Source organism: Camarhynchus parvulus, chromosome 1A (assembly GCF_901933205.1).
Source record: "Camarhynchus parvulus chromosome 1A, STF_HiC, whole genome shotgun sequence".
In the NCBI taxonomy this organism is placed as follows: Eukaryota; Metazoa; Chordata; class Aves; order Passeriformes; family Thraupidae; genus Camarhynchus; species Camarhynchus parvulus.
Genome location: NC_044586.1, coordinates 43,249,339 through 43,393,517, shown reverse-complemented (window position 1 = coordinate 43,393,517; position 144,179 = coordinate 43,249,339).

Sequence of the window (144,179 nt, the reverse complement as noted above, 5' to 3'; positions counted from 1 at the left end):
TGTAGATGCCATAGTCTTGGTTTGACTTCTCAGAAAAATTATAGATGTCATCTCTAGGAGAAGAAAACCAGAATGGGCCATATATGCTCTTTGTGCAATATCTTCAGGAGGCACACACTATTAGGAGAGAGGATATCAGCCCAAAGTTTTTTAGCTGTGAAAAATGTTTAGGCAATTTCATTGCATATCATTAAGTTGAAATGTTAATATATGAAAGTTTTAAAGTTAGTTCTTGAGGAACATATGACAGATGGTTTATGGTAAGATGAGGGTAATGATGTGAAGTACGTCCTTGGACAAGTCTTCCATTGTATTTCAAGGCTGAGAGATATTACCATTATGTAAAACCATGTACGTAAGTACTGCATTTACACATCTTTTAAAGACCTTCAGGACTGGGGACTCAACCAGTTCCCTGTGCAAAAGTTTAAATTGCAGAAAAAAAAATTGCTTTCTCACAACTCAGAATTTAACTGTGATATTTCTTCACACACACAAAAAAAAGCTAGAACAAATTCATAAAATTAAAAACAATTGAGTCAAATTAGAATGATAAATTTATATTTGAAGGGGTTTTTGTCCAGGTATGACCTCCAAGCAATTCCTACAGTGGTGACTGACAAAAATTAGAAAATAAAATTGACTTATGACCCTTCCCTCATGCTTCTACTCCTGGCATGCAAGTATATTTTGAACAAAAATACCAGAGGAAGCACTTTGATGAAAAGTACCTGAGGAAGCTGAGGTCCTTTTTGGTCCAGCAAGGTCTTTACTAATTGTATAATGGTCTGGGAACGTAGGAATTTTAATCCTACCTTCAGTTTACGAACTATTTTATTCTATTTTTTACAATAGTTTTTCGATTAGATATAAGTTGCATTTTGACTTTGATTTTTATTTATAGAACGCTGCATATTTACTAATTACTTGATAGAATTTTTTACGTCTTTATTATAAGTTTTCACTTTTCCATATAATCACAAGACTTAATATTAAATATGAAATTTTGTTATGCTATTTTGCACATCACTTTTGTTCTTCCTCAATTTTAGCTCAATTTCATGTTACACATTTCAGCTGTACTTCAGGTATTGATACCTAATAGGATCTTTTAGGATACCTAATAGGAAACTTTTTCAGTTTTCATTCTTTTGCGGCTTTAGAAGCAAGTATGTATCTTTCTGCTTGAAGCCAAAGTGGCATTACTCCATTATTGTTTATTGAACATATTATATTGAAAACAGCAAACATAATTTTCATTTCTGTGAACTCTGTAAGTGAATGTTAAAGACCCAAGGGCCTAGTAAAATTCTTACATGAATTAATGACTTGAGGTTACTTTGGAGAAAAAGGTATTTTCCAACCTAAATAATTCTATCTTTCATTGATTTACAGTAACACCAAACAGTTTTTCAGCCTTCTTGGATGCTCTCAGAAATATTTTACCCTTCTTAAATGACACCAAAAAATATCAAATATTTCTACATCAGTTGCAGTGAAATGAAATTTTTTTATTATGAGTGTAGAGTTAGGACCAGTGCCCTTTTCCCATCCTTTCTATTCTCTGTAGGTACAGATTTTAATTTTTGGATTTGTTACCATTTCTGTAGGGTACCTTGATGGCAAACCTTATTAAGCCTCAGTAAATATATGCATTTCTAACAATTAGGTCTTCATTATTCTCAAAGTTTAGGGATGTATTAATACCAACATATTTAATGTGCTTACAACTGTCCTCTGAGCTCAACTGACACTTGAACTCAGAAAAGGGCACAGTTTTTGTTTCATATTCTCCAAATCACATGGCTCCATGTTGAGAATGCTCTTTGGGGATTGTGCTAGTTTTTAAATTGCAAACAGGACAGTGATAGTTGTCATGAGTGACTAGCCTTCCATAGAGTATTCTCACAGTTTATTGGTAAATAGAATCAAGCTCCACTGCCTAGGGATGTTACCAGAGTAGCCACTGACTTTTTTGGAGTATCATATTGATTTTAGATGGAAAGTAGGCTCTCTATAGAATCTCCATTGATTCTTTTCCCTTTTCCATCTCCCTCTCCATCTCTCTCTATCTCCTCTCTCCCTCTCTTCTTTCTCCCCCACCACCCCCGCCAGTCTTAGAGTTCCAATCTTTACAGTTTGCCTGAAGTTGAATCAGATTTGTCAGTTCATTTTCCTGGTTCTCTCCTGGAGTCTTTTAAAATTGATGTCCTATTTGATCCTTTCCATCCTTCTGATTTTAACTGGAAGTTAGCAATTTCATATTTGATTACCTTTAGTGTTCCTGGCTAAATATCATCTCTTCATGTCAATGTCTGATTAATCTTTTATTGGTATCCTAATAGTCATTTACTGACAATTTAATTTGAGACAGTTCCTAAAATGTTCCCTGATTAAAAAAATAGAAAACCACTATGGAGACACATTAGAACAAATACACTACATTTTTTAGCTGTTCTGCTATACGCGTTTCTTCCTTGAGCGTTTCTTTAGCACTTGTATCATCTTGTGAACCTCATTAAATCTTTGACAGTCTTCCTGTGCTTAAAAATCCTCTATTAAAAGTTTTAATGATGTTAGTAAGTCCCTCCTAAACACTTCTTCAAAATGGCAACATTTAGCTCAGAATCATATATTCTCTTTTCTCCTGCTTTCTTTATTTAGACTCAAACTTTATCTTTTGAATAATTGCTGGAGGTTTTTCTTTTTTTCTTTGGTTGTTTGGTTTTGTGTATTTTTTTTCCATTATCATTGGTTTTGGATGTTATTTTTTTAATACTTCTAACAATCCCCTACATTTAGCTGTTTACTAGCACCTTTTAGCCTTTTAAATCAGTATTCATAGAGTTTGCCTCATCTAAGGTTTTTATTTGTTACGCTGTCTCTCTGAGAGAATTTAGACATTGACTCACTTTAGTTTCTTTCTGGCCTATTTTATTTCCACATGTACCTTTTTTTATCTGAAGTGAAAAATTATAGTGGTAGCTTTTTGTTCCATTTTTATAATGCAAAGCTGTTTAATTCTTATATTTTTCAAAGGTGATCTATTTAGTTCTTTGCTGGACACTTTGCAGTAGTAAGGCACTGTAACACCTCAGTCTAAGGAGCCCAGCAGGGATATTACACAGGAGTTTAGACTCACAATTCAATGCTTGACTTCTTTTACAACAGCTCAAGAACTAAGCATCTCACAAAATGAATGCTAAAACTCCCATGACCAAAAAAGGTAAGTAAAAATTCCAAACAAACCAAACTAAAGAAAAAGGCTTAATATAGTCGCCTGGCTTAACTTCCCATTTTCTCCTTGTCTGCAGGAGGAATGAGAAGAAGATCTATCATGTTGCGGTGTGACCGCTTTTCAGTTTACGGTTGAGTTTATTTTTCAAGTTATAATTGCAATGTTGAGTTGGTATGTTCTGTTCCCCCCATTTGTATGTTATAATGGTTCTGCCTTAGGCGCCCTCCCTGCCTTCCCCCGCTACAGTTATATGTCAATCCCCCGGTTGTCAGAGCAACTCCCGCCATTTTGTATCAGTTCTCCTGTCAGTTTGTTATCCCCTCCCATGTTACTATGGTTTCTCCTAAACCCCTCCTATGTTTCCCCGGCAACCTCCCTGTCCATCACTCTCTGCCCACACCCTCCCCCTAGAACATTCTACTCTGGGCAGGGAGTGATTGGAGCAGGAGTTGCTGTCCCTCCCCAACGCATCTCCCATTCGCGGTTGCTTTGTATCAATCATTACGTTCTGTATTCTCATTTGCCTGGGGATGGGTTTCTCCTCCCCTCAGGAACCCGTTATGCCCTCTGTTGACCCCGCCCGTCTAGGCCGTTCTCTGCAGCTGTTCTCCTTTCTTAAAGAAACCCTTATTCTGCTGTGGAGAGCTGTCTCACTTCTTTATCAATCGTGAGCACTTGCTGGAGTCTCTTGTGCTCATCGGCCAAGGGTGAAGCTCCTCTACCACTGCCATAGGGAGTCACCCTGGGAAGCAGCAAGCCGGAGCCTGTCTTCCCGACTGGAGCCGCTGCTCAGCGACAGTGCTACTTTCCCAGCCAGGCTGCTTGCATGTTGGGAGCTAGCCCGAGCTCAGAGACTTGCACACCAGCACTATCAGCTTACTGAAGTTCCTCTATATTATGTCCTAAAACGAGGGAAACTAATATTCTTGGAAAGACTTTATTAAGCATTTTGGGCTTAAAATAGCAATGAAGGAAATGGTACTGTCTGTAAAGCAGTTTGGCATCCAAGCAGACTTCAGCTCTTGGCCTTCTTTATCCTGTAGGATTGAACATCTTCATCATGAAGTTAACACAGCACATTCTACTTTATGTGTCAGAGAGGAGCATGTAAAAAACTACTAGGGCTAGACAAGCAAGAAGAAGCATATGTATCTGTAGAGGAGAGAGGCCATTGTGAATCAGGGGTTCTGCTTCTTGTTCTGTTTGTACATCTAGGTGCTGCAAGTTAGACCCATATAAGGAATTCTTTTTATAGCCAAAACTTCTCCCTGATTCTGCCCTACTGCAGGGATTTCTGATGTCTGAAATACAGAAACAGGTAACAACAGTAGCTCCTTTTGAAGCCGCAGCATTTGAAAAGGAGGTTCTTTGAAACAGACTGTTGACAGTAAAAGAGAAAAAATTTAAAGACATAATGGTGAGCTGATTCTTCTTTTTTCTGTCCTCTGCACCCCCACTCCAAGCACAGTTCTTTCTGGTCTACCAGCTGAGTGACTGTCCCAGTTCCTACTTTCATGTTCATCCCTCCAGAGGAGCCTGGTTCTTTGCACAGATTCTTTACAAGGCAGTCTTCTGTTTCCCACACTCTTGTTCAAAGTGTATACTAAGCTAGTATAATAATTTCTTTATCTATATTCTTGGCCCAACCTTCCAGAAGCCATTGTGAAATCAGTGTTTGTTTGTAAGTGTAATTTAAACATTTTTAAAGGCAAAATATCTTCTATTTCAGGGAATTTGATTGTACTTGTCATTTACTTGAGAAAACTTGCAGTTTTCTCAAGAGGGCAACAATGTAAAATAGTTGCTCTTAACTTTTCTTGCTTAAACATCAAGTTTATATGAATTATGAGCTAATATGTAAATAAGGAAAGAAATAAGCATGGCTTTCAATTTTGAAACAGCTGTTTACTTTGATAGGTGTCAAATTTAGACATAGTCATCATCCCATTGTTTCAAGAAGTTTTGGGGTTGTGTCATAAACTCTGTGCAAGTTTGTTACTAAATCAGCTCAAGACACCCAGCTGTAGGATAAAACCAAACATTGAGACTGAGAAAAAAAATTCTGATTTGCTTCAAAACTCTTCTTCCACTATAAAATTTATCAAAACAGAACTTACCATGCTATGATGAAACATGAATCAAAACTCTGTATTAGATGGAGGATAAAGGAAGCTTGGAGCTTTAGTATATCAGTTAGTGGAATAATACAATGAGTTTTTTATATATGAACAAATTATAAGAGTCTTGAGAAACATAAAGTTTGTGCTTGAAATACACCAAACAACTCTAAAAATAAAGAGCAAATATACAGCAATGGAGTGTTCTGTGTGTTAAGCAATAATTTTATTATGCCATTCTGAAGCACAATTTGGTTTATTTTTTGTTGCTTCCAAATGCTATTAGGACAAATACTTTTTATTGATGTTTATGAATAGTAACTGACATTTCAAAGTAAACCTTAACTCTGCAGATTGTTCTTTGTTAGATTTGTACATGACTGAAGGCACATGAAAATGTCCTGTAATGAAAGCATTTTACAGTGGTTGAATATCAATGTGGAGTATGCAAAGTTCATTATAATGTTGAGCATACTAGGGAATGTGTCAATTTGTAATGTTTATGGTTGATAATGTCATCAGAATAAGTTCTGATTTGTTGCCACATACACAGCAAGAAGAAGATGACACTTAAAATTAGTGTTTTCATATTTCTTTTTACTGGTTTGCTACATAGCAGAAACAAACACTTATGATTAAGAACACTGAATTAAAATTTAGTGCAATAACCATGAAAATATTGTCATTCACAGCATACCTGTAATGTAATACATCCTGTGCAGTATGACTCTGGAGAAATTCTTCTTATCTTCTTTTGTTCATTCACTTATATTTCAGACTGCACTCTCTTCCAATATCTTTATTTAGGACAATAGTGCGGCTACCACCTCCAGCTGTGTTTTGAGAATGACTCCGAGAACTTTAGGATCTTAGATGTTCAAAGCAGATATCCCTATAGAGCAGCTACCCAGAAAAGCATTAAGCAATTTGACAGCATGTTGGACTGCAAGTTATTATAATTGGTACATGGGAAAGGAGATAGGAAGCAACTCTAACAACAGGCGAAGAGACTCAGCTGCTAAAAGAAAATGCCAAAATCACAGGTCAGTGCTACTTTGCTTTGTGGCAGATAGATATAATTTGTTTGTTTTCCAAAGAGGAAAGGAATGCCTTTGTTACCCTTTACTCAAATCAAACTTGAAGTGTATCCAAGGTACCTCTATGCATTTTTGATAACAGAAAAGAACCCACAATTTTTATAGTTTAAGAGTTTTCCCATTACTGTCATAACTAAGCTGCATTTTCAAAACTAGCTTCAATAGCTTTGAAATATTTTCTTTCTGTACCGAAGCAAAGTTTAAAAATATGGTCTATATGTTGGGACTATCTATAGATAGTCACATTCACCATCCTAAAGCTTGAATTCCTATCCTTTCCTCCCTTTTTGGATTCCTATCTTTTCCTCCCTTTTCAGGTAACAAAACACAAGAATGATTTTTTGAAACTAATTGGGATATGATTCTGCATTATAAAAAAAATTTACTGATGAAAATAGCAAGGTTCGATATCATGAAAACAGGATTTTGAAGAATAATCTAAGGAGGACATCCCAAAGACCATACTGAAACTACCATCTTAGGTCTGAGTCCTATGTTAAGGTGTCTGATTGTCATTATCCATTTCAGCTTAGTTTATCCTTTCGCAGAAGTTTTTAAAGCTTCTGCGTATGTGCAGAGATGACCTAGCCAGAGCAAGAGCTTAATTCTCAGCTGCTGCTCTCACAATTTAGAGTTAGGTTCAGATATATTTAATAGAAGGGTCTCCTCTGAGATGCTTGACATACAGAAGTTGCCAAATACAAGGTTAAGAATTGTTCAAACCCCCAATGTTGTAGCTGTAGGTCAAAGAGGATTTTGCTGCTTGGTCACTACAATGGGACAGAGCTGACTTCCAGCTCTGTAAAGCTGGAGAAATCACCTTTCTGTCAGTGACACTTTTCCTGTACTATCCATTACATTACAAAGACAAGTAGAAAGGATCAGGGTAAATGCTAAAAATTTTTACTGAAAACTTTTTCCTTTCTTCCTCCATCATTAGGGCCGTAAAGTTGAAAGAATTGATGAGTTGTTTCTGCACGAGGAGATCGTTCCTGCAGATTTGAAGACCTGCCCTGGGATATACTTTGTAAGATATTGCTCATCCTTAACCCTCTTAATAGTTATGATGGGTGTTGTGTTGTGTCTGTATAAGTTGAACTGTTCTGTTCCCCCCTATCATGTAATGGTTCTGCCCTGGTTCCCCCCTCCCTCCCTTGTGCTGCCAGTTATCCCAACTCCTTCCCAGTTGCCTTGGAAATTAATGTACCCTTTCTCAAATCCCTCCCCGGTGCCCTGTCTGTCATTTGGCGCTCCCACCCTTCTCTCTAGAACTCTCTAGAAACTTCCAGCTAGAGCATCGAGTGATTGGTTCAGGGGCTGGAGCCCCACCCTCAAGTTATCCCCATTGGTGTTCTCCCTAAGTCAATCTTTTGTATCCCACTCCCCTCTGAAACTCTATTCGTCCAAGAACTGACTCCGCCCCTGTTTCCCTCCCTCCTTATAAGCTGTTGCAATCCCTCCCCCGAAACTCTCTTTGGTTATCGATTTCCGCTAGGACCTGATAAACCTGGATTCACCACAGCTGGAGAGCGCTCTCTTATTTCTGCTGCCTGTAGCCATAAGCCAAGCCATGTCCTACCACAAGGCAGCGCTGCTGTCATAGCACAGAGCGTTTGCCTTAGGTGCTGTCCCGAACCACAGAGATCGGGATAGTGTCCCCTACTGCTAGCGGTGCTGGATAGCTAGCCGGGGTGTCTGAGAAGGACCATCGTTCTCCAGCTTGACCGCTTCAGATGGGGTCAAAATATTCTGTGTCCTTGCTCTACAAAGAGATGTAGATAATCTGTCTTGACTGAGGGGCATGTTGTACACCACTCTCTTCCTTAGAGTCTGGAAATAAAGGAACGAAGGATGTAAGTACTTTTATCTCTGTCAAGGCTGAAAGATAAATAAGCATCCTCAGACACTGAAAACCCAACTAATTGGTGGACAGTATGTACTACATGATTTATTTACACTCCTTATCAACTTCTTAAGAACCAAAAATTAATGAGAGCTATAGCTGGCTGCTCTCAAATCCTCTGTGGCCAGAGAGCAAGTTCACTTTTCAGGCTGCAGTAGTGGTACAGGATTGTTCATGTAGGTAACAGCTGTCCAAGGGTAGAGAAAGGAGCCTGCATGAGGATTTCTGGTCTGCTAGCTCAGGTTGTTTGCCAGCACATCTGTGTCAGTTCTTGATTACTTCTGGCATACAGTGCTTGGGGGAGAGCTGAGCAGGGAAATCTCATGAAATCTAAAACAACCTTGATCAAAATAAGTAGGTTGTTTTGGACTGCTTACTTTAAATATCTAAGAAACAGTTTGGGATGTATCTACAATCTTCTTCTTTCTCTGAAATTTAATCTGACTCAGGTATTCTACATGATCAATCCTTCCTCTTAGATATCCAGAAGAGATTTGTTGTTGTGTGTGCCTGGGGCAGGAAGATGCCTCTGTTTTGCTTTGGGCATAGTGAGCTCCTGTGCATGCAGCAAATAACCCTCAGTGTGTTTTTTGGCAAGGGTTAGCACTACAGGACTATGACTGCTGTCCAGGATTTTGTTTTCCTAGATGAGAAATGTTGGAGCAAGGCAATGTGATTTAACCTCTCTGCTCAGAGCAAAGGCAATTATTTCTTTCTCTCCCTCTCAATCCTTCATGGCTTTGGAAAATCTATTAAAGTAAACTTTACCTTTGCTGTTGCCACCTGCCCTTCTCCCGCAGGAACCCTGTCTTCTTCTATTTTCATCCTCACTATCAGGGAATTCCAAAATATTTGGCCACTTGCACTGTTTTCAAGAACACAGAAAAAAAATCAAAGGTCAAGTGAGAAAGAGGAAGGACTGAATCAGAAAAAGTCAAACCTACCCAGAAGACCAACTGTTCTCACTCTGTAGTATTTTTGGCAATATGTAGCAGGTGCAGGTTTGCAATGTTATTTCAGCAACAGCCACGGTTTTAAAGCATTTCCAATCATGTCTGGAAAACACATGTGCTCTGGCAAAATTTATCCATCACAGCATCTTCAGCTGTGAACCTTTCCTAGCAAACTATCCTGTAAACCAAAGTTATTCCTCTGAACGGGAGAAATATTTGTTGACCTGAAAGCATCTGCTTAGAGAAGAACTGTGATGGCTGTTCTGGAAAGTGTGTCTAACAAATGTTGAACTCAAAATTTTGACCTTTTAGACACTTGCAGTATATGGTGTAATTTTTTTAAGGATAAAACTATCTAGATATAAAAAGCTAAAATAAAGCCAGTTACAGAAACTTAAACTTTAGTCACCTAACTATTGTCCAAATGTCTACTTCAACCAGGATTAGCTACATTAAGATCAGACAAGTCTAGCCAAGGCCAAGCAAGTGCTTAGGCCTTTATATACCTCTCATGAATGAGTGTTTTAAGGTTGTTTAAAGAATCACCATCAAAGGCATCAGCAAAACCAGGTTTAATATCAGAGGCAGCATGACAAAGTTTGCTGGTAAGATTCAGTCTACTTGTACTAGATGGTTAAAGCACACCAAGAAAAAGGAAGCAAAAAAATCTCAAATCAATCAGTTAAAACCCAAAACTATGTATGCAGAGACTTGAGGGGGGTGTTGGGGGTGGTAGGATGGAACAGGAAGAAAATCATAGGAAAGGATAATGGAAAAAACGTATGGAATCCCCATCTGTTAAGTCACAAGTTTCAGAGTAGATGCCTGTGCTAACTGAGCCAAGACTTGACTCATTATGCCCTAAGGCCCAACAGCACTTAACAACATTTAAACTTTACCACAGCTGGTACAAGGCTGTGGTCCATTAATAGCAATGGGATCAGCACAATACAGAGCTACACCACCTTGAACCTTCTTCTGCTAATGGAGTACATGTCTCTCATAAAGGGTTGGATTTTACAAAAAACACTTGTTGATTCCAGGATTTAATGTGTTTACTAAAAGCTGTGCTAAGCATCACACACCTTCACTCTCACAACTTATTTCAAAATAAATCATATTCAGTAAATCAACTGCTAAATCATAGCAGTTGTATATAAGAGAAATAATTTTAAACATTCTAGATCAAAGAATGTGTTCATTTGTGTTTTTCATCAACAATGTCAAATAACAGGACTGTGAGGCTTAGTTGGTAAATATTTTTTACAAAACAGAAGTGTTATTTTCATGCCACTAACAGGCTTAGCTAAAGACTGTACACCATTTATAACATCTTAACCACAAAGCTTGTGTTTTCATGAACTGTGTTAATTTAAAATAAATCCTCTGCTGAGCTGATTAAGAAGGTGTATTAATCCCAAATAATTCCATGTTGAGCTCACTTCTTAGATGAAGGGCCTAAATTCCCATTGTTCTGAATCTTTTGTGCTTGTTTATGTGATAATGGTGGAAATACTACTAAAAAGATTACACCAGAAGTTGCTGTGATTACCAACACGTGTCATATTACAGAGCTAGATTCTTCCTCCAAATCCTCAATATGTGGTAATGTGCATGTAGTAGATGCTGTGTACACAACCCTGATTCTATACCTCAAAAGAGAGGGGTCAGGGATAGTAATCCTGAGGAAAGCCAAGTCACAAGTTAGTTTGGATCAGAAATATGCAATTTTCGGAATCTTAAATTAAAAAAACCCTCTCTATTTACAAGGAACACTGAAGAAATTCTCTTTAGGATAAAAGAAAACTAGAGCACTTCAGTAATGTAACTCTTATTGTTATAATACATTTCTGTTATACTAGAACACTGCTGTAATGGTGCTAAAAAAAAAATTAATGCTAGTGCCAAGTATGTGTGCTACTTAACATGGTTGTTTTACTAACAGATACTGATATTTTCTCCCAGGGATGACTGAGAAGTAAGGAAGGTGGAAACTTCCTATAAATGCATAATGCCTGAATGTCTTGTCAGGTCATGTTTGTCTGAATGTGAAATGCTCAATTATTTTCTCATACCACAGTTTCCCAGACAGCCTGAAAGATACAAAACAGTAGCAGGACATAAATGCTAAGTCATGGTCTGAAAAAAACCTATTCCTCTCCCTGAAGAGGAACCCTGATTTTCCTGTCAGATCATAAATGGTTTTCCAGCCCCGTAAGGCTAAACAAAACATAATTCTAACTGAATCAAGCTTTACAAAGTCACTTTCCAATGCTGTTGACATGATCACTATTAACTGCTTCTCTCAAAGAGGCCATTTACTATCTAGAAAGACAACTCTCCTGAAGGCTCCCCAGCTGGCTCAGGGCCCTTCTGTTTGACCTGGGAGTAGTCTATCACACATAGCTCTGAAAGAAACAGAGGCTTCAGTCTTCAGTATTCCAGGTAATCAAGTCAGATTGTCCATAGGTAAAGCCAGTTGAATATCCATTTACTGTAGTTCATTCACATGAACTTGTCATCAGTTCAGGTGCCAATAGCTGGTGTTCTCACAGCAGTGCCTCCTTTCATAAGCAGTCTCATTCCAGACACCCTCAGTGCCTGACTTTCCAAGAATTTTGACTACTCAGAATTCAACTCCTAATTTAGGATTAACAAAGTATCTTGACCTATCCAACTCCAGTTGAATATTCTGAGACTAATTTTCCCCTCAGACAAACAGCATGAAGACAATATATGGATGGAATAACAAAAAAGGTTTTATGAATATATGTGCAATCATACTTGTTTACAAATAACATCTATAAGATTTTAATCTTACAGAACTTCTTTGAAGTATGTAGAAAATTCTTTAGATTTTTTTTTTTTTTCTATTGCTGACATACCACTGTAATGTGTAATTGCCAGTATAGAAATGCACTAGCCATATATGGTGCACTTAGGCCATATAGTACTGCCTTAGAGGAGTTCCAAAGAACTGTATACACCATTTGACTCAACCTACAGTACCTACAGAATCCTAGGGAATGGTTTTCTAAGTACCACTTAGAGTTCCACTTCTACAATCAATTCATATAGGCAACTGTCACAATCAAGTCTTATTGTGTCTATTGATGTGCATCCACTGGCAGGAACACCTGATACAATGCCAAATCTTCAGCAGTCAGGCAACCAGATCATATTTCAAGTTGAGTTTTCACACATGCAAAAGAAATGCTAGCAGAACCAGTATGGTAAATTAGTTAAAATCTTACTTCACCATTGTCTTATGCATCCCTTTTCTGCATCCATGAATGTTCCATGTCGCTTTTTGGATATGTATCAAAAGTTATCTTAGGAACAAAAGCAAGCTTTAGACAACTGTTCCAAGACCAGCAGTTTAAAACTACTGCATTCTGGGCACACTATTCTAAATTTTGCTTAGATAGGTTGGGCATATTTAGGGCAAGAAATGAGCATTTATCATCTATTAATCAAAATATTATTAAGCCATACAGTGTCTTTACCAGTAAGGGAAGAAAACATCTATAAATACCATTTGAAGTTTAATCACTATAATGAATTTTTGGCACATTTTTCAAAACACCTGCTAGCAATACTGCAACATCTTTTCTGAGAAAGTGGATTGCTATTAATTCAGTTCTGATTTTGTGGATAATACTGGATTGTCAATTGGCTTGAACTTCTTAGGGCACAATAGTTTTGCATTATCATGTCTAGACTACTTTATAATTTGTTAGAATGGGATAGTTTCTGAAGCAATATCATCATACAGGAAGTAAACATGAAGGGTCCTGATGTACAAGTGATCCATGGGACTGTCATGGTCAGGTCACATATAGCAGTCTTCTTGTTTCAGCTTTCAAATGCTGTAGCAAATTGTCATTCCTACAACAATAAGAAACATAGTTACAGCTGGAAGTTTGACTGTGATCTGATGTCCTTAAGATCATTTTCTGCCATGAAATCTAAAAATTCTGTCTTTTCATATGTCATTGCCTTCTAGCCAAAGAAACCTTTGTTAAACTGCAAAGAACTCGTTCTCTTCCATAACTTTTCAATACCTTTATTCTTTGTCAATCTTTCTCCAAGTGTTCCTAGAGAAAGCAAATTAAGTAAAGCAAAAATGTAAATTGCATGTCAGGAGTTATTAAGAGAGAAATGAAGTACAAAACAGAAAATTACTGTGCTATGGAATAAATTTATGTTTCACCTGCTACTTAAATCCGGGTTCCCTATCCCAGGGATATAAGGACAGGTTGAAAAGTCAGGTTCAAGAAGGTCTCTGCATTAATCACAACAATGGGCCTTCTTGCATCCAAGAAACAACTAAATAAACTAGGATTATCAAGCAAACAAGGGCTGTGTGATGCAGGTCTACAAAGTTAAGGTGGTTATAGGAAAGTGATTCAAATATATTATCAGAAATTATGTACTGATTCTAATAAAAGTAGTAAAGGTCACAATTCCTCCTACAATATCCACTGTGGCAAGATGAAAGTTTAAACTAGCTGAAGGGCAGAATAGGTGTGTATGACTAGGAGAAATCTAATGATACACAGAAGTGAGGCGTGGCATGGAAAGCTTCCAAAATGGTTATGGATTGACAATGCACAAAATCTACCACACGTGCTAAATTTAGTTTCCTATCTTCATAGTTTTTTAGCTGCTAATATAGGCAAAGTACTTAAATCTTTGACCTAAACCAGTAGAGCTGGTTTTACATGCTCTGTGATTTTTCCTGTCATTTCTTTCAGTGCCTCTGAAGCTTTTCAAACAGGCCTACAACCTCTTTATCTACTGTCACTATTCTGGTTTTGCTACAGCTTTTCAGAACAGATGTGTGCAACTGGGAGCTGTCTCAGGTAGAAGAAGTGGAGATCATTGACCAGTGGAGGAAAATTTACTGCATTACTATAACGTTATCATTAAGCTAAAACTAGCTTGATTATTATTTTATGAAGTTGATGCTCTGCAAATGCTGACATTGAAAATCATTCCATAGATTGTCAGTTATTTGGTTCAAGTACAAGAATCTGTCAATGATGAAAAAGAAACAAGCTAGTAAAACACGCTGGTTTATACTGATCAGAACATGACCAGTATTTTCACTTCAGTGCAATGGGATTGTGGCCTCATGGTTCTACACAGCCCATTCCTTCGTAGAGGGCTATTTCACTGTTCTTTTTTTCCTTATGGGCAAGTGATTATTCCATCCAACACTAGTTAATTTCTCGAATTCATATTAAAATCAAATGTAAACGCATTACTGCTGATATAATTTGCAAAATACTCATCAAGATACTATCAAATATTTTTGAAAGGCATTCTAGCTTCAAGAGATTACTTCAAGATTCTCTGTTTTTCCTGTACCTGCTTTTCCTTTTCCCTAGGTTTTAACTTCCCACTGTTCTAACTGGTGCTTTTTTGTTATTACTCAGGTTATTATACATGACTGGTCAACACTGTTTCATATTGCCTTAAATACTTTTAAAGCATTTACTTTTAATTTAATACTATTGCCTGAAAAATTTTACTTTTTCAGATAATCACTGTATGTGTAAATACACCATGCATGAAACTGGGGTTTCTGAGCCCTGAGCAAAATTTCAGAGTGTATGTTGCTATCAAACATTGTCAGTTCCATTACCAGTTGAAATGTTTTATTAATATTTTTGTGTTTATATTAAATTTTTAATGAATATATGTGCAAGTCTTATTTATTTACTTTTAAATATGGAGTAGATGAATTAAAACAAAAAAAAAAAGTTCTTTAATGTTTTCACAGAATGGGTCAGGTTGGAAGGGACCACAGAGGGGATGATCTGGTCAAAGCTCCCTGCTTAGGGAGGGTCATCCCTGAGCTCATGGCACAGAATTGCGTCCAGATGGTTCTTGGATATCTCCAGTCAGGGAGACTCTCCACAACATCTCTGTAGAATTTGATTCAGTGCTCAGTCATCCACACAATGAAGAAGTTCTTTCTTGTACTCAGGTGGAACTTTTCTGGTCCATTGCCTCTTGTCCTATTGCTTAGGACCACTGAAAAGAACCTGGTCCATCCTTTTGACACACTGCCTTCAGATACCTACATAATTTTTCAATGGTGTTTGGCCTACAAGACTTAAGGCAGCTTTCCTTGCTAAAATAGATACTGTGGTCATTTGTATTTAACTCAGAAGTTTTAGGCCTCAGTGGAAATATGCGTTTTTTAGAAAGCATATGTAGATAAAAATAAGTTAATGTGAAGTAAATGACCATTTAGCCAATGTCAATAACTGATCTTGTAGCAGTAACAGATATAACAGTTCCATCCAAGAAAACAATTTTGTTTTAGTAACAGGCTGCCTAAAGGCATCTATCTACACCAACAGCCCCCAAAAAATAGGATCTTTGGTGCAGAATACTGCCTTACCACTAAGGTACTACCAAGCAGTTAGTCACCATATTGTAGATTGAGAGGTACTTTATGTGCCTTTATTACTGTATGTAAATACTGCTAAGAACTGGAGTTTGAGACTGCATACCCACTTCAAAAATTACATTCTTTAATCTTGTTCTTTGAGAGAGACAGTCTTTGCCCATTTGTTAAACTAGTTGATCTGCAAGCTGCCACAGATTCAGAATGACTGGTAGGTAACACAACATCTTCTCTATTAGCAGTAAAGCATCCCTAAGACTGCTTTTTCCTGTAATTATATTTTTAGCTTTATCCTTTCCAGGTGACTCTTGGCAAGACTCTAGAAGCAGCTATTTGAAGATTAAATGTTTCAGCTCTTTTAGAAATTATTCCTGATTTGTCCTTCAATCACAGATTTTCTACAGAAACTGCAGTTTTACAAGCATTTTGGCTTAGCAGTCAAGGAGTAGAAAATGATTGGAAATAACTCTTTTTTTTTTTTTTTTTTCCGGAGACAGATTTTTCAGTAGTCCATGAAAATGCTTATGGAATTCCAGAAGTGTCATTACCCAAAAGCCAAAGTTGCAGGAACATAGTGACATAAATGTGATGAAACTGATGTCATCCAATACCAGTGGAAATTAATTGGACCTACACAGCCAATTCAGTCCCCAGTGACAATAGAACACAATTATATGAGACTTCTTAGGATGAGAAAAAAAAAAAGGATATAAATATTCCAGGAAAAATTTGTAGAGAAGTAGATGTCACTGCAAAAGCCATTATCTATTTTGTACAGAAGAAAAATAGCTGCTATTGAAGGAGTGACTATACAGAAGCTCTACTTACAATTCCTGGCCTTCAGAAAAAGTTTTCTTTGATTTATTTTTGTATCTGTTCAACTTATAATCATACCTGTTTGTACTGAACAACTCAGCCTGCTGCTCAGTTACTGGAAAGAGTATTTTTGGGTTTTGAGTAGTTGTTGAAATAAAGAGAAATAATTTTTTTACTAATACATCCAGATCTTATGACATTGTCAGCGGAAGGTTACTAAATTGAATGAGTGAAATAGATTCTCTGGGCTGAAAAGGCCTGTAAAATTTAGAAGCACAAAAAATTATCAGAAATTTTCAAAAAATTATCAAAAATTATCAAAAAATTATCCCACCAGACCTTTCTAAATTGAACAATAATAGTCTTGTATTTAACTGATTAACCAACAGCAAGAATTTTGAAGTTTAGATTATTTTATTTCATAATGCCATGGATCTTATAATACAAGATTTAATCTATAGATGTGAGCTAATTATAAAGCTCAGAAAAGAAAAAGCTTACATTTCAGGTTGTCCTAAAACTGTTCTGCATAATGTATCTAAAAAAACCCCTCCATAAATGTAGGTTTGTGGCTGAAATTTCATCTGGTAATGTCTGATATTATACCAGACCACTTGTTTTCTACTGTAAAGCTAGAGTAAACAGTAGAATATAGTACTTATTATAATAATCTCCAACTGGAAACACACATTTTTGTGACAAATAAATGCTTGGCTTTTATGAACATTATTAAATATTATTTGAAAGACTTGTTAAATACATCTATAGAGTTGGGTTTAAATAATAGCATCTCATCAACTTCTTCAGACACAGGGTGGGAAGGTCTTACCACGGCTCTCCAGAAGTATTTAATCAGACGTAACAAGACCTATTTGAATGAGTCTTCTCACAGACTTCCGTTGCTATGTGCAACAGGCTCACATTGTATTCCTATGTGTTTATGGAAAGTAGGTTTGGTAGCACTGAGTTTTGCACTGCAACCTGATGAGTATGTCAAAAGAGATCTGAAATAATAAAACCTCAATTTTCCCCCAAACTTATCAAATCATACAGAGAAACTTCTGCATGAAAACATGTTAGTCAAGCAAAGAACTGAGACTATATGAGAGTTCAACCAAAAATCTGTGGTGTCCTTTCTTTAATTTCCCATTTTCATTTCTTGGTCAAGTCCTGCATACTCATTTTCAATAATTTTTTCCTTAAAGACATATAACTTAGGCATATATTTCTAGAATTTTGCTTACAAAAATAGTTCATGATCATTGAAATAAACATACAATTTTGAAATGTATTTCGAGAAAGCTCATCCTGTAGAACTTGAGCTAAATTCAATTTTATGATCACTTCTTTGTAGTTCAGGGATTATTTTGAAATAAGCTCATGAGAGATTGAAAAACATTCAGCAACTATAGTCTTTCAAGACAATAAGAAAATATTGGGGAGCAGATCCTGATCAAGATAATATCATAAACAATGTCATTTGTGTGATTTTAGTCAGTTGATTGCAGCCCACATAGACCGTGCCCCTGATGGAGGCTGTGACAGCAATGCTGCTAAAGGTGGAGGAACTTCCTAGAAGAAGTAGAGGAATTTTTTTGCGTGGCTCTGTGACATGAGAAATAGGTATCATGAGGTGTAGTTTTTGATGTAGAGGTTTCTTATCTCGGTGTACTCGTCAGATGTAAACCAGCATGTGAATAGGTAGAACTATGAAAATAATCTAACATAGCTTCTGAGAACAAAATTACTAAATGATATTTTTAAAAAAACATCAAATTCCAAAACCAAAAAAAGGCAAATTCGTGCTAGTGAAAGGAAGAATAGCACACTGCGATGTCACCCACAGACATTCAAGTGGATCACTGAACTGTGAACTTGTGGACTAAAACCTACCTATTGCTGAAATAATACATCTTGACATGACTAGACTATCCTGTATTGCCAACAATTTATTAGCTCTTAGTTGAAATGGCCATCTTTTTAGACTAAGGCTTGATCAAAAGATTATAATTTTCTCTGATGTAACTCATGCCTTAAATACATGGAAATATCAGAATATTTTAAAGTTTCTTAATCACCAGCCACTTGCAAAAGTAATAATCTGTTCTTTTCTTGATGACTTTCAGGCCAGTAATGAAGCATCACTGGAACTCTGTCAGAACATTGATAAAATCTTATTATTGGTAAAGGATAACTCTACTGCTAAATTTGGGAGACATAATTCTATCCAAAAATTAATGGGAAATGAGAATAAATACATGTTCAGTTAAAAATTCCATTCATATACTCCATAATATTGAAAAACAAGCTTTAGTGATCCATAATTTAGTTGTAGAAGATATATTATTTGTTAGATGTGAATACATAGAAGTTATCAGGCAAGGCCCTATGGGATAGCTACCTCAATATTCTCCAGTTGCAATGTTTTAAAAATATTAAGCTATAGAATACTATAACTATCTATTCTATAGAATACTAATAACAATTGCATAGTTGCTGGTTTTTATGAAAAGCATGATAAATTTAGGGAAGTTGAAGTCATCCTCTTTTTCACAAAAGGCAAAGATTTTTTTATTGTATAGTCTTTACAGCTATCTGATTTTTTATGTTATATATGTGACATGGTGCATTAGTGTGTGTTAAAACACAAAGACATAACTACAGTTCTTTGTCATAAATTTGCACCGTGGCAAACAGAACAAGCAAAAAGGAATTTCATTTTGTGAAATGGATCACATTTCAAATGCCTGAATATATATTTTGATGTACTCTAATTGAAGCAACTAATCTTTCTTAGTTATGTTGTTTAAAAAAAAAGGAAAATGGCAACCGTTCCTGAGAGTAGATACAGATTAGTTAGAAATTTTAACTGAAACATGTACACTCACACAGGTCAGGAGTTATGTATTAGGTCCAAAAATACATAGTGAAATGCTATTTTTCTTAATTTCTCAAAAAGCTGTAGAACTTTTAATGCTTGCTTCCATCTCAGAAACAGCATCAATATTAGTCACTGTGAAGAAAATCAACTCTATCCTAACCAAACCAGCAACCTCACACCTCCCTGCAGGAACTGTTGTGGCTTTCCCCTCAGGCAATTCTCCCTGTTTGTGAGTTTGGCTACTTGGGCTCTGCAGGTTGGATTTCTACATTTCAGAGGTAATTAATTTCCTGTAACTGTTAGTTTCAAATGAAGTTTGGAGAGGAAGACCTAGTGTGTATTTTATATATACTGAAACATATGAATCAACATTAAAATGAGGTCACATCTTGGTTCTGGCAAAAATAAATAATGTGTTTTGTCTCCTTTGAATCTTTCTGGCTCTCCACCACTTTCTGCCCTTATTATGAAATGTGTGTATTTTGTGACTGCACTTTTAAACAGAATCAAGTGTCTAAATCTACTCAATACATAAAATTTTACTATTTCTGACTAACAGACAGAAGCCCTTGATTAAAATGTAGTCACTTTTTAATGTTCATTGGATTGAGAATCACACATATAATTGACTTTGGCTTTAAAAAGCCTTCATATTGAAGCAGATTTTGGACGCTGCCTTTTTAATTTACTGTATAATTGAATCTATAAATTACTGTCTCAAAATGCACAACAATTCCAAAAGAGCATTTCTAAAATCTTATACTCAAAAACTATGAGGATGAAACAGGTGGTTATCATATTTTTCTAGAACTTTTTTTGGTTAATTTCTCATTTTAGTCATGGAGTAATGAGATGGATTAAACAGAAAACATTTAGTTTGTATGTAATTTTAATTTCATATTTTACCACTGTGCACATGTATCTGAGCTTTCATTCAGTTAAGATACATTCATCCTTGCCTATTTACAAAAAAGTTCTGATAAACCACTTTTAATCAAAAAAAATAGGGATTGTGGGAATACTAAACCATGAACTATTATCAAAAATATAGTATCAGTTCATGATGCTATAGTTTAAACATGCCAACAAGCTGAGAGGAATTATTGAGGGGCCAAGGGAGCTCTGGAATTCAAATACTAACCTGTTGCTTCTTTTTTAATGAAAGGAAATATTGTATCATACCTTTGCAGCATATAACTTTTTTCTCAGGTTTAAGGTTTAGGGAATTTTCAATGCTGTAGATGAAAAATTAAAATAGGATAATTTATTTGCTAGTTCTGAATGGAAAAATTGTCTGCATGAGCTTCATTATGCCTTCTTCCCTTTAAGATCATATCATTCTTAGCGGATGCAAAACACTAAACTTTAGCTTGTGACCTAGCATTGTATTATTAAAAAATATTTTTATTAAATTCGGTCCTCAAATAACCTGGTACAGTGTAACTTTTTCTGTAATTAAACTTTCATTTTCCATTGATACTCATTAGATAAAAGGAATTAATTTCTTAAGGTGGCCATCTTGAACCCCTGGATAACTGAGTGACTTAGACTACAAAACCTGTAAAATCACAAACGTTGGGCCATAATCCTACTTCTTGATGTTTAACTATGAAGCAATTGGGATCTTAGGGAAAATTTATAATAAGTATGCCTGAAAACTTAAATGAAATCTTGTGCATAGAGCAAACGTTTCAGAACTACAACTAAAATAATGTTTCTTTAATTCTACTACCCTTCATAGATTAACATTGATTTATACCATTTCCAAAGACCAAAGTCTTAAGAAACTGAGGGATTTACTCAAACTGTGATGGCTGGCAAAGTAGATGAAATATTCAGCAATATGAAAAATATCTTTAAGTCCCCAAAAGAAAGATTTGAAAATGTTTCACTACAAGTATAAGTGAACTGTAAACAGCCATCCATGAATCTCATCTTAATGGTACGATGTCCTTAACCATACCATAAAAATCAGCAGTTTTGAATATGGGGAAAAAGAAAACCCAATGAATTTTATTTTACTGTACAGAATAACTAATCATCATTATTATCAAATGCTAATAGACAATTTAAATCAGAGAAATGTGAATTATTTTTATTTTAACTTAACTGTAGATATTTAAAAATTGCAATTTGATGAAAAAATATAATGACATTTTTCTCACACACAATATTGTACTTTACATCATATCAAACATGTTAAATTGTATTTTTTTGAGATCTCAGAGAAACGGGGAAAAAAAGGAAAATGAAAAAAGGCAATGTAACTGCCATAGTAATTTGTTCAAAATTTTTTATGTAGAGCTTCTTATCTGAAAAAGCAAATCAATAAGAGAGCAAGTTAACTGAGAGAATTGCAAAATGAAATGGTTTTGAGGTGCTTAATGGATAAAAGGCACCTACAACTGATTATGAATCTGTGTGTGAAAGTCCAAGCATAAATGTAGAAAATAAAATTTAGGGCCTGTTTTTTAGAAGTCATCAAACTTTTTCTAGACATGTTGTACAAAGATACTTTGGCATAATGGAAAACTTTTAACCATTTGAACAGAAGTTCAGGAAAATTTCCATATGTCAACTTTTAGCTCACTTGAGAGACAAGCAACCATGATTCAGAAACATTTTCTAAATAATTTTAATATATGCAAAGAATGGTCTGATGTGGAGGAACACTGCCCATGGAGTAACCATAGATTTAAAAGTTCATTCAAATGGATTGTCAAATATTTATATTCTGAATTAAGAAGGGAAAAGCTTGTTCTTTGTTCTTTTGCATTCTGGAGGAATATCAGAACCATTGCCTTGTCAAATTTGATCAAATTCTAGCCTGAAAACTTATTAATATGTTTATTTATCTGTATGTATAATTTTGCATGTATATGTAAACATACTGTCACACAAATATCCATTTTCTTCAAAAATAAAAAAAGGTTCCATGAATCCTGCCTTATTTTTTCAACCAAAATTGACATTAAGCCTGGAAAGATTTTCTGAGGAATATATAAATTCTTCCATCCTCCTTGTTTCTGGTCCTGGGCTCTTTGTATCTTGAAAAATAACTATGGAGTGCAAGTTTGCTTGCAGGCAGTTTACAATGATTGAAGGTAGAACAATGTTAAGCAACCTCTTCTACCAGTACTCTTGATACCTAAATTGTTAATGTGCAAAAAAAAACCAATAATGAAAGTAGTCTGAAATAAGCAGCATAATTGCATATCATATGAAATTTGATTTAAATCTTTGGTGAAAGGAGAATTTGAGATGTTAAAATTAGTAATGGATTTTTGTGTGTGTTGAAAATTGCATCAAATATTCAAGTTGAATGGAACACCTGGGGCTAAGTCTACAGAAAAACAGCAGTGTCATGATACTGAGCAATGCAGCCAGTGTTTAAGCTAAATACAGTGCACTTTATAAAATATTTGGGGACAGTTGCATAAAGAAGTAACAGCAAAGATAGTAGTGAATGAATAGCCATTAACATAGGTTATAAAATATGCCAGGTGGAGGAATTTGGCTCAGCCTCTTGTGGATATGAATGACTCACTGTACAGAGCAGAGAGGGAAACATCATCTTGAAGAGAGAGAGAGAAGTTCCTGGTAAAAAGAAGATTTAGCCCTAGAGCAGCAGGCCAATGCTCTAGACTTACTGCAGATGTGCTGCTCAGTGACACTGCCTGCTCAGAACAGTCTCACCATGGAATTCTGTCTTCAGATGTAGAAAAGAGTTTCTCTGCAAATAACTTTAGCTGGATTGAGAAGAAACAGTTGTGTGTAATCAACCTGCAAAAAATCCAAACTCTCTTCTTTCTTTAGCCACATGTGTTTCAATAGGTTCAGGTTAAGGAGGAAGGAAAGGAGAGACAGGGGATATGGGGATAGCTGCCTCTTCTATCTGCAAAGATTTGAAATCACATCCCTTCTGTGAATATTTTATTATTGTACTCCAAGGTATTCTGAGGACCCTCGTGGAGGTAATATAGCATGAAGTAGTTCAACACTCACTGGTCCAGAGAATATGAACATGACTCTAGACTACGTTTAAGAAAATCACTTGGGAATCAGTCTGGTTCTACATCTGGCCCTGGCTCCATTAAACATTTCAGATAAAAATACAGGTCTTTAGAATCAGGAATGGAATTCAGATTTACCTGTCTTAGGCAAGTGCTCTGTTGACTATGCAAAACAATGAATGTGGGGTTTTGGCCTGTTGAATCAATATGCATATATTAACATAGTTTAGATAAAAAGAGTAAATCAAATTGCTTCAAGGGGAATAAGGAACAGGAAAAAAAAAGGCCCTACATCTTAAATCAATGTTCTAGCCATTGAAGTGCTGGTTGGTTAAATTTCCTCCTTCCTAAAAATGATTACCCCTTCTCTGATTTAGAATAAAAAAATTAATTGCTTGAACCTAACAAAAAGACAATGAAAGAGGTGTGAAAACACATGGGGTTTTTTTCAGTATTCCTTAGTTTCTAGCTTAAGGCACTGAGCTATACCATAGCATTTTTGGCTGCCATTCCTAAGCTCTCCATGTGTTTTATAAAGCTACTGCCTAATAGGGCAGTTGTAAAAGTCAGGTGCTGCAGAACTTAGTGCAGAGATGTCCCCGTTCCCTTTATGAACCTACAGGAAAAATGGATCTACTTGTACACAAGGACAGTATCCTAATCCATCTGGACCTAAAGAATGGCTGAACCAGATGGGAGACATTCACATTCTCCTGTTCCTCTCAAAGAGGAAACTAATTCCAGGCTGACACAACCTACATGAAGGCTTATTTACTCAAGCTTTGGATCATTAGGGACTTTATTGACTTTTGCTGTTCTGTTCTGTTGAAGATCTATTTAAGTGCTTATTTGAATCTCAGCATTCTTAAAAAAAAATCAACCCACAGTTTTTTACAGTCTTGAAGATTTAATTCTAAAGTTATGGAAAAGTGAAACAGACTAACTTGCACAACATAATATTTTGTTCACCATAAATAAATTGCTAAACTAGACACCAAATAGGTAAATGTGATATAATGGCCTACCAATTCAGTTAAATAAAGAGTACAAAATGCCATCAGAATAATTTCAGAAATAACTGTGTCACACATTTTGCAGTGTGACATTTTTAAATTGCAAAGATTTGGGGGGAAGGAAAACTGAGGGAATGAGGAAGTCAGAATCAAAAGTGAATCTTCAGAGACTAAAAGAATGCTTTAAACTGGGTTAAAATTTGACAGAAGTTAAAAGAGCCTAATTCTATAAAATACTGGAGCTTCTTGTGTATTTCTTTATGGAGCTGATCTGGCAGAAGTGAGATCAATTATTTCAATAGGGTTTCAATCAGGGCATGGATAATTTTAGAATAAATTATTTGAATTAATTACTCCTGAAATATTCATTTATCATTTATTCCTTTCCTGTAGTGGATAAGGGAACTTAATATGTATGGTTTCTTTAAAGTTTGGGGATAATATATTTGTGAACAATTTTTCTATTATTCACATTCTTCTACCAGTACAACTTGAAATTTATCATACTGACTGCATAAAGCGCTTCTGCACAATTTCTCTGACTGCAAAAGTTAGTAAATGAATGACTTAAATTTCTATGGAAAAATAATTCTGAAGTACGATGGATTTCTACTACACTTACGAAAGGAAAAAAAGAATGGGTTTTTTCTTAAGTGGCAATAACAGCATATGAGAGAGCAGCAATAAAGAGAATATCCTACAGAATGCTTTTTAAAAGGAAAATTATATAAAATTGCCTTTTATAGTTCCTGAATTTCACTATTCTACTATAATAAATTGTATATGTGGTACAAAAAGTAAGAACATGTGGGCTATGGGTCAAAGTTGGCTCTGTTCAAGAGAAACTGGCTATATCCCCAAGCTAAACTGAATAGAGGTTAGAACTACATCAAAAACTTTGAAACATTTATAGTTTCAGTAAGCAAGAGTACAGAATAAACATCTGTTGAAATACCCAAAATAATTCTGGCTTTCTTCTTTTTTTGTCTTTTCAAACTGGGGTGTTTGATATAGAAAAATTATTAGCAAGCACAGAGCACCCTGATAAGTAAGTCTTGTGAAGACCATTAAGTCACCATAAACCAAGATACTGGGAGACTCCAGCATTTCAACTGCGGAGAAAAAAACATTTTATTTATTGGACTGAAATAGTTTCTGATAGTAGCTTCAAACAAGGGTTGTTAATAACAATTCCACAAAATAATAGCAAAAGAGAAATGCAAAGATGACACGATTAATTTTGATTTTTTTCTGCATAGGGACCTGTCACTCTTGATATGATACATATTTTCAGACACTGCATCATATAATAAGTCCTGGTGTAGTCAGCACTTACCTATAGCAATGAGCCCCTAACAATGTGCCAACAGCTTTTGGAGAAGCATTTATGCTGAAACTTTTCCCCCTCCCTTTCTTGAGTCCTGTGAGGTAAGTAGGAAAATCACACATTTGTCTGTTTTCTGTATATTTTCTATCCTCTTTAGGCAGTTCTACTGTGTCTTTCATACTTCAGGCTACTCCTTGGTATGAACCCTTATCTATGGAGGTGTTGCGGTGCTGTCCAGTGGCATTGGACATATCACTGAAAATTCAACACGAAAATCTAATTCAAAGAAAAAGCTACACAGCATATTCTCTGCCAAAGCCTGATGCACTAACACTGTGTGCCACAGGACCTAGCATACTTCAGTACACACAGATCCTGTGATCCCTGTATGCAAACACTGCACTGGACTTTTCCCCCTTCATTTGGCCCCATTAGATTAATGATGTGTGCAATATCATGCACCTTTATTCTCATGTTTTTACTGATCTGTGCATAAATTACACTCTATTGTACTATGTTTGTACTCTTGAATGCTGTTTTAAGGTAAAAATGATATTACTTCTACTAATTCCTTACATTTCAGCTTGGACCTATAAATATTTTGGCCATATTTCTGCCTGTTTTCATAAGATATGAATCTTGTACTTTTTCTTCTTTTCAGGTTCTGTTTTGAGGCATCATACATCACTTTCCTAGCCAGTCATTTTCCATTTACGCTTTATCTCCTCACACTAGGCCAATATGATGCACTGAGTTGTCATGTTGGTGTGTGGTATTATACAAATGTAACCAGATGTGACATAACGAAATGCTAAAGGGCAGATAGAATTACTCCCATTTCCAGACCGGGAAATTATTGTCACTGTGAATATCCATTCATGGAGGATGTTTCTGACCTGCAATGAATGCCCACTCTTGTGTTTATTCTGTCTTATATAAGGATAAAGAAGACAGACAAAAATGGAATGACATAAATATCATCCTCAGATTATAATTCACCTCCTCATCATTCCAGATCATATCACTCTTTCTACAATTTATATTGATAAGAATCTTCCAGTTTAGAAGGAAGTGAAGCAAAATAGTGTGACTGCTGGTTTGCAAATTCCCAAGTGTAAAGAATTATTGGGAACATGAAGAACAAAGAATGAGGAACCAATCCAGAAGTATGGGCGCAAATGACTTTAGCAGTGACCCTCTGAAGACATCCAATGGAACCTAAGTGTGGTTAAATGGGAGGGACTTCATTTCATTTTATTCTGCCCATCAACACTGCTGTTAAGGTAGTAATTGCAGTAATGAAAGCATTTTTGTTTCATCAAATTTAATATGGGCATTTTTTATTGTATGGACCCAGACAGTGATGGATGTGGGGACAAAAAAAAATAGTGGAAGAGAGACATCATTAACATTCACCTCTCAGAGACAAAGGAAAGAACGCTCTGCTCCTTGAACATGAGCAGAGAACAATCTTTTTTGCTACTACCAAAATTCCTATGACGTTTTTGCATGGGGCACCAGTAACAAAGAATATGCTTCTTGGTGGCTCTCAGCACATTCCTTTGAACAGCTCCTCCAAGTTGTTGGGTGGTGCATGGGGAGGACCTGTCAATCTGGTGAGCACTCATGATTCCACTTGTATGGCTTGTAAGGATAAAACAATGCAGAGAATTGATTGAAGGCATTCCTATAATTCTTGTTTAAAGTATAATCATATGGACCAGGAAGAATGAATATGTTTTTCCAAATATACCTGGGAAGCCTACACTGCTATTATCTGTGTGCTACCTAGATTGTGGATAAATTATGGAAGGGACACTTTCAACAGTGCATTTTACAGTGCTTACTTATGAGATAAGTTCATTAAAAAAGTGTGTTGTCTGATTCACAAGCAGAAAGCCAGCATTATTTCATGGCTGTCTGATGAAAAAGTCTGCCATAAAATACTATCTTTACCAGCTTGTCAGCACATTTATTTGAATGATGTTATTATTAGAATGAAGTGTAATTTACTGTCTTGAGATATGCTTAAATGCATAATGCAATAGCTTTTGTGTCTTAACAGAGTATGTGTATATATGCTAAAAGGAAAACATATTGAGATAGTTTGATAACATTATCTTCTACCTTTCCAAGACAAATCTTTATTAAAAATCATCTTGAAGGTGTTTCTCTTTTCCTCTAACTCTGGAAGTGAAAGTCACACATATTCCTGTCTGGGACTATGTCAGATTGCTCCAAAGTTCTACTTTGAAACCTCAAGGCAAATAAACCCTAGCTGAAATCTTGGCATTATTCAAAGAGACATTTAGGGCATTCTAACTCACAACATTAAAGCATCTGTCAGGAAAGGTGCTGTCATTTGCCACCTGATCTAATTACTTCTGACAACAGATGTGAGTTAACTGCAAAAACTCAACATCTTTAATAAGCTGATCAAATTTCATTAACAAAGCGTGAATGCTAACAAGATTATAAAATATAGTGCAGTTTATGCTCAATGTATAAGTAGGAGTGCAATTATATTTAATAGGTGAAAGGGCAGGTTAATTGGAGGTAAAAGTTACCTTGTTGCTCATCCATGTATTAAGTTTAATTACCAGGAAATTAACTGTTTATTAACAATCTATAATTGTATAGCAGCTATGGTGGTTAGTACTCCTAAAATAGTAAAGTTCCCCCTATCTTCTAAGGAGTATCCCAGCCTATTTGCTTTTCTGCAAAGTTATTTTGGTTTAAATTTTGGACACAGGTTTTACTAAAGGTTTTATGGAATGCTTCTTCAGGACATAGAATCTCATACTTGCAAAACTGAGGTATTCTAGTAAACTTTTCAGGCTGTAATACAGGGTTGGCTGAAGAAAAAGAACAAATGCACAGAAATAAAAATGTTTATTCTTTACCTACTTATACCACATTTAGCTCTATTTCGTTAAATCATGCCTTCAGTTCTCCAAGCATTAAAAAGCCCTACAACCCCTTCAGTTAAAAAAAAAATCCCTTCATAAATCCTTAAAATTTTTATACTGAAAAAATGTTTTTGCAGTAGGCATATTTGATATACAGCCACTGAACTGTATTTATTGCCATCACCATTGAGTGATAAAATTTATTATAAGTTTCTGGTTCTAGGCAAAATTCAATGAGAAATCTCACACTGTATCCATCCTTTATAAAATTATTAGTTTCTTAGTTGCTGTTATTCCAAGTGTTTGACTATAGTTTACATTCTTAAGTATTAAATGCTTTTTAGGAAAAGTACCTTTATGTTTGACTAAGTCATGAAAAGGTTATTATGGGATATCAAGTCATTCACTCTATTTTTAAAGTAGCTTAATGATATATTCCTGTATATTTCTATAACTGTAAGCTCAATTGTTATGCACCATATACACAGTTAAAGCTTTCATTGTAAACTGCCTCAACTATTACCACTGTAATAAACATTTTAGATTAATTGAGAATAAATATTGTGTCCCCTTTTGGGTTATTTTCAGTTATATCAGCCAGTTATGCCACAAAACTGGTCTGTACTTGGTTAATGTCATTAGATTAATGTATCCACCACAATTTGGTCTACAAAAAGTAAGACTCTTTAAGAAAGTGAGTTTTTGTGAGAATTGCATAACTAAGACATACATCAGGCCTAAACTTAAAAAATGTACTGTGTGATCTTACAAATTGCCTTAAGGAAACTGCATCCAGAAAATTCTGAGTATCAGCCACTGAGAATCTCACAAGAATATCTTAAATTTTTCTAATGGCAATAAATTTAATGAGCCTCCTCAATATTTTAAGAAGGACTTCTTTGGTCCACTTTCCTTTGCACTTCTGCTCCTCAAAGATTTTTTTAAAAAGACTGAATATTTAAAAGTGGGTATGGACAAGTACAAATTCAAAATGAGATCAGTGTTTTTGAGTGTATATGTGGTGATGAAGGCATCTTATTTGTGCTGCATAAGTTGCAGCTATAAATTAAAACCAAGCAAATACCTCTGCTTGGATGTGAAAGCATAACTTCAGATCTGATCCAAATTCTTCTTTGGCAGGAGAGCTGATTTCTCACCACTTCCTAGTCAGTAAATTGAAAGAACAAACATTGACACAAACATAAAGAATGATGACAGCTGCAGAAGCCCGTTCTACTTTAGGATAGCCTCTGGTAGGATTAAATATTAAATATTTTATAATTCTGTTTTCATAAAATTAATTTAGAAAAGTTTTTTTTTTCTTTTTAATTCTGTATTAAACTCTCTGAAGAATATAGTGACAATTTTTTTCACTAAGAAACATGAATTAAACATGATAATTTAAATCCTATGGATTATGTGAGATTGTAGAGCATGACTAATAGATTTTCTAAATAAAGCCATTGATACAAAACAGTACAGTATAAGAATAAGCAAGTTATTTTGGGAATTTCAGCTACTGTTAATCTCTATTTGCACCCTCCTTGACTTCAGCTCTATTCTTGCATTTGTCCTCTTATGCTTCATCTTGTGTTGATAACAGCCCCATGCCACCTAACCCTCTCCTCTTTGCTAAAGGTAGGAATCGGGATCCTGTGGTGATAAAAGTAGCTGTAGGAGAAGATGGAACTCATATTCCAATTGCTAAATTCATAATGAAGGACAGGGGACAAATGAATACTTTTCCTACATTAATTCTACTATCTGCTTATTACTTTTAAGAACCAAAGTTGAAGTACAAGAACATCCACCCCTTCAGCATACTCACCTGAATTATTTTACATTTCCTAAATTATTGGGTAACAATATATACTATCCTTGGAAATTATTCTAGTTGATAAGGATTAAAAGAGTTGCTGCACGTTTCTGTGGATTTCCTAGAAGTTGTATCTTAAACAGCACCTTATTTTTCAATCATGCAAACAGCATGTCCACAGCAAAAGATGAGGGTGTTTACCAAGATGCTTAAGCAATACCGTTCTTTTTATGCATAGATTTTGCCACTGGTCTTCATATGTGACTTGGATTTCCATCATGGCTCTTTTTGTGTGCCATTCTTTATTCTAGCGTTGTTTATGAATGTAATTTAATACTTTCCCTGACGTGTACCGTGTACCATGTACCTAAAATTGCTCAGACCTTAAACATGTCTTCAATACCCTTCCCTCTTTTGCCTAAGGACACTCAGTCTGTCTGCCTCTGTTTCTAGGTGTGAAGTCCAGTGTCAGATTTTCTGGTCAGACTGGAAAAGTGTTTCAGTTCTTTCAAAGAGCAGTCTACTATTAGCTACAGATAACATATGACAGGAAGGGAATATTTAGTGGAGTTTATATGCACTGTAAAATCAGAAAGTTGAAGGAGATTTTAAGTTTTCTACATACACTTGGCTTTGATATTGTTTCTCTGTTTCCTACTGAACTACTGAGGTACAAAGTTAATAGCATTTTCTTAAGAGGGGAGAGCTCAGTGACTTGTGTTTCTGTTAAATGCAGACCTTTCACTGTCACTGTCTGGTCTTCACTGACAGGTACAAAAGTTCATATGTCTCATACAAACTGCATGCAGATATAATTTGAGAATTTCTTATCTCTGTTTGTCAGAGAGAGCTTCAGTTGACTCTCCATGCAGTTTAAGATCAGATCAAGGTATGTAAAAAGACCTCCTTAGGCAGTGAAGCTGGGGCTATTTTTTCCTCAAAGGATAACTAATGCTAAGTCACAAATGATTAAAAGCAGACAAGTAAATGCCCTGGTTGCTAAAACCAGTATCCTGGCTGAGAGTGAGAGCTCTCCTCCACACAATCACAGAGGTATTTATAAAATAAATTGCCTTGCAATTCCTTGTTATTCCTGATTCTAATTATATCTGTATGAAAATGGAATCAGATAAAAAGTGATCTTGTGGTTTATGCACGTTTTTCTAAAGTGTCTTTTTCATTTGTTTGTTTGTTTCAGGAATCAATAGTTGATATAATAACCTTGCTAATCAGTCATGGGAACTTTTCACTTCTTTTTCAGTATAAACATTCATGCACTGTTAGTCATGGATTTCATCTAAGAAAAGCAAAATGTTTCTATATCTTTGGGAGACCTGCAATAGCCTGGAAAATGATTATGTTTTCTGTGCACCCACTCTACTCTTCTGCTGTGCATATGCAGCAGTAAGTTTCCCTCATAAAATTCTCAGCACATAGAATATGCTAAGTATAACCAGTAAAATACTGTTGCACTTGAGGCTAGCAAGACTTTTGTTTTCTTGAAGGTGCTTTTGACCTCCCTCATTTTAAAGTTTTCATCTATTGCCTATGTTGAACAATATAAGCATGTTTTGTGACTCCTTATTCCTTGTGTGCTCAACTGGTGTTTCTGTAGATATTGATATTTAAGAGATGTCTTGAAATGACAGTCTTTGACTAAAAATTACCCAGGGTTTTCTGTTTGCCTTCCATTATCAAGCCTCTTAACTTGAATTAGTCAGCTTTTTACTTGTGTCAGTGACGTCACACAGTGGTAATTGGTGTGAAGGCTTGATTGTAGCTTCCTTCATGTTTTGCATTCTTATTATTTATGATTACTAGTATTTCTTATTGTTGATATTAATCATAATACCTTCAGAACACCGGCCACTTGGATCAGGCTACGGAAAATATGAATATCACATAACCAGCAACATGAAGTGCTTCAGTGAAGAACTTAGGACTACGTCAAATATTAAATAAAAATTCATTTTAATCATCTCTGCAAATAGTTTGAGGTATGAAATACACTTTGTGTAAATGAATATTTATAGGAAAATGGGAAAGTGATGCAGAGAAGAAAGGAGGTTGTGATCTGGAGAAACTATGACTGCTAGGATAGCAAATCCCACAGCTTAATAAAGCTCAGTTTCAGAGATGCTTCTTGAAATTCATCTTAAATTTTAACTCTTCTGAATTACTCCAGTTCCATTTAATTATATACCATTTTACTAAAATGAATCATTTTCTCTAGTTGTAATTATTTATTGGCCACTGTTATAGGAGGGGCCTTGCAAAAAGCAGCTCAACTCCACAGTGAGTTCCTTGCTCAGTTCCAGTGAAAATTCAGGCAGTGCAACTCTTACATCCATCCTTTGGTTGACAGAGACATGGCTTGTAGGTAGGGAATACTATATTCTCTCAGTTCTCTTGTATTGCTGTGGTGTTCAAACTCTAAAGTATTTCTGTATTTTACAACTAAGTGGTAGGGGGTAAGGTGGCTGATTTAAGATGATGGTACCATTCCACACAAAGGGAAAGATCAATGTTTGTGGACCAACAAAGTCTACTCAGATTCTCATTGTGTGCTCCTCTACTTCCTCTATTTTTTATTATTTCTTCCCCTAAATTTTATGTTAAGGCTCATGTTTTATTTTCTTTGTGCATTTATAAAATATGTTATCTGGACGTATAAAAAAATCCAAAAGCTATTCTAACAACAACAACAAAAATTTATATAATTTTTAAGCTAATAAAATGTTGATGCTATTGAAATCTAAAATTTGGTCATGCATATAAGTGAAATACCTTGCCATGAACAGAAAGATTAAAAAAGAATACAAGAACCATCCTTTAAAAGCATAATTTGTCTCATATTTCTTTCCTTATGTGTTTTTCTTTACTGTTTTGTTTCATTTTGTTGTCATAAAACAGTGATGTTTTGCTAATAAATCGATTTTAATTGTCTTTTTTGAAGAGGAAGAGTGAGGGATTATGACAGATGATTTTCTCCTAGAAACATGGCTTTTCTTATTAGAGTTCTAAACAGTTTACAAAATATCTAAAAGTTTCTGAGACATTCTAATATATATGTTTTTCCTGAACATTATTGGTTACCTGTGATTTTTATCAAGAGTTTTATACTATTTTTATATAAACAAGCTTTATGCTTCTGTTTGAGAATAGCAAAAGTAGGAAAAATATTGGATATATCAGGTCTTTATACCCAACACTGCCCTTGAATAAAATTATATCTACACCTCGGAAAAAAGTTCAATAAAGTAGGGCTGTAAAAAATAGGAAGTGCTTTTGCAAATAAAATGTTTGCTCTTAACCATCAAATATATTTCATTTTTAACTCAACATTAAATAGACAAGGTTTCAAGAAAATGGTAACTTTATGCGTCATATTTCTATGAAAAAATTACAGAGCCACCAATAATGAAAACCAATTTATTGATGTTGTTTCACTGGTTAAATATAAATATGGCCATTTTCTAACAGGAAAAATAATATGGCTACATTAAACATTTGAGTGTCCCTCTAATAAAAAATATACATAACAGCTGCAGTACTATCTTTAAGAAGTAAACACCAGCACATTTGCCATCTGGTTTAGTGACTTTTTACAATGGTTGAGATTTGTCCTTCTCTGGTGACTCGAGATTTACCATTAGAAGTTGATGCTACACCTCTGATTTCATTATTTGTGCTGTAGAAAAAGCTGGCCAACTTTTCAAAGTCACTACTTCAACAGTTATCACAACATGACTAAATTGTGCCACTGGGCTTGGTGATACATTTTGTGTCTCCTTTTTCTGTCACCCATTGCTGGTATCCAGCTGTGTGCCACTAAGAAAGTGATAAGAACACTGCTATGAGTATCATCCAAATAATATTAAGCACCAGGCTAAGCAGGCCTTGAAGCTAATTTCACTCAACATGAGAAAGGTTTGTCTCACTTTTGTCACACTGGCGTTCAAAGAGACTGAAAAAGAGACCTGGATCTCTGCATGCCTGGGAGTCCTCAAATTGGCAACCTGATGTGGCGCTGAAAGGGCTGGCCAAATGGCCATACATTAGGAAATTAAACTGAAGATTTCTGAAGTTAATTCACGTCTATCTGAAATATAGTTTGCTGTTAATATTGAAAATATATATTCAGTAAGTTCAATGCTATTACTGTCAGAGTCTCTGCCTTTCCATTCCCTAAGTATCTTTCATATCTTCTGCTGTGCTCACAGTGTGCCTTATGCTTTTATTTTAAACAGTGACTCCATTTCCAAGTACATGCTGTAGCTTCTGGGAAACCATTCATAATTAGAGCAGTTTAATAACCAGAATGAATATTTATAGTATAAATTATTTGATGCATAATCTTAGTCATAAAATTATTTTCTTCATGCATTTTTGACTAGCTATACTGACAGAAGTACCAAAATATTCATGAAATACAATATGCTATAAAACAGCATGTTACACTGAACAGTATATTTCTCAGACATGGTCTCTGTCTTCATTGTAAGAAACAATATTTCACAGAAAAACAGGAAATTGCTATATGCCATAAATAAAATAGTTTTTATTTCTAACAGAGATATGCTATTTTCACTCATAATCAAAACTGTTTTATTAAGCAAGATTTTCCTTGAGACAAAAAAGACCACAATGTTGTAACACTATTTTCATGTTGGTATTGTGTCCATTATATTTATTTATTCATATACTTCAAGTTTTTAATTTATTGGATATGTCTGAAATGGCCTATCTGTCTCACCACCATCAATTTGCAATGTTAATGCTTCTTGCTTCTTTCTTCTTTTAATTTCTTTTCAAAACTTATTTTTTCTTTAAATGAAATATGCCATTTTTGTGTCTAAGTCAAAATGGTCATAGTGGTATTTCTGTTCTGTTCTGTTTGCTTCTTTCTGATGAAGTACTTCATACAATGTCATTTAGCATTTCAAATATATAGTTATAGTCATTAGTTGCCTTGGTGATGAGTGTTTTGTGTACCTGAGGGACAGTTGTGTGTACTTTTCTGATGTATTGATGTAGATTATAATTTGACAGGAACATTCTACATATCAGAATTTTACTGGCAAGAAAATGCCAATTATGAATTTTATGAGACTAATTAAAAATATAATTCAAAAATTTTCTTTTAAGTTTGTATTACACATTAATTTTTCCAAGACAATTAATTAAAAGATCCACTACAGTTTTATAATGGAAGTCTGCATCTTTTGGTCATCCTAAAATTTCTTTAACAAACCTTAGCAAGACAAGCTCACTGTAAAGATGAAGGCACAAACCCATTAATCAGGACAAACCTAGGATTTGATGCAGAAGCCCCAGAAGATTAAGACCCAAATAGTTAGCTATGCTGCTCATATCAATCTCCTTATCAAGGAACTATGTAAAAGTGGCTTACACACCCAGCGTGCATATGTCAAAGGAAAATCCCTAAGCCATTTTCAGGTCTCTGACAGATATCCCAGACCTCTGAGCTGCCATTTCAACGTGGAGTGGAAACAATCAGCTGGGTAAGGCTAAGGGGAAGCATTTCAGACATACCCTTCTATGTGGCATTTCTCTCTGGATTGGCTGCTCAACTCAACATGTGTTTTTAAGTGATTTTATGTTAAACTCTTCCAATTTCCAAACAGAAAGAAGAGGGACCTTACTTTCTGCTCTGCTTTCTGTGTCAGGTCCAAAGTAGTTTAAACACTGTATTGAAACGTACTTAATTTTTATTATAATAAAATGTTCATTTTTATTATCAAAAATATTTTTCAGCTATCTTAAAGAATTCAACAGTACCCCATAAAAACACACAACCATTTCTTTAATGGCCATATTGTGATTTCCATATTCTTATCAGGAAACAGTTATTTCATGACCATGCAATACATGCTTTCAGCCTGGCCCTGAAAGAGAAGTATGATAGCAAAAACTTAGACTTTTCAATCAATCAGAATTCAGTATATCTACCTTTTAAAGAATTGCCTTGGGACATTCTCCTGTATTGCAGATCCTTTGTTCTCAAGAAACTTCGGATTTTATAGTGATAGCTTTGATAATACTAATATACATATAATAGATGAAGACAGTAATTTAGTAAGAAATAAGTATGAAGAGGAAAGCTTTGTGTAGAAATGTAGTCTCATTGTGTAACTGGCATGAGGTATCTTTCCTGAGCTGAGGGAACTGTTGTGCAGAGGTTTTGCCAGAGCTCTTCTGTGATGCGTCGGGTCAAGCATACTCACCACAGCATTACTCTCCGTGTTTTGTGGCTCTGGTCTGGAAATTCCTTTTATGTCCTGTCCAACCAATTTTTTAATTATCTTAAGTAATTCAAAAAGTTTCTGCTGCATTTTCATTAGGCTCCCAACTCCTCCCACTATCAGCATGCTCGACCTTTTAATTCTTCTTGTAAATTAGGTCTCAGATGAGCAGCTAACCTATTAACTGCCAGCAGTCTGAGAAATTTCTCACAATGAATTAAGACTAATCAGTATCACAGAACTGGCAACATCAGTACTGCCACTTCCTCAGCTTTGTACTTTCTTAGACAGTGACTGCTGAAGCCATTTCTGCTAATTTGGGAAATTGTGATGGCATATTTTCCCTTTGTTTACACAAAAATATGGTTTATTACCTTCTTGTTTTCTTTGTTTTGGAATGTTTTTTTCTTATACTTTATGTATAAATTAATGCTGAATATTACTTTTTCCTGGATAGATCAGCAGCTTATGTGCAAATAGAACTATAATGCTCTTGCTTCAGAAACCCTTGATTGGAGGAACTATAGCCTGCTAATGAGCACTGAGGGACCATTTGTAGCCTCCCAAGAAATTCAGGACACTGTACTGTTTAAACTTGTGAGTATTATCTTCATAAAGGGTTATGAGCTGTTGCATGTATTGTGCAAAGTTAAACTCTAAAATAATCCTTTTAAAATCATTGGAATTATTCAGTGGATGCATGTAGTCTATTGTGTATGATTTAGGTGATTCCCCACTTAAAAGGAACATTTTACTGTAATTAATTTAAATTTCATTGAATTCACGGCACAAATATGGAAAAGGGAAAGCGATCTAGGACCTTTATTCTTTTTCTCCATATCACGTGGTTCAGTATACAGATCCCTCACAGCACAGAATCACAGAATGGACAAAGATTGCAAGGACCACAGTGGATCATCTGGTCCACCCTTCCTGCTCAAGCAGGGTCATCCTGGAGCACATTGCAGAGGATTACTTCCAAATGATTCTTGAATATCTCCAGTAAGGGAGGCTCCACAACATATCTGGGCAACCTGTTCCAGAAAACAAAAACCAATTATTTACTGGCTTTCACAGAAAATATAGGTCTACAATTTAAGAAGCTATCAGCCCAAGGATTAGAATCTTCATTCTTCTGCTAAGGAACCTGAAAAAAAATTGAAACAATCAGGCCAATAGGTGAATAATTTCCAAGGGAACTTCAGGGTGTTGTGCTGGGTATGGGAGAGAAAAGCTGTGAAAAAATAAACAAGGATAAAACTCACCCAAGAGAACTTTGCCTAAAAAAGTAAATACATTATATAACCACAAAAAAATCTGCTGAACTTCATCAGGAAAAAATCTCACCACACATCCCTCACCGCATCATCTGAAAGCTGAAAAATAAAAAATCAGAAAAGACTGCTGAAAACCCTTCTCCTTCCACAACCCAAAATTTTGGTTATTTTACATTGTTTAAGACAAAATTTGGTTTTGAATTGCATGAGCAGAGGGAACTGTTGTGCAGAGGTTTTGCCAGAGCTCTTCTCTGATGCATCAGGTCAAGCATACTCACCACAGCATTACTCTCCATGTTTTGTGGCCCTGGTCTGGAAATTCCTTTGATGTCATGTCCAATCAATTTTTTAATTATCTTAAATAATTCACAAAGTTGCTTGTGGAACCAGGCCTCCACCAGGACCTCTCCTGTTGCTTGGTATTCATTCAGGGCCCCCTCCCTACCAGTGCTGTGGCTTTGCTGCAGTGCTCCTGCCACTGCCTGCCATGCTGAGACTCCTGACACTTGTTCTTTGTCCATTTTGTGGGTGGAATACACAACCTGTTGGCTTGAAAACTGGAGTAGAAAATAATAAGTGAGCTGCTTTCTAATTTTCTAAATGAGATATCTTATTTATGTGTACTTGTATGCAATAAAAGGGAAGGTAAAAATCAATGTAGATTTTCCCTTCAACCTAATGTATAAGAGCATTCCACTGATTTCTTCCTTTTCCTGTCTATTAGTTAGGAAAATCAGGTGAAGAAGAATTATTGCCCTTTGTGTGCTCAGGGGAAAAAAAAAAAGAGTTTTCTGTTGCTTTCTGTTAGATGCACTGACTCTCAGTTTTAGGAAATTCAAAGTGAGACTATCATCTCACTTGAAAGGAGGTGCAGGTGGAAGCCTGCCATACTAACACAGCTGTATATTCCTTCCCTGGCTGCAGACCCAAAGCCATCAAAGCTCTTTTGAGCTGCTGGCCAGCCAGGATAGTTCTGGAAGAACAGAAGGGTCAGTGCAGACCAGGCTTAGTGCTGAAAAAGATTGGCCCCTTATGCATTTTCCAAATTTACTCAGAAAAGGGAGAGAATAGGCAGTTATGTACATAATCATGCAACATGTTCCTAAAGCTGTAGCACTTTAACAAAAATTGCATGTGGACTGCAAAACTGCTTATGGATTATGACCAACTTGAATAATTTAATTTCCTTACTAGAACCTCAAAAGTTCTGGTAATTGACCTCATTCTTAACTGAGGCTAGCAGTGAAGCTTTAACACTCCCTTTGCCTCTCTTGTTTGCATGAGTTAAGAATATCACCCACAGTTTATGTAATTGTATCCTTCTGTGTTTTACTTACCATTTTGCATCCTGGATTTTTAGTAAAGAGAATTGAAATTAATTGCTTTAGCAATTTCATAATTAAAATATTCTATTTAGCTTGTGGAGTGTTAGATGATAAAGGAAATCATAATAAAGTTATTTGAACAAGTATTATTTCAATATATATTTTTACTGCAAAATAGAATGTTTTGCCCCAGGCACGAATAAATTCAGTAGGACCTTTTCAATTCTATTGTGTGATTTCAAATCACTGGCCAAACCTGATGCTACGAATCTATCCCGAATTTCAGAGGCTCCTTCAGGTTACCTGTCTGTTCCATGATGTGAATGTCAAACTGACCCAATACTCCATTACAATATATTGGGTTTAGCTCTGTTCCAGGAACAGAAATAATTATATTAAGAAGTTTTAAAGATAAACAAAGAAGACTGAGGTTTTTTTCTGACACAAATAATTTTGTAACTGTAACAAAAATGAATAAAAATTATGTCAACATTTCACATTTTTTGTGAGTTTTTTTTTGTTAAATGGAGATAAATATGCAGTTAAAATAATTCAACTCTACCTGAAAAATAGTATTTAAAAGATTTTTGTCACTAAAATAAAATTTCAATGAAAAGGACTTTTTAGCTTGATATTGTGTTCGTGCTTACCTTAGTATCTTCTAGCTAATTTTCTTTTTAAAATATAGTGTAAGAGAGTCATAATTAGGGCTCCTACAAAAATGCTGTGATGGTTGTTTTATACCATTTGTTTTTTCCTCACTATCAACTGCACTTTTAGAGAAAATATACAACTCTTCAAGGTCTGGAGTGGCAATCCTGCAAAGTGAGAAAGGACTTCCCCTGGTACAAACTTTTTGAAGAGTTTAAAAGAATTGTGAGAAAGCACATCATGTTTTAGTTCTGTTAAGAATATATTGAATTTTCACTTACTCAAAAAAACTAAGTCTTTCCTCAGTCTTTCCTCATAACTGGGATCCGCAGCATAGCAGTGCATAGTTTAATTTATTTTGATTCCTGTAATATCTTCAAGCTCAGTCTACACTCATGTAATGCAACCCCCACAAGTATGAAATTAAATCGGTTTACATGAGAATGTATTTATTTAAATATTTTTAATTAAATAAGACTAAAATATTCAGCCACGTTTTTGAAATATTTTTTGAAGATTACTTTTTCTGTTTTCTTTCCTAAGGTGTTATACCAAATATAAATAATAATGTATATTATATAGATGTCCATTATATTTTTGCTAATTGTTTTAGTAGAAAGAACATATTCACTGATTTGAATTTTCACTTTTTCAGACCTTTTTTTCCTGCTAGCAGTTTCCCATGAAAATACCAGTTTCAACAAAAAATTTTTCAATGCAAAATAATCCAGTAAAATCTTCAAAATTCTTTACTAAAAAACAGGGATAAGCAGCTTACTGTGGTTGACTAGGGTCTATTTGCCAGTATTTCTCTTTTAACCAGCAAGAAGGAAAGTGCAGACTAAACTACACTAACTTCTTAATTCTTCCTTGTGAGGTATTTTTCAATCCCTGCACACACATTTTTTTCTTTATAAAATAAGTAAAATGGAAGAATTAACCTGCACAGTACTGAGAGTCTTTGATTGCATCGGCTATTGACAGGAGGATAATATTTTTAAGTAAAACAAAATCATCTCACTGATTGACAGAACAAACATACAATAAAGTAAAATGTAAGAAAAATTCAAACTAATTGCTTGAAATGAAGTAACATTCAAGCAAGCTGAAAGGATAAAAGATACAGTCCCAACTAGAAGGCTAAAAAGCAAATATATAAAAAAGTGTTATGAAACATATTTTAATGCGATTTTTTTCATCCTTTTCAGTCTTTTCATTTACAGTATCAGAGCCATGCCTAAGACATTCTTCCTCAGGAGAAAAGAAATACAAGTATTTTAGCTTATATTTTTATTTTACTTTTTAATATATATTTATATATACTTTATTTATATTTTACTTTTTCCTTACAGGAGGTAATGGGCACTAACTACGTGACCAATAGTTTATAATCTTTGTTTCAGAAAGAGGTTTAGTTTCAATGTAGTTCTGAAAGACATGTACTGTGTTCATGTGTCTGAAAGATCCACAAAATCTGATTTGTTCAGATCCACAAAACTAGGCGTCTCCTTTGAAATTATATTGTGCACAAGTAATTTTGCTTTTCTTGTTTGCTATTTGTTCAGTGTATAAAACTGAAATCTGGAAAGGTATATGTAAAGGAAAGCAAAACTAAAACATTATTATGATCACACACTTGTAGGTCATAAGCAAAACATCAGGTGTTGTCAGACCAATGAAAACTGCAAGAGTTGAAAGTTCTGATTTAAAGCAGCCGAAGGACTAAAATATTTTGTCATTTTTAATCAAGAGAATCTCCCTCTGTGAATTGGATGCTTAAGCCTTCCTTCAGTCACTAATGTACAGTAATCCAAAGGCCATTTACATCTGTCTCTGAGCAATAAATGCTGAAGATGCATTTTCTGTTCACAGCACTGAAGTTTACATTCAGGATAATCTCAGCAGAGTGAGCACAACGCAGTCTGCAACACCTTAGGAAAGACTGTATGTCTGCTTTTCCTTAGTTTTTCTTGTTCTCTGTACATCAGTTCACAGACCAGGACTGAGTTCCTACTAGGGGACTTGTTCAGGTAACTTCACAAGCAACATGGGAATAAAGGTTATTTAGGGGAACGCATTTGTTTACCGAGAATAATATGATTTGTGTACTTTCTTTGGCGATCTTTGGACCTCATTTACTATAACAAAGGAGTTATACATTGACGTAAAATGGAATAACAGAGTTATACATTGACGTAAAACAGAATATGCAGATCAGATTCAAACAGTTTGGTATGGAGAAATGACATTGTACAGTACTGTGAGGAGATCCTGACTCAGGCCATGAATGCTTTGTGACTGAGGGACTACAGAGGCCCACACCAACTCATTGCTTTAAAGTCATTTTTCAGCTTCTAGTTTTGAAGCTGGTGAAAATAAGGCTCCCAGGCCAGTGGAGACGAAAACGAAGAGTATAGCCTTAAACCAGGGAGAATATTTTCAATGTTTTTATAATAACCAACTGGACAGGAGATAGTCAGTACAAGCTAGCAGCTGAGTTTTTGTGGCAATACAGATGACTTCCTGATAAAGAAAAAGGAGAATTTCTTTTCTTCTTGTCTGAGGGATTCTGATCCTGAGGAAGTCATGAAACTTGACATTTCAAGATACTGTTCAATTTATATATTTCCTACTTGTCCTAGGTAAGGACACAGATTACCTCATACCACCTGTTCAGTTGCTTTTGGAAGGGGCAAGAATGAGTAGGAACTGTAAAAAGGGGCCAACCCATCCTTGTAAATCAATATAAACGATTTGGTAAAGAGCAAGGAGAGGTAGTTCCCATTAGGTCACTGAAATTTTGGTGGTGTTTTCGGAATTTTAGCAGTTTCAAGAACACTGTTGGTTAAAAGAAAGTAGCATTGTTGGTATTGCTTGTGTGACACTTCATGGCCACGAATGGAGAAATGGGATTAAAATTGTTCCCATACTTTGTCACCTTTAAAATAGATGGGAACCTTTCAACAAATTGATTTGGGGTTGCCAATAATTCTCTGTAGTCCATTCTATTTTTGCAGCAATATGTGTTTGAGAGAGATCTTTTCAGCACAGGTTTTGTTCTGACTTTATCTTCCTTGATCCTTCCACACACTGTATTGATTTGCATGGCTTCTACAGCCTCTGCTTTGCACTGCTGTTTGTATGCATTTTCTTAGCATATGTTTTCAATACTACTTCAAATTAGTTTATCTCCTGCATTTTAGCTTGTATCCAGAAAGTTATCATTTACCTTATGATTAGTTTTGGACATGCTGTTCAGAGGACTATGTTGACTCCAAAAAAACCCTGACAGTTCTCTTACTTTAGATCCTGCATTTCCTTATTTACCATGTTATTTTAAAGTATTTTCAGAAGCTAATGATTTCTTTTCATATTCTCTCTTAGTTCATAGAGCATTTGGCACAACTGGATGCAAAAAGGAAATCCATTTGACTTTCGAAGTTTCCACAGGAAATTCTACATGACTTTTTACTTTACCTAATGAGAGTGTACAGATTTTTTTGGAAACACTTTTTATGTGTGTGCTTTTGAAATTTGTTGATATCTTTATTGTTGTTTTTCATAAATGATCCTGATGTTTCTGCTTTCTTAACCATCTTTGACTACCTTACTTGGCTGAAAGACACTTGACACCTTTACTCTAAGGTGTGGATATTCTTGGGGGGCACCATTTCCAGGCATGGGAGGAGTGAGATTAATTATCAGATTATGATACCCATGTATGTGTTGAAACGTGAACACAGCATCTAATGTTGCCACGTACTATCTTGATCAATTGTGCCCTGGCAAAAGAAAGTCCTATAACACATAGCCAGCAATCACCTGGGGTGTGGGAGGGTCTCTCAGAGTGGGTTGTTGTGCTAGTTTCACTCTGTGATTTTCCATAGAATCTGTAGGGTGTGATTCTTTAACATATACCTTTGCTTGAATTTGTTTTGCATTACTTGATTTTATTTTGTATCAAGGGTTGTATTTGAATTTGCTTGTTAGCAGCTCATACTACACTAACAGAGGTTTTGAGATATTGCTTTTCATTAATACATCTTCCATTAGAAAAAACCAGTCTATTCAATATTACTGCAATTTCACATAATACTGCACCATTTCTGTGAGTAAACTGGCAATAGAGTAATGTCTGTGTATGGATGCTACACAAGAGTTTCTGTCTCCAGCATTCTCATGTGTTACTCATTTTCATTTAGGGGGTGTACACATCACTGCTGATAAGTGCACCACCTTCTACTCCTTTGAACTTAATTTTTCCTCTCCTTTTCAATTATGAATTGAAAATAAAACTCCTTTCTTTCCTATCTGTATTTTCATTCCTCTGATACTGATAATAGATACAATTATTTTCTTATTACATCAAGGAAGATGTATGTGATTTTTGGGCTTTAGGGTTTTGGGTTGTATTGGGGCTTTTTTGGTCAGATGTTTTAAATGAGACACAAAGAATTAAAATAAATGTTTACTGTAATAAAAATATTAAAATTTCAAATCCAGTGACCAGAGAATTTTCTTAAAAGATGTGCTACTGTAGCTGGGATTTTGATTAACTCTTCTGGTTTTAATTCCTCCACCGCCATATTTTTGAAAAATAATGTACAGTATCTTCATCAATTGTGCTATGGCAAAAGAAAATGCTATAACACATAGCCAGCTGTCACTTGGGGTGTGGGAGGGTCTCCCAGAGTGGGTTGTTATGCTAGTTTCACTCTATTATTTCCCATAGGGTTCTACTGGCTCTCCCCACAGAGTCCATAAACACCTTGTCCATGAGAAAGTTATTCTCAGCTTGATTATCATCTCTCTTTTTTGTTTATCCCTCAGAATCAAGCTTCATACACAACAGAATGGCAGATAGAGTATGTGGCAGGCAGCTAGTGACTCATAATGACAGACTCATAAACAAGCTAATGCATGATAGGGAGGGCTATTTTTTCTTTCAGAACACCCTGCCAGTGGCATGCCCTTCCTTGTCCCTTTTGTTTTATTGGGGTTATGTGCAGAAAGTACAGGAAAGGTGCTTTCACAAGTACTTAGTTTTTGAAACATGTCCCTTAATTTGAAATGAGCATGATACCTGGTAGATTTGATCCAGAAAACAAAACTGTGCTTTTGAGGTGTGAAGCCTCCCCTCCATCTGGAGGTTTGGTTGGTGGTAGAATAAAGCAGCAGGAGAAATGGATCTCAGCCCTGCACAGGCAGAGCAGTGACAACCACAGGCTCCATTTGAGTCTCTTCCGGAAGGAAGAGCATAGCTGCCAGAGCACCTCACAGCTGTTGCACAAATATACATTATAGAGTGAGCTGTGGATAACAAGTCCCAGTAATTCATGGACTTACAGATGCGCTGAACCAGCACTGTTCTGCATAGTTGATGCAAGAACTTTTGAATATGTTTGTTTTCCCTTATTGACTGTATTGTTGTTAATCATGCAGCACTAATACTTTGTGGCTGAGCAGCAGGAAACCTGCCTGTTTGCTTTATTCTGCCTGCTGCAATCTGAAGTCCTCAGGAAGAGGAAATATTGCACCACCCAAGGGTGAGATCCCTTTGGTAAAATATGAACCAGCAATTGAAGGCAGCACAGAGGAGAAATTATGACCGAGCCAGGTAGAATCATTATCAAAAGACATTTTTTTTAAATCTCTCTCCTAAGCAGAAATGATTGTTGTGTCTTTAAAAACTTACTTTATTCTTTTGTATTCCTCTGCTAGTAAAACATAAATTTAGATATTGAGAACACAATTGTGGTAGTTTTAATGTGTTCACTTTAATGAAAAGCTGTGGGTATATCCAGCTCAAAGCCTTGGTTCATTCAAGGTCCTCTCAAAGAAAGTTGTCGGGGTGCAAGCAGGGAAGCTTTTAATCAGTGACAGAGGGACTTGTTTTTTTTTCTGATAAAGGAAAGTGTTAGACACTGATAATTGGATCATCAGGCTTTCTTGGCATGTAGTTTCCTTCAGGAGAGCTAATATGAGTAGCCGTCATTCAGACGAACAGATGGAAATTTGAAGATGACTTCTGCAAATAAAACCCTCACTAAATTAATAATGCTGAGACTTAACTTCAAGTAGCACAAATTAGTGAGATTTGAGGTGAAAACATCCATGCTCATACAAAAACATGACACAATAGAGACTTAAGTGACACAAATGATTAATATAACTGTGCCCAAATGCCTTTTTATTCCTTTGAACAAAAACTATTATACAATACACAGCCAGGTTTCCAATGCTTTATATGTGGAGTATACAAGGGAGAGGCAGATGCTATATCATGTTCTTTTGCTGAGACCCAAAGCTTTATGAAATTAAACGTTCAGTGTCATGAAAATAACCTTTGAACTACTTTTTTTCCCCCTCAGAATGATGCAGTTGATCCTGTTTAAGTACTGTCAGTTCTGTCTTCCTTCCTTGAAAGGAAGCTGAAAAGTTGAAAAGTTGAAAATTTGCTAAGCTAGTGAACAAATCCCCACAATTTGGAGGAATAAGGGAAATTGAATCAGGGCTACAGTCAAGGGGAAACAAAGAATGTTGTTTTTGACTAAGCATTCAAGGAAGTCATGTTCATTGGAGATGAATGGGAAGACAGTAGAGGAAGAGGAAGGAGCTATATGGAGGATTGCAGTAGAAATGGAAGAGGAAACAATTATGCAAACTGCTATTCAGCAGAAATGGAATGTGTGGGTAGAAATGGAAAATGGATAAACAGAAAAAATATGAGACAAATATCCCAAAATCTACATCTAAAAATTCGATTCAGGCATATAGCGTGAGAAAAAGAGCAGGTTGAGTAAACAACAGCCAGTAAAGAAGCAAGTAAAAGTACAAAAATATTTGGAGGCCAAAAGACAGGAGGGAGCAAGCCACAATGTGGTGGTATTAGGCATGTGATGGTCATTTTTAGACAAATGAAGCAAGAAGAAGGAGAGGAAGGACACAGACATGGGAAAGAGGTCCTGAGCTGTGGTGGGAGGGAGGAGGCAGTATGATGTGTGTGGTTGCTGCAAAAGATGGGGAAAGTAAAGAGCATCCCAATTGCAACAGATATCACCAGAAGATGTCAGACGTTTAAATTGCAGTGGAAATGTGTGTGCATGGCATGGGAAGAAACAGGATAGATCTGAGAAATGAAGAAAGCAAAGCTGGAAACAGCCCAATATAAAACAGGAAAGAGTCAAGTTAGGCATTAAGAAGGTAGGAAGTATAAGGATATAACGCAGAAAAGGGTTGTGGGGAGTGGCAAGTGGTAGAGGACAGAAAACCAAAGGAAATATCTAAAAAGCCCAGTGAAAATAATCTGCACCACTTCCGCACACAAGCTTGCACTATGTCAGCCTGACACAGACGGAGAAAAGATGTTAAGTCAAGAAGAACACTTGCAGGAAGTGCTCTGCTGCTCTCTGTTACCACTGTGGTAACAGAGATATGGATATACAACCCAGGACACAAACCCACCATCATTTTGATCAATATTCTTCCTCCTAGAGGACATTTCATGGTTAAATAGCCTGATTTACCTTAAAAAGGCCAATATAGAAGTCAACAAACACAGTGAGACTTTTTGTGTCAGAAGATGGATTTTTTCTTAATGTCACTTTGTGTTTGTAAAAGAGTAGGAGACATTAAACCTCTGTCTACTTGCTTTTCTGTAAAGACAAAAATAATGTGCTTGAACAGGACATATTAGAACACCACACATTTGAACTCCCATCTGTGTTTTGAAGTAAGCATTTACAATCCTCAGACTTCCACCTTTCCTATGTCTGTCACTTTCTGCTCCATCATATTAGCATTTCAACAATGTACATTGGCATTTGGAAAAATGCAGCTTTCATGTTGCTCTTTCATTTACACAAAACAGACAGTGTCAGGCATTAAATTCCAGCATTCATTTCAGAGTTTTCTTTCCTATAAGACAGTCTACATTTACATGAAAACAATATAAATCAAACCCCCAAGAAACCAGAAATCTGTCCTTGAAGCTGGAAGTTATCTCCCATGGTTTACTTGATGAGTCCCAATGTCTGGGTATGCCTGAGTATGTCTGGGTATGCCTAATAAAAAGCCCATATATCATAGCCTGTATGTGTAGGATTTCTTTAGGTCAGAAAAATTTGACCAAATTATGTGCTTAAATATAAAATATTAACCTTCACCACCACCTTATTTTAAAAAGTCATTTTGCACAGTGGCTCAGGTGAAGCACAGTGTAAAATCAGACCATAAACAGCAAATGCTCAGCATGTAGACAGATCAGAGCCACCCTCATCACCCTACTGAAATCCTGAACAAAAAATCCCTTTGCACTGAAGATCTTTGTGTTATCTATTAGGAAACAGTCCCACAGTTTTCCATTTAGAATGCATAAACCTAGTTTAGAAAACTGGTTGCTTATTGAGAATTTGAGGCTGCTGAGGCAGCAGGGGCTTGTGCACCTGAGGGGCACTTCTGTGGGTTATCAGCCAAGTCTGTTAGTACCTGTGATAGTAGCACTATGTGGAGTGAGGCAGGGAGGCTGCCCTGTCTATATTTTTGGTGTATGTGTCCATGCAACTAGTGAGCAGAGATGAGAGAAACCTGCTTTCTCCCATGGAATAATAGGAATTCAAAAACATACAGGGCAAAAGATTCTATGGAACAGCAAGTTCAGGCACTGTAGTCCTGTTTTCCTTGTGAACACGCAGCACATGCTGACATTCTCTACCTGTATGTACAGGTGAATGACCCATCCAGAGACTGTTTCAGATATGGAAGCATCTGGGTTTCCTTAGTTCAATCTAATCATCTATTAGCAAGTCCTAAAGCAAATAATTTGTGAGCTTGAGCACAGTCACTTCATGAGTACCATTAATGCCATTATCACTAAGTTACACAACCAAAGATGGAAAAAGCCACACACACACAAAAGAACAAACAGAAGCCTCTCAGTGGATATAGATTATATCCTCATAAACAATTGAAGCCTTTCAATTGAGTCTCAGGAATTGAAGCTTGATATTCCTATACCATTTGGGGCCAAACTTTGTCTGGTTCAAGGATAAGAGCTCATCAGAACACATGGAAATTTTCCACTTATTTTAATTGGCTTTGGATTGGGTCCAAGGAATGAATTTTGTTGTCCCGTGCTATTCATGTGCAGCTGTTCACAAATGTTAAATTCAGTTTAAAAAGCTATGCATAAATAAGGTCATTATGAAATCCAGCTCAAAGCCAAGACTCATCCAATTCCTTTGTCTGTTTTTCTCTCCATAACTGTCACTGGTCATGGTGTCTTAGATGTAATTATTTTACTCTTTCATATCTTATTACTATTTTTGCAACAGGGCTGAGGCAAAACAGGTGCAGTCCATTTTAGAAAATGAGGTTTCAGCTTTTGTTTTCATTCTACGCTAGAGCAAAAGACTTCTGGACTTTTTGAAATTTTTCATGGGAAGGAAGATCAAGTCTATCTTAGAATGGCTACTAACTTTGTAGCTGGGGAAACACTTATTTTGCTGTCTCACTTTTTCTTTTTGTTGGTAAACCATTCATTAAATAGTCATTTTCAGTAGATTTTGTTTATGATCAGAAGATCAAGTGTTCTTGGTTGTCTTTGACTTCAGAAGCCTGATGAAAGAGTCAATGAATAGTCAATGAAAGAATCTATCAATAAAACTTAAGTTTTCCAAGAAATGTTCCCATTTCAATCAACTGTAATGTCCAGTTTCATCTAGTATGGGAAAGAAAAAAAGGGAATTTTCCTACAGGATGCAGTATAAATGCAAAGAAGGCTTTTCGCTAAAAGTAAAATGAAAGAAGTGTTCCATTAGGTAGGTTTTATTTTAATGTTTGAAGTCCAAGATCTGACCAATAAAACTCTTAATAATTTTAATAGTTCTCCATACTTCAAGAAAATGAGACTTTTAAAGAATATTAAAAGTTACTTTATATTCTTCCTTTGGTCTCCTAATAAAATCTAAAGTTGAAAAGTAAGATATATCAGTTTCAAAATACTTGCTGAATTTTTTATGAATTTTCTACTTATGCAACTCCAGTGAGATCATTCTTGTTGTCTTATTGCTTTGCTTTTGGAAACCTCCACATCTACAACTTAGTTTCGCTTTTCTGTCGTTCAGCCCTACAACTCTTGCCCACAGGTTTTCTTGTTCTTAATTATATCTCCATCACTTTTAAACTGTTTTCCCTTAAGGAGAAAATTTTAGGTTCTAAGTATTTCCTCTTTATGTATTAACTTCTTAGATAACTCTGATCTTTCAACAGCTTTCATCTCTAACTCTGTTCCTTCTCTTCCTGCTTGTCTATTTTATCATTATCTTTTCACTGTGAAGAGCTTTTACCCTGGATGGTATTCCAGGGGTGCCTTAGCAGTGCTGAAAGGAGATGTCTTCAAACACATTTATCTCACAGTCGGTACTATTCTTTAAATTATTCTTCTTGATATTATTTTATGCTAAACCCCCAAGGACCAAATCCTTAGCTGTTGCAAAGTGCATACTGAAATGATTGTAGCTTCACAAATTACACTAACCACAGTACCATCTCTGTGACACTGATATTTTCCTGAAAAGTTAAAAGTCCAGTATTCATAACTAATAAAAACCCCCTGAATCTAAGCATATAAGCTTAGTCAAAGGATAAAGATATCATCAATAATTCTTGTCTTCTGAGAGGCTGAACCTTAGCTAACAGAAAGTGTGCATGTAGATGATTTTGGGCTTTCACACGATTGTTCATTGAAAGTTTATAACTGTGAAGTGTCCTGAGTAAAGGGGACACATTGATGGGACACATTGAGATGCTGATTAGTAACTCTGCTGTATGGAGTTACTGAAGAAGCTGCAAATCTTCACAATTTCCAGAATCGAGATAGATAGAATTACAACTCAAAGGCATATTCTGCTCAGTAGGAAAATTACAAAAGCATAAAGATTTTTTGCAGCTTTTGTGCTAGAAACAGGCTACAAAGTAACTGAATTTCCAGAAATTGAAAGCTGCTCCAGAATAAGTTATATTCTGTGCTGTCTTTCACTGCCTACATATTGTGGCCTTACAAAGGGTAGAAGCTAAAAGGAATACAATTCAAGAACATCCATTTCTCTCATCACAGCTGCAGCACTACCAACAAGACATATTGTGGGTGATAGAGGCAAGAAATTAATATCATTTTTACAGCATGAATGCTCACACCCCTGCACTCAGTCTCTCTCTGACTCTCTCTCTTATGCCTAATGATAAAAATCCCTTTAATAGATCACCTATTAAGCTTCATAACCATGCAGAAATTGTCAGCAAAAATGTTAACATTTTCTTTTGGTATTCTAAAAATTAAACAAAGGGAAAATAGAAAGGAAATAGAAAGGAAAATGCTTCACATTTTCTTTGAATTGGTGTAACTGGTTGTAACTGTAATTGGTTGACATGGTGTAACAACCTTCAATCACTGCAGCCAAATGCATGATTCTGAGAAAAAAATAATATTAGAAGCTTATATATTCCAAAACCTGTAATTCAATGTAAAAATAAGAAAAACCTAAACTCAGTCCCTGTGGAATTATTATCAATATTTTTTCCTCTCTAGAAGTTTTTTTATCTAAAACTTTTTACCTATCAAGTAATGAAAAACTTCAAATTGGAAGTTTGGTTATCCTTAGGGTTTGCTTATCACATGGTCAGACCTAAAGTTACTTTTCAAACAAAATCCATAATAACACTCCCAGACCACTAGAAGTAGTTCTGTATCTTTAGAACTCACCATTCTTGTCCTCACAGGAAATAGAATATGATGGCAAAGTTTCAAGTTGTAGGTGCACAGCCACTGTAATTACCATACTACTATTCTATGAAACTTCAGTCTCAGGATGCTGCAAGCCTTTGAGACTTTTAGAACCTCTGGGTTTTCTTAGCCATAGTAGAGTGTGTGCCCTTCTTTTTTCCATGGATTCTTTTGAGGTGTGCCTGGGTCATTAGGCATCCTGGGGAAAAGAAAGAGAATCAGAGGAAAAAAAGCTACTCCCCAGATGAAGGTGAAATACAGGACCCTTGGCATTATGGATCTGTAGCATGTAAATGAAGGTACACAAAGAAACAAGATGGTTCAAGGTATAAAAGAACTAATGGGCTTGCAGAATAGGAATTATTTTTGAACTCTTGTAATATTTCATACTTAAAGAAATCACAGTGCTTAGAAACATCCATACAGAATCACAGAGTATTCTGAGTTGAAGGGACCCACAAGGATCCAGTCCATCTCAAGTGAATGGCTCATAGGGAGTTTAAACACACAACCTTGGCACTATTAGCACCATGTTCTAACTAACTGAGCTAATATATTATCTGAGAAATTATTGGACCTGAGTAGAACACAAGTAAAATCAAACATACATTTTAGAAACAAGTATCTGATCATCTTTTAAATCCTTCAGGTATTTGTGGTCCCACTACTCTTTTCCCAAGGGATAGGCAACATTTCAATACTTGATTTTTGAAAATAAATGAGAGGGAGATTCTAATCAAAAACAAGCTGAACTATACCTATTTAAAATTCATTTTTAGTTTTAGACCTGACTTTCACATTCATCAAGTCAGTGTAAAGTGACTATGTTAAGAAGGTGTGAATCATGCTCCACATTTAGCTATCCATCTCTTGAACTGAGGCCAGAGCCAAGATACTCTCTTTAGTTTACATGGGATGTCTAACTTTTAGACAAGCTAAAATTAAGTGACATGAATCAAATCCATAATTTACACTAGGCTTCAGATGAAATCTGAAATTGAGCTCTGTCCCACAGGCATAAAAATGTTTCTTAAACATAAGACCATATTTCTTCCTAACATTATATATAAGAATACTGTTATCTCTGGCACTACTTGAATTTTAAAAGCTTAGCCTGAAGTCAACATCTATCTTACCATATATGTTGCATAGGATTTTGCAGTTTTGTTTTGTTTGGGATTTTTTAAAGACAGAAAAAAGGAAGACCAAACATAAAAAGATGGAGCTGTACTCCCCAGGATCTGAAGTTCTGTTAGCTTTATCAGCTCCTAGAGGGGAATGATGCTTACAAGGGGGTCCATTCTTTCAAGTTCCTAACAAAGTCTGATGGCAAGCATCCCTAAGCCATTATAGAATAGAGAAATTCATGCGACTTTTTGCACTACTAAGCTGAGAAATGCCACACACTGTGTATGATAACATTTCCTGTGATTGCCTCAAATATGTTTTGTCTTATTTAACCATACTATTCATTATGGTTTTTCTATACTTATGGGGAAAAAATTATTTAAAAACTTATCTTGTGCCAGTTTCCTTGCTCTGAATGTACTTGAGATAAATCATACACATGCAAATCCTTTATTTTCTTAAATCCAAGGAATTCTAAATTTCCAGAGGAGAGAAATCTCTTCAAAAATTTACAAGGACCTTCTGTTCATTTTTGACATGTTATCTTTTTATGTAAAATGAAAAAATGTGAAATCTCTGTTGTTTTTTGGGCAGCTTTAAGAATTGTTGCTCCTATCTATGTTACATGTTTTTCTGTCCACTTCTACATAAAAATATGGAGAAATATTTTTCAGTATCTTTCTGCAAGAAATTTCTTACATCTACCATATGCTTAAAATCAATCAGATTTTTTTCACTGAATTTGCCATTTTTTACCTTAAATTAAATTAATCTTCAAAAGCAAATAAATAATTTTTGTCAGAGAAAACATCTTTAATGATGAAACTTGGAATGTGTTGTAACTGCTAAATTAATTTCAAGCAGAAAGAGAAATGCTGTTTTGGCTATAGGTTTCAGTCTTTTCTGCTATACCACAATTAACAATTGCCAAATTATTCCTGAAGTTAAATGTCTTTATTTGTATCTTAGATTCAAAGAGGAAAGTCCAAAGATGAACAGTAATTTTTGCACAGTTAGGAAAATACTAAAATATTACAGAGCTATACCATTCTGATCGCTGGACTATCCTAAAAAGGAAATTATTATAAGCAGTAATATTAATTCTTCCTCTCAACAGAATTTGAATATTGGAAAGGAAGTCAGTTCCAGAATGTGAGGACAATAGAGGCATTATGGAAAGGACATTGTGTCACAGGCTTTTGACTCCCCTGGAGACTGTGGTTCTGTGCAGACGTAGCTGAGTGTCCATCTGACTGTGCTCCTGAGCTCAGATGGGCCAGAATCTTTTTGATTTACAATCAACAAGCAACTCTTCCCATGAATGCTGAAATTTTAAGAGAAAAATGTGCTTTCAGCATCTTCAGTTCTAACCCAAAGAGATTGTAATGAATCTTTCTCTATACTTTGCAGAAGGGAAAAGTGGGGAATTCAGATATTATTTAACCTCAGATATTTGGCATGGGTCTATAATTTTCACTTAGCATTAGCACACTCGTTTTTGAATTTCATTTTCTTTGGAAGTATAAAAAAGAATTCTAGAATATAGAATATAGAGACCTTTATGCTTCTGCCTCTGCTTAGACTTCAGCTTTCTTGATGAATAAGCTTACCTGCAACCTGATAGTTCAGTAAAATTTATTGAAAAACACCAAGTCTTTATTGCAAGTTCTCATGTGATCACCCCAGTGCATTTGAGACCTAATTGGACAAATCCCTTTGGAACTAAATTTGTTAGCATTAGCTTATTGGGTTGATCCCTGTCATCACCAATACTGGTGATGAATCCCCCACAGGCAATTTAAACCAGAAACAATTGTGTTTGCATTTTTAAAGTAATTAAATATTAGAGCGTGCTAAGGGAATAAAACAGGCTTTCTTTTTTCATTAAAAACCTTTGAACTTTTAAGAAAACCTTTTGCTTGATTTTTTTTTTTTTTTTACTCATTGATTCATAGAATTTTCTTTAGCTCTTATAAGCAATTCTACCACTGCAGGATACTTTATGAATGAGCAGCAGCAGATATATTTGTCTCAAATGAGTCATCTGCCTTCTTCTGCTGAGATCAGCAGCAGGCTGCTCTGCTTTGATTTGCTCTGTACTAGGACTTACTCTTTCCCTTCATTCCTCAATAAGAAAAGGTGCATGACAATCAGACTTACAAAGTCATGTCATCCTGTGGACTGGCAATCAGTTATAGGGAGGTTTTGTTCTTCTTCTGCCCTGATAACTGTTTATATTTGGTTTTCATTTAACATAGATATAGGGCAAAATACTGGTAGTATTCACTGAATCTTTCTCATTTTTAATTCTCAGAGAACACTTGAATGCCTAAAAAACTCCATAATATTTTAGTTCCAGGGGAAACTAAACCTCTGTCATACATTCACAGCATTCATTAGGAGACAAGCATTAAATCTGCTGTACAGAGAATGACTTCTCTCTGTCTCCTTTGTAAGGATCCTGGTTGTGATCTTTTATTTCCTCATTAAAATGATACCATCTTCTTTCCTATATGTGACCTGCTTCAGTCTTGCAAATGTTGCTAGTATTGATCTATACCTGACTTGGAGATAATAAGGCTTTGCAACCAAGCCTGTGGCATTCTGAAAGCTGCCTGCAAAATCTGGTCTTCAGCTGGAGTTAAGTGGGTTCTGCCTGTGCTTCTGTTTCCCCCAAGTGCTTTTGTCAGTTGCTGCTTTAAGATATATTCAGTGCTTTTAAGGAGTGCCTTTAGTTTATTGGTACTTTATTCCTAATTATATGACCAAGCTATATACCTTTGCTTTTAAAGCACATTTATTGGCATCCTGTCAGGCAGTACATTGATATTTATACTTAAATTGTTTGGTTTAATGTATGACTTGGCCTTGACTCCTGTTATCTAGAAGAGGTATCGATTCTTTCTGAACCCAGTTGGCTCTGCAGTGCTCAGATACAAGCTTGTTAACTGACCCATATCTTAGATCAACAACTTTGACAGAGTTTGCCTTAGGGGAAAAAGGAGGGTGCTACAAACCCCATATGTTGAACATTGTGCCTTTGTGGCTTACAGAAGCCTTGGTGGTAGAACTACCTTTTCTGAATTGCTACAAAAATACCTCAGTTCACTGACTTACGCTGAGCTATATTTAAACAAAAACCAACAAAGCAAATCTCTACATTTCTTTGGATAATTGCAGTATGTTTCCTTGCATTGTTACTGCGTTACTGGTTGAGGAGCATACCTATAATCCAAAAATACCAACTCAAGTAGCTCAGTACTTCTGTCTTTTATTACAGGTTTTGCACTACTCACTGTATTTGAGTTCCCCCAGCAGGAGCTGACCCTGAGATTAGCACATTTGGTTAGAGCAGGGTGGTCAAGGGTCCAATCCCCATAAGGGCCATTCACTTTAGAGATGGACCAGATGATCCTTCTGGGTCCCTTCCAACTCAGGCTATTCTGTGAATGGAAAATCTGTATTTCCTTTGGTAAGACTATCTGATTGAGGACTTTTTCTATGCAAATGCAGATGATAAAGGGCATAAGAAACAAACAAACATAGACCCATAGATCTGACACACAAATGTAAGACCAGGACAAAATCAAATTAATTAAATTACTGATGGGCTATCAAGAACCTACAGCCAAACTGAGGACTTCTGACCAGGAAGGTCAAGAACTTGAGGTCTGGGATGCTGGAGGTTGGAGGGTGGTGCTCAGTGGGACTATGAAAACCAATGAAGGACTGAAACTCATGAAGGATCCTACACCTGGACAATGGCAATCCCAGACGTGGCTGGAGGCTGGAGCAGAATGAGAGCAGTCCTGCAGGAAAAGGACTTGGGGGTGACTGGTGATGTAAAACTCAACACAAGACAACCATGAACAGGGAGGAAGATGAGAAACAAGGAACAAGGGTGGACTATTTAGCTGACTGGCATTAGAACACCAAACCAGTGTTTAAGCTATACCTTTTTTACTGTTCTGTTTCAGAAAAAAGGTAGGTAGTTGCCACTAGAGGAGAATATGAAAAATTTACGCTGAGGCATCCATATTAAAAGTAATATTCATTTTGGTGAAATTAATTTTACTTGGGAATTAAAATTTGGCATTTTAAAGCTATATCTTTATGAATTTGTAAAGGTTAAATACTAAGGCTGGGGACTGGGACAGTTGTGGAAAATATCCACAGAAATTTCTAGGTATAGTTAGACAATAGAGACAACAGAGACAAACAATATATGTCACAAATGCTGTTGTGACCATGTATAATTAGGAAGGAATTCTTTGGGTACTTGGGAAAAGTCAGATTTATCTCTGTATGAATTGCAAGACCCATGGAAAGAGGTTGTCATAAGAATGAAAATAGTCTTGTCCACTCTGAAAATATGTGGAAAATTCAGAAGTTCTTTCAGATTCAGAACTCTCTAGCTAGCAAAGTTAGGCACCTGCAGAGGCAAGCTGCACTTCTGGACTGCCAGCAGATTGTTTGATGGGGTTTCCAAACTTTCAGGTTAAGTAAATGTAAGATTACCTGGATCCTGTCCTACTTTCCATCACATTTATTTATAATTGAATTTCATAAATCATCTTCAGAAGTCTTGTTCTGCATTCAAACATATAGACTGCAACACATACAGAATTTTGAACATATTTAAATAAAATTATACACTTGTTAAATGTGTTCAAGTGCCATGTGCCATATCAGTGTGATAACGGTCTGATACAGCATGGAAACTTGGGAATGTATGTAAGAATTTGAAGTAGATAAAGTGTCAGAACATGATAGCAAGACAGCAATTATATTGTGAAGACTGGTTGGCAGGATTAAGCAGGAAAACTGGGTAAATGAAAAGGGGTGGATAAAACAGTATGCTTCTAGATGTGAGAAAACACTGGTGGCAGCCTGGTATGTGAAAATACAACAGAAGTTATTTCTGAAATACCTCTGGGATTACAGACAAAGAGGGTATTATCTTAGAAATATCATAGCATCATATTATGATGAGATAAAATATTTAGGAGAAGAAGACTAAGTAATTAGGCTCATATAGCTAAGTTTGGAATAAAATTCCAGTTTTCCTTTTTAGCAAGAAAATATCAAGAAAATGACTGCATTATTTTACACAGTCCTGTAATACCCCAACCTCTAACTTTTATCTCAGTTCTCCAAAATGGGTCTTGTTGCAAGTAAACCTTCCCAAAAAGTTTGCACACACCTTTATTCAAAGCTTATCTTTGTATTAGGGGATGATTTTATTTAGAAAATAGAATCACTGGGCTTAAATAACTAGAGCACAATGTATAACCTACAAAATATAAAGACAAATTTACTATGGTGGAGCCTTTTCCCTTTTTACATTCTGCACAACATGATTCTGAAACACGTGGCAAGACTGCAGTCATGTACTAAGAAAATAATGTTCACAACAAGATTTTCTTCAGTGGAAGCTATCCTTAGTGGAAGGTTTTCTCATATGGGTTGGATTTTGGCTATCAGGTTGTGCAAGGACCTTGCTCTCCTATTAGCTATGAATGTAGAAGGAGAAACCTCATAGAATGAACTACCTCAAAACCAGCTGTGTCTGTCATTGGGTCTACTAACTATGCTGTTGATGTTGGGTCTGTCACAAGGTTTTTTCTTCCTTTCTTTAAATCTTGATGCTGGCAGAATGGAAACTGGAAGATTAGCATCATGATTCTGAAAAGAAGAATATGAAAAAATTCTGTTTCTACATGTCCAAGAAGTAATGGGATCTTCCTCCAATGCATTGCACAAAAAAGTTTGTGAACTGGTAAGTAGCTATTGGCATAGAAGGGACACTCCCCCACAACAGGGATTAGAAAACAGTGAAAGCAATGTCATATTATTTATGACATTCAGATCACAAGCATTATGCAGTTGAGATATATGCTTAGAATTTTTGCCTGTTTCTGCTTTGGGTTGTTCCTTTCTGCTAGCTAAAGAAAGAATATATTCACTGACATTTGTAAAAATATGTCAGATCTTAGAGTTTTTATCATTCATACTTATTGTTAAAATATATTTTATGGGGGTTTGAGCCTAAAAGATCCCTTATTGAGAAAGTAATGGTGAATTGCACATTAAAAAGATGCCTGTAAAAATGAGGAGAGAAGGGTCTTCTGAATAAATAATTGTTATTTTAAAAAAGTCCCAAAAAACAACAAACCAAAAGAAACATGAAGCATTGCTCGATGCCCAGAGGAAAGTTTGTAATACTACAGAGATTAGAAATACCAGATGATGCGCTTGAAGTTTCTGTAAAGAAACAACTAAGCTGACTTTCTCTACTACATAACTTGATGAAAATTTGATATGAGAAGTAGAGACCTAAACTTCATACTAAAAAGCAGGTTTATAGTTTTTAAATCTCTCTCCTATTTTGTAGCATAAACCTGTGTCTTGACCTTTGTTATTTCAGCAAAGCCAGTTTAAAATCGTTGTTTGAAAAAGAAGTTAAGGGCACTGATTTGATTTTGAATACGTTTTAATAAAATACAAAAAGAGCAGAGGTCAGACATTAGTGCTAAGCGCAAATTCTAAAAAGTAATCGCTATATTCCTATTGATTTTAGTGATGCAGAATCAACTACAGTTGACTAACATGAGATTATTTTATTTTTATTTACACCTACTTTTAGATTTAAAACAATCTTTTAGATCTGTATCTGGAAATAAAAGAGTAAAATATGTCAAGAATATACTTTTTACATATTTTATGACATATTTTATACGGAATGAAGTGTTAATCTACAGAAGGAAGCTTGTCAACACTCAACAAAAGCAATGCAGGTCAAGTCACTCCCTCCACAGGTAGGTACCTAGCACTTTTACGCAGGAAAGTTGTTTTGACTCACTTTTTTTATATTGCAGATAAAGTGGGAAAATATTAAGCAAGAACATGAGGAATTTTATTTATTTGCAAAATGTAGGAAAATGTGAGCTTGAGAGGAAAAAATAGCATCTTGTAAAGACTGAAGAGCTAAACTGCATCGAAGATTTGTTGCTAAAGTTGCAGAGTAAGTAAAACGACCTTTGATGGAATGGGAGAACAATTGTTTCAGCAAGAATGGATCCTTTCTTAAGATGATTTGAGCTGGTAACTGATTTTTTGTCCCAATCAAAAAATTACTGATTCGGTTAAGTCCAAATTTCAGCCAGTGGTATTCCAGTCAAGTATTTATAAATTTTCTGTCTCTCAGGCAAAAACAAGATCTTTACCCTCTAGACTGAGTAATTATTTTGGGATGTGGTACTGCTCTATTTTTAGACTATGAAAAGGGGGAAAGATATAACTGTCTTTGGGCAGTTACTGGTACACTCTGTACACAGTTACATTCTGCCACTGCAGACTCAAGGCTAGCTGTGACAGAGTTTTCAATCCCCTTGAACTTCCTTCTTAGCCCAGCAAGTTTTCATGTACAGAGATGTTGTAGGCGTGTTGTAGAATCTTATAATAAGGCACATTAGAGCTTTGTGTATGCTAACTAAAAAGAAAACTGCTATATACTAAAATTCTTTGAACACTTTTCCTCTGAAATTTAGAAGTAACTTTTTGCCACTGTGCTACCAACTACAGATGAGTAGATAAAATTGCAATGAGCTGTTCAAATACTTAAATTTAATTGACAAGACAGACTATCAGTGAGAGGAAATATCATAAATACAGGGGAATAGAATGTATTTTTATTACTTAACCTTGCACAATCATTTAATTGAGGCATAAAAATGTTTGTGGGACAAGTAGTGACAATAAAATTTTGAAGCAAGGCATTTTCAAGATGAGAGAAAATAAAAGGTGTCATCAAAAAGGAGAAACAAAATAATGACATATAAAATGAGGAACGAAAATTTTGAGAAACTGACAATAAGAAATAAGAAATTATAAAGAGAAGATGTAAAGTACAGGATTGCTTGGTATTTTGCATTTACTGATTGCTTCTATGTCTAATTTTCACATTTGAATTCCAGGTGATACAATTTTCCCCCAACACAGAACTGATCTATACATCATATGTCTCATTACTTATAGTCTTACTTTTTCCCACATTCTCAGCCCTTTGATCATTCCTTCCAGAGCTTGTTTAATATAATTCAGGGCAAACATTCAACAAAGTACAGTGTTACTGCCTCTAGCAGAGCATCTTTCATACAAAATGATGTTGAAGTACCCTCCAAACTGGTTTACAAGTTTGAAATTACAGTACAGTTTAACCTTCTGGGGTTGGTGAGAAGGAATGGGTACGTTTGATTAGGAGGAACTCTGCATTTCCCTCGCAGCCAGGTATCCTCATGATTTGTTCACCTTTACACTCATAGGAAAATTTGGACCTGTGCCAGTCAGCTTGCAGTGGTGTGTAGGAAGTCTCCCAGGAACTGGTCTCTCAAGTCCTAAAGAATGAGCAGGTAGCTCTGGTAAGGTAGTCCAGCTTCTGTGGGCAGATGTCTTTGTTGTGTCCTGACATGGTGCAGATGATGTCCAAGCCACCTGAATAAACAGGTGCTTATTCACACCTTGCTCAGCCATAAGAGCTTTGATTTTGAAGTTAAATAGAGGAATTACTCTGTGTTTCTGATACCATAAAACAATTCACAAGAGGGAAAATATAGCTCCTGAAATGTTAGCTACTGTGTCTCAGCACAGCCTGTATCATGGAGAAACTGCCCAAATAGATCCTAGCTCCTTTTTTTTTTAAACAAAATATTTATAACTGATCTGCAAAACAATTAAAATATGAGCTGACAATATCTGCTGACACTAAGATATTCAGCATAGCATAAATGAAGGGTCACTGTAAAGAGTTGTGCGTCGTGGACATCTCTTTGTGAAAAATCTTTTCTTTGGGATTTTTCCTTCTGAGGAGCTGTGGCCTCGGAGACAGATGTAAACAATTGTTATCTGCTGCTGTGGAATGCAACAGGTCCATCTGGATTGGCCCATCTTGGATGTTTATAGTTAGTGGCCAATCCAGGACTGAGCTCTCTCAGACAGAGCTGCCTTTGTTATAATTCTTTCTTTTCCTATTCTTAGTTTAGGTAGCCTTCTGGAAACTTTTCCTTCTTTTTCTTTTAGTATAGTTATAATGTAATATATAGATCATAAAACAATAAATCAAGCCTTCTGATCATGGAGTCAACGTTCTTGTCTCTCACCTCACCTGAAAACCCCAGTGACTGCTGTCACAGTTGTGGATAGGTCACACAGTCAAATGATATCTACAACTGAATATAAATAAATGGGATAAATGTGAAAAAGCTTTGCTGCTATGATGTGCACAGTAATGGGCAAGTCAAATGCTAGGAATGACTAAAAAAATAAAATAAACTAGACAAATCATCAATGGAAAAGGTACAAAGAAGAGCAGGAAGGACATCTGTAACTGTAGGGATGAATGGTCTTCAGTCTGCAGAAGAGATGATGGAAAGAATCACAGGTAACAGTTTTTAGAAATAGAGGGAGTTTGAAGAAATCAGCCTTAGCTGATTATTGTCTTGTGCAGTACATAATAAGGAGCTCCACTAGAACTAGCATGGTGCAGACAAAACACAAACTTCTTCCTATGTAGCTAAGTTGGAATTTCTTTACCATGGGATGCTGCAGAGGCCATATGATTTCATGACATGAAAAAGAACACAGTAAATTTTCATCAGAAACACCCCACTGGTGGTTATTAACTACCACCAATCCCTTTGTGGCCCAAAAAGCAGCAGAACATTAAATCATGGGAAGTTAAGTGGGTATCTTGGGGACAGTAGTGTTGCACTGCTCATATTTGCTTTTCTAAGTGTTTTATTACTAGCACATGCTGGAATAGGTTGATCTTTGATTTGACCCATTATGGCCCCATTATGGTCTCTATTACTTTTATCAACTGGAGATCAAGGTATTTCCATAATAACAGAGAAACAATAAGATTTGGTCAGTAAGGAAAGCTCAGGCTGTACTGTGCCAAATTGAAATCACATCACAAGAAATTAAAGTCTGTTGTTCTATTTGCAAGCAGTCCTTAAGCATAAACCTCTCATACTCTGCAAAGCTGCAATCTAATTCAAATAAAAAAGTCTTTTATATGTACTGTTCCTGAATTTCTGTAGTTATTAAAACTTGAATAGACTGGCATATTAAAAGGAATGTGCACATGTCAGTATGCTTTCAAAGAACATTTCCTTATGGATGGTTTAATGGTCAACGGTATAGGAAGAATGAAATGCATTATGATGCCATGAACTAAACATTAAGAAGGCAAAGAAAGATCCTGTCTCAGTCGAGTACAGCTGCTGAGGTGTCTGTCTGTCACCCATGCAGAGTCATTCAGGACCAGGCTCCTGGTAGCAACTGTGGCTCACAGGGGATCCTCATTCGAGCAGTCTATTCCTGAAGGAATGACACCATAGGAAGGACCCATGCTGGAGCAGGGGACCAGCATGAGCTGGAACAGGGTAACCACACTTTGGGTAATTCAGTCTTTACTTCCCAGGACGAAATTACTTTGATCACATTTCTTTACTTCTAGATAAAATCTATACAGCTATCGGAGCCACTCTAGTGTGATTTTCACTCCACTTTTCATAGGATCAGATTAAGTTCTTGCAAGAAATCCCTAGTTAAGTACTTGGAGCACTGAGAAGATGTAAGAGGGAAATATGTGTGGAAATAAGTGTGAAAATGCCAAACTTTCCATTATTTCTGTTGTGTAAGGTGGCCATGTGACTTTTTAATTTAATTCCTGCTATCCTGTGAAGACAGCTAAGAAGCATGTGAGCGTGTAGGTGTGCACTGTATCACAGCAAGGCTGATTCATCTAAAACAGTCAAAGGAGACTTATGAGCTTTTGGTCTGCATCTTTGCCAAGAGATCTAATTAAAATGAAGAATTGCATGGATGCTGAGGCAGGAGCTGGACTCATCAAGCACACAATTCTGCATGCTCAGCAGTTAAATGTGGGTGCAAAGAACTTCTCTATTACTGATTGTATATAGATGTATGAATTTTACCTTCCTGGTAAAATAATAAAATATTTATTTAAGTAACTTTAGTGCTATTAATAATACTACAGCTAACAACACAACAGAAAATGAAATACTGAAATTAAACATTTCTTTTTGTATTACTGATATTTTCCACATGCAAGTATTGGTTAAAAATGCAGACCAGGCAATATTTTCATTTTAATTATTCAGACATAGATTGCAAATAAATTTAGACATTATTAGGAAATCCTGAGATGGTATTTTAGTGATTGTGTTAGTCAATGTACAGCGGGTGTCAAGAAAGTAGCGATTACAAACCATGAAAAAATTAAAATGCTATGAAATAACACATAGGGGTTTTAAAAACAGTGAGATATTATAGCATGCCCCATTTTACTTTGCACATTATTTTTCTATAGTAGGTATGTTGATTAAGTAATTGGCTGGAAATAGAAAAGAAATGTTCCTTACAGACAGCTATGCAGGATGACCTATCCTTTAATATTACTCCATTCAGCATCTATGAAACGTTGAGCATAAAGTAACAGCGCTAGAAAAATCTATAAATATAAGGATGAGTTGAAAATTAGGCCAAGGAAAAGACTGCTCTGGGAGGTTAGAAAAGAAGGATAGATTTCCCAATACACGTGTTTGAAAAATTGATATTTTATCGAATGGTGCCACTTGACCTAGTCAAAGTAGTGCCTATTTTGGAGATAAGCAATACTAAGTCATAGAGCAGGCCCTCTGTGTTTGGAAAAGGTTTTTACAGCATTGCCAAAACTGCTAAATGAAATAAAGTTATTTTCCTTTTCTTAGAGCCATGAAAATATGTGTGTTGATGAAACTCATCTCTCAGGATCATACAAAATTTTGTTCACAATCTTAAGAAAGGAATATAAGCCTGACTAGGAACAGGGCCATTATATATCTGAAATGTGATTTATTCTTCTGAGGATGCTTTGGCTCTCTCGGTCATTCTGTGTGTTGAAGGGAAGGGAGGGGTGTGACACCTGGAAGTGCCTACTCCAAGTTGCTTTAACTAGAAACTGCAGCATCACAGGACAGGACACCAGATTTCAGAGAATTCAGCAGATTAAAGCAGCAGAGGGCTATGAATACTTTCTCTCACTATTAGCATTAAGTGATGCTGCATCTCCAATGAGTTTTTTATTTGTGACACTGTTTAAGACTTGCCAATCTACAGGAGGAATAAGTATTAAAATATTTGAACAAAAAGAACTAGAATTCATGGAATGTTTCCCTTGTTTAGAGAATGACCCAAAATTATAAAGCATTGCAATTTTATTCCAGCAGCATTACTGTAAATGATTCAGTACTAAGATTTTTCTACAATGGTATAAACATGCAAAATTCCTCTTCTTGAAGTGACCAGTTTTGCAGTATTACAATGACATATAGGAAATCCTTTTATCAGCAAATCAATCCTCCAGTCTTTTTCCATACATTGCAAATATTTGATGTGCATAGAATTTTTGTTTAGGTAACATAGGATTGCACTGCATTTCATTGACTGTTTCATGCAAAAAGAAGTTAAAGAGATGTTAAATAGTGATACAAACAGAAATCTTCTGAGACTCTGTAACTGACTGAAGAAATGTCTCTGTAACTGGCTGAAGAAATTGATCAATGTAATCTTAAGTGCATACCAAATATTGTATGGATTTACTAGTAATATTAAATTACCAATGCACAAAACAAGTTCAAAATTAGTTTGCTGATAACTGTAATTCATTTTCATGTACACTGAATAACATCTTCCATATTATTTACTGCACATAATGTAAATATTGCCCTACTACAGAAAGAATGTTTAACAGACTTTTTTTTCTGATTTACCACTACCAGATCAATTTGTACAGAGTACAGCTTCTAGTTTGTCAATCTTTTTGTTTCTAGTGATATATTATTTAGTTCAAACAAAACATTGACAACATTCATGCTTGAAATTGGGGCATAAACTACAACTAGAGATCTTAGAAAACCACAATAAATCACCACACTATTTGTATAAATCTCCACTAATGATCTGATATATAAAGAAGGCAGGTCATTCATACAGTTCAGAAATAAAACTGGGTTCATTCAAGGGATTATAAAATGAGTAGTCATTATTTATAGTATCAAAGTCATTATAATAGTATTTCATCTACACATTTTTAGAATACAGCTTCACTGTATTCTAAAATGTAAAGCAAAATATAAGTAAATTCTTACACAATGGGCTAATATTAGCATTTTTACTCTTTATTATTCAATTTGTTATTTGTTATTTCTCTGATTAGAAAGAAAGTGTTAAATGAATTATTTAACTATGTACTTATTTGGAAGCTGTTATAACTCTGGAGTGACTAAAATTGGTGCAGGTGATATCTGTAAGAAATGAAGAGAAAATGTTAAGCACTACAAAGCAGAAAACATTGACAAGGATGTGAGAGGAAAAATCAATGGATCTGTCTCTGCTCTGATTTACATCCTTTGCAAACACACAAGGGTGGATTTCAACAGTTATAAATCACTATGTCTCTTCCAGAACCAATGGAAAGATCCATGTTTAGGCCATCTGAAACTCCATCCAATATCTGGAAGTAGATGCTGCCAAGAGCTAGGGAACAAAGATGAATTTGGCCCAGTCTGATCTACTGAGGGCCTTGGACGTTAATGACAGTATTGGCTAAAAAAAGTCTGCGTTTATTTTTATTCCTTTTCTCTGATGACTATCAGCAGATGTACATGTAAGGTCTGTCTCTTTTTCTCTCACTCATTTAATATTACCTTATTTGTATGTCTAGAACAGTCAGTGAAAGTAGACATATCTATTAATTTCTTTATTCCATTTGCTCACAGACTATGATATTTCTGCTCTGTCAGTTCTCTCTCTCATTCAATATGAGAGCCACCAACATACCAGCCAGTGCATGCCATCTCTTTCCTTAAAAACTGGAAGGACCACAAATATGAGGAAAAAAAAATGTTTTTACTACAGGATGGTAATTCAGAAGTGTTCTTATCAATAATAGACATGGTGTCTTGGAGTCACTGCTGTGTTTACTTTCCCTTACTTTGCAGCAGAAGTTGATCAAAAGCCAGTAAGTAGCATTGCTTGGTGACAATAGCATTTTATGTTCTGATGTCCTCTTCTAAAGACAAGTATTTGTCTAGGGCAGATTAAAGGCAAGATAAACAAGAAGAGTTTATGGGCTGTTATTGTTTTGGAGTATCCAGAAACAAAAAGTCCTAAACTGCACTAAGAAGGGAACAGCAAGAGAAAATACAGGTGTAACAAAAACAAATAGCAGGGGAGTAGATGTAAAAGAGTAAAGGCAACTGGCCAGGCCTTACTAAACTAAGATGACAGCAACATGAGAAATGGCAGAAATGAAAAACTATGTATAAAAAGAGGCATTACCTTACAGAACTGCTGACCAAGGTGGAATTTTCCAGGGCAACCGCATCATGAATAACAAGAAGGTGTAAAAAATCAGCAAAACTGAGATCCCTGGGGAAAGAGTAAATAGGAATAGCTGATGGTAAAGATGAAGAAACTGGACTGTGAAAAGAGCTGTAGAAAAGGGTAGTAAATCATGTAGTTGGGGAGTGATCAGGAACATGTCACTCAGCCCAGTGCTTCATCAGCAGAATTTAGAGCAGGACACTGGAACCACTCTTTCCCCTGTAATCATGTACAACTTATCTCCAAGACCATGAGAGGCATGAGTCGACTCTCCCTCTCATCAGTGAGGGAACATCAGGACATTATTCCTAATATCAACCAACAGATGCCTGGAGAGTACAACTTATCAAGGCCTTTTCCTCTCTTTAACTGACAGTCACATTACAGTGCTTTTTTACAGCTTAATATATATTTATAGAATATATATTATATAAATACAAATATATAAATACTTTAACAATGGCTTGTAGAGCTAAGAATCCCATGCTTTCTACCATTTTTGGGCTGCTTTTACTTTGAGGATGGCACTCATCCCTAATGCTAGAGCAGTAATTTAAACCTTTTAATAAACATAAGATTTTGTTGGTTACAAGGTTTTTCTTTCAAAGTTCTCTGTATTTTGTGATGAAAATGGCAGGGATCAATGACCTGGGTTCCACTTAAAACCCTTCCCAACAATTTCTAAACAATGACAGATATTTTGAATATGTTCTACTGTCTTGTCCTCTAATGGAGATTATTTACTTTTGGTTTTAGCTAAGGTCCTATTTATTCTCAGCAATAGGTGAGGACTGAACCCACTCTTTTTGCTCTTGCTGATGGAGCCATATGTTTCAAGCAGTGTAGTTGAAGAGGAAATACTGGAGGAAAAATAAAGCTTTCAAGCAGTGTAGTTGAAGAGGAAATACTGGAGGAAAAATAAAGCAAACTGCATTTTAAAATGGTGTATTTATGTAGGATTAAGAATTTTGGTAGTTCAGTAAAACAGTTTAACTTGGAATGTGTATGGGTAATAGTTGAATTTTATTTTTTTAACCTGTCACTTTAAAATATGCTTGCTCACACTCTGAAATATTGTAGCATCTAGAAGAGCTGGGCATATTTTTGATTAACAGTATGCATCCTTAATTATGTTCTCTGTAACTAATAGTTTTGAGAACTCTGTAGTATTAAAGAGCTTTAGTGTTTCAAAAAGGTTTTCCAAGGTTCTGTGAGTCATAGCTGACACCAGTGTCATACCAGTCCCCAGGGGATTCTCAGATGCATACACCTTAAATTTCTTCCCACAGAGATTAAAAAAATTACTGCATAGTACTTACACTCAAGCTTTGTTCTCCATGTGAAATCTTCCTCTCTGTACTGCTCTTTGTGACTGTACATCAGTTGATAGCCAGCAGGAGTAGGTTTTCAGATTAAATAGTCTTAGTATAGTATCATAAAAAATATATAATGGTATAATAAAATATAAAAATAATATAGATATATAATATATACAACAATAGTATAATTTAAATTATTAAAATAATTATTAAAATTAATTTAAAGAAACAGTATACAAATGCAGAAATTACTATCCAAGTTGAGCTACAAATACACAGATCTGTATAACTACCTGTTGTGCATACTATGATAATCATATTTTATTGCTGCAGCTCTCTAGTATCAAGTGATAGCATGTGTATAATATACAAAAATATTATTCCTAGTTGCACATCAGACAACAGACTCATTTATATTTTCCTAACAGTTCTAGGCACAAGAATCTCAGAAGCTGCATAAAACACATTGACTCAAGTCTGCTGTTTTAAACATTTTTGATATACCCACATACATTTAGAGACTTTAAGAATAAACTATTTTCTCAATAGGTACATACATGGAGGAATGGGCAAATCTCACAAATACCAGGTGCTGTACTGAGCTTGCTAATTGCAGTTGAACTTTGGGATCTCAGCCTTCAAGAATGAGTTTGGCAAACCAGAACAGATATGAGATAAAGGATTACATTTGTTTTATGTTCTGGAGTGGGAGGAATTTCTAAGGTACTCCAACTCTAACACAGGCTGAAAGCAGGTCAAACTCTGAAGCTAGATCAGGCAGCTCAGGATATGTCTTAATGAATTTTTTAAATCTTCAGTGATGTAGATTCTGTAATCTTCATGGATATGTTTATATCCACTAGTGTTTACAATTATTAGAACTTTTTTTTTTTTAACTTCATACATCGCTAAAGATTCTGTTGCATCCTTTTATTATGAAACTCCAGGTGGGGTCTCACCAAACTGGAGTAGATGGAGAGAATCCCCTCCCTTGACCAGCTGGCCATGGTGCTCTTGATGCAGCCCAGGATGCAATTGGCTTTCTGGGCTGGGAGGGCACTTTGCCTGCTCATGTGCAGCCTCTCATGCACCCCAAGTCCTCCTTGGCAGGGCTGCTCTGGATCTGCTCCTCCCCAGCCTGTGGTGATACAGGGGTTGCCCTGACCCAGCTGCAGCATCTTGCCCTTGGTCCTGTTAAAACTCATGGCATTCCCACCAGCTCACTTCTTGAGCTTGTCCAGGTCCCTCCGGATGGCATCCCATCCTTCAGGTGTGTCAACTGCACCTCTCAGCTTGGTGTCATCTGCAAATGTGCTGAGGGATCCTTTTGCCTGTGTCAATGGTGAAGGAATTAAATAACACTTGTCCCAGTAAAGACCCCTAAGGGACACCACTTTTCTATGATGTCCATTGGGATCCCCAGCTATTGACAACTACCCTCTGCATGCAACCACCCAAAGATGTCCCTGCCACACCAGAGGGGTTGAAACTAGATGATCTTTGAGGGTGCCTTTCACATTCTAAGATTCTATAAAATAGAAAATATCAAATTAGAATAAAAGTTTGAAAGAAAATGAAAGCTGCCATAAAACTGTCTTTTTTATTTCCACAACCCCTCATTGTCTGCCATTTATTTACAGTCTTCTGACATAAACTCATTAAAGCTTTAGATTGACAAAAAGAAAAAGACAATTTTCTCTGCACTGAGTCAGTGTAATCATTGCAGAAAAGATTACTAATGCAGTTTTATACCTGTAGATATGAATTCAGATTGAGAAAATAGTTATTTTCTTGTATAGCTTTGTATTGTTAGCATGAAAATTCTTAAAAGAAATTAACTATTACTTTTGTGTTTTACTTTTTTTTAATGTTTCAGTCACTAGGTGAAATTGTCTATAAGAAATAAAGAGAAGAAACAAAGAATTAACAGAAAATAGTGATGATTCAGGACATCAGTAAGTGCTGCAAAAACTTTGGAAATGGTTCAGATTTCCACTTATTTTTTTTTCAAGCAAGATACTCATCATATACATATCAGACATATAGCATTCTGAGAAAGTCCATTATTTATCCCATTATATAATTTCATTGTTTAGTCACAGTCTATTAACCATTCAAATATGTTTAATCTATTACATGTCTGGGAAAAATTGAGATACAAAATAAAATCACTTCTAGATGTGGATGCACAGATAATTTCTGTCAATAGGGTCATTTCTACTGTCTTCCATTCATTTGCAGTGAAAAACTAAATAATTTCTAGAGGTTTCTCAACCTTCTTGAGTCAAATGTACTGTAACTTAACTATGACAAGATGCATCTCTATAGTACATTGTTAAAAAAAAAAAAAGAACATCACTAAGACCTTGGGGGCTTCCTAAGGAAAAATTGAATTACTGAAAATTATGGGGTTTGTTCCCAGATCTATAAAAAATTTGGGATGAATTCACTGGCTAACTTTGACAAGGGGAAAAATCAATATAACACTGGGAAGAACCATTGGCAGAAGATGGCATCCAGGGCAGCCGGAACTATGTGTGGCATCACATCATTAAATGTCTGTACTTGAAAATGCAGTGCAGTCTAGTAAATTCAGGAGTTAGATAAAAGTCTCTGTTGCCAGAAAAGACAGTTATGCTAATTCTTCCATTTTGAGGGTGAGTGTTCTAGGCACTGTGAGACAAGAGTAGCAACCTTTTATTTAGGCCTTTGTGATCAGCTCTCATTTAGACCCTTCCCTGAGCCTTCTCCCACTCCTGCCCATAGCCCAAGAGCCCATTTCAGCTCAGTTTGTGGCCATCAGTCCCCACCTTCTCAATGGACAGCTCCTGCACCTCCCAGAGCCCAGCCCATAAGGATTAAGCAGGGATCCACCAGCCCTTCCTGGACCCTGATACACCCTGCCAGTATTTCAGACAGCTATCTTGCCAGCTTAGGAATTCAAGTGAAAAAAGACTGTTTAGAATCACATGAAATTAATTAAATCTTAGCCTGTCAGGTTTTTTGAAAAACTGGGAGAGAAATTATTTTATCAGTCTTTATTTAGGCTTCAACAATTAAAATAAATAGGTTTTAAGGGAATATATGGACATGCCAGTTGGAAAGTAGGGAACTCAGAAAATAAGGACATTTAGTTTAATGATAATGAGTTTAGTTTATCTCATGCAGATATAGACTGCATCATTCAAAGGTATATCACTATAACTAAAGAAATATTGCTGTAGTTACCATTCATAATTTTCCAAGGTAAATAATTTCTTTCCTAGCAAGAAATGGGAATGAGTGGGATAAAGTCACATTCCTTAGTTTCATGGCTCTTGACACCAGCTTTATACCCCAAATGTTTTTAGTTTCATTCTTTAAATCTTCCCGCTGTCATTTAGCATCACTTTAGAAAAGTTTGAAGTATGTTGATAAAGATCAACTGTTAATGAAATGGTTTATTTGTATTATATTTGTTTCATATTGTGCAATCCAGGAACAATAACGCTGGGGTTAGATTTTTTGTAGAGTAAAGAAATGACACAGAAATTAATGCAATCAGAGGAGGAAAAACTAAGTCTTATCTCTCAGAGTTTACTAAATAATCTCGGAAAATATCTCACTGCAGTGTTTTAGACTGACATGAATCAGGTAGTGACTTGATCTTTCTAACATGAAAATATTTGTGTTTTTGGAAAAATCTATTCTCTTTGGTTTTCATGGAGTGTCAGGAACTATGAAATTGTGTTTTCCACTAACTTGCAGCACATAAAAATTACTACACAGTAAAATTTCCATTACTTTGTCCCATGACTTGGTAAAGTTGAATGAGGCAAGGGCAGAACTCTGACAGACCTTTATATCTCTGTTTTCATATTGTAGCAGCTGAAAGTTAATAATGAGTGTTAAATAGCCATGTGTAGACTTGACAGCTGACATACTAAACATCAAATGCGTGGATCTGTTTCTTCTACTAGAAATGCTTTCTGCTAATGATTCCCAGGACTAAGAATAGGCAACTGCCAGGCTGTCCAAACTATTCCATGCACAAAATTAACAAAGGACAAAACAAACACTGGTGCTTTCTGTGTTTTAGAGGTCAGCTGTAAATCTTATTATCAAATTCCTGCCATTCAGATGTACTTTTCCAAAGGCTTTTTATAAGGTACTGATTTTGCATACATCATATAAATGTCACGTGTGTATTTGTGAATGAACATACCTAAATATATAGGGCACTGTTCTGTTCTAAGCACAGCTGAAGAGGCTGCATAGCCACAGCCTGGTAGTCAGGACATACACAAGACCTGACATTGAACTGCCTACCTATTGTCAACAACTTCAGATCACATGAGGAACTATGTGCATGCCTTGAGATGGGATGAACTCAAAACCTCTCAATTATTAAGCAGAAGGTGTTTTAAATAGCTGCTGTCTTGTGATCTAGTCTGGCAAATGGCTTTCTTTAGAGCTGGAGTCTGATGTGCTACAGTCACAGCAAGTTTTCTTGGGGACTTGAAAAAGCTAAAATAGTTCAACATGGAAATATGATCAGGTTAAGCAGTACGAATTTTTCAGGAATACCATAATTGACTGTTGACAGCTGTGTAGTGTAGTGAGCAAGAGATCTTAAAGATCTTTGGAACCTAGGAGTATGAATCAAATTAGAAAAAGACAGCACCAAATGAAAAATAGAACAGTCATCATCAGGTGAAGATGAAAACCATAATGGAAATTTCCATGAGAAAAAATCCAGTGAAAATGACTGAAGTATAGACAGCTAGACAGAGATAAGGTTGTGCTGACTATACCGGCAGAAAAAATGCATAGACTAGAAAAATCAAACAAATAACTTTTTTGATTTATTCTTAAGAACTTTGCCCTACCACATTTTGGGGAACACCTTGCAAAAAATCAAATACCTATCAATCAAATATCAAAAATCACTGAAAAGGAAGCCTTAAGTGTATTTGAATAGCAATGGGTTGTCTCAGAACATCCTAAATTTACTCAGAATTGCAAGTGTAATAGATTACAACAGCACATCAAGGAGCACGGAAGAAAATTTACCTGGCACACAAACAAGTTTTTATTACAACAGAGTTATTTGTTATGAAAAACAGCCCTCTCTACTGACAGAATGAATTTACACTCTCTCCTGAATCCTTGAAGAAAATACCTGTTTGGTATTATATTATCACCATTTTTCTGATATTACCCTTTGTTTATTATTTATCATGGCACCTATGGACCTTCCTCATAATCAGGTCTTGCAGAGAGCACTATACAAGCACAAAACATCAAAAACTAATGTTCCAGAGAACCAGCAGATTTTCTAACTCATCGGAGTGGAAAGAGAGAAGTTCTTATCCTCTTTACACAGTAAGACAGGACATGAAAAGGGTGGCCCCACTTTTTTCTGTGCCACAATATTTCAACCAAAACTGCTGAGCAGTTTTTTGCTTTCTAGTCGAACTCCAGTTCATTCCACTTGCTGCAGTCCTGACTCATGTCTTCTGCACCAGTCATATCATAATCCTATTGATATAAAATATTAATGAGCTGTAGCAAGCATGGATTACTTTTTCATTGAGCCTTTCTTTTCTCCATATCTATTACAAACATACTTACCATCTTCACACGACATGTCTATTTTTTTTTTTTTTTTTGCAAAAAAATCCATATATCCAGTTGCTAAAATCTTCCTGTATTTTTCAGGTACCTCTGGTAGCTGTTATTCTCATCCAGAAGCACAGTTCCCTGGATGGAAGTTAACCAGCAAAGCACTTGGCCACACTGATCGTCCGCCACATCTGGGTCCTGCAGCTTCTAGGGGCCTATTTTAAAGCCAGAAATACCTGTTTTTTAGCATTTGCCATTTTTTCAGGCTATTCACAAAGTGCCTGGCTAACTAGTCTGATTTGTTGCAATAGATCACTTATTGTTGATGAATAGAAGCTCGGTCACATGTATTTGTGTCCCCTGAAGTCCACATAGGCCTGTGCAAGCTTGAGTCCAGAGGTTTTGGTCTGCCCTATATCTCTTCCACCCTTTCTAGGATATCTCCTCCTCCCCTCCTTGACTTTCATACGTCTCCTTTCTTCTCACAATATTCGTACAATGAAATCCACTAAGGATATTTTGCTGAATTAAAATTCACTTCTCATTAATGTGAATAAAGCTTAAATGAATCATTTATCCTGCAGTATTTATTGACTTACAGATAATAATCTTGCATTACAACTAATAGGTAAAGGTCATCTTGCATGATTCACTGTTAATTTGTTTTCATTTAGACTAATTTACTTAGAATTTGTACAGCATTGGCTCCCTGAGGGAATGCAGCAAAAACTATGACCTGATGAAAAGTAAAACCATTAAATTATAACAGAATTATTAATAAAAGAGTCTTTTTATAATTTGTTAAAAATCATGGGAGATATTAGCAACTTATTTATGTAAGATATGGAAAGTACGTCTGTAATATAATTGCACGTAAATTAAAAATTTGCCCGGGGAGACTGTACAGTGGTCATAGTTTTAAAATGATTGGCAGATACATTAACACTGACTGCCCCAGGAGAAAGATAATGAATTCTGGGTTTTGAATTTTTTTTCTGATTTCCAAGGAGAATGTTAGTGTGTTCTTTTGTTTGTGATGCTTGACATTGTCATAACTAGTTGACTTAAAAATGAAGTCACTTACAATGCTGGTCTTGTTAACAGCTAACTGGATTATTTTGACTTTCATTTAGCTTAGAAGACAGAGCTAGAAAAAAGAATGAATAACAGTTTCAAGAAATATAAGGAAACTTGTTTCAAGTACATGTAGATAAGATATTTTAGGTGTCATTGAATCGTTTATTAGGATATAGCTTCTTCACTTGTTGACAGGAAAACCAAAGATATGCTTTATTATGCTTTCTAAATTGGATGCCCTAGCACTTTAGTTTATTTATTGTGACATGAGAAGTAATGTATTAATTACAAAATCTTGCCAGCCTAGATCTGACCTAGGTGATCTGACTTACATCAGGCTGTAATCAACTGAAGTCTATAATTGATTTATAGACTTCTGCATGACTGGAGGATGGCAACTCCAGATGCCTAAAAATAGCCAGAAGTGGTAGCTCACAACACTCTTTTATTTCCCATTAACAACAGACACATGTTTGCACTCTGCTCACTCGTCAAACTTCTTCACTTTGTTAAAATATTTTTTCATTGTTAAAAAAGTAATATTTGGACATATTCTTAGATGTCACATCTTATGACAGTGACAGTTTATGCACATCTCTAGTTAAAAATATAGCTACTGATTAACACAGTTCTTAGTAATACACAACAGGATACACTGTAATGTAGTGGGAAGAGCAGAAAAAAAACATTTAGAAGACCTGACATGCAATTTCTTGGAACTGGCATATGCTGAATGTGCCCTTAATACCTTTTCAAACATGATATACCTGATATTCTATTTTATCACGTGCTTATTGTGATAAAAGCATGTTAAAACCAGTTTAAATTTTATTTCAAAAGCTCTCCTTCAAATTTTACTGTAAGAAATGAGAAGCCTTATTAATCTCTAAATGCTTATCTTGTCCATTTTGTCATGTAGACCCATTAGTGATAGATCCTAAATTTTATTCTAAAATATCATAATGCCCAAAGTAATCTACCAACCATTTGAATAGTATTGTAAAGTATAAATATTTGGAAGATTCCATTAAAAATTGCTTATTTAATAAACAGTTAATTAAACATAATTAAACACCTACTCTGTGTTTAACTCAATATCTCATCTCCTTTAAGGAGCAATAGAAAATGCTCAGAGACAAATCCTTACCCATCAGCACCCAAAATCGGTAGGGGCACTCTGGCAAAATAAGTCCCCCTGAATTTTTGTCTTAATCAAATTTATATTTAATTTGATATCTGAAGTAGATATGGTATTAGGTGATATGACTCTGGAAAGTCTCAATATAATTATAAGATTTTAATATCCTTATAATCTTTTCCATCTCATGTCTCCCACCTTTTTCCTGAGCAATGAATTTCACAGTCTTAATATATTCACTGGAAAAATCAATACCTTAATTTTATGTTATTAGGTATACAGAAATATCTACTTTATTATTTTTAATGTCCTTAAGGACTGAATTTTCCAGAGAGGGAACATTTTAAAGATTGCAAACAGTAAAATTATACAAATAGGTTTTATGGAACTACAATTGAAGCTACTAATTTTCCGTCAACTCTGCACAGCCATCCACAGCAGGCAGTTTTATGTCTACAGGAAAGACCTACAAGAGATGGTATTTATGCAATAACTAATTCAGTTCTGTAAATATTGCTTCCTTTGCTATCTTTCAAATAATTCCGGTTTGACTTGTATCACTTAACTAGTATTCACATTTAATCAGCAATAAAAACTTTCTATTTCTCTAAAATTGTTTTAAAATTAGAGACTATATAAGAAAATTAATTTCATAGAATGAGCTTAGAGTTCACATGCTCTATTTTTATCATTTTGGGTATAAAACTATGGCACTTTTTATTATGTTGCACTTTTCAAATCCATCACTGATGAAGAGTAATTCTTGCTGATCAAAGTAAAAAGAGGGATTTTACCCTGTTTAACAGAGTAAAACCAGGAGAACTTCTGGTATGATTTTGTGGATACCTTTAACAATCCATATATCTCCATTGTCTTGGATTTGGGTACAGATCACCAGTTTTCATAAATAAAACCATATCATCGAAAATTTAGTTGCCTAATTCTGAAATAAATGAAGTAAAATGACAACAAACTACTAGTGAACTAACTCTAAAGAAGTCAGGCTGGTTCAGTAAATTGAAGTACATCCCCAGAGACTCTTGTATCAACCTGAAGAGCAGTACAAGGAGAGAATTAAACACATAGCTGGATAACATTTCTAAATGAAATACATATTTCAGTCAGTGAAAATTAAAATTGCCTATTTATGCAATGTTTTTTTCAACAGCTTTCTTTGTTAAATTAAGGAATTCAGAAAAGTATTCTGTAGCTCTGTTGTAGTAATGGGCTTCAGAAAACACATTATCTTCAATACGTTCTGTGTTGTTTTTAAAGGCTATATAAAAATAAAATTTTAAGAGTTGATATTTAGGAATGTACTATCATTAGTTGCTATATTTAGGTGAGAGGGTACTGAAAAACATGTATCCTTTAGCACACACCAATACCAAGAATCCTCCCTTAATCTGTCACTTAGTGAGAAATGTTGGAGGCTAATTCAGGGCTAAGGAAGACTCTGTTGATTTGAATTGGAGATGACACTTAAAACCCTCTGAATTGTTTGTTGTCTCATACATAGTATTGTGACTGTCATTACTGTATTTTCCTGAAGCAAGGAGCTTCCATGTCAGCTCTGAAAAACTCAGGTGCCTTCCTGAGTGGTACTGAAGGTGATATAGGGAAGCTATGGCCACAGTGAAGGATGAGCAGCAGCTCTGCAGAGCTAGAACAGGTCAACAGACTACCATGCCACTGGTTAGAGGGAAAGATCTATCACCAAAATAGAAAGGATTGATGGACTTTGCAGAGAATTATTTGCATTGAAGTATTTACTCTTTTGGGTGTTCACTAATGATTATTTTGCCTCATTGCACAGCAAACAGCCTAAAAAATATAAAGCATTTTACATATTCGATTAATGGATTTTCAAGAATATGATTTTCTTGTTTTCTATGACTAGTAACGGAGTCATCTTGAAATAATTTTTAAAATTAAAAAGGAAAAAAATATCAGTAAGTATCATCTAAATTAAAAGTAAAGACTGCACAAAAGTTAGAAATACATTGATACTATTGAATTGTGTTTGAAAGATGACCCAAGAGTTAGGAACACATACCAGCATTGAAAAAGTACCCTGGCATAACTGTTTAGAACTTTATTACAGCATTTTTACAGGACTCATAAATGCCTTTCCAAATACCTTACACCATATGTTTGCTTCATATTGCCTATAAAGCTCAAGTAATTTATAAGTCTGCCACTTCTCCGTAAATTGATGTTATGAGTGGCTTAAATTTGTCTGATGCTGTGGGAAAAAGCCATTGAATTTTATGTTCTCTATTTTCTGGATGAGCACATCTGCCAAAATAGGTTGCTCCAATGAGTTAATAGAGCTTAATGTAGTTTATAGGTTGCCATTGAACACTTCTAATTTTGAGATGGGCTTCACTCAAAAATCAAGGCTACTGAAGAGGAAATGGTTTAAGTAATTTAAATGCTCCTGCAACCTTCAACATTCTCTGATAAGTATTTCAAAGGTAGTCTGTTACAGGAGAAAAATTGAATACAGCCAAATGTGTACAATAAATACAGAGAAAAAATATATAATTCCACTGAAATCAGGTGGCTCCTGGGCTGTCAACTACTCACCAATGCTCAATTAACCAGTCACAAAAAGTGCAGCACCGGAAGCTGAGTAAAACCAGTCCTGGATGTAACAGAGAATGAAGAACAGGTGCAAAACATTGCATACAGTAAATGTGGATGAGAATTTTGAGGTACTGTGCACTTGCAGGTCAGTAAGTAAAGCATGACAATAAATGTCATGCAGGGCAGATCCCGGAGGGATTAGAAAGAAATTGTCAACACAACATTACCCTCATCCCTATATCCATGAAGTACATGAATGCCAAAGACAGCCGTAGCCCTCCCTCACAGCCTGAAACCATTGATGAATTCTAGAAATTTTGAGTAGATATATCAACTTGCCTGTATAAAATATGTGTTAATATAATGATAACTGGTCTAAAAATAATTTATTTTATTAGATTGTTAAGAATTAGACCAAAACTTAATTCTTCCTTGGCATTCACAGTCGGGTCCTTTGGATCATAACAAGAGTCTCGCTGGTAGGAATTCAGGCAACCCTTTCTGTAACTTGGGTTCAGCAGACTCACAATGTATTATTACAACACTTTGGACTAGAGAAACCTCACAATAACAGTTATTTTGTGTGTGTGCGCAAAATAACTATTATTTTGTATGTCCAAAGAGCCACAGAGCACCACCTGGAAGCTAGAAAAGATTTCCGATGAGTGCCTTGTATTTCTAATCCATGCTCCACTTGTGGCAGAGTGGGCCCAAGCCATGCTGCATTACTTGGCCTGGGGACCAGGACTCAATCCCTGGATGAGCACAGGGAGAGCATGCACTTAGACATGGTGGTGGAATCCAAGCTGCCAGTACTGACATGATAACAGAACCCACCTATGTTCAGATTCAGATCTTTGTGAATGAATCCACTCTCTATCCTGCCTTCTGACTATTCCAATTTTAAGTTCACCAGAGAATAGCCTGTACTGCAATATCCTTGGCACTGAGGGATTTTGATAGGGATTGAAACCTCTGAACACTACTGACACATAAACAAATAATAACAATGGAAAATGACACTCATGAAATCAAATAAAGCAGGTAACTTTGGAAATACCACAGCCACATATAAAAATACAAAAGTTGTGGTTCAAATCTATTTTTCAACACAGTATTTTCATTGTAAAACATTAAATTTGTAAGGAAGTGGTATGGAATCTGGAAAAAAACCCCAACAAATCAAGCCAGAAATAAAAATCATACTTCTGTGTTTTGATTCAGTTTCTCAGTATCCTTTTGGATTTTATCATAGGAGTAGAATAGATTCCTTTTTTAAAAAAGCAATCTGACTTCTCCAAGGCTTTAAAGAGTAAATTCTATAAAACCCAGGGACTTTGTCAGTGTTACTGAATATTTTTTTCATATATTTACATACCCTTTTTTATTTCCCATTTAAGAAGTCTTGTAAATCCAAAACTATTGCTTTCTTCCATGTTCATTCCATATTTTATGCATTTTAATTTTACCAACTGGTTCTTGCTATTTCATGTATCTGAATATTTTTATGCATATAAAGAATTGTTGTATATGTGTAATTTAGAGTGATTCATTTTCCATTTAAACAAATTGTCCATTCCATTGACAAATATATTATACCCAGTAATTTATAGATAAAAGTATAAATTTTTTGTAAGCAACATTTTTAGGGAATATTTTTTAAAGCAACTGCTGTCTAGCTTGTTATACAGGGCAACTAACAATTTTCATCTTCTTTCAGCTTTTTAAGTGTTTTTGGTTTTGACAATTGCTTGAAACACAGAGAATTAGATTGCCATTAAAATGCTATTGTAATTGGTCCAAGTCATTCTCTCTCATGATGAAAACTTGAAAGGAGGCAATCTTTGTAAATTCTTCTTCAGTTAATATCTCCATTAGCATTGTTTCACAGGGAGCTGCATTTAGCTCATTCAAGACACATGAGCTGCAGGCTTTTAAGTCTACATGGAGGTCTACACCATGTGCTTACAGGAGCTGCACTGCAAACCCCCTCCCCCCTTTTACATTATTTCTCTAAGGATTCCAGGGAAAAGAGAAAGGAAAAAATAAGATAATACAAATGATTGTAGTAATCCATATTTTCTCAAATATCTGGGATATTTGCAAATATCTGTCAAGGAAGAAACCCTTCTTAATTAACTGCTAAAAACTTAGGAAGAGAAGAGATCATTAATGAATATTATTTGTGCTTAAAGTAGGAGTCCAAAATGGAGAGAGGGAAGATCATGAGGGGAAAAAGGGGTAAAGTTTCTAAATTATACCAAAGATCATCTTTTTGTATTGTAGGAATGAATGGATAAAAAAACTTCAGAAGAACTAAGATGAAAACCCAAGAATATACTAAGTACTCAAAACAATAAAAAATTTCCAGGAATTGTATAAAAAAAATCAAACATATAATTATATTCTAAAGACAGCTAACCATGACACCTTTTGCTGTCAGAAGGCAAAAAACAGAAGCATCCTTTGACAGCACATCAGTATTTAGTGCTGAGGGCTGCTTCTTCCAGTAATTCTAGGGTTGGGTTCTTCTCCTTCTTGGCCACTGAAGCCCTTCTGGAGGCACCTGGAGTCTCTATGCCAGACTGATCAGCCCTTTTCTGTTTAAAGGTTCAACTGGTTTGCTGAGAGCATTTCTCAGACACACACACACACACACACACACACACAGATGCACAGATGCACAGATGCAGAGAAGACAATGACAGCGTGTGCAACACAGCCAGCCACAGAAAGGGTGCTACATTTAACTGCATCCACATGCAGGACTGATGAAACATCAGTACAGACAGCAACTCCTCCTCTTCAGCTGCTCTGGACTGAAGGTCACTAGTGAAGGCAGCCTTGCAACATTTTCTAGATTCACAAACATGGTCATGGGTCCTCCAAGCATGGCATGTCCCTTCTACCTGTCCACCTTGCCTGCGCAGATCCTGTGTCTCTTACCTGCCCCATGGGTCCCTACTCGCTGGCCAGCTAACGCACAGTCTTCCATAATCACAGATCTCCCCCCAGTGCCAGCCTGCCTGGTACCCCTGCAAACCCAGGGCATCCTACTTGTCCCTGGTCCAGCTTGAGGTTTTTGAGTCAACCAAACAAACACTCAGGTTCACATCAGGTTTGGAGAAGATACAGAAACTTACACGACCAGCATCTGGCTCATGGGCTGAGACCAATGGTCTGTCTCCAGCTGCCAGTGCAGAGCCCCTCACCCACCGCACTGTACCCCAGTTCCTCCAGCAAATGACACTGGGAGCAAATCCCATTCCAAACCCAGTGGCTGGATCAAGACCCCCACCTACTGCAGTCTTTAGCACCGAGACTTTGCTGCCTCCACTTGATGACAGGGAGCTCACACCTTGGATATCCTAATTCCTCATCCTCTTCTTGTTTCCCCCTTCTTATCAATTACAAAGTCCAGCTGATCACCTCCAGAGCTGTACCTGGAGTCTCTTGATGGCTCCTCAACTTTTAACTGTAAGCCAATCTGTCTTTAGCTTAACCACTATTATCCCTCATCTATTAGGGATGTTGCTATCTAAAAGGTTTTTTTTGCTTCCCCCTTTAATGCCCCCTTTGCAGTGAAAAGGCCTTTCCTTGGATAACCTTAATCAGGCATCTTCCTCTGAGCTTCTGAACCACACCACTTATACCATGAGCTTCATATCATTATTTTTAAAAAGTGAATGGAAATATACAGATTATCAAAATTACATATAAAATATCATGTGTAGAGTTTGCTTCTTATTTGGTATGGAAAAAAAATCCTATGTAAAGAAGCATGTCAACTCTTGTAATAAATTCCTTCCATGTATTGGAGAAATCCTCAGAGAAATCATCCAAAAAGGGGAGGAAAAGATGGAACTTGCATATGTTTTAAATATTACTAACTATTAAGCCCTATCCCATTATCACAAATGATCTTCACAAGAGAAAGCTCTGTTCACCATTTCCTTTTTCTTTGTCCTGTAAAGCATGTGGAAAGAAAGGAGTTAACAGCTTGAATAGTTATATACATAAAAGGTATGTGAGACTCTTGCTTCCACAAATGTCATCTGAAATGGAAAGAAAATGACACACAACTTCAGTAACATGCTAAGGGTGAAATATCTTTTATTAAGCTGTCTACAGAATGAAGCATCACTGAAATGTTTGACAGGGAAGAATATGTGCTAAGCAATGTTGTCTGACTGATTTTTAAGACGAAATGAAAATCCTTTTTTCCAGAGAAAGCTGATGAGAAAATGTTCTCATAAACAAAGATCAGGCCGTGACATTTTATTTGTCCTCTTTTTTCTCCTCCACTTCCTACCATACAGTACAATCATTTTTCTAGAGAAGAATTTTTGAGATTCAGATTTTCTCTAATTCAAAATAAAGTCTTGCAGAGTAATATATACTGGCAGGACATCCACACTAAGTATAGTACAAAGACAGCTACTTAAGAGAAAGGAGAACATAATTAGACCATGAGATAATAAAATGGAACTAGTTTGTGAAGATGTCTAAAATTGCACCTCACATTAAAAAAATCTCTTTCTTCTGATGATGCATCTACTTTTAGCCTCTTTTCTAAAAAGCACATTTTTCAATGCTCAGAAGAAGTTGTGATGATGCTTTAATTAAGTTATAGTCATATAGAGCTATAGTTAAGTTATAGTTAAGTTTAGAATGTGTCATGGTGTAAAGACTTCACTACCATCTTCTTTTAATAATTTTTGTCCCTCATTCAATACAGGTGCATTTTCTATTTTTAATCTCTTGGGGGTTTTGGTCTGAAGCCCTCCTGTCAATTATGAAGTTCAGTAGGAGTAGTAAACTTTCTGGAAAATTTTCAAGGACTACTGCATCCTAGATTTGATATTTCTTTACAATACTGAAGTGTGATTTTTGGAGATGTGATTTCTGAGTGAACCAGCTTGTGTCAGGATATGCTTGGAGGTTTGCTCCACAGCAACATCCATGCAGCTGGATGGGCAGTATGAGCAAAGGGACATGAAGAGGTCAGACTACATAAAAGTCTGAAACAATGCAGTGGGTATTGTGCCTTAGATAAAACACTATATAGATGCAGCTGCATTGACCCTGGTTTTCTGCCCCCTGATTATGCGGCCATACCCACAACTAATATATGAAGGGGGTTTTTTTTTTGTACTTTAGTTTCCCACCTTGATGTTATATTAAACTGTGTTCATTTTCACTGAAGTTTTTTTGAAGGTAGGTGTCTCTAAAATCAATATTCAGCCATAGTGAATGATTGCATGAAGGTCAATAGCTGTGAACACTAAGCCCTGATACAGTCAAAGCAATTTTAGCAGGATTCCATTTAGCAATGAAATCCATTTACTTATTTCAAACCTACTGTTATGTAGTCCATAAGCAATGTTATTTATGCATTCCCACAGGGCTGTTATCCCAAAGACACTGCATGGTAACACAAACTATGTGAAAACAAATGCTGATGAAAGTCAAGAGAAAATCAAGATAAATTACCTGTGACCCACTCGTATTTCTGGTTCTTATTAGACATAGCACACAAAACCCATCAACACACCAGATGCAAGTATGGCATTACTCAGGGATTTTGCTATACGAGAAAGAATCTATTCTCAAATTGCAAAACCATCAGAAATATATTTATTTTGTTGTTCACACCAGTATGTTTTACTCTTTCATAAATTTTTAAAATGTCGCTTTTTGTAATAAATTTAGTATTTTGCATATCAAGGAAAAGTTTCATGTGTGTTCTTTAGTGTCTAAAGCTACTTCCAGTGTCAATGATGTGTTATAGAAATACTGGTAAAGAGATGGAGATAAGTGGGTGGCAGCTAGGTGAAATAAGTACAAGTCATTCATGATTTTGAGATTCCTCTAGAGTCTGTTCCATGGGCCTCATATATTTCTCCATCCTCACCAGGACACCAAAGTGGTTCAGATATTAATAGGGGCCATGGGTATGTATGTGCCAAACAAATTGTGAATAATGCAAATAGAAAGATGTTGTCATTCTCAAGCTTTCACTGTTCATTGTTTTTTTCCCCCCACCTGTTTTCTCACATAGTGAAATCCTTAGATGAGTGTAATTAAATATAAAAGTATAAGACGTGCTAAATGAGGTTTTTGGTGGCTAATATTTTTTTTTCACCTTATCTATTCTGGAAACAAGTATCTAATCTAAAGTATACATTCTGAAGTTACTGGAAGGACATCAGAAGAAAGCTTTCATTAGCTAATTTAAATTATACTGTCCATTTTAATCTGGGAAGAGTAAATTCATGACTTTTCTTTGTGTTAATGAGATCAACACTATTCAAATAGTGTCTGGCCATGTATTTTCTTTACACTGAAAACCACAAAAAGTACAAAATCTAAGCATAGTACAATCACACAAAATAGCTTTATTGATTGCCCTGTTTTCTCTAGATTTTTAATGGGAATGACAGTCATAGATGTACAATAATAACAATCAAAATATTTTTAATGTCATATACAAAAAATCAAAGCAAGTCAACTTGCAATCTAGTGACTTTGTTGCTTATTTTTTTAATTTTGTCTTCTTTTCATTTTTACCAGTTATCTACCTTTCAATATCCACTGACAGTTTACATGTTTATGTGTTTTGTGTTTATTGTTGCCATTTTAACATGCACAAGGACACAAAAAATACAAAAAAGAACTTTCAAGCACAAATTATATTCCATTTTTTAAAGAAAGAGCACAGAATTTAAATAGTTATTTGAGTATTTCTGTATTTTGATAAAGTGCAGGTGTAGTTACAACCTTTAAAGCTCTGTTCCATCTTCAAAAACATAATACCTTGCTATCATACATTAAAGAAATATAGAGCATAACAGTAATAGTAGGAGTCATGTTATTTGCATGCATGACAATGATCAATACAATACTGATGTTCAAGGTGTCTTCTGTTCAAATTTTCCAGGAGCTTGTTCTACCAATACTTTCTCTGATAAAATTAAATACAAGGAAGCCAAATCTGAACCTTTCCGGTTTTCTAGCATTTATCAAGTTGGAAGATGCAAAGACAACTGAGCAGTTCACAACAGACTGCACTATTGCTACGATATTACTCGAAATTAAATACTCTGTCATTACTGTAACATGAAAGAAATTCTGAGACTCATGCATAGTATCTGGGATTTTTTTTCTCAAACCCTATATCTACTAATCTCTCTACTCCATATTTTGTTCATTCAAGAACACATTTTAATATTTTTCTAACATTTTTTTAAAAACTTCAAAGATATTTTCACCATTAATGTGCCTATTTGTCTGTTTTCTCAAATTACTTAGTCACTTATTCGCAAGACCAGACTGGAAAAGAGAGGAAAAAAGTATTTTTAAAAGTCTGGAAAAAGACCTGAGAAGGAAAGACTTGTAACCAAATATATATGAAATTCTCCACATTATGTTTATATCTATTCTATGATATTAAATTCATGAAGTTCAAGGTGAACAGTACTTTTCATTCTTATGCTTAATGCTGAAAAGTAGAATTCTAAGTAGAATTTTATTGAGCTGGAAAATAAATACCAAACCTGCAGATTACTCAAACTTTTTGTATTGGAAAGATGCCTTTCCTACTGTCTGTCCATCTGATTTACGAGCTGTGCAGTCACCATTCATGGTCTATGAGCCTTAGTGCAGCAATGCCAGGAGCGCAAAGAAGTTGTTGTGATTTTAGATTGTGTCAGGTCAGGACAGCCCACTGCTCACTTATGTGTGTGCAACCATCCTTCCCACTCTGATTGTCATCTTTCCAGTTGTTATCTCTGCTTGTTGTATTCCAAGAAATTCCAATTATATTCTTTCAAAATAAAACCGCTAATAGAACATAAGTTCACACAATAAGAAATGGGGTTTGATTTAGGGATTTGTTTGCTTCTTTTAGCTCATTGCTTGGAGACAGAAAAGGGCATGTTTTCACCTGTAATATATCTATGTTCAGCATCAGTCTTTCATGTTTATTCTTTTAGCCGTCCTTTTGAAGTCAGTCTGTTGGGGATTCTTTAGTTAGGTGCTTTGTTTTAATATTACCATCCTGAAAATGACATGAAGACCAAAATTAAGGCAAAATTTCTCCAAGAGTAAGTAAACAGGATCAATTGTATTCTATCCACATTCACAATAAAGAAGAAAACCAGTATTTTTACCAGGACAATATAGAAAAAGGGAAAGGTGACTTCTTTGATGCAATAGCTGATAGAAAGAAGGGCAGAAGAGGACAGAAAAAGATATTGCTTGATTAAAAATAAAATGAAGGGAAACCTAGCTAGTACGTCAACGTCCTTGGACTCTATATGGGCATTTAGCCAAGAACTGGAGTGAAGGATGTTATCAAAGGAGAAAAATATAGCTCCAAATCACAATTCATTTTTGTTCCCAGATTATGTGGGCAGAAAAATACCAATCAAGTTAAAAACCAAGAAGCAATTTTCTCATGGCACCTGACATTCAGTGTTGTATGTTTCCACCTGAGGCCAAAAAAGAAACACCAGTGTCCAATATGAGGAAGAAAGAAAGGGAAAACTTCGTGTCTGATCTGTTCATCTTGCTGACAACATGAAAAGTAATTACAGTAACACTGGATAGCCTGTGAAAGGGCTATGTGGAAGCATTTCAAGCCAGTGTGAGAAAGAGGGTGCAGATATTGAATTTACATAGCATATACATTGTTACAAAATGTAACATCATTCCATCAGGGATTATAACTGGGAAACTTTAGAAAGATGGCGCTGTGTCTGTATTTACACATACAGTAGTAGACGTCCTCTCCCCAGGTTTAGACACCACTGCTACCTCATCCCCTCATTATGGAAAAGAACATCATCAGCTTTTATTAAAAGACTTTATTCCTAACTCACAGCAGTGCTGCCATTTAGAAAAAAATCACAGCAGTCTGACATTTCTAAGAACTAACTTTCCTAATGGTAAAAGTGATCTGAGGCTTGAGGATATGTATTTTAATTTCCCTCATGTCACATTACTTGATTCATTCACAAATAACAGTCATGGGTAGGTGCATTTGCAAGCCTTTGGGGGCTGATATGATGCAAGACTACTTCACTGGACTCAAAGTAGCTCTGAACACACTTGCTCAAAAATTGGAGCTCCATATCACTTACTGAATTGGTAAACAAGTAGGATGAATAAGTCAAGGCAGAACATTGCCAAAACTGTTTTTGCTACTTTATTCAATTAGCACTTTTACTTCATCTAGAGCTCTCCTCAACTCTATATTTTGCTTTTTGGAAATATTTCACTTCCTCTCATGTTGTTGGAAAACCTTTTTTTTCCTTTTCCCCTCCTGTGTTGGGTAACATTCTGGACTTCCACCCAGGACATATAGACAAAACATCGGTGAGAGCATGAAACACTCAACATAACATCAACATTGTCACAGTTTAACCTCAATTGTCAGCTTTGCTCACTTTGCACTTGTTGGATGGGAGACAGGATCAGAAGGGTAAAAATGAAAGGACTCATGGCTTGAGATAAAGAATTTAACAGGTAAAGCAGAAGCTGTGCATGCAAGCAAAGCAACACAAGGGATTCATTCACCACTTCCCATGGGCAGGCAGGTGTTCAGCCATCCCCAGGAAAGCAGAGCTCCATCACAGCTAATGGTGACTGGAACAGACAAACACCATCCCTCCAAATATCCCCCTCTCCCTTCTCCTTCCCTTGGCTCTATGTGCTGAGCACAGCACCACATGGTCTGGGACATCCCTGTGGTCAGCTGGGATCAGCTGTCCTGGCTGTGTCCCCTCAGAACTCCTTGGGCACCCCCAGCCTCCTCACTGGTGGGGTGGGGTGAGAGGTGGAAAAGCCCTTGACTCTGGGTAAGCTCTGCTCAGCAACAGCTAAAACACCCCTGTGTTATCAGCACTGGTTTTGTCACAAACCCTAAACACATCTCCATACCAGCTACTGTGAAGAAAATTAACTCATAGAAGTGATTTTATATGACTACGTGGAGATTGGCATATTTCTGGAATTGCTGTCCAGAGGCTTTCCTAGCTGTGATAGGATCAGTATTTTGTTTCAAATCTTAAACACTGTCAGCAAGAACATAGTAAAAAAGGGGCTAGATCCTCAGCCTGTGTAAACTGGCATAGTGCCATAGAAATCCATTACAATTGTACTGACTTTGATAAGCAGATAGTGCAAACATTAACTAACACACTTTATTCTGGACAAAAACTGTGAAATAAACAATAAAATTAATTTTGGATCATGATAATATTCTAGAAAATAAGAGAAAAAAATCAGGTGAAATTAAGTAATGTAAATAATTCTATTCCATGTAAAAGGGATTTTTTAAAATGAAAGCAAAATATGCAAATTATAAACAATACAAAGGGAACAATTCAAACACAAAATCACCTTAATACAAGAAAATACATGCCAAAAATCCTGATATGCAGCTTGTACACTATATTTGTGAAGTAAGGTCCAAGTTAATAAAAAGAATATCACAGTTCTGACGAAAACTTTCAGGTCTTACACTTCCTCAGTGTATCTGAATAAAATATCTACTGTTGGGAGAATTCTCTTTCTAGCAATGTTACTTACCCTAGAAGGATCTCTGCAGGTCCCAGGGCTGATATCTCCACTGAAGGCTCCCTATTTCTGTTGAGTGTTTAGTTCTGAGAGAGACATAATTCCTTAAGGAATTCATCCTTGCCTCAGAGATTGTATCCCTAAGGAAATGAAGACAATTTGAAATAATTTTTCGTTCCAAGAAAAACTCCACCATAAAAGCAAAATGATCTTTTTATGCTCAAATTAGAAGTTAAAGAAACAGAGAGAGATTTAAAATAAATAAATAATTATGCACCTTATAGCTGCACCTACTCTCGCTTGAATTGAAGGTGATCAAATTATTTCTGGAAGCAAAATTAGCTAATTCCCAGGAGGATTGTCATAACCCATAGTCTCAATTCCAGGCCTTCATACCAAAGCCGTTCTTTAACTATTTCTCCATAAACAGGGTCAAAATACTCTCTTAGCAACTTTCTGCTACTTCCTAACCTGAGAAATGATTCTGTGCATTCAACTCAATATACACAGTTGTCTTTGGCACAGTCCTGGCTGCTGGGCAGACTCAGCTAGAGCCAACATCTACCTGGGTACAGGAAATCACTCACTGGATAGAATTGAAACAGACTCAGTGTTTGACTGGAATGGTAAAGAAACCATTTACCTACAATGACCATTCTCTTTTCTTACTAAGAAGAGAGTATCTGTTTTCTGGAATGACTGAAGTGATATTTTATACACTGAAATTCATATCATATTCAATCACAACACTCTATTTTCCTTCATACAAAGATAGCAGCAAAGAAAGTAGGGTAGAACTAACCTTCAGTAGAAACTAGGTGTTACAATAGTTTGGAGTAAGAGTTGTTCCAAGTCCCAGCTGCTTCCCTCCTAGTTTCATGTATAGCATCAAAATTTTTCTCAATGTTTAGTTCCTTACACCTTGCTGTTTTGAATTCCAAGGCATGCTGCCTTCAGATGTCCCAAGGAGAGGGAAGAGGAAAAAAAAAGAAATTAACAAGAAAAAAAAAACCTACAAAACCAAAAAAGCAAAGAAGTATAGTGAGGTAGCTGGAAGAGGAGAAGTCAAAGGCTCAGGAGCCTACTGTTCCTGACTACATAGATATTAATGTAGATGGCATAAATGAGCTCTTGAGCAGAACCTACCTCCTGTGCCAGCCCTACAAACAGCAAGTTATCATGCAAAAGGTGGTTACCACCCTTCACTGATGTTCTCATCCACAAGAGTTAGTTTACCATCAAAGTCAGAGAATAAACTGTAGGTTGGGAAACCATCTCACACAGGTTTTAGGTAAGAAGGGAAGTGACTGTAGTGATAAAAAAGCAATCTGTGAGATAATCCCATTTGTGAGTTTGGCTCAGATATCCTCCTGCCTCTGTTCTCCTTAAACATGGACATGATCTCCTTCATCACTCTATAGAGAACTCTCTTAAAGAAAATGACTACTTCTATTCAGAGACTCTGTGTTAAATGCTTCTTTTTTTGTTAATTTTGATAATTGTCTTAGAAGGCAGATGTCAGATTAATTTGAATCAACTCTGGTATAAATGGACATTGCATGTTAATCCTATGCCACTTTGACTATGTGGTGAAACTTTCTTCAAGTATGAAACGTGCATCCATTTCACTGTACCATCACTCCATAAAATATTCTCTGGAGGAGAGCCCCAGCTGGTCTTACTGAGTTCCCAAAAAGACATTATCCCCTGCAATGAAACAATGATGTAACCAAGAGAGCTGTTTAACATTCAGTTTAAAAACATGAATAAACAGCCTTCAGTCCCTCCTTCATGTTGCCCAAAATGTGTGTTTTGTGGCGCTTGCAATTAAACTGTCTCCAGTGTACCTTTTAGATTAGGAAAATATCATAGAAATGGCACATCATGTCACAATATCATTATACCTAAAAGCTGCAGAGAAAGGACAGTCTTTTTCTAACACAGATATAGGAACAGTAATTATCACGTCAAGTCTTTTATTAGCTATCCAGGTCTTCTTCACTGTAATTATTGTATCTTTTCTTTTTTGAAGACCACGGTAATGCAGCCCTCTGGCAGTCAGCTCATTAAACTTGTGCCTATTATTTTTCAGAATAGAGTGTTTCACTGGACTAATTTTTGTTATTTATATGAAAGAAAATTATATATATGACAATGTGGAATAAGAAATAGAAGTTAAGAATTCCTGAGTCCCTCACTTTTTATTCCAAAAGCAATACTTTTTTACAATACAAGCAATACACAATTTCCAAAATGCATTGTGTTTTTCCCCAGCAGCATCTAGGAGCTGTGCTGTGGTTTTTGTCATAGATCTGCATATATGTGTATTGCTCTCCAAATAACACAAACCAAACTAAATCAAACAAACAAGCAAAATCCCAAGACAAAACAAAGCCAACAAAACGCAAACGAAAAAGCCAACCAACCAACCAACCAACCAAAAAAAAAAAAAAAAAAAAAAAACCCACCCCAAAAATAAAAACCTGAATCTAAAACTACAAAAGGACAATTTCAATTCTGTAGTTTCATATGTTCCATGTGAGCCTGACACAGCAAGGCAGTGAATTTTCAGGAATTCACAGCCCATCATGAAAAAGAACTGAGTCCCTAATAACTTTTAAAGATCTTCATCTGCTATGCAAGAAGCAGTCTGAAAGTGCAACCCAGGTCTCTGAAATAAGGCTCCTGATGGGAGGATTAGTGCTGAATTAGTTTCACAGTGATATTTTTCTGTAAACTATACTGTATTACTTACAGCCCATTCCCATCCTCCAGAAGAAGGAGGTCTTGACAGAAACAACAAGGAAGCAAATGAGATTTCTAAAACTAATCCCACTCCTACCTAATTGATTAATTTGTACAGGGGAGGGTTATCACAAGTGTGGATCTATCTTCTCTCAGGCCTGAAACTTGTAAAATTTTGACCAGTGTAACTTAAAAACTTTTTATGACAGCTTTTGCCATGCATTGAGATAATTCCCGCTACCTCAAATGATGAGCACCATGAGCAATATGTGACATCCTTTAAGCTTTTACAGACTCGGAAAGCAGTAGATCACACTGTTCTGATCCCAGGCCCAGAAGTGGCTATTGTTGGTCCATAATGAAAAATGCCACTTTTCTCCTTTATTTGACCCAGTGTATCACTAGTTCCATTCACATCTTAATGAATCAGTCCAGATAACGGAGTAAGAATGCAAGGGTGAATGTTAAAGAGCAATATTTTTAGGGCACCTTGTAGAGATGAAATGTCCCAAAGAACAACCCTTATGAGTCAGCTTGTTCAGAGGCAGAGAGGAAAGGATAAGGAGCTATCCCATTGTGTGAATTTCTCATATTCAGTGTCACAAATATATAATGTCAAACTCTGGTTTTAGCTATATTAATAGCAAATCTTAATCACTGAATAGGGAATTGGGAGAAAGGTTTTTCCTTGCACAGAAAAACACTGAAAAACCATGCTTGTCATAGAATAATAGTAATGTTAATGTGAGTTAGTCTGAATTTGAATAGATATTGCATCTCAAAGAATTGAGGGAATTTTTCTCAGTAACTGAGCACACAGACATTTGAGAAGCAAGATTAATAACACAGTGAATATTAGCGTAAAAAAATGACAACAGCTTTACTATGTGAATCATTTTTAGAGCTACAGAGCTAAAACTGCAAAAAATACTATGTGTGGTGTTGGTCTTTTGATTTTTTTCTGCATGTTAAGGGTGGCATAAAATCAACTTCTTCAACTGTTTAAGGTGAAAATTACATTTCATGTTTCTCAGATAAATGCACACAAATTTCGCAGCTCATCCTAGACCAATAATCAATAGATATTTTAAATATTTTAATTTATTATGTACAGAACTCAGAAATAAAGCATATTGTCCCATTTCCTTCATGTTGGAATCCTTAGGTAGAAAATGAATGTTGAGAAACTGTTGGGTTTCTCCTTTTTCCTATCCTCACATAACAGCTGTGCTTTTAGCTTCAAAAAACCTCTGGGATTTTGTTATAGAAGAAAAACCACATACCTCCTAATGTGTTTTGTTGTTTTAATGTACTAACTTCAATAGAAAATTAATAATATGTATTAATTTTAAAAAACACACATAAAAATAGTTTATTCAAAATTTTATATTTATGTACATTTGAATCTGTACAGAAAAAGAATATGAAGGAAAAAAGTGACTTTTTAAGGGTGTGGTCTATCAAAGGTTAACATTTACTGGGTGAAGTAATTGACAAATATTCAAGTTGGCTACTGAGGAAATGGGCTTCTAGATAAGGACAATGTAATTCTTTGAGACTGCACAAAAGCCCTGCTCTGAAGGAAATGAATTTTTTTTTTCTTGAATTTAAAAATTCATTAAATAAGTATTTCAATACACTGTAAAATTATTTCAAGTTATTTGAATTTAGCACTAAGGTGTTGATAAATGGCCTTTTAAAATTTCCATTATAAACCCCCATTTTTTGTTTCCTTCATTCTTTTGAACAAATTATTAAATTTATCATCATTATTTAAAACATGTTAAAACCTTAGCATAATATCAAACATACCTTTAGTCCAATAACAATATTACAAGAAATCCTCTAATTTATAACCTTGTTATAAATTATAACTCTAATTATAACTTTGAAAACACCTAATAGCTAATATTTTGCTTTCATCTCATTTATATAGTAGAGCTTGAATTGAATGTGTATATGGTCCACAATGAAATTAACAGTGCTCCAAGATATTAAATGCTTTGGTGAAGAAAAGCTGAAAAGGTAAAAAATACTTGCTTCTGGGATCCATTCTGGCAGTGGGCAGGGCTGCATGCACAGCATTGAGATTTGTAGGACACCCTTGTGTCTCAGTTACCTTTTAAGGCTTAGAAAGACCCTTATTAAGTGATTAAACCAAACCTATGGATGTCTTAATATTATTCCTATAATAGATGCAATTATTCTGCTTTAATGCAGAGGAGAAAGAGGAAGGAGAAGAAAGGAAATCCCATCAGAGAAATTGACAGAGAACTGTGAAACATGCACAGAACAAGTCAGGGAGATAGGCTGATCAAGTTTACATACACATTGCAGGAGTTATTGCACAAACAATGCATAGCTTCCCCACTGTGCTCCAAAATCTCAGTCCAGGCTCACTTTCTTCTGATAGAATGGAAATGGAATTTTGAAGCCTGCATGACAGCAAAAGTATTTCTATTTTCTAAAAACCTTTTCCTTTGATCCTTTGTTATACAAGTTCAGAAGATTCTTCATTTTTGTTATACTCCTTTAAAACCTTCCCCCTCCTTCTTTTAAAATGTCTCATTTTGAAAGTTCCACGATTTTCAGAATACTTTTAGTATAATATGTGTATGTTTGTGTGTTAATATTGAGATCTTGGTAGGAAAGATGGACCCTCTTGCCCTGGCTCTAGTTTTCCTTACCACTTTCAAGATTATGAAGCTGAGAAAGATGTGCTGCTAAAACAGCATCTGATGGTTTTCCTACCTGCCCAACATCAGGTCAAATCCTGCTGCTCAAAATCAGCCTGGCTGGAACTTTTAACTACCAGAGGTTCACTCAGTGGGCTGCTCAGGGAGATGATTTTTATCTGGGATCCCAGCCTGTGTATGGAAAATACAGAACTCGTACAAAATTCAGGAATGTGTTCCCAAATGTTTCAGTACACAAGGAATTAAATAATGAATTTATTTTTTGTAAATAGCTTCATACTCATATACACATATCAATAATAAAAGCAAGAAAAATTATAATTGTGGATTACTGTGGTTTTCTATATTTTTAGTAGCTTGAGTAACATGAGAAACTAAGCATATTGGTGGTTTCAATTTTAGTGATGTGTTTACAGTTAGAGAAAAAGTCTGATCAATATCTGAAGACAAATATCAAAACACACCAAGAGTAAAAGTAATCTTGCTGAAAGCTGTGTGCTGGACCTGAATAACCTTTTGTTCTGCATCTGTTTCTGATATTGATAACTCTTTATGTATGAAGTCTGAGTATATATTTTTTGATGACCTCAAAACAACAACAAAAATCCAAGACAAGGCAACATTTCTAGAGAAACTATGTGTGTGGGAACTACAGATAGGAAAGAAGCACACAGTAAGTTATGTGTATGTCAGGATCTGCCTTTGCTAAAATATTATCTATGTTTAAATAGCTTGGTATTTTTAAGTCATTTAGCCCTTTGCCACTCCTTTTTCACTACAGATTTGTTATTACTATTGTCATAGTTCACATTATTTTTCATGGTTTCCCTCTTATTTGTTTTTTTTTAGCATATGTCAATAAAAGTAGAAAACTAAGTCATAAGTCTGAATTTTAGGACACCAAATTTCATACTAGTAAATGGCTAATTTCAGCTGCCAAGCAACTTTTCAGGAGCATTGTAGCAAGGAAGAAATTAAAGAAATTGCTCTGAAATAAAAATCAGCCACAATATAAATAAGGTTCAAGTAATGGTAAAGTGCATTTTGCAGGGGATTTATAGATTAAAAATAAGAGCTACATCTAGACAAAACATTCAAGGTCTACAGCTCAGCTGGCTATCTTGCTATCGTGTGGATTAAGTATTTTGCCCCCAAAACTGAGGCATCATACAGAGGTTAGCTTGAGCTAGTGACTATTCCTCAAAAGACTATCCTCTTCTGGGGAATAAGGGAATTTTATAGGATAAACCTACACAAGACTATGCCAGTTGGCTTCAGGAAAAAAAAGTATCATAGCACTACTTAGTTTACAGGCATAAAAGAAGTCACAGGATTACAGCTGTCTTTGGACATAATTTGTTTCTCTTCTGGTGTCACAAACCTTCCCTAGACTTGGGAGGAGAAAGTTGATTGATTAAAAATCAATCAAATGTATCTGAAACCTCTGTATATCTTGATGTTTTGCATCTACTGCTTCCTGTCTCTTGTTGATTTAATCTTCTTTATATTTATTTGTCCAAAGTAATCTCTTATTACTTCTTCCTAATCTTATCTATTTTCCTATTTTTTTCTTTTTCCTTTTCCTTTATTAATTTCTATATATTTTATAATTGTATTGGATGATACATAGTGGATCATTGAAGCATATACAAACACTTAAAAGATAGACTAACATATTGGAAAATTGAAATTATCACAGTGCAAAACCCACAATGTGCTCTACGTACCTGGCATTCCTTAGATATTTTTTTAAATTTTAGGGACTGAAATGTCAGTTGACTTTTGTTCACCAAGCTCTCAAGAATATTCTCCATTCCTTACATATGCACACTTTTCTTATTTTTAGAAGGAAAAGTACCCAGCTTCATCAAGTACTCATCATTGAGAATTCCTGTCAGGATATCAGTAACAGCTTTATAATACTGGAATTTCAGTTAACATATGCAGCATTTACTTTAATTCCAGTAGTTCCCTTTCCTATATGTAGTAATCTATGGGGTTTTGAGTAAAAATGCTAGATATGCCCATTGGATATATCTAGTTCAAGAAATAACTGAAGATTCAGAACAGAATGGCTTATAATGCTGCATTTACACTTTGATATTTAATACACAGAAAAAATAGAATTACAGATTTGCCAAGGAAAACAATTAACACACTGCTGGATATCTTTGAAATAATATTTCAGAAGACATATAACTGCTAATACTGTCTGTGACATTCCCCCCTGCTTTTAAGCTTTTTTGAGCATTTTGATTTTACAAAGCCTAGGGCCTGGAATAGGGATCCAGATGTCTTTCCCAGACACAGTGATTGTTATTCTGTTATCTTCAGCAGATAATTTGCATTAGGACTGGAAGTGACTGGCTAGAAGAAGGGCAAAGTAAAATGAAATAACAGAGCATGAACAAAATTTAGTGGAAAGAAGTCAATGCAGTAAATATTTTAATTTCAGATTTATGTTTGAATGTAAACTTGTGATATCCCTTTTAAGGTGTTGAGTAATTTTTAATTATTGCTCTCCAGGTTTATTTTTTCACTAGTTTTAGTCAGAAGTTGCCAAGCAACTGTCTCTGACCTTAGAATCATAAATCAGCTCTTATTAGTCATAGCATCCAATCTATTTACAGTAAATCTATAGCAAGAATTTGGCTTTTGTCCTGTAACGCATAAAAGTATAGTAAAACCTATGTAATTTTTTTTCAATATACAATATAATAGGCAAAGATCAGACTGCACCAGACTACTGGGAGCCTTGTAGCAGGCCTTGTATTCAAGGAGTGAGGGAATTTAAATAGGCCAGGTATAATCTATTGAATCATGTCCATTCGAGCTTGAAAATCCCCTGTGACTTAAATAACCTGCATTGATAATATCTTTGGAAAGGTAAACTGTATGCTGGTGAAGGGGGTGGGATGTAGTGATTCTGACAGTTTGACAACTGAGCATTTCACAGCGTTGTGCTGTGTCCAGCCTGGCCCTCAGGCTCCCTTGTGCTGCACAAATCCTTGGCTGCAGGACAAGGTCAGGAAGTTCACTTGAACAGAGTTTGAAACCATCATCCACTTGGAAGCTGCATTATGGTCTCTGTGGCCTTGTCTATGTGACAGTGCAGCAAGAAGTTCTTATGTATATTTTTTTGTCAGTATAAATTATTGATAAACTAGTTTCATTGTAGGAAAATCATGTAATAGATTAATAACAAGGAAGGAGGAATTTTCCTCCCCAAGCAGGTCTACCATGGGAAGGTCTGCCTAGGGCCTATCTGACAATGCATGAAAGCAGAGCTCCTGTCATCTGAAGGGATGTAAAAATTACTTGTTATCTGTCTTACTCTTTGTTCTAGCTTTTTACGACAACTATTTAATTTGGCCATTTGTTGGTTTTTTTTTTAATTCAGATCCAAAAAGAAGTCTGTACCTCCCATTCTTGTTCAAATCAACCTCCAGATAAATTAAATCATGTGTGAAAAAAAGTTTGAACTTTAGGAAGTGATCTAAACACAATATTGTATAAATGTTACTGTTACTGGTTTTTTTGATAACAAGGAAAGAGAGAAATGAAGTATTAATCAACTTCATGGCATGTGTTGGTTTTTTTTTTTTTTTGTTTTCACTCAGGTACTCCTATACAGGGATAAATATATCTGTGAAATTTTCCCATTCAAATATTTTCATTATGTGAGTTTTTCCTCACCTGCACTAATTTTTCTAGCACTTCTCCTAAAATTATTTTTTCTATATATCTTGTGTCTTAATTTTGCAGACATTAATAAAAATATATGTATTAAATAAAGCAATAGCTCATTGCAACAGAGCAGTACACTTCAGGTAGAAACTGAAGTGACAGGTGACGAAAAAAAGAATACAATCCTAAATATGTTTTACTGAACTGGCAAAAAAATTTATGAAAAAGCAGCTTCCTCTTAAAAATCATAAAAAAATCTCCTAATTTCTTTATGTAATTACACTGTAGAAACTCTAAGAGCAAAACAGTTACATGACAAGATCAAATAGCTGTAAGAGTCAAGGGAAATCAATTTACATCCTGAGAAAGGGCAGTTTTGTCTCAAACTTACTAAATATTTTCTCAGTTTGACAGTCAGCCAAGCTGGAGATAACTTACCTCTGTAGGACGCAAACATATAGGAAGATTCACAGTTTGGAAGCTCTGTCTCCAGTGAGATAAATTACTAACATTCAAAAAAAACCTTCAAGCCTTGATCATCAGATAAGAACTCAGCTGGCAGGGTTCAGGCCTGAGCACTTCAATAGTGGAAAGAAGCTGGAATAGTGATAGTCTTGCCAATGACATAGAATATCAGATAAGGAAATGGAAATCAAGTAAATCCTGACATCATGCTCCCTTAAAGATATTTGTGACATTATTGGATATTTGTCTAGAAGAAGAAAGCTCTGAATATAATGACAGAATATATTTAACAAAATAATATATATTTTAAAAAAAGCTGTCGCAGTGTATACCTAATGATACAGGGAACATAGCACAGTGAAAGTATGTTGTCATTTTTTTTTCCTGTGAAATGCTGACAGACTTGGCTATAGTGTTTCCAGAATAAAAAAAATTAGTCTGATCTACATGGTTGCATTAGTCAGGCTTAGACCTGGAACTCAGCTCTTTCTGACCTTCAGGGTATCTCATTTACCACGGTATTTACTGCATGATATAGAAATATGGGAGTCCTTGAATAAATGGGAGACAAAGGAGCTCCTGTGGGCATTTCAGAGCTCTGTTTGCAGAGTGGAATGAATTTGTTTTACTTGTCAAGGCTTGCCTTTGTGTTTTTGAATCTTCTATCTTGTTACCAAGCTTTAAATAACTAAGAAATACAGCATGTCAATGTATTAATCCAATAAAATAATTTTTCTGTGCTATTTTATTCAAACATACTGAGTTAGGGCTTTTTAAACAAGAATTCTCTTTATACAATGGGTAGAGACAGAAAAACAAGTCTGTCCTGTGTAAAACATTATGCATTTATTGACAAAATTTTATCACTACAGCTCAATATTTTACCTGTCAAAAGCATTCACAGAGAAAGAAACAGAACTGGTTACAGGCTAGAAGTTAGTAAGTACTCTCTTTGTTGTGTCTCAAGACAAACATTCTATCATTGTAAAATTCAATGGATTCAATTTATGGATCGCCACACTTTTTCAATAAATTGCAGTTCTTGAATGTAGCTATAAAATTTCAAAGTAGATGAAGGACATGTTGTTCCAAATGAAGTGCATGTAAGCACACAGTTGAACTAGCCTGAGGAAAGAGTTATTAAATATTACCCTAGTCTTGATTTTCATAAGTTCAAAATCATGAATATACTGTTGGCTTTGCCTGACTTCACAAAATAGAGGACCATTAATACCAGTGTGCCCAGTGGCCTTTGGGTGTTTGCTGCTCTGAGACACTGCACTGCCATTGCTGTGACTGCAGCTATTCAATCATGGCACCAGCAGGAAAGGGATGAAGATGAGATGTCTAAGGCTAGTCTATATACTAGAAATAGGACCCAAAATTTTCAGCTGAACTGGATGTTATCTGTTTTGTTTCTATTCAACTGACGCTTCATGCCAGGCTCTAAACAAGCCCAAGTAAAGGAATCCTTGAACATGCACAGTCCAAAGCCCAGCTCTGGTGCCAATGTGATCCACCGTGGGATCCACAGTGGGAGCATCTAGCAAGGTGCACAGGGGGTGCACAGGGGGTTTTGCAAACCAATCTCTCTTATGTAAGGTCACTGTTACAGTTGATGCAGCAATTTGGCCCTAGCAAAAATAGGCCTGATAAAGCAGAAACCAGAGCAACTGGAAAAGGCTTTTACATTTTCTCCCTGGACCATCAGCAAACCACCGAAATACAGATGCAATAGAAGAGAAAGTGGGAAATCAGTCCTTGGTAGTGGTTACAAAAATATTAACTATTTATACATTTAGTGTATAAGCTGTCATCTTCAGGTCCCAAATTGTTTTATGGATTCTGATAAATTAAGTTTCAATATACCCTTTTATTCCCATTTTGCTCTGATCATTAATGTATGAATAAATGCACAGGGACGTGAGGTGATGGGACACTAAAAGCTCACTGTAGGTTTATATGTGAGATAGTATAAAAATTAAGCCTCATGGTTCCAGCTGCCACACCACAGCCATTAGACACTTCAGTTTCCAAGGGCATCAGTTAATATAATAATATTAATAAGCTCAGGAAGATAGCACAGCCCTGAAGCCCTGAAGATACCACAAAATAATCTTTGAACTATATTTAAGTAGTTTTTAGGGTTTTTTTCCCCTCAAAAGACTCAGATTTCTTTCATTTACACAGGTCTTTGATATAAACAGAAGTTATGCTGGTTGTGCAAATGCCTGTGGTTACATGCAGTATATTAATTTTAATTAAAACAATGGCAATGCAACTAAATAACTGTTGTAACTAGTCAAGATGTGACATTTCTTTGTTTAGATGATAATTACTGCTTAGAACAATATATCTGTTTAGCATACTATTGTTTAATCAAAGCTGTAAATTAATTCATGACTTTTTTATGAATGGCTAAAGGTAAAAAGGAATTTATACATATTCATAATTTACATCAAATCTCAAAATCCTGAAAAGTAGAGAACTGAAACATTGTTTTAGAAATCTTCAGTTTGTATATCTCAGTTTTTCTGTAAGTATATATCATTATTTGTAAAACTATAAATGTATTATTTTTCAAAACACAGATATCTATAAAAATTCATGTTACATCTATATTTTTCAGCTTTTTGAAGGTCACATTTTCTCCTGTTTAAAGTCAGTATTTTCTATAAACTAATTGCCAAGTTCAAAATTATAAAGCATTTCTTACAGTAATTTCAGTGAGTAGTACATAAAATCCAGTTTAAAGAGTTTTTTTCAACTAATGGAGAATATGGGTTACTCTTTGAGTTTCAGAACTACTTAAGCCATGCCATTCCTTATATGAATATGTTCATTGGTAAATTGTGGTATAGAGGTCTTCTGGCTACAGAGATAAGGAATGGGTAAATAGAGAATATATTTTAACATTGTCACATTCTTAATATTTGAATTTCACAGGTTCTAGAGATTAATATTTCTTTAAAGTTTTAGTTTATTGAAGAATTTCTTTAGAGAAGCAAATCATGGAACTTTCTTTTCAGCCTATAACAAACTTTGTCTATTTAAGAATGTATTTATAATCACTGAAAACCAGAGCTCAGATGTCTAGTTCCAGCTGTTTTGTGAAGCTGATGGTAGGCCTAGAAGATGACAATTCCAGACTTAGACACCGCCTGTCCTAGGAGACCTGTCAAAAACTTGAAAACGAAAATAGTAGCTTTACTGAAGCAGGAAGTGTGCTTTATTTTGAAGGTCATGTAAATTTAAGGCTTACAAACATAAAAGGTATACAACAATAATTGAACATGTAGGAGATTAATGAAAGGATTATTTGCTTTCCTTCCTGATTCCATTTGTGAATACACATACTTGGTATCTTTGTACTCCCACCTAGGCCCGTATTCATTATTTCATTACTGTATTTCATTACTTTCTATGCTACAGCCAAAGTCAGCAATTACAATAAGCTGCTACTGCAAAAATTTCCATGTGTAAAGGAAATTTTCAAATTTCTAGGAGCAAAGCGCTACAGAAATGTGATCTGTATGCATAACATTTGCTTGGTATATGAAAATAAACCAAGATTTCTTTTCTAAAAATGTATTGCACATTTATTCTAGAGGTATCGCCACTTGGAAATGTTGCTAATTACAATTTAATGTTGAAAACCCTTATTTTTTTAATGCTTGTAGAAGGTTATTGATTAATTATTATACATCAGTCAAACTAGAGCTATCAAACCAAAGGCTAGGGTTTCCTGGATCCTGCCTTTCAGATTAATTGTTTCGTGACTTTCTTATCACTTCACTGAGTCATCCTGTAGCTGACTCAGGAAAGACTACTACTACTACTACTGCTAATGCAACTACTTCAGGAAGACTTCAATAAAAATAGTTGGAAGAATATTCCTATGCCAATTAGGATCATGAATGTCAAGTGATTACAAGTATGGCTACATTAAATATAGATTAAAAATATCCTGTGATCAGTTAGTGTTGTTGGGGTTTTTTTTCTGTTTTGCTTCTTAGTTCCTTGAAATGGCTTTTCAGCTGAATTGAACATAGAGCTCATGTATCTTTTCTATGAAATTTTTTGTCCTGGTGATGTTTCTTCTCTTGCTCTATGTTTACATCAGATACACAGTCAAGATTGTAGGTTTTACTGAGTTGCAATACATCAGGAGTTTGTCTAAACATTAAAGTTTCATTGCTAAAGAGATGGTTCTATCAATTACAAAGTCTAGTTCTGCAAAGACACAATGGCTTGAAAGAAAATGGGCATAGATAACACTATGGTGGCCATCTACCTTCCTAAGGACTTATAGAAAAGTTGATGGGTACATTTCCTTTTTTAATCTTCCCTGCATTCTCAGTCTTATGCACATTGTATACTTTTTTCTGTTTACCAAAGTGGTACCTTGAGGGAACAGCAATGAAGAGTAAGAAATCAAGATATTAAAGAGAAACAGCTTAGGCAATGTTTTCACCTGCATATCTATTAGAGTAGATATATTGCTATTCAATTTCTCAGTACTCAGCAACAGTCCCTGTGAAGTCATAAATGTAATTTTCCCTGTAAGATCTTTACAGATTCCTCAGATAATTAAATAGCAATATGCAAAGTAATTCAGGTTATAAAAAAATGTCAGGAATTGACAGCTTTCCTAACCTTTTAACTTTATTTTTATTAGCAACCAAATAGAAATTTTGAAAATTTGAGACTTACACTAGGAAAATGCAACTATCGTTCCAAAGGCCAAAAGTAGGATTTAAGCAGAGGAAATGAAACATCCTTATATACCTCCAGAATCTGAGGAATCTGTCACTTCTCTTGGTAGACAAGCTGACCTCTTGCAGATCATCTACTAGAAGAATTCAAAACCTAAGCTCACAATGCATAAGGAAAAGAGTAAAATGTTAATCTGTAATGGACTTCAGAAACAGTACTCTCTATTTAACTTTGTATTGCAGTGCCTATAAAAAAACAAGAGAGTTAATGGCTGATTCGTATCTCTAACTCCTATTTTGAATCTTTTAAAGGTATCACAGGCACAGGGCTGGTCTGACCCACATTTCTAGGACCATTTCAGAACCTGTATCTGAAATACCTGTATCTGTATCTATATGTTTGTGAGAGGCAGAACAGATGGGGGAGCCCTGGCTGTGGAAAAGTGTGTGTTGTTGGATATAAGCTAAAGCCTAGAAAACAAAATATACCAGCATGACAGATAATTTAAGGAGCAAGCCATTACTGCATGTATTGATTATTGATGTACATTCAATACAGCAACATTAATAAAATTGCAGGTATAGTAGACATCACTAGCAAGACTAATAGATGACTAACTAATAGAAGTTAATCTTTTGGCTAAATTTTGCAAATATGACCTATATTGATTAATTAAGCTAATGAAATACATATTTCTCTTTACAGTTCAAAGTTCACCAGTATCACTCAATCTCCTGTCTGTTAAAGTATCAGTTGTTCATGCTAAGACCCCTTCTACTGGTTCAGTTAATACTTGTGAGTTTGTATTTAGGACAACATTAGGATAAAGCTTCAGGCAGTAGAGACACTTGCACTTCTTTGTATTGCCACACAACTATTCTGTCTGGTGTAAGATATTTTTTACCAGGTAAGCATGAGCAACTTACAACACCATTTGATCCCTCTATGAATGCATGACTTGTAACTTTCTCTACACAGCAAATACAAAAAAGTAAGAATGACATTTGTCTGTATGTCACAGTTTGTGTTGTGAAATGCAAACTGACTCAGACTGTATAGAATTATTCAGTGTTCTCCACTGTGTAGAACCACTAAAGTCAAAAGAAAATGCATGCACATGTGTGTATGTGTCCTGCTTTTGGGCTATGTAACTGTTTTAAAAATAAATCTTTTGCAATTTTGTGAAGATTCTCAGAAACCATGAAAATGTTTGTATTTATGAAGAACTGCTCCAAGGCTGCTAGGAATATTATTATGAGTCCAAACTTTATTCTCCATGCTCATTATCATTTGAAATAAATATACTCGTTAAATTTTCATAAATTCCATCTTCTGCCTGTTGTTTTCCTGATTCTGGCTTTTTTATCCCACCAGCTTTGAAGGCTGCATTTGATTTCTTCTTCAGAAGATGGAGATTTTTCAAGCATTTTCACAGTGTATTCCCTGATCAGAGAGTAGCTCTAGCTGAAATGTATGGCTTTATTTATCCCATCAGGTTCTTATTATATCTGCCTGAAAAACTGACAGCCACTTAACAGAGACTGCAGCTGCCACAATATCAAATGTGAAGAATGAACAAAAGCTGCATCTTTAGTTTTGTTTGTCAATGAACAAAAATACAGGGGTGATCCAAGACAAACACAGCAATCACTATGGCATTAGATAACAATTAGGTAACAAGAACAATGAACTACTAAATGTGTGTGTCAGCTTTATGTACAGACAAAGATATACTGATAGGCACAAGAATAGTGTAGGCACATTACAAAATCTGCCATTCAGTAATAATCTCAAATGTGTGCATGGTACAATAGTAAGTTCCAGAAAAAGTCATTAATTTTAGTAAGTTTGAACTAATTTAGGCACACCTTAATACATGTAACACGCTTTTCTAATCATCTTAATATTTAACAGAGATTATTCACAAAGGTCTGGTTAGTACTTCATGGACACATGGATAAGAACAAAGTGCCTCATACAACAGAACTGTTTACCTGTTTATGTGAAGAGGAACTGACCACAGGCTTTCTTTTGGACATATGTAGTCATGCAAGTCGGTGCATCTGACTGCATGATGGTTTAACAGCAAATGAATAAAAACCTGAATTTTCTTGGACTCTGACCTTTCTCTTATTTTGGCAGTTAACTCAACCAGTACAAACAGATGTGTAAGTCTTTGGCAAAACAATACCTTTTTCTCTTACCAAGAGCCAGAAAAATGCTCCTGTTTAATCATTGAGCCGCAGCTCATCATATAAACTGCCTTGGATCAGTTGGGCAGAGCAGTGTACTTGTAACACCAAGGCTGTGAGTTTAATCCCTGTATGGGCCTTACAGTTCAGAGTTGGGCTTGACGATCCTTGGGGGCCCCTTCCAACTCAGAATATTCTGTGACTGGTTTTTGTTTTTATTTTTTTGTGCTCTGATAATACATCTGATAGTACATCTGATACACCTCTGACAATAACGCTACATAACAGGGTGATATTTCCACCCCTTTTGATAATTTTATTTTATTCAGATTAGAAAGGATGGCTAATGGAATTACATGGCACTACTCTGGCCTATTCTGCCATAAAAACAGAGGTCACAAGGAGGTGGAGATTAAACCACTTCAAAGACATTTTCCTGCTGCCCTACTAGTGATCCTTATCTATGCTCTTTATGTTAGAAAAAAAGATAGAAACTTCAACATAACCAGAAAAATAATAGCTACTGAACATTAGATTTCAGTCTCTGTAAACAGCACAATACTACTATAAAAATACTTGTATCTAATTGCCTTGCTACCTGAAGTTGTCACGTCTCTCCACAGAGTTTATATAGGCATCTTCAAAGGCCTGTTTTTCATGGATTAGGAAATACATTGGCTTGCATTTTGACTGACAATAAAGTTGAAGTTTTCACATTGGCTGGATCTGTTACAACAATAAAAGAAAATTTGAGAAGTCTCAAGTCTTTTAATGGAAACTGTCACTCACACTCATTGAAAGAAACATTTCCATTTGTATCTTGGTTAATCAGAATGATTGCAAATGAATACTCAGTTGTAGTTATTAAGGGCATTCATCTCTTTGGTCACTTTAACTGTTAAGCTTGTGAACAGGAGGGATCATAGAATCATAAGCTTGCCTCTCACTGGAGACCAGTTTAATGCAACCTGAAGGCAGAACCCTATGAGGAGCACCTAATTTTGCCTAGCTACAGTTTTTTTCATGGAGGAGTTGAATTTTTATCCTCACTTTTCTTGGAATTCCTATGTTTGCTTCAACCATATCATCACACCTTTCTTTAATTTCTTTAAAATTACACTGCTAATTTTAATCTGAGATTTTTTTTCCTTTTGATTTTTTTCCTTTTTTTTCAGAAAAGGGAGGTGATAACTAGGAATCTTAGTCCTGCCTTTTTTTCCCTAGAGAAGTTCAGAAAAATATCTAGGTTTTTCCTTCTTAATCTAAAAATTTTAGACAATCATTTGGAACCACAGAAACTGCCAAGAAAAACTTGCTGACTTTAATTTCTTTATTATTGTAGAACCTGAAATACAGATAATTTTCCATACTACAGCACACATCTTCAGCTATCTTTATATACATAACTGTATAAAATTGATGGGTTTGGTATTCTTTCCATTTATGACTGACATGTAATTTATCACTTCCTTTCTGTTGCAGATCTACATCTGCTTTCCATCAAAACTTGTTTTTTGAGAAAAAGGAAGGGAAATAGCATATAAACAAAATCTTTAAAGTGTCAGTCCATGTAGTCAGAGAAATATTCACTCTCCACCATTATCTTGTATGAGGCTTAATGCAAGGTCACAGTTCTGTATTCAAGTGTTTTCTTAAAATGTTTGAACACTTTAATCTTTTCCAGGCAGAAATAAATAACTTTCCTCTCTGGTTTTTTTGGTTTGTTTGTTTGTTTTTAACAATGCTGATCTAGACATGCAGAAACATTGGCTTTTTCTTTGTAACCATGAAGGAAAAAGGCAAAGCCAGAGGATTAAAAACCTGCTCATCATTTCTTCTAAGATAATGCACGTTATGCTGGCCGCTGTTACACACTTAAATCAGTAATAATATAAAAAAGGTAGAATGAAGAGGGATCAAAAGCACTAAAAAATAAGGGAGATTTTTCAGCTCCCATTTTTGTTTTGCAGCAAAACCCACCCACAATAAGCCAGGACACCTTCAACTAGACCTGGCTGTTGAGAGTTCCATCCAACATGACCTATTTCCAGGGACTGGGTACCTACACCCTATCTGGGCTGTGACAGTGGTCACAAGGGTTCTTGATTGAGGGAAGAGACGAGAACATTGACTCTGTGATCAGAAGGCTTGATTTATTATTTTATGATATAGATATACTACATTATAACTATACTACAAAGAAAAAGAAAAGGAGAGATTTCTAGAAGCTCTAAGCTAAGAATAGGGAGAAAGGAATGAATAACAAAGCTACTCTCTCGGACTCTCTCCGAGAGACTTCAGTTCTGGATTGGCCATTATTTCTAAACATCTAAGCTGGGCCAATCCAGACGGACTTGTTGCATTCTACAGCAGCAGATAACTTATTGTTTACATTTGTTTCTGAGGCCACAGCTTCTCAGAAGGAAAAAATCTTAAAGAAAGATTTTTTCACAAAGAGATGTCTGCGACACTGGGCAACCTGGGCCAGAGTTTCACCACCCTGATCATTAAAATTTCTTCCTCATATCTAGTCTGAATCAACTCTCTTTTAATTTAAAATTGTTACCCCTTGTCTTATCAGCATAGGTCCTGCTACAGAAAAAAGAATCATGGAGTGCACCCCTACTCTGATCAGTGGGAGCCTGTGGTTGTGCATATACACGTACCTCTGTGACTGTGAATTGACACCTGCAGGGTGCTCATGTTTGTTTTCTGCTCCTTCCCATCCATTCCCTCATCACTTCCCAAGACGAGTTTTTCCTAGGTTTCCTTACCAGCAGCAAATCAAAAACTAACACCAGCAGCTGGAGAGAGGATATGGCCGGGTCCAATGCATCTGTTTATCTGTAAATACTCCCTAAGCCTGTCTTGCCTGAAGGAGTTGACTTAGTTCTTTACAATCAGCTAGGAAATGATGAAGCCACTGGTGGGATTATTTATACATGTGGATTCTAATAGTACATAGTAATAGAAAGCAACTCTTCAAAGCATCCATATGTATTTATGGGCTAGGTGGTGCTCATCTCTTGGTTACAAAACTAAAACACTGTCCAGAGATTCATCTCTCAATAAATAATTTTGTATTAATCAACGTACATAGTACTTTTCTCAAAAGAATTTACACGTAGGATTAGTTAAACATGTTAGGTGGAAGGAGATTATCACCCAGATAACAGGTAGCTATATTTCCACTCCCCTAGGAAATCCCTCAGATAAATCTTGGACTGGGAGTATCAGTATTAGTCCAAGTATGCCTTACTTCACTGGAAATGACCAAGAGAAAAAAGAAAATCACTGGAACCATTATAAAGATCCAATTTTCTGTACACACTGAAAGTGTGAAAGTGTGGTAATTATGATATCTCCTTAATAGATAGTCTTTTGAAATCAGTCTACTTAGAAACACTTTTTCCCCTATCTAAGCTTTTGCAATTTGATGTAAGGTAGAATGGCCTTCTCAGTAGTAAATACTGGTTGTCAAGGTCAGAGTCATTCTCAAGGTTGGTACCACTGGCTAGTAACTGTAAATAGCTGTCTGTTCCAGATGCTGCAGGAAGATGTCTCCTGATTCTCCTACACCTCTTATATGGATGGGAAAGTAGGTCTCATGAAGCAAGTGCAGTATACCACAGCAAACCATCCCATCATGAAGAGCCGGTTTGCAAAATTTCAACAGGTACATAAAGTTGATTTTCTTCTTTGCTTCTTTTATTTCTACTCTTAATCTCTTTATTTGAACAATTCTGAATTCATCTTCATATTGCATATTCCTTTTTTATCAATTTTGAGCTAGGCTTTGGTATAAATGAATAGCTCAGGAATCCTAGTTGAGAAGATATTTGAAGGACATCCTTATGATGTAACTATTTTCACTAGAAGAAATATTTGATATGTTTCATGTTTGCATATAGCTCTCCTGATAAGTAATTCTATAATTTTAGAGCTGGAAAAGAGCTGCTGATAATTGCTGAGCTGAAAAATAACAGCTGTTATTTTCTTTAATACATACTATAAAAATCAGAAAAATCTTGCCAAGAAATATTCCAAGGTAACCTCAGTCACTTGTCTTTATCAGTTTCAGATGACTACATAATTCAGTTTAGCAAATTTGTTGCTTTTCTAGGCACCACATTTGAGTTTCATTGCCAACTCAGCTCTGATAAACATCCTTAACCCATTTTTCTGTCCTTCACACCTACTTGATTTGATTGACCTTGTTTTAACTGAGAAAGAGGATGACAATGCAGAGAGGGGCTTTTAGAGGAGGCAAGCTAAAATTTATATGAATTCATATGAAGTGTTGTGTTTCTATAGATAAAGCAGCAGGGATCTTTCTAACATCGAAAAAGCCAAGTGTCAGAAGGCCAATATCTCCTTTGTCTGATGATCCTAATAGTCACGTCCATTCCTCCATGTTTTAAAACCATAAAAATTGTTCTTGTGTATTTAGATTGGGTCTATCTCAACAAAAAACCCCACTTTACCTGCCATCTTCCTTGATCCTCATTATGTACATGATTCTTACAGAAAAAATTGCTCTGCTGGTGTCACATTTGTCATGAATGTGATGAATAGATGAGTACGGATGGCCACACTAAAAATTAATCTGCTGTCATATACTGAAAGAGTTAAAGAAACCATATTTAACCAATAGGTCATTAAGGACATAAACAGATACTTTTTTTTTCATTTTGCATTTTGTTCTAGTGCATTTTGTACTGTGATACTTTATGGATAAATAAATGAATGCTCTAGCCTTCATAAAGTGTCCAGTCAAGTTTTATTCGTCTGCTTTCCACTGCAGCAATCTAGTTGTAGCCCATTCGTTTTCATTTCTGGTGCTGCTGTGACACCAGGATGACTAAGGATTTGCCTTTCCTTTAGCTACTTTTCAGCATTTATAAATGCCCTTAGAGACCAACTAAAATCCTCTGCCATGAAACACAGAAGGAATTTGTTTCTGTATTGAAATAATAATAAAGAAAAATGGTATAGAATGAATACCAAATGCATCTTGGATGATTATTGATTGAATTTTGTATGAGAAATGCATCCTGTGCTAAGAAATCAAACCAAACACACTGATCTCCAAAAATATTTTTTTCTGTGGAAATTTGAAAAAAATACTGTAGAATATTTGCTTTATAATATATCTTCAATGAAAAAAAATTCAGCCAGTCTTTGCAGTAGACCTACATAAGCAAATTACTGTCTAGTGAACAAAAGGAAATCATCGACACTCTGGTAGTGGATTAAGGTTATTTTCCCATCTCTCTCCCCTATATTTTCCTTTTTAAACAGATAATAGGTAGCAATAAACTACAAAAAAAAAAAAAAAAAAATAAAAGTGGAAAGGAGAACAAAAAACCCTCTGTAGTATAGATCTCTGTATTTTCATTATCCCATTTTAAAGCCATTCCCCACAGCATATACCAGCCACATCACACAGTCAAGCACATCTAAGTTTTTCTTTTACCAGAATCCTCTGCATACTGTGGTGGATCCCACATTACTTTAAACTGACTAGACCAGACAGGAGTAATAGTGTCCAGGGTACAAAAGTTGGGTTGATGTTCTAATTAGGAAGGCTCAGAGATGCCTTGTAATTGCCATCTGAGGCAATTTTTTTATGTCATAAAAAAACCACAAAATACAGGTTATTTAGAAGTAAATTAACTCAGTACAAACTACACACCAGGAATCTGCTTAAATCTGTCTTTCTTAAAAAATCTTGTATGCCTAGGAGCCATAAAATCTACATTATATCAGCCTATATCAGTCTGATTTTAAAAAGATATTTCAAATATCAAATTGTTAAACCACCAATATTTTGGTTCATAAAGACATTGTGTGGACTGAAAATGAATACAAAATGATCTACCAACATTGATGTTAAATGCAGTTATATAACAAGATCCTCAAGCATCCTCAATTATTTGGTTCAGATCTCATAGCTATTTCCTTTTCCCCTGACAGGCAAGAAAAAATCACAGGCTGGAGAAGAAATAAATACAAGCTGAATAACACTCATCAAAGAAAAGTTTGACAAATGTTGGTTTTTCATTAATTTGAGAAACATTTATGAGGCATGCAGATTGGCTGTTAGCATACTCAGAATTCATAAGTATTTTCTGAATGCTCTGAATGTGTTATACAGAGATGACAGATTGCTTACATTGGCTGTGCAGTTCAACTGATCTTAAGCTGTTTCTGTTCTTTTACTGCCTGACAAATTTATTAGCAAGAGAATAGTGAGTGAAAAAATAGCAAATAATACACTAACAAAATATATGGACCCAGAAAACCTCTACTCAAAGCCTAATGAACAATAACAATATTCAGTTACCCAGAATTCACAGGAACAATATCTATTCTGTTGAACTAAAAGAAAAAAAGGAAGAAAAGAGTAAAGAATTCAAACAGTATCCTCTTAGCACTGAATCACCTTGTCATTCAAGAAGAGCCTATGACCTGGCAAAATGCAGAGCTTAAGGTCATATATGTAAAACCTAGATGTGTATTTGCATTGTGAGGGCAATTGCATGTATCCTAATGTATTTTTGCATTAACCATGCTAGCTTCTTGAATGCTTTGGATCTTCAGAAAAGCACACTTTGGGTAAATATTTTTCTCAAGAACATTCTGTATTGTACCAAACAAATTGGTGCAAACATAAATTAGCTTGGAGGAGGTTTTCCCAGAATGAATAAAAAGACTGCACAGAAAGAGAGTAACAGCATTTCTGGAATAAAATGGGTGTTCAGGCACTTCAGTACTAGGCAAGCTATTTATCCTCAATTCTCTTCTGCAGCATGTCACCAATGCCTGAATATAAAGGCAAACATGAAACTTGAAAAGCTAAAAGCGCTGCAAGCGAATTAGAAACTCTCTCAAAAGAAAGATAATAGAAGCAAGTCTAACACATAAGTTTTCACAGTTAAGAGAGATACAGAAAGTACAAAATATCAAAGGTTCTGCCCAAGAGAGTGATTTAATCAATGTCAGTCTAACCAAGTGTCCACATTGCCAACTGGCGTAAGTACAAGGAAAAACTGCCTGTGTGGCAGTTTTCTTTTTCTTTGTTTCTTCTTATTCTGGAAACACCTGCTGTGCTCTTTGAATTTTATACATCTGAATGACAGTTAAAAATAGAAGTAGACATGTTCGGATTTTGTCCTTAAACTTTCTTTAGTGAAGACAAGGTTAAGTGCATATCAGACGCTGTACCAATTTCCTAACTGGCAAACCTGCTCCTGCAGTCTAATTTGCACATAAACATACAGAATGATACAATTTTCCTTGAAGAATTCTACTGGCAAGACAGATATACTGAATATCTTGTAGGAAATTTTAGGACTCAATGAAATGCATGAGGCTACATGAGCATTGCATTACATTTATCAGCTACATTACTCAAAGTTTCTTCCACAGAATTAGCAAATTCTTTGCTTCAAGTATGAGTTTTTATTAGAATATTTTGCCACCTGCTTGTACCAATCACTGCTCTTTCATGTCTAAATATAAATATTAAATTGTAAAACCCAGCCTTTGGTGTTATCATAATTGTTATTCTATCCGCTCCAAGAAAGAGGGAAGGCTTGCTGCACTTGTCTTCCAGTTCCAGAGGTCACTGTTTCTACAACCAGTATTTTCCTCACTCCATTATTGTTCTGTTCCTGGAGGAAATTGGTGAACTGCTAGTCTGCTGACTAAGACTCCATTGATTGCTCTATTTTAGCAAATCAGGCTTAAGTCACAAACAAAAGGAGACTGACTAAATGGGATACACTAGAGTGCCTTTCTGCCTCTTGCCCTGTGGCCTCATGGACGTTCTTTGTTCTTTTGTTGTTATTCAACATTTGTGTGATATTGTTTTCCTTTATCTTTACATTCTGTCAAACCAAACCAGTTCAGAGTAAGCGCAGAGTAAAACCAGTGGTGACACCAGGGTGGAGGGGACAGCATGTTAGGATCCAGAGGAGGGGCACAAGCAAGGTTGGTTTAGGATGACTCAGAGTGCCATGGCCCAGCACTGACACACCTGATTCTGACTGAAATGAATCACAAGAAAAGCTCCTTCAGCAGATCTGTAGTGACCACCTGAGCTGGGAGTAGCAAACTGCTAAAGAAGCTGGAACCTGGAAGGGGCAGCCATATATTGAGAGAAAAAACAGCAGCAAGAGTTAAACTGTTTTAGAAGACCACATCTGTTGACAGACTTAGGCTTCAGTATGTATTTCCCAGGTCATTCTCTCCTTCTTTTGTTCTCTGCTTTGAATGAAATATGACAAAACTTCTGATATGCTTTAGACCACAGAACAAGTTGGGAAGTTCTGTCATTTTTTAAATCTTCATGAATGCCACAAACTTTTATTTATCCATGCACACTCTGAATTTGATTCTGTCTGAATGTATGATTTGGTAACTTGATTACACCCAGAAGTGTGAAGTTCACTCTGTGTCCCTAGAGCTCAGTCTTTATGTGTCTCTGCAATATATCATAAAGCCCTAAAACATAGGCCCTCTGCAGAAAATTCTCTTTTGGAAAAAAAAAATCTTTTTTGTTTGGTTAGGTTTTGCATTGTATCTTTAGGCTCAAGTGTGGTTTTTCTTCTAAACAAATGGACTTGATAAGGGTTGGGAATATGTTCGCAAATGTCACAAACACAACATGGAGAATTGACGACAGAGGCAGTTTTCTGTGAAACAAAGTAGAATTGATGCTCTTGAAATGAGAAAATCCATCCAACCCTAGTCTCTGCCAACAGTTAGATAGATATTTTTGTCAGACCTAACTCTGAAAGCTTAAAAAAAAAAAACAAGGGATTAAAAAAAAACCCCAAACTTTGCTTTACGACCAATTTAGCTAGCTGTATCTGTTACCCAAAATTGCCATTGTCAATAATGTGATAGTAAGGCTGTGTCTTGAATATCAGGAACTATTGTAAACAGCAGTAAAAATTCCTGAACTTTCTCAAGAAGGCAGTGGTCAGATTAATATGAAACTTCAGTTTGTTTACAATGGAGTTTATCACTTGTATAAGCAGATGCTCCTGTGCTAACTCCCACTCAGCAAGCAGCTCTTTGGGCCTACATCTAGGATAATAAATACTCCTTTTGAAGAGGATTATCTGCTCCTTCCCCTCTTCTACTTTGCCCGAACAAAGCGGAGGGTGGAGAGAAGGAGGGGGAGATAATCCGTTCAGCATGCAATGCTTCACACCTGCCAGGTAAGTAATAAATGCTGCATTCCAGGGGGATTAGCACACTAGTTCTTGTTTGGACTGAAATAAAATATTTTCAGACACTGGACTGAGCCCTTGGGACTGAAGTCCAGATAGGGTTCTGTTATTTAATTATTTCTTATATATCTGTTGCATTTGTATGTTTTCTGAGTAAGACAATACAAAGGTGGAATGGAAAATCAAAAGCTGAGCTTCTGAGGAATTTTTTGTGTATGTGATGTGAGAAACACTTAATATGTTTATAAGAACCAGTAATAATGAAATAACATTTGACTATTTAGAGCTATGCATTCTACAAGAGGAAAAGAGGCAAAGGAATCTTCACAAAGCTTACATCCATACAATAAATGGTCCCTGAACTCAAGATATCTCAAAAAAAAAAATTCATGCTGGTCATTGTGATAGTTGCTTCACATTACAACTCAGCAACCTGTAACTTACTCATATGGTTATGCTTACTTTTTTCTGATGTTCCCCCTGTATTTCACTCCATAGACTACAATACTTTTTATATTTTACATAGTATAACAGCAGATATATATATATATGTTGATAACATATCTAGTCATATAACAGATCTAGCTGAAGTTGTCACTGCTCAGTACAGAGGAGTTAGACTAGATGACCATTAAAAGGACTCTTCCAACTCAAATTATTTATACTGGGCCTAATCTGAGCAAAAGCAGGGGAGAAGAGGTCCTGGAAGTACCAAACAATGGGAGGAACATGGGTTTTTATGCCCTACTGTCTTTTCAGATTTTCTGTTGCCTTGTTTCATGTTACTTGAAGATGGCATTAGAGTTTATGTTACTCATTCCTTTCTCCGTATCTGTTAGTGCTACTTAAACACAGACATCAGATAGAGGACAGGCAGGAAAGCACACAGCATCTCAAGTGGCAGCAGATGCCTGAGTTTATCTATATGAATCATTCTCTACATTGGTTATATATAATAAGATTCAGATTGAGTATCTAGTTCAGGTCTGGCTTCTAATATGGGGAAATAAATAAGAAATACCTTCTCCTCAAGACATCAGCAATACCACAGCCAAAACAGCAATCTATTGCTTGTCATCTACCCAGGGTGAATAGAATTTCTCCTTCCTTAGTCGGAGTTGTAGTGAGGAAGTCAATACTCTCCTCAGGCTTGGTGGTAGTCTCTGATACAGGGCAGCTGAGAGACTCCCCTCACTGGTGAGGTCTCAGGTAGCCTTTTTATGACTCACTTCAGCAGAAAGTAAGTCACTATCTCAGAAGCAGATAGATTTGAAGTAACTAGGTTTTACTCTTAGAACTGTGGAATCTTAAAATTATTTGAGTTGCAAGGTACCATAAAAAGTCTTTTAGTTTCAACCACCTGCAAAGAGCAGAGATCTCTTTAACTGCACCAGGTTGCTCAAAGCCATATTCAATTTGACCTTGAATGTTTCCAAGTTTGGGCCATCTGCAACCTCTTTTAGTAACTTCTGCTGGTGTCTCATTACACTCATTGTAAAAAAATTTTAGCTTAAAACTCATGCCTCTTGTCTTATCACTACAGTTCCTATCAAAAACTCTATCCCCATCTTTCTTATAAGCGCTCTTTAAGTACTGAAATCCTGCAATAAGATCTCCCTGGATATTTCATACTAGGTCTCTCAGAAAGACTCAACTCTCTAAACAGTCACTGTTTGGAGATAGCTAAACAGTTTTTTCTGTCTAGACACGCCAAAATGTCATGACTCATTAAGCATAAATTGAGTTTATTGTTACTGATGGATGATAAAATAAAAGTCCAGTCAAGGTGTCATATAAAGAGCTGGAAGGCATTTTGCAATTCCTCCAAGTCAAAAGATCTGAAAGAAGTTCACCATAAGTACAAGGCTCAACTAATTGATTTTTTTTAAAAATGAAACTAAACATTTCCCAGTGGCAGAGTCATCAGACTCACATACTTAGAAATACAAGAGCATGTGGTGGAATTTAAAATGTAGTAAGTGCCTAGTGCATAAGCCACTGCTGCAGACAGTGATAAATGTTAAAAAACAAAAACAATACCAAAATAAACACCTCACCCTTCCAAAAAGAAAACAACAATGGAAGAAAATAAATTTTAATATATAGATGATAAAATTAATATGAAGAAATTAAAAAGAGCAAGAAATTTGGCATAGTAATTGCTTTCATTTATCTGCAGAACTTTTAACTAGTTAATTTTCATTAGTGCCTCTCAGGTTGTTGTCATATATTTATTTCTCCTGTTTCTTTGAAAGATTCTATGATAAAACTCCCCTATGACTAAAATACACAAATCCCAAAGCTTTGATAATCTTTTGCCAGTGATATTATGTTAAAATATATTACATTTTACCATCTCTCTCAAAAAAAAAAGCTATCTATTTTGATGAGCTAGCACAGAAATAAGTGGAAAAAATTATACATGCATGCTCACATTCATGCATTAATACATTCATACAGACAAATACAGATAAACACACTTTTAGTAAGTTGTTAATTTTCCTGACAGTGTTTACCATGAATTTGTCCAATCTGTGTTTAAACAGATCAAATAAAATGTCTTGCGCTTTTTACCCAGGCACTCAAGAGTCCATGTAAGTGAAAATTTTCAAAAACCTTGTCCATAGCTTTAGATTAGTAATTTTATCTATAGAAAGGGCAATGTATTTGGAAATTCTACACTTAGTGTGTATTTGTGAAGTAGTTGCTATTGCATAAGGTATATTTACAGAGATAAGTTATTGTCTTTTATGGTAGAAGGTGATGGAGATTTCTGTGGTTCATATCAAACACTTTTTGTTGTGTTTATTAAGTGATCCCCTGCCCCAGTACAAAGATTCACTTATCTGGTGAAAGAGATCTTGCAAAGTTTTCTTGCAAAGAGCACAATGAAACAAATCCTTAATAGGCCACTTACAATTAATTTTATCCCATTAATTTCTAGTTTTATCCTCACCATCAACAGAAACATCCTTTCACATGATTATCTTTTTTTTCTCTTTATTTAATCAAAGTTTAAAGTGACAAGATGTTAAATTACATCTCCTTGCATCTCCTTCACATGCTGTTAATTTTCCATGAGAAAAAAATTTAAAAAATTAAAAAAACTCATAGAAATTTGTATTGTTTCATCACAAATTTGATTTTATTACTCTTATGTATTGACTTCAATTATTATAGTGCACCTGTGTAGAGAAATATTGGGTCACACACAAAAACTTGTTCTTCCAAACTAGAAGTCCAGTATAACCAGTAACATAACTAAGAGTATTTTTTGCAAAAACCACTGCTGTCTCAAAGCATTTTGGACCCAGTTTAAGGTCTGAGCATAAGATAGATAAAAATACTTAAATGGAATTTTACCTATTTTTTGAGGCTGTTAATACAGACCAGAGAAATTCAGACCCAATTAGGAAAAATACACTGGCATTTGGAATATAATATCTGTGGGGAGGAGGGAGGAAAGAATATTTACCTAAAAGAGGAGAATATATTGCATTAAAATTAAATCAGCCTAGCTACTAGAAAAATTGTAAATTCTTACAGAATAAAAAAAATCCAGGACTGGAGCAAGAGAAATAACAAGTAAAGGATCATAGAAATATAGAATAGTTTGAGTTGGAAGAAACCTTAAAGATCATCTGGTTCCAACCTTCCATACTGTGGGCAGGGACACCTTCCGCAAGATCGGGTTGCTCCAAGCCCCATCCAACCTGGCCTTGAACACTTGTAGGGATGGGGCCATCCACAAGTTGTCTTGGGCAACCTGTGCCAGTGCCTCGCCACCTCACAGTAAAGTAGTTCCTTGATCATGTCTAATATAAACCCACTCTCTTTCAATTTGAAGCCATCCCCCCTTGTCCTGTCACTACATCCTCCTGTAAACAGTCTCTCTCCCATCTCTCTTGTAATTCCCTTCAGGTGCTGGAAGGCCACAATTAGATCACTCTGAAGCTTTCTCTTTTCCAGGCTGAACAATCCTAATTCTCTCAGCCTTTCCTTGTAGGCTGCAGGTAGGGTCTCACCAGAGTGGAGCAATGGGGAAGGATCCCCCCACCTTGCCTTACTGGCAACTGCTTTTGATGCAGCCCAGGATGCAATTGGCTTTCTGGGCTGGGAGGGCACTTTGCCTGCTCATGTCCAGCCTCTCATGCGCCCCAAGTCTTTTTCAGCAGGTCTGCTCTGGATCTGCCCCCAGCCTGTGTTAGTACAGGGGTTGCTCTAACTCAAGTGCAGGACCCTGCACTTGGTCATATTAAACAACATGAGATCCCCACGGGTCCACTTCTTGAGCTTCTCCAGGTCCCTCTGGATGGCATCCTATCCACCAGTTTTGGCAACCTGAGGGTGCACTTGATCCCTTCTTCTGTATCATTATTGAAGACAGTAAATAGCACTGGTCCCCTGAGGGACACCACTTGTCAGCAATGCGATTCAAGATTGATGTGTTGAGAATACAGGAGGAAGAAGTGAGCTCAAGTTGTAGGGAAAAAGGTCCTAGAGGATGAAGGAACAAGGTGTTGAGGTGGGATGGGTGGAGAAGCAGGGCAAGGCAGGGCTGCTGGAATTAGTGTGATGGGGAGAGGAGTAGGCACAGGAGGAATGCTGGCTAATACCTGGTAGGCAGGAAAGAAATATAGCACTGATCTCAAGAGTATGGCACTGTAGGGGAATGTGAGAACTAAATAATTCACTAAACAGAACGCACAGTGGAAGTAAAAGGTAAGTGATATGTTCTGGAAGGCCAACAGCAAAGAGCATAAATCATCAGGAATGGGAATGGGATGTACAATTAGTAGGGCAGTAAGTAAGGAGGGATAAAAACAGTATGCTTTGGTGCCAGTGTTCTGTACTTGCCTCTGTTCAGTCTTTTTCACCCAAAAAAATTATTTTGTTGTCCTTCATACTCAAAAAGCAATTTTTCCCAGTCTCTTTTACTTCTCAGACATCTTGAAGAAGAGAGTAAACCTGAGAGAGAGATGTCCTATGATTTTATGTGACTAGGAAAGGTGATTGATCTGATCTACGATACTAGAAAATTAGAGCTAGCATCATTTAAATATATGGAATCTGTATAAGAACTATTTTCTACTTTATTTTCTAGTGAGCACATCCTTGTCATGTGATCTTGATATTAAATACTGATATAAATATGCAGCACTGTTTCTTGGAATATTTATGTGATGATACAAAACCACTGTAATCACACTTTTCACCTCCTCAAATAATTACTATCTTAGCAGGAGGGGATGGCACTCAAAGCAACATTAAAACAAAAAAAAAAAATCTAAATTTACACCTCACATGTAAGGCAAAGTAATCATTCAAAGCATAACATTTGAAATAGACGTTAAAACATTTCAGGCAGAGAGAGTCTAATAAACTCATAGATTGGTTGTGTTTATATTAAAATTCAAATTGCTTTCTCTGGTTCTTGAAATACAGTAATATTAAAAACAAGTTTAGGCAGAATGGAAACAATCTATGTCAACATTTGAATATTTCTTATATTGTAGCAATGTTTTCATACACATTCATTCTCATTTCTATGGCAGTGAATACAGAGGAAATGAATGTTAGGCCAAAGCTCCATCTTTCTGAACACTTCCAATGTCTTTGATGCATTTAAGGATATCTACTAGTTACAAAGCTCTCAAGACACAGGCACTAAAGATTAATTGTTTCACAAATTCATGTAAAACTAAGTTGTTTATTATTCTTTAAGTAAAACCAAGGATTTTGAAAAGAATTCAAGCTCAGCTTCATCCATTTTGAGGATTTTTTTTCAAATTTTGGCAGGGACGAAAATCACAGTTTTCCATTCTGTGTGTAAACAGCAAAATCTTGCTGCTATGCAACTAAACCTTCATTTTCATGTTTCTTTGTAGGTGAAATTAAACACTGTAACTAAAATAATAACTTTCATAGTGCAAAATAAACTTATGAAATTATATTTTACCTTACTCAATGTAAGTCTATATTATTTGGGATATTTTGTGAGGGCCAATAATTTTGTTTATATGTCAGTGCACTCAGTGTCACTTTTGTTGACCCCGTGTGATTCCATTTGTGTGAAATAACAGTCCTAAGTACCATGTTACTACGTGCAAAATACGTGAACTCTTTTTCAGCTCTGCATAGGATTGCCAACTCATCCTTGAAATTCAACTAGATACACTATTCCTCCATATAACCAAGAGCTGTGTGAAATTGTATCACAAGATGTCAGAACAAAAGAAGCAGGATCCTTCAGTTAATTACAAATATTTCATTCCTTTTCTATTCAGCTGGAATGAAATGAATGAATGCATAAATAAATAAATAACTTCATCATTCAGCTTTTTCTCTGCATAGCCAAAATCACCACCTGTGACTAGAATAGCTTGAAGCTCTAAGGTAATAAAGATTAAAAATTAGGCAGCAGCTTAAATACTTTCTGTAACATGACATTCAGTGAACGTCACTAACTATCAAATTAAATTAACTCCATTGTTGAATCCCTTGGATTTCTATTCTGCTTTGGAGTAAAAAAAATAAAAAAGCTTGACAAAAAAGATTTGCCTCCAACTGAAAGTGAGCAGAAGACTGCAGCTGAAGTTCTTGCTATGGCAAACTAACATTTTATGGTATCTTATTTTAATAGCTACAAATTATTTCATTCTGCATTAGCTACAGTAATCTCTTTCTTAATGTGATTAATCTAATTCAAAAGGTGCTGGTGGAAACTTTCTATCCCTATGCTTCAGACAGATGTGTTAGGTATTTCTTCACCTTTAAGTATCATCATAGGTGGTTATGTGCGGAGACCCTGGAGGGCATTCCCTGGTTTAGGGAGACACAAGAAGTTTCCCTCAAAAAGCTGTCGTTACCCCATTGGCTCCTTTCCTGGTTCCTACACCCCTGAGCCACTGTCTCCCTGTTCCCTGATTGGCCCTTATCTTTGTACTGCCCCGAGACCAAGATCACCCTGGGGGTCCCTCAGCAGAGGGAATTGTGGACCCTCCATGTGTGTGTGCCTGGGATCTGAACGTCTCACCACACGGCTGAATAAAACATCTGGGGATACCATGCAAAGGCCCTTTTTGCTTCTTTACCCTGGACTTGACTTCCAGCAATTCTGGCTGCAACAGTTATGCTTCTTCTCTTGGGCTGATCCCTATTTATCTGCATTTTTTGGTCTTGATATTCTTAGTCCATTATGGGGGGACTAACCCCCCTACCAGATCAGTCACTCTCATGTTATTTTTCCATTATAGAGATATACCCGTGTCATTGGAACAATGAAATTTTCAGTATTAGAAGGATTCTCGCAGACAGAATTTAAATTAACTGGGCTTGAACTGCTGGATTTGCTTTTAGTAAGAGATAACCACAGACTCTAGTGTCCAGGAAGAAAAAAAAAGTTCAGAACTCATCTTCACAGTTATTTTCCTTTCTGAGTAATGTTTTGTGAAGCAATCAAATATCTCCCTATGTTTAAAGTACAAATAATGATTTTAAAACCTCTATTACTGTTGTACAGAATCTTGTCCCTTTGAGTGCCATACACTGCTTGTGGTGGAATGATAAGAGCTTCATCACTGACAGCCCACATCCATACTCTGATTAAAAGTCTGCCTTTTGTCTCCATTTTCAGGACCTTTTCTTTACAATAAACTGCTATTCTAAGAAATAGCCCTTTACTGGAGTTCCCTTTGGAATTGTAAGAGCTGTATTATGTCATCCATTAGCCAATTGTTGTAATAAAGTAAAATTCACAACAATAGTCATTAGTAGATGATGTAGAGTCTCAACACTCTTCTGAAACTCGAATTCCTTTGAAAGCAACTGTTTACTGTGCTTTTTGTCAGTACTAGGGGAATGTGTTCAGATGGATTACTGCAAATCACTGTTTTCAGTGGCATGTGAAAACAATGCACACTCTTCTGATGATACACAGTGTTGATGTCGACTCTGCTTCCTTTTCATTCAGCTTCACAGCATTCACCCTGCCTGAACTGCAGGTGCAACAAGCTCAGTCTACATGCCAAATGTACAAGTTTAATGAGAGGTTCCGTGTTAGGTAATGGAGTGGCCCATGGGTATAAATAGAGTGTGGGGATGTCCTAGAGGGATCTTGCCAAGGATATGGTAAGGACATTTAAGAATAGTCTGTCTTGCACTGTGTAGATATTGTTGGGGCAACATGCAGAGGGCAAGGACTTAGTTATTGCACTGAAAATTAAAGCCTAGGCTACCTGTTTTCTCCATGAATTGCTGAATATATACTTGAACAGCTATTCCACAGGAACTGGCTCCAGATCAATATGGTAAGCAGTTCAGTTGGATTACACAAACAGGCCTTAATGTGAAGCCAGGAATATATGGTTAGTCCAGTTATGGACATGGGGGTTTAATCAATGAATTACTATTAGCATAGTTTCACTAATAATAATACTCATAAGCCAAATTATCCAATTATTACAACTCATTCCCTACAAAAACTGATACATGCAAATCTCACTCTTTCACTGCTCCTTTAAGTACTGAAGTTGTCCACCCAAGGTTGTGATTCCTACTGTATGGAAAGGTGAGGCCTGAGCAATAGAGTCTGAATATCTTTGTTGGGGGAGTACACTATTGATGTTGGAAGATGTGTATTGCTGGGAGCAGTCAGGGAGAAACAAGAACTGGAGCTGTGCCAAGATATCTAGGAGAGGAAAAGAACTGGTTCATGTCGGACAAAAAAGTGCTGATCAATTTTTTCAGTTCCTCATTCTGCAAAAAATGCCTGCCTAGGCAAGTGTCGTTTATCAAACAAAACACATATTTGTCATGCTTAGACGCTTGTCAGCTTCATTCTGCTAAGGAAGGGCTGGATGATTAGGTCAAAAGGAAGGACGGACTTAGGTGTTTAGAAGATGGCATTTTACACCCCCTACTTTCCCTTTATGGCTTCCAGGAACTCAAGGATCTGTTTGAGACTGCTTGATTTTGATGCATGCAGCAGTCTTGTGCTGCAGACAGCATCTGGACAGAAAGCCTCAGCGGTGGCTCACAGGGAGACAGGCAAATCAGTGACTGTATGCTCTGGGCAGTCATTTTGGATCCAAGGCCAGCAAGGTACTACCTCCAACTATTTTCATTTTCAGTGCTAGTCCACAGTTAGAGTGATACCTCTTACAAATATTGCAGGTACAGTGAATGCACAGAAAGTTTCCTGAATACTAAGTAACAATTTTTATGTTCTTTGCCAATGTTCAAAAGGAGTTGAGTCATCTCACATTGGCTATACATATATGAGCATCTAAAAAGCCTGAGACAGATATGTATTTAGCCAGGGAAGGAGAAGGCTGTTTCAGTAGGTCACAAGCCATGGTCTTTCACAGTAACCTGCCAGTGCTGAGCAAGGCATGACTACTGAGAAAGTGCATAGATCACTGTATAGCTTTGAAAGACTGCAGACAAACTCAATAGAATAAGTCTGTAAGAGTCATAGCTGTATTACCAATATTTATACAAGTTATACTATGCCTACTAATTATCCATGCAGGTGTAGAATTGTGCAATGAATCTATTCCCTACATGTGAGTTTCCTCATTCAAGAAGACATCTGGTAAGCACCACGTCAAAATCCAAATGTATCTTAACATGTAGTGAGTGTTGATGTTGTGGTAGGGGCAAAGGGACAAGATGTAAATACAAAATTAGGAATAGAATAAATGACAAATGACGTAAAAATAGTCTGCATGATTACAGTCTCCTTCCAACTGACTGTAAAGAAATGTTTCATCATATCAAAAATAATCTCATTTCATTTTGATATGTGACTACAGGAATTTTTCAATGGCTTCTGATCCTGTTCAGGCCTTCTAATTTCAGCATCTGGTTGCTGGTGAGATCAGAGGACTGATTTTTGATCTACAGACCACTCAGAAGAGTGCACAAAGTGTTGTGTTGTGTCTGTATAAGTTGGACTGTTCTGTTCGCCCCTATCATGTAATTGTTCTGCCCGGGTTCTCCTTTCCCTCCCTTGTGCTGCCAGTTATCCCAACTACTCCCCAGTTGCCTTGGAGACTAAGGTATCCTTTCTCAAATCCCTCCCCGGTGCCCTGTCTGTCATTTGGCGCTCCCACCCTTCTCTCTAGAACTCTCTAGAAACTTCCAGCTAGGGCATCAAGTGATTGGCTCAGGGGCCGGGGCCCCACCCTCAAGTTATCCCCATTGGTGTTCTCCCTAAGTCAATCTTTTGTATCCCACTCCCCTCTGAAACCCTATGTGTCCAAGGACTGACTCCTCCCTTGTTTCCCTTCCTCCTTATAAGCTGCTGCAACTTCCCCTCTCTCTCTCTTTGGCTGTTGGTTCTCCTGGGACTCAATAAACCTGGATTCACCACAGCTGGAGAGCGCTCTCTTTTTCTGCTGACTGTAGCCATAAGCCAAGTCACGTCCTACCACAAGGCAGCGCTGCTGTCATAGCACAGAGAGTTTACCTTAGGTGCTGTCCCGAGCCACGGAGATCGGGATAGTGTCCCCTACTGCTAGCGGTGCTGGATAGCTAGCCGGGATGTCTGAGAATGACCATCGTTCTCCAGCTGGACCACTTCAGTTTTGGTGCCCAACGTGAGGCCTGAGGGCATCTCCAGACCCCGCGGATGAGGCTGTAAGTCTCATTGGCCATCAAACTACCTCCAGAAGAGTTGACCCCTTTTTGGTGGGTGGCGCCCTGGGGGATCGGGAATGGCAGCTCCTCAGAGCCAAGGAGACGTTCCCCCAGCAGTTTCTTTTGGCCCTCACTGGATTGTAAGTATTTCTCTCTTTCTCTCCCTGTCTTTCTATTCTGTCTATCCCCTGGCGCCGTGTGGCACTTTCCTCTGCTGTTTTTTGCGCGCGCGCGGTTTTGCAGCCGCGGCAACAAAGCACTTCTCACATCTAAGTTTTCCTTTCTCCACGCTCTGTTTGAAGGGCTATGACTACAAATTGCATCAGTTAAAGTGTTGACTAGACTAAGCTCATATTGTTCCTTTTTAGAGCAACTGTTCCATGAAATCAATCTAAAGGTAAAATGCCTTTGTAAGATGTCTCCATGTTTAAAGCCAATTTTGATATTCATTACATAACTTTTTTAGGGCGCCCTCACACCCCTCTGTTTCCCCCAGGAGCCACTGGTTGAAGAGGGATTGGATTCAATCCCATACAATTTTTAGTTACAGAAATCAGGGCAAATATTTTTGCTGTAAGCAACAGCCCAAGTTGTGTTCTACTCAAGTTTAGCTTCACTTCCTTCAGAAAAGCATGCCAAAAAAAAAAAAACTGGAAAAAAGCTGAGATCTAAGAACATGATAGCCTGGCTGAAGAAAGCACTAGTTAAAGTGCTTGACATTTCTTCTTAAAGACTGTTTTAAGTGCCCAAAAAGCCAGTGCTGAGAGTTAAACCATGTTTCCAAGGAAGAACAGTGATTAAGTTCTGCCTTTTGCACGTGACCTGCATCTGTGGTCTTTATCTGCATTTGCATGGAAGGCAGCTGATTACAGGGCTCCTCCCCCTGCTCCATGAGGACAGTCAGACCAGAACTCACTGAGGCTCTCTTGGATATTTTGGTAGTAAAATGTAGTCTGTTTGCAGCTCTGCAGGCAAAAAGCACTTTACAAACCTCTTGCTCTAAAAAGTCTAAAATAATGGAGAACCAGCTGATGGTTTTGTAGACTTTTAACCTACTGCAGCCTCCCTGAAGCCTCTCTGAATCCTCCCTGAATCCTGTAAGATGTTATAAAACAAGAATCAAACTTGCCTAGGAAGGAGAAAAAGACAATACGGGTTAATGTTTGATTTTCATCAGGAGAAAAAGTTACAAGATGTTAGTAAGTTCTTTCATAAAGAACTTGGTTTTTGTATTTATTAAATACCTTTGAAAGGAAGTGATTAGAGAAACGGAAACTCTTGCAGAGCAATGAATCTACTTGGGTTGTTCTGGAACCAGAGACAACTGGGGAATCTGAGATATTGTCCTGGGTTGACTATATGATGCTTTTATCCCCAAATCGTCTCATTGGTTTATGCTGAATAATAATAAGTTTTGCACCTTTAAGACTTGTTGCAGAGAGTGAGAGGGGGGAGAGAAGAATCGCACAGTTCTTTTTTTTTCTTCGCTCAGACATTGCACGCATTCTCCCCGCATTCCTGCTCCAGGACTGTGTTGTCTGCGGACAGACAGACGGCAGGACAGAGAGCTCTCTTTTTGCTTTTGGTTAGTTTTAGCTGGCTGAGGCAAAGAAGAGTCCCTGGACTGTGGTTTTTCTTTTCCTTTTCTTTGGACCTCTTGGAACCTGCTCTGGACTGAACACCCAGGGGAGCACCGGCAGCTCACACCTGTGGCCACCGGGCCTGGCCTGCGAGAATTCCAGCACCAGAAGGACTGATAAGAGACTGAGTGAGCTGGGCTGCAACCCGGGGGGCGGCTTTTCTCAATTGGTCATCTCTTTTAGAGCGGCAAGGGGTTTTATTGTTTTAATATTGTTAGGTTCTATTGTTTAATAAACAGCTTTTTTCCACTTTTCTTCAAGGAGGTATTTTCTCCCGGACTGGTTGTGGGGGGGAGGGGCCAATTGAATTTATCCTCCTACTAGAGCCCCTCTGGGGACTCTCTCTCTCTCTCTCTCTCCCAAAATTTTGCTCTAAACCAAGACAGATATCTACATAAGATTTGTGCAAAGGCACAAACAATGACATTTAGTATCAATGGGCTCCGAGTATCTCTCACCACAGGGAAATAAAAATAAAATAAATAAAAATATAAAGGGCTTGTATGCTTTAAAAATGATATTACTTGTCACTTTTCAGAGAGGATCTGGGAAAATGCAAAAAAATCTACCTTCTGCTCAGTGTGCTACTGGTAGGAAAAATGCAAACAAAGTTATGTTCAGAGTGAAGGATTATTGTGCTATCAGAAACCAACAGCACTGCCTCATTTGCATTGCAATTGTGCATTAAGCATTCATCAGAAATATGTCAGCACAAAAGAAATGTTTCTGAGAAAGGTGACAAGGCCATGAAAAGACTTACCTGTAGTGGGTATAGCAGTTCTCACTTTCTTTTTCTCTAGAAAAGAGATTTCTATAAGAATGCATGAAAAGAATTTTAAACACTGTAAAAATACTGTAATAAAATACGGACTAGCTAGCTCAAGAGAATTAGTCATAACATTTCCTGAATAAAACTCTGTTTTCTTTTACTTCCAAAGGCCACATCCCTTGTCTTGCTGTGTTCTAGAGTCTATTCCAGGTGGAGCTTCATGATTCACATATCTTTGTAGTGCTCTGTGTGTCAACTTAAGGAAATTTCCATTTTTCTCATCACAATTTCATTGAATAAATGAAACACATTTCTGCATTTAATTGAACAGTGAAACATATGATTCTAGAGAGTGTCTGAGATCAAGATTTCAAAGAACACCAGATAAGACCAGTACTAAAGTTTGCTATTAATTATGATAAACCTCATGGAAGAGGTATATGAAAATTCATGGTTTAAGGTATAAATCATTATCTATACAGTACCTATGGGGAGGTGTTTGCTTGATGCAGCAGTCTTTCTTCTTATCTGAACACTTATGCCAGTGTTGATCTGCCAGATACAGGTTTATGCTGTTGTCTTACTGCTGACAGGTTACAGGACTAACATTTATCCAAATCTGATTTCAAGTGACACTGATGTATTATTCTCTTTTGTGTTACCTATCTTCGTTCTTCTCTACCAGTGAGATCTTTTCAGGGAGATGAAAATAATGACTAAAACCCACTCAGTTTCCTGTGTTCAAACTGATTTTTCACAACTGAACAGTCAAAGCATACAGTCATACATATGGGCAAAAATTATTATAGATATTATTTGAAAACCTTCAAAAATTCCCAACAGGGTTGTCATTAAAACTACCAGAATTTCTCATCACAATGAATTTTTTTTGCAAGAAAGTTGGAAGAAAAAAATTAAACATTTTCCAAAGGAGTATAACTCCTTTTGATTTGAAAGCTGGACATTATCTTCACACAAAGACTGATAAGAATTTTATTTGTTTCTCCATTGAGAATATTCAATATTCCATATTCCATGTCCATATTCTATATTACAGTATTCAATATTCTACATTGCTGGAGTATCTCAAAGGTAACCTGGCTTACTGTAGATACACAGGACACATGTGAAGGGACAGAAAGAGTTTGAAACACCTACCAGTTCCCTGGCTGTCTATTTATAGGCTTCTCACCCAAAACTTCAGAAACTGAAAACCTGAAATTCAGGTTAAAAATACTTCCTAGATAGAAAATTTTATTTTCTTTTCAGTGAAAGGGTAAACAAATGATGGCTTTTCAAGAACATTCTTAGATTTAAAAAAATTATATTTTGGTTGGTAGTTCTCAGTGACTTTGACATACAGTAACTGTTTCTTATTTACTGAGACATTTGAGCTTTTTTCAAAGGTATGAAATTGGCTGTATTTCTGTTTTGCTGATGCAAAAGCCAAGAAGTTTTCTCATTAACGTTATCTTTTGCTTCAGCTTCTCATTTTATTTTACATCCCAGAGTAACTAAGCTTGTTAGGGAGTTTCAGCCAAACCACCCAGATGCTTCTAACTCCCATAATATTTTGTGAAGTCCTCATGTGGAGCCTTGAACAATGTGCAGTGTTCCAATAAAACCAGACTGAACCTGAAACACCAAACAGATGATAAACAAAAGACAGACAGAGGAAGGGAGGGAATATTTGGCACCTGAGTCATGACAATCCACATACATTATTATTCACATTTTTGTTTCTCCTACTGGCATCCAAATGTCAGTTTGATTACATGAGGTTTTTATGCAATATTTAATTCTGTGAAATCATATGGTTAAGGCAAAACTTGTAGCCTATAGTTTATGATATTCAAATGCTTTTTAAATAAAATATATCTTCAACAGGAGTTTCAAACAAGAATTTTTACTTAAGTAGGTGAGATAAGAATAGCTCTTAATATACAAGAGCTATCTGTCCACCAGTGGACACAGATATATCCCAGCCCATCTGCAACAAATTCAGGATACCATCTTCCTCCAACCATGTTCATGAAAAGGAACAATTTAGAGATGGAGTGCATTAAAAAAGTCAAGAAGCACTGCTACAAACCAAGGAGAGTATTATCTCTGGTGAGCCAGGTCCACCCATGAGTCTAATGGAAACTTTGCAGAAGTATGCTGTATGAGATACATTTTCATGACCACCTATTGATCAGATTGAGGAAATGCAGTGGAAAATTTTAAAGGCAATATTCTAAATAGGCAGCTAGTAGGTCTGGGTGCCAAATTAATTTTTTCTATTTCACTTCCATTCACAAAGGTGCATGGAAAGTGCTGCTGTCTGTCAATGTGATTAGAATTATTTTTTAATACTTCAACTGTCTTCTGCCAGCATGACAGGATTTGCATCCAGTATGATTTTATGTTGATTTAAATTGTTTCATAATCAAACGGAAGAGGAAAATGCCCATACACAGGTTCAACTTGATGAGGATGTTAAAAAAAAGTTGCTAAGTGCCATCAATGAATACTTTACTGAAATGTGATGTGATTGTGCAGCCTCAAAAGCTGTATTTCCATTGCTAGTAGCAGGCCCTAGGTGATGTGCCAAGATGGAGAGGCCTCAAGACTGAAGTTTGTTAGGGTTGCTCTGTCTGAAGTTTTCTGATCTGTGACTCGGTTTATCTGTGACAGTACTTTTCTTTAACTGGGTAAGTGTCTGTGTTAATTTGTTTTACTTTTGTTTACTTGTGCATGGTACAATGTTTTCTACACCTAACAGGAACTAGTAGTTATTTTAGGCAGCATGAGATATTTATGATTCTTACTACAATAGCCATGTAGAGAAAAACAGTTCTTGTAGCACAGCAGAGCACTTGAGAAGCAGAGACATAGGATGTGGTGCAGAGATGTACACATGGGATGGCAGGTGAGAGGTCCCAGTTTGCACTGCAGACCCCATAAACAGCTCACCTGCTGTCTGTAGAGAAAATACTGACCTGCAGCTGGACAAAAGTACTTTTAGGGGTAGCAGAGAAAGTAAAGAAATAATATTTCACACAAGTGTAACGTATATAGCAAATTAAGTTGTCTCCTCTATGTTAGAGACAAATGAAGACAAAGCAAAGGTGTAAAAGGTTCTAGCTAGCAAGAGGATTGACACCAAGTGGATTATAGAGTGAGGAACAATCAAGAAACAATCAACATCATCATCACATTCCTCTCAGTGAGGTAGGCCAAGTGTTGACCACCATGCCACCACAGCATGAGGATAGAAACCTTAGAGTGACAGTGGCCTAGAAAGGTTGAATATGACACTGGGAAAACAGATAGGAGCTACATCTCTGTAAAGGAACTTAAATTTATTGCTCTTTTTTTTTCTCTAACAATTGTTTTCTTTTTCTTTAGATCTTTTGATCTAAACTCTGAATGATTAGATATTAACATTTCAGTTATCTTAATAAATTATTTTGTTTAATCATATACAAGATGTGTTTTTTCTTTGCCCTTAAATAAGGTTGCAATGTAACTGTGTTAAAACATTACTTTGTAACACAAATTCTGAAAAACAAAAACTAAAGCATTACATAGGTAAAAACATATATAGCTGCTGAATCTAAAACTGGAAAACCAAACAAGATTATGAGAACACCAAAAATATGCAACTGTTCCATACTTATCAACCAAAACAGTATGTGTACAAGATTTACTTGAAAAAATCACATAGAAACTGTTTCTTATCCATTCCAAGTTTGTCTGTTCACACATTTCTTTTCCCCAGTACTCTCTATCTGTTAAAGATTTGTTCAACTCCTAAAGGACCAGACCATTTAAGAGACTGGCAGATGTGGAAATGCTAAAACATTTGTTCACACTTACACTCCAATTTTCAGAAAACTCATTTTAATATTTAATATTTGGCTCTTTCTGCAAAACTGTCTATGCTTTCCTCTAATGTTTATTACATTCAAATGTCTAAATATGAGGGTGTTTTTGCACAAAATAAATGTTGAAAATAAATATTAAACATAAAAATTATCTCAACCAAAGAGAAATCAGGCTACATGGAAGTAAAAAACCCTTTCAGTCTTTTTCAACCAATTTTATATTGCACAACACGAGAACAAGGATATATTTGGCTTTGTATTTTGTGCCTTTAAAGGAAGCATGTGATGGTAAGTACAACTCTAAAATGTCAGCACTGTGAAAAAAAACAAACAAACCGGGAATTAATGAGGGCTAAAAATTTAATGAAATTTAGATGGCGTTGTTTAAATAGTTCATAACTCTATCAAAAGTGTTTAAGTTGCTGTGTTTAGATATGATTCACTGATTGAATTAACTTACATGCAACAATGTAACCCTAAATAAAATGTTGTAATTAAAGGCTGCAGATTGAAAGAAAAGTTGCAAATTGCCATTTCTCTTATAAATCCTTTGGAAGAAAATTAAAAGCAAAGCACCATCATGAATTTAAGACTACAGATTTTTACCTCAAATAGATTTTATTATGGAGATTCAGAACGCCACATTACCGTAGTCTGGCTAATTTTATCTGAATTATGTCATTTATTCTCACAATACACCCAGGGGCATCAGTTGAGGGGGAGGGAGAAGGAGAATCAAACAGAAGGTAAATGACCAGCTCTGAGAAATGCAGATTGTCTCAAAGATCTGGATTAGTCTGGGTTCATTCCGTAGGCTTTCCTGGATTCATCTGGAATCATTAGATAGCTTTAAATATTTAAACTGAGAAGTGAGGAGTTAAGTGAGGAGTTCTGGTTATAGTTTTTACACTCCAGTTAATTACAGTTGTTGTCATAACCATTAAATCTTGTAGCCCTGGCTAGTAACAGGCCAAAATCTAAATACTGTGTTGAAAGGATTTGCAACTGAGTTTTGCCAAGCTTGCTCCTTCTGAACTCCTCCCGACCTGTTTAAAGATTGACTTGACTTGGTTTAGCTCTAGTTGGAGGGGACTATGGCTACTGTTTTCTATTTTCCTAGGGATGTATGGTAGCACCATGGTTTCAGTCTTAAAATCTGGTGACCTTAAGAACCTTGTGACCATAGGGTGCACATAACATCAGAATATGGGATGGAAAATGGTTGTGAGTAATAATGGTAATCATATTGTTATTTTTGTTATTCTATTTTATCATTAAACCTCTTCTATATAAACATTAACTCTTTTCTTCTATAATAAAAATTCTTTAATCAGACTATTAAGATTTCAATAATACTAAAAATAATACCTGTTTCTTCATTGTCCATAAAAAAAGTTTAGCAGCAAGAATGCTATATAGTAAAATAGTTATCCAGATTAATTTAATGCATCTACTTTGAAAACAAAATATGATGGATAAAGAAGTACCTCACATACCTCTGATGCCTGAAAAGATTTCATGCTATTTGCCATGTTACATTTGGTAAAATGTATGGCTCATGTAAGTTATGGCTATTCAAATTTACATCAAACTATTATGGTTTAACATAGAAATATAAGAACAAACTCATAAGAACTCATTCTGAAACTAAAAATTTGTGTCTCAAACTTGGAAACATTAGGGAACCTAGTTACTCAAGTCAGCTGGATTTAAAAGCCCATGTGGAGACTTATTTTCTGCCTTTTTTTGTAGAAGACAACAAAAAATAAGTGCCAACAAGAAAAATTGCTAAAATTAGTAAAAAAAAATGAAAATATCAGACTAAAGGAAAAGCAGTAGCAGAATTTCTCAAGGTCTCTTCTAGCAGACCTTTAATATTTACTTTAATGAATTTGGCACAAAAACAAAGCCTTGATGAAAAACTTTTATCATACAAAGTTAAGAGGCAAGTAAATATGAAGAACAATTTGCATACAATGCAGGAGGTGTATTATGATCTTGACAACTACAGTAATAGAAACAGGTTGGAATTTAACTGAAACATGAAACCTTATGAAGAGGAACTTATAATAACATTTTTCACTGTTATCTGGAAACTTATCAATTTGCAATTACTTAGAAAAGTCTGACATTGTAGCAGCTTCCTTTGATATTAAAAACTGATGTTATGATGGTCTTAGGAAAAAGTAGATGTGATTTTAGGTGCATTATGTGGGAAACTGGACAAAACACCACTTAGAGAATTTTGGCTACAATTTCCTTTACCAAGTTGATCACCTGTATTATACAAAAATGTACTGAAATAGACAGAGTTGTGAAGTACAAGGGGCTGATAGTCCAGTAAATGAAGACTCCTTGAGAAAAGGCTTACGAAGTTTTTCTGTACTAAGCAATCCAAAGTCCTAAGGATACAACTAGAAAAGAAGGGAGGAATCACAAAGCATTTGAATAAGATGGATGTCTGCAGGCCAGGAACAGAAAGTTTCTCTGTGTTGGAAAGTTTCAAGCATCAGAGAAGTGAGGTCGTGGACTAGATTCCTATAACAAGTAGTTTTCTTGAAGATCTGACTAGTTTAAGGTACACCAGAGTATTTTATTGTTGCCATCTTATTGCAGGGGTGCCATACTGTTGTCTCCTTATCGCAAAAGTTTCATAACTTCTTCACGTTTCTCATGGGCATCTCCTCTAAGCACTAACTCTTTCTTCTTCACAAAGTAACCAACTGGCTCCAGTTCCCTTCTCAACTACCCAGCCTACTCTTTTATAGCACTCTTCTTCTCACTGGTTACAGCTGTGGCTTGTTAAAGTCAGGTCTGCTCATCATCTTTGATAATTGGCCCACCTGCAACTCCTTAGGGGTAAGATTACTTTCTACACTATCTTTATTTTCTTATATTTTATTACCCCACATTTTATTAAACTGTTTGTCTGATACTGCTTCCTCCAATTGTATGTTGAATGATCTGCTATGTTATTTTTGCTTGTAATGTCTTATTTTTTTCAGGTTTCCCTGTTTGTGGCATTAAAAGGAAATTTGATCTAACAGAAGAAATATGTCACTCACCCATATCCCTCCCCTGCCAATAATATGGCATATATTAGTAGTTTTAGGTACATAGGCATTATTAAGAATGATAAGGGTTTTTCTCCATATTTTCCACATCCATAGAAAGTTCAAACCTGTAATCTTTGCACCAAAGTTGAACTCAGACTAGGATCAATTCCTTCTAAACATTTTATGTGAAAATTTTTGCTCCTTTAAACAATGCCTCCAGAATATGTTTGGAGTATCTCTTAGTACCATTGCCCTCCTTGACTGTGCAAATATTCACCCCAGTATTTTCTTATTACAGTGAAGAAGGATAATGTGAAAATTAATGGATGACTAAGAAATATTCTTAGATCTAGTAACCTTTATTTAATGTGCCCTTGGGACCTGCAATTTGCATTTTCTTACAAGTTTTACCTCATCTTTTAACTATGTCTTCTTTCTGATGCTTATGGGGACCCCATTACTTTATCAACAGACTTTAAGGGTTAATGCTGATAAAATCATTTAAGGACCTATGCACCTTTCACAGGTATAAAAGAGATTCACTACCAGATATCATATAAAGTTTGGTATAAGCTTCTTCTTTCAGCACCTCTCTAGCTCTAAAGTCAACTTACACATCATCTCTTAAGTAAGTTTGCTCATTTAAAAATATTTGTCTTGCTTTCAGGACAACTGCTGCTATCACAGAAACTCATCTTACCCTGTCTAGAAGTGATCTTACAGTTCTCTGTCAGAAAAGAGAGACACTTCTATGAGTACTAAGATTTATTAATGCTCCAATTAAAACTGAAGTAAGCTATGCAAGTATGAAAGTGTGGTTAGTAAAGACCTATGCAGAAAAAAAGATGTTGCGCTCAGAGCTGTTCAGATATAATTTTCAAATCATCAGAACAGTAATATCTTAAAAATTTTTTTTACTTAATTGCATTTATAATTTTTTTCAGCGTATGTCAAATAGGGACCTTCCTTAGGTTGGTTGTTGTTGTTAATATTAGTAATAATTATTTTAAGACATTATTGGTAATAACTTTTTTAGATATTCTGGCTACTGTAAAAATATTTAACATAATTTTCATTCATAAAAGGCAATATTGTTTAATTCCATTATTTTTCACTGTCACATTATAAAGATTTAAATAGAGTGATTTTTTGATCAGCCAATGCTGCTTGTTTTCTCTTGTAAAAATCTACTAATAAAAATCTGTTTAGTAGCTGTGCTCTGGAAAAAAATCCAAAGATCTTTCTAAAATCAGGCAAATTAAAGAGTTAGGATATGACTCAGATTTGGTTCTGCTGGTCAGCAAGGAAAACTAAAGGCACAAAATAAATACAAACTTCAAGATTCCTTTCCTCTGTCATACCTAGATCCTGACTGCAGCTATTAAGATCAGTTAGTGTTTTCTATCTGTGTTAGTGACCCAAAGCCTTACCCTTCTCCAAGAACTGAAAAAGCATAGAAGTCCTTTCCCAGAAGCATCTTAACTTCATTTTTGTACCTAAAATCTGCTGCTGCTTTATCTGCTTTTTGCAGAAATCAATCTTGTGCCTTTCAGGCTCAACTCTTACTATAGGACTACATAAAAATTGGCTGTAGAAGGCCAGGAAGCCAAAATACAGTGTGATGTGCTGTTGCCTTCTTATCTTTAAGACCTGTATATTGCATGGTTGAATGATTTAAAGTCAAGCTTGAGAGATGTGAATGCAAGCATATCTAGATCCCAATCTGCTCTCCATATATAGTTTCCACCATTTCCTACAGTCTTCCAGCTACAGAGTAAATTTTGTGGTTTTGGGAGAGACATGAAGACAATGAAATTCAAAGCCTGAAGTTTAAATTTAGAAAAGGTTGGCCCAGCTAGCTTAAGGGCTTAAGGGAAAAACACTAATTTTATAATCTGATTTTTTTTAATTGTTGCGTTTTAAAGATACTGGAGGCCTGTAGTTGGGAAAAGTATGGTAAATTTTTCTCTTTTTTTCATCCTTTTCTTAACATGATCATTCTCTAATCCATTTTTGCTGAACCTTACAACCTGCCCTACATTTTTGTCTTGTTCTTATTGATTTTGTCCTGTATTATCTAAGCTGCTGAGTTACTGCATTTGGAATGGATTATGGTTTGGCTCTATCTGATTTATTTCACATAAAATGTGTTGGATAAGAGACAGATCAATTTTCAATTTGCTGTGTAAGATTCAGATCATGTCTTCAAAGCACTTTCTCTTACATACATCTACAAATGCATGCACTGCCTCAAAGCAGAGAAACTTAAACTGATGAAATCCACACTGAAATTTAAAAAATTTCTCTTACAGCTGGATGGTAAGTAGGGTTGGGTAAACTAACACGAATGAGAAGGAAACGAAGTCTTTATGCAACATACAGCAGCAAAAATGCATCTCCAAGAGGAATAGTTATTTTAAGTATACCCAAGAATTATTCCTCATCTCTTTTTATAGAAAACATACACAAGCATAAAATTCTGAGTCTAAACAAGTCAATGGAAGAAGTTCAAATCTCTTTCAAAGAGCAGGATTTCATCTAGAGGGTCACAAGGTCTTCCTCCATATAGGCAGACCCATGTAAACTATTTAAGTAAATGCAGTCTGGCTATGCAGTCTGGCTCTCCATTGACTTTGATCATAGGAACATATATCAACTAAAATGTAGATTAAGAATGTAGTCACACTATGATGTTTCTGTAATCAGTAATGCGAGAAAGGGAAAGAGAGCCTTATCTTCAGAGAATAATTCTTATTTTCCCTAGAGTACCTATGTCTTTCCATGGACCACAGGAGAAACTGAAAGCAATTATTTTATTAATATATCATATGCACTTCAGTACCTAAAGATAGAAAAATCAACACTTCTGACCATAGATCACATGTTCTATTTTGCTTTGTCTGCTGGGATAAAGAAAAGCTCTCTCTGATCAGTTTTCTAAGTTTAGGCACACTTGCCTAGGCAACATGACACCATTTAAAATTACTAAAAAACCTAAATGTTTCAAAGGACCCCTGCTTGAATTTGGAAAGGCATTCAAAAATATTTACAATTTTGATGGAGATCTGTATTCATGGATAATACAATGGAAAGATCCTGAACATATTATTTCATTTTATATCCACTGGCTCAAGTTATAATAGCAATTGGGCTTTCATTTTGGAATTTTGGTGCAACTGCTGCCTGGAATAAATGTGAAATTAGTTGCAGCAGATGGTCTCTGCCTATTCCTGGTGGGTGGATTTCTCTCTCATATATTTTCCGGAAAAATAACTCTAGGAAAGAAGCATGTCATAATAACCAACAGTCATCCAGTAGGAGTAAAATAGCTGCTGCACTCCACTCTGGGGTGACTGTGCTTCAGAATTATAGCGCTGGGAAAGCTTGGCTGTATTTATAAAGCACAGTAAGAGCCTGAAATGAGAGACTCTAATGAATGTTAGATTTCTACATACCCAGTCATAGTAGTAAAATGCTCATTGTGGGCTGGCAGGTACCATTGCATTTCATTCTGGTCTCTGGTTTTAAAAATAATGCTCCTTTATAGGGCACACTAACAATAGCACTGTTACATACTCCCAGAAAGAAGAAAAGGATTATGTAAGGAACTCAATTCATAGTAACAACATAGACTGGACGAGAAAAATATGTGAGTTCTAAACAAAATGGGTAGCATACATCTTCAGCCATCAGTGCGCATTCATAATCTCAATTTAATTATTATTTTTTTTCAGAAATATCCCTATCCCACAAAAGACATGCTTTTGGGTTCAAAATGCATGATTGCTCATTTCAAAATCAAAATGTGTTAATAATAGCTGATATTGTTTGGTAATGTGCTTATAAAACATGTTTGGACTTTACATAATATATTCCCACAATCCAGATTATTTGCTACAGATAATGGTTTGCAGTTTGGGTTGGGAAGAACATGGTACCTTGGATAAACTTCTACCACTGAGATTTTAAAAAAATCCCTATAAAAAATGTACTTGTTTGGTATTTATGAATTAGTCATGCAGGTTCTGTTAGAAAGACACCATTGACCTTTAAATATATAAACAGATGGAAAACTGCCATAATGATTGAAGAATGTGATAAATGGCTTATTCACAATAAGGATGAAGCATCTCACCTACAAGGAAAGTCTGAGGGAACTGTGATTGTTGAGCCTGGATTTAGGGTGACCTGATTGCAGCCTCCCAGAAGCTGAAGGGAGCCCTCAAGAAAGAGGGAGAGGGACTATTTACAAGGCCATGTAGGGACAGGGCAAGGGAGAATGGCTTCAAACTGAAAAAGAATAAGTTTAGATCAGATATGAGGAAGAAAATCATTACTTTGAGGAAGGCGTGACCGCAAAACAAGTTGCTCAGAGAAGTTCTGGGTGCTCCATCCGTCCCTGGGAGTGTTCAAGGCCAGGTTGGATGGGACTTGCAGCAGCCTGGTCTCACAGTAGGTGTCCCTGCCCATGGCAGAGGGTTGAAACCAGATAACCTTTAAGGATTCTTCCAACCCAAACCATCCTATGATTCTACGATACAGATAGGACATGTATATATATATAAGCTGTTTACATGTCCATAAGAAGTTTATCCTTTCATCTGTGATTGGTAAATTAATATCTGACAATATGTAACACTGATTCACATCTCTATTTTGATACTTTATTAAAATGGGCCTAATACAATGGATCTTTACTTTCACTGGGATTCAAAGACCCCAATTTAGCTATTTTATTAGCTTATTGCAGCAGTTGCATGAATGTGTAAATGTGTTTTGAATATTTAACATACCTGGTGATTTAAAGGTTTTGAATAGATCAAAAACTATTTAACAAGATCTGAACAGAAGTCTAATATTACATCACTTGACTCAATGAGATGACTGACTGAAGGCTTTCATTCATCTCAAACTGCATTCTGGGAAATGTTTAGGTTTTATATCCAGCTCATTTTGGCACACATGTGTACACATGTGAACAAGTGGTTCAATTTGAATCTGGCCATCAGTTGTACCGGGTATGAACAACCTCTTTTTTTCAAAATAGTAAATGCACTGTTTATAATTCACAGAAATCTTCCACATACCATTCAACCTCCTGTTCATATATATGTAAAATTAATTCTAGAGACTATTTGACTCATCTACATAGTTTCTCTTCACAAAGATATAGAATTTATTGAGCTTTCCATTGTAAATTTTCAGTTCAATTGAACATACTTTTAAATTACAAATTAGCTATTTCTGTCCACAATACTGAATAATCCTTATGGTAATATTTTATTCATAGTAAAAATGAGCAAGCAATTACGTCTTTGGAGTTTGAGACTCAAAGCTAATATTTTCTAATGTTCAAGTAGAGTCAAATAAGACAGTGGGTATAAAATGATAGTGTAGGCAAGGGTATAGATGACTTGAAGCTTGTAACCCTGAAGACTTTAAGTAATTCTGTGGCAGTTTCTCTGTGCTGCACAGCTGTCTGAAAATAACAAAGGTAATCATATTAGTGTATGGGAAATAAACACAGACAGCACATGACAGACAGTATAACTCACTCCTTTGCATAAGGGGGAAGCAAATCATTGTGAATTATACAGTCATCACAAACCTTGACATATTTCAAAACAACTGTCAGTCATTCTGGAGAACGTTATGTGACTCCAGGGACAGGGTAAATTCAGGCTAGGGCAACAGTTCATAAACAAATAATCACAGTTACCTAGATAAGATTTCTACTTATTCTTTAACATCTTGATTTTTTTCCATATCATTAGACTAGTTTTAAGGAATTTTTTTTGAGAAAAAACTCTCAGGTTTTTCCTGCAATATTACAGTAATAATCAGGGAATCAAAGTGATATTTAATTTCTATAATTCCCACATTATTTTGGCTTTTCATATGAGAGTACAGTGTCCAGAAATATCATTCAGTATACTAGACTAATATTTTATGTCTTCTTTCCTGAAGTCATTTGCACTTTTAGTTTTATAAATTATCCTTGCAGAATACAAAACTTTTGGGGTTGACAGGGATCAAAGGTGAAGCAAAGCCTACTTAAAAACTTAAGTTTTGAGTATTATCATACTGTATACACAGTTCTAACGGCACAGTAATAATTAACAGTAGTGCAGAAAAATGTCAGAAGTATAATTCTTTGAATTAATTTTTAATTGCTGTCATTCTAACCTAGTTAAGGCTTGCACAGTCATACATAGTAATAAACTCAAATTCTGTTGCTCTTTTCTGTGCTTCCTGAATTAAGTTTTTTGCAATATGACGACCTTTAAGATTCAGTTAAGATTCACTTTTTAGTTCACTACAAATATCACTTTTTCCTTAGCTTATTGCAGTTTGCTGCATTTCTCATCATCTTTGCCCCAAGAAACTTAGGTAAAAGTAAACACAGGTATTCTGGAATAGCTGGTTTCTTAGCTTTTTACATTGACCTAATAATGGCCTTTCCCTCTTTTTCTGTGCACCAATTTCAGAATTTTCAGGGTTCTCAGAATCATCCCCTTTTTTTCTTGTCCCTATTTTACTCTTACATGGATGAGATCTATGTTTTTTAAGATGGACTGACTAGGCTTTTACCAGTCACTGTCCAGAAACCAGTCATTTATGAGGTCTTTGATCCAACACTCAAGTACAAACTCATTATTAACTGAGAATACTGTTGTATTTATGGAATCTACCCCAGAATCCAAATGCTGCTGTCTGTAGTATTACTTTTCTGAAATTCTGATTTGTGTTTTACATGCCAGGGGGAAAAACTCAGATTTCGTATGCCCTGCTGTTATTCCGGAGGGAAGATTTTACAAGCATTTAGTTGATCTAAAGTGTTTCCATTTATTATAGGAAAAAGTTTCCTGTTTTTTATTTTGCTTTGTGATATAAGGTGCTACAATTACTTGACAGGCTGAATGAGCAAGAGGAGCTAATAAGTGCTCCAGCCCTTCTGTCCCGACCAAGACACGCTTTGACTGGTATAGCAACTGGGTGAGTTCAGGAAGAAAAACAATTTTTGTTTTTCCTTTTTGTTTTACTTTACAGTGTTTTTAGTTATTCTAAAAAGTGAAAAAAAAAAAAAAACAAAACTCACAACTCCAATTTATAAAGAAAAAACATATTAGGAACTTTATTGCCATTATTCTTTAACCATTATTCAAGTAGAAAGGACTTACAGCCTTGGTGGAACTTGGTACAGGTGAAGTCCAAAGGACCCTGGTTGTTGAGCCCCAACTGTTTACGATTTTTTATGCTTTGTACTATACCTGTCTCTTTCTTCAGATCAGTTTCTACTTACTCTGATCAATCAAATCAACACAAAATATCAGCATTCTACACTGCAGCTGGCTCACTCCCATCCATGTTTAAAGCTAAGTAAATGGCCTGTCTTTAAGCACTTAATCAGTTCAATTCAAATAAAAACTTTTTTTCATAAATTTGAACCCACAGATAGCAGATGAACAATCAAACTCACTTTTTTTTCCCATTCTGGGCACGTTTTAGTTTTTATTTTCTCTCACCTGCAAGAAGGGAAGAAACCCAAACAGTAATATAGCAAAATATACTAATTTTCCATGTGGTCACATTTTGCTGGTACTTAAGAATTAAAAAAAATAAAATGTTCAGCTTTTTCATGTGACAGCTTCCATTCAGTGCTCCCAAGTTCATTGCCAACTTCATTATCTCTGTGCTGTATGCCCTTTAGTAACCAGAAAGTAGAATATATAATGGCATGCTATGATTCAAAAGATAAAAACATCAGTTATCACAACCCTTAAAACAGATTCAGCTACTCACTCTCCCCTGCTTGTTTAAGTGCATATACAATTGTTCCTGTTTTAACTTCAGTTTAGGCATCAGCCGGGTATTTAGGTATTCAAGTAACCAGGTAATTTCCCTCAAAATAGTGCTGAAACAAAACTGCACCCCAACTGAACCCCATTGTGGCTACAATGTTTTTATCATGAAAAAATCTAGGGAAAAGAAGGTTTTAGAAAACCTGCCTGATGCCACACATTCATGAATATTCAGAACCAAGGACAACACATCCTTTATCCCTTGTCTATGATTACAGCTTGTAAGCAGGAACTTTCATCTACAGCACAAATATTCTGGTAACACCTTTCATTTGAATTTAAACTGTAATGATAATTTTTCTTAAATCAGGTTCAGTTGGGAGCAGTTGTCTGTCAGAAGAAAATGTTTCATTGGTTAAATTGCTTGAAACAAAGAGCTGAAGCAGCTGAGTTGTTAGCACCACCAATCTTTTGAAGCTGTTTCAATTTCTTTGCCTTTTATTTACTTTTTTACATGTTTTCTTTCATTTAAGAGAGACATTGTATAGATATTTGATTACACCCCAGAATGTTGAAAGGAACTGTGTTGATTATGAATATTTTTCAAGTAAAAGGTTCCATGCAAGCAAGTGCAATGTAAAGAGGAATAGACGCTGTAAACATGCATTGAAATAAATCTGTTAATAAGATAACAATTTAAAATTAACACAATTTTCACTGAAGCAAGATTCCCAAGGTGATTATGGATATGTGTGTTTTGCTCTGCTTGTTTTACTCCCTTAACAACAAATGGAACTTTCAGATAAGGATATGTTTGGGTGCATTTAATTCAATAAACCTGTATGTTGTACAAACAGAAAGCAAGGATGTAACACAATTGTTAAAGCTGTTACAGGTGAACTTCAAATAGCAAGAATATGGAGAACAAGCAGTGGAAACTTCAGCACACCATTGGGGCTTTTTTTTA